Genomic DNA, 144,179 nt, shown 5'->3' on the forward strand with positions numbered 1-144,179 from the left:
CTTTCAGAAGCTTTTATATTTTTATCAGTTTATGCTTTATATATGATTACAACATTTGGGGTCTTTTCTCTTCTTCCCCAGTTCAACTTAGACTCCCTACAACATTAACCAAAAAAAAAACAAACAAAAAACCAGGGAGTTCCAAAAGCAGCATTAGTGACCCCACACTTCCTCTGGAGGCACCTATCTCCACTGAGAACAGGATGACTATGGTCTAACTTGGCTGTCTCCACTACATAAACGGAAATAATCTACCCAAAAAGACAGTCAATCTGAATCAAAGCTGAGAAGCTTGATCCTTCAAATATCATCTCTGTTCTCTTAAAAAACAGGCTGTTCTTTCTATCTTGCATCACTTCAGAGCTCTGGTCCTAACTTCCAAAACTCCTTGACCAAGTAGTCTTCTCTCTATAACCAGTAACAAAGCTTTCACAAAGAATTAAACAGTGCCGAACTGCCATTCCATCAGCTGACTGAAAGACTTACCCTGTTTTAAGAGTAATTATGGAAATGTTTTGGTAAAAACACTCATCGGTGATTTTTTAATGTTGTTTTTCCCAGTTACTGATCCCATTAATGATCCACTTCATCTGTTCTAATAGGTGTTTCCTATTAAAACATTTTCAGGAAAAAAAAAGTAAATGTAATTTATAATATTAAAATAACAGAATAATAAATATATAAATATAAATATAAAAATAAAATAATAAAAATAATTTGTGTCTCACCACCACAGGATTAAAAAGCTGGGATAATTTTTCAATTGTTAAGCAACAGGCTTAGGAAGCCAGTTGCTACAGAAAAGAAACACATACACTTCTTTGCATCATGGTATTTTTGGACGGAGCAGATAGATTATGGTCTTTAAATGGGAGCCCTGACAATCTTGTGTTATAGAGCACTGGTTTGGTGTTTTTTCTGGGGCTGTCTCTAGTAGAAACATGGCCTTCTGCTATATTCCTGTAAGAAATGAAAACAAGATTCCAGACTTTTGTTTGACGCTGGCTGCGGTGATTTGCTTTGGAGCTGTAGCACAATTTGGAGCCAGATCCCCCGATAGCTTCCTTTTCCTTTGTCACTAGTTCAGTTATCAGAGCAGTTCAGATCCCACTGATTTCAGTGGGACAGGGAAGGAGACAATGACCTCCTTGTTCAGGCAGTGGCAAGGACATTCAGGTTTCTCCAACAAGACATGCATTTACTGCGCGAACTTGGGTAGATCATGCAGCTTGCAATTCATCTGACTTAGCTTCAGTTCGTGATTATCTAGTCCAAGCCAGTCAGATGGGCTCCTTGTGCTCCTGTTGGACAGCTGGTTCAAGACCACGTATCTGTTCCTCCAGCAAATGACCAACTAGGACTAAATTCCTAGCTTTTGATGCTGTTAACATGCACCTCGGTTCCCCGCCCTGTTTTTCAGCGGGGAGTTACGCTACAGACTTGTTTCAGGACTGTGCCAGGGTTTTTGTTTCAGAGAGATCACAGCCCAACAAACATGCAGCAGAAAGAATCATTCCCAGACCAAGATGTGCATTGCAGGACACAACTGCTGCCACCGTGGTGCATCTCACAGGCTCTGTGCAAAGCTGTCGGAGAGATTCTCTGTCACCTCTACCAGGCCATAAGGCTTGAGGAGCAGGTCAAGCTTAGGTTAATAGCCATGGTTACAAGCAGCACTTCAGATGTCTACCATGGCTGTGAACAGATAACCAGAAATTCCTAAGCTCTACATGTTTTGAGCAGGTGCAGGGAGGGAGATAATAACTCATGAATGTCCTAAACAAACATCAAAACAGATTTGAATGCAAGAAGGTTTTGTACTATCATATTAAATAAAATCCATGATAGATCGCTAAGTCACAGGAGGCCAGTAGCAAGCCTTTGCTGCTGTCAAGTGATTAATTTCAGTAAGAACATCAAAGAGAGGAAACAAGGAAATGGATGAGACGTTTGCTGCTTTGGAAGAGACAGCGGTGAGGGTTTTTTGCCCACAGGAGAACCGCAGCCCTGTGCCCAGAGCTGCCATAACACATCGTAACTGCCATTGTGTTGGATTCACGTAATTGTGACAAGTAGTAAAACTCACTTTTCTCCAAAACAGCAGTAAATAGCAGGAGAGATAGGCATTTGAGAGAAGCAGGATAACTATACTGGTCTGCCATTCCCCACCCCAAAAGTTGTGAGATCAAGTGTAAGAATCACAATATTCAAAAAGAAAAGAAAATCCTTCGTTGCAGTGCGCAGCCTTCAGCTTCCTCTCGTGTGGAGATTGTGAACTTTTCTCTGCAACTGAAAGAGAGAGAGATTGTCATCTTTAAAAAATAAATCAAAGATTCTTACACAAATAAGCTGAATCCAGCTGTCAGGCCTTTATATACAAAGGGCATGGGAGCCCATAACACTTCTGCCACGTTTCGGTGGACAACACACTGTCTAGAAGGCTCTCCAATGTTACTAACACTCTCAGGAAGCTGACCAGTATGGTCTAGAGAGAGAGAAAGAGGAATGTGCTCACTGGGTTAGTATTTATTTCCATGGACCTGTGAAACCTGGGGACAATTGTAGCAGATCAACTTAGAATAATCTTTTAGTCCTGATCCTGTCTTCATATTGAACTTCTGGGGAGGCTTCAGGAACAGCCCAGACTTCAATGAAGACTGAAGACAGTGGAGAAGTTAATTTTATAATGGAAAAGAACATGGGTGGGTTGTTTGGTTGTTGTTGTTTTTTGTTGTTGTTTCAGGTTTTGTTTGTTTTTTTCCCTCTGGCTGAGAGTTGGACCTTCATCAGAAAGATTGGATGTTACCTGATGTTTATGGAGAGCCTGGTGCTTTGGATTAACTCCACCAACCCAGCCAAGTAGAGTTTGAACTCCCACTCCTAATTGAGTAATGGATGCAGAACATCAGCCAAAAGGGTGGAAACTGTCACTTTTTTTGGGGTTTTTTCCATTTGTTTGTTTGGGTGGGTGGGTGGTGGGATGGGGGGAAGTGCCTGCTCTCCAGAGAGGATTCCAGAGTTGGACTTTCCATGGACATACATGCCTATGGCTTTCAGACATATCTCACCTACTATGTGTTCTTAACTGCTCCACTTTGAGAAGTTGCACCCATCTCTTTCAGTCACTGGATTCTCCCAGATGGGAACCCAGGCTCCCTAATAATGATGCTGTAGAGCCCGTTTGGGGGATGGGGACAAACCCCTAAATTTAAAAGTCTGTGTCCAATTTCCACTTCCTTCTTAGAAACAGAATGTAACCCTTTGATACTATGCAAATTCTAGGGCTCTAGCAACATGAGAGTGCCTAGATGACATTGCAGTTTGTTACTGTTTGTGTTGAGGTGCATGTCTTCAAAGGCTAGAAATTTTTGAGATGGTAATACAACGGAAGCCAATTTCACATGTGGAGGTCTGGGATTTCCCTTCACATATTCCGTAAAACACAGAGCAAATGGCAACCTTAAAACACCTACCAGCAGAGATTCATAGATCTCAAAAGAGAATTGATCATAGCCCTCTGCAAACATGACCTTCTGTTTAACACAGGCCATAGGATTTCACCCACCGTGGCGGAGGGAATTATTCTTTCTTTCTTTCTAACTGAACACTATCAAGCCCAATAACTTGCTGATGGCTGAACCATAGCTTACTGTTAAGTAAGACATCCAGGCTTGGCGTAAATGCTCCACTGTGAATTTACCACCATCTTTGGTAAACTTACAAAGTACTTAAACACCTTGACAGAATTCATTCTTTTCCATTTGAATTTATTCGACCTAAGCTCCTTGCTATCCAATTGTATTACACTTTAGTGCACTGAATTGCATACCCCTTAATATAATTTCCTGGTTAAGACTGTTACACAAACCATCACGCACCAGGGGTCGAAACGGACACCAGTGCTAAGATCTTCTGTGTCGACAGTCTGAGATAGCTCAAAGGTGCTTCTCCATGGCAGGATAAGCTACACTGGGACTGCCACAGACACCCTGCCCCACTTGACCTACCCTCGTGTTCATGAACTCGTTGAGTAAACCAGTTCAGTGTGTTTAGCCGTAAGAAATCCAATACTATAAAAGTGATGGATCAGGTTTTTGTTGGCTTGGTCCTGAACTGGGTAGACATATGAATTACCCAGTGCTGGGACAGGGAAAGGCAGCTGTGACAGACCGAGTTAGGCTGCGGTGTATTCACACTTTGAGAGAACTGCAGCAGATTTGCACCATCTGTGGAACATGGCCACACAACACACAGTGATCGGTAGGTTAAAATGATCTCAAGATCCGAAGACGTAATCCTGAACCTAATGTAGGGCTTCAAAAAAACCAGTCCAATCCAATCCGATCCAAACCAATCAAACCAAACCAAACCTCGTTGATTCAAGTGGTGACTCCTAAATTAGGTTGAGGCATTCACCATCATATGCGGGACTTCTGATACCAAAAGAACATGGGAGGAGTGACGCTTTATAGATGAAGTTTGAAAACCAAGGTGGAAGTCCAGACCCAGAATCCGTCTCAAGAAAGTATAATCTGAACAACCACCAGAAAGAGCTACTGTGTCTGAACTGAACTAATGCAAGACAGATTAATGCACTGGCCTGAATAAAGGTGATCCATTTTTCATACTCTTTTAAAAATATTATCTTTCCCCCCTTCCTAAATAAAAGGCTAGAACATTAAATCAGCTAAGTGCATCACTGATAAAAACTATGCAAATTTTATATAAAAAGGCACCATCTATAACACTGACAATTCAGATAAAGGATTTAGTTTTAGTTTAAAATGTAAGTTCCCAGTATGGAATGTAAATGCAAGCATTTGTTTTATTTTATTTTTTTTAAGTACTTTGTGTTTTGTACTCTGACAGTTACAAATTGCATGGATAATTTACTGAACTTTTCCCTCCCCACAAACCCAGTCCCCCCTTCTTCAAAATTCTCAAAATTATAGGAGCCTGGCTAGAAATACATAACTTGAGGGACAGTGGGAAGGAAGATAAAAAAACCAGAAAAATGACACAGATTAAAGTAAAATAAATAGCAGGCAGCAGTTCAAATTACAAAGTGCTGGGGGTATTAAAAAAGAATTCATCATATGAGCCAGGAAAATGCATGCACTATACAGCATTCCTGCACTGGTCCTTCCCTTCTAACTTGAGGTCACAGTCCATCTTTTTTCCCTTTCAAAGGGAACTGGCTATTACTGATGTGCCCGGATCAAATCCTTGCCTATCAAGAAAGCAAAGAGCACGGAAAGCAAGGAGGAAACGTCACACGCTCCTTCAGTCTCCTTCTCTAAAGACTTTCCCATTGCCGATGCCCTGCCCTCCCCTCCCCTGCCCTCCCCTTCCCTGCCTTTCCCTTCCCTTCCCTTCCCTGCCCTTCCTCGCCCTGCCCTTCCATGCTGTTCCCTGCCATCCCTTGCCATTCAGTCCTGCCTGCCCCTCTCCCTGCCCCTCTGGTGTACCAGCACAAGAGTCTACTGTGATGCCAGGCAATGCAAAAATGTACAAAGAAGATAAAATAAATTGGAGTACAAGTTGTGCTGTTTTGTTTTATCCCAGATAATCTCAGAGACCTGGTTTAAACTGCAACCCCGCACAGCTGTATCAATGCAGCTGAAGGGACAGCAGGGAACTTTGCATGCTGCAGAAAAAATGTAGCACATAACTACTCCCATTGGAGCCATTCCGCCAAATGGTTTGCCATGCCCATCCTGCCTGGAGAGAGCAAACTTCAGGGCAGATTCAGTTCAATGCGATTGCACGGCAGTTGGTGCCTTGCTCAATGCCAAAGTGCTGTGCGGTGGGTTTTTCCCCCCCCGAGTTAATGTAGATAAAAGATCTTTTAAAACTAGAGTCTGTAATACAATTTTGACTTTACAGAACCTAAATGAGGGTAAGAGGAAATTATACAGGAAAATATGGAAGTCCAAGGAGTCACCTAAAGACCCAAGACACCATGTCATAAAATTACTATGAATTAGATAAATTCTCAATTTATTACACAATGGAAGCAACAGAAACAATACTGTGTCTCCCCAAACAACAAAGTAGAAGGTAAGTTAGAAATCTTACTGTCTGAAGACCACTCATGTATAAAACAACACAGAACTCACCTTTGTTAGCATCTTCTATAAATTAAAAATACAGAGCCCAGAGTATTTCCCAGGTATGCAATCATTGCAGCACCATCAGATGCCTACAACGAATGAGAGCTGGATGTATTTCTTGGTATGTAGGTGTCAGAAACCACTTAAAGGTCCAGTACAAAAAGAAAGTCCCATCATACCCTCTACAGAGCTTTTTTGTTTTTTAAAACGCACCATTGTTCAGAGAAATAAACCACTCCTCCCCCTGCCTTTTGGAATATTATTTTTTTTTAACCACCTTGTTTGAAGAAGATAGAGAGCCATACAAGAGCTGGCACATAGAGGTCTGAAACATGTCAGTAGCTTTTTCTAGGGCATTACAGAAGAGTTATTACTTGATTACTTTAGGGCTTACTCTCCACCTTTAAGACATGACTAGGATTCAACATGTGTTTTTATCAGTTTGCCTGAAAAAAGCTAAACACCGGAGAGGTGGCTTGACAAACTATCAGTCTTTATCTCAGAGCCTACAGTTTTGAAAGTCAGTAATACTGACAGATGGTGGCAAAACAAGCCAAATTCCATGGGAAACTCAGAACTGACACCATTTTCTCATCATTGTTACATCAGTAAGAAAAAGCAGTAAAATAGTTTAATATGCACAAAGTGAACATTCAGCCTGCAAACAGCTGAAAATGACAGTGGGTAACCCCGTGGACTGCAAACTAATTCTCCAGGCAGATGTTACAACATCCTACAGCACCGGTAGCCTGATGCAGAAAAACCTTCTGGTTGCCAAACTTACCTGATAAGAAATAGATATTGCCCCTCGGTCAGGATGTGTCTCACCTTAAGTTGGCAGGTCTAACGTTGAGACACCTTACTTACGCTAGGGGTTTTGGTTTCCCTTTGTAATCAAGGGGGAAAAGAGCCGCAGGCTGCCACTCCACATGCCCTCAGGTTGGAGGTGGGAAGAGCCCAGCCCTTGGTGTGCCCAGCTCTCCACATCCTTCATGGACAACAGGTCTGTACTCCAGCAGCACCTCAGAGCAGCCCTCAGACGGGCTGGTACATGGAGAAGAGTAACCTCCAAATGGGGCGTGAGGAATGCTTTAGAAACCTGCCTCCATCAGGAAGGCAGGACTGTTACTGCTGTCTTCTCAAGAATGATTTCAGCTGGGGGTGATGGGGACTGTAGAGCCTCCCCAGCCCTTCCCTCCCCTCCCAGACTGCGTGCCCAGGCTCTTCTGGAAGGAAGTCACTTGCAAACACGGCCACTGAGCACCTGCCAGAGCAGCACCAAAATCGGGAATCAAACCCCTTAACCCCACTGTAGCATTAAGAAGCAGGCACTGCTGTGTTGCAGCACTGGGTGCCCAGTGGCATTGCCACAAATCAAGCACACCTATGCATATTTCATCGTTACATTTATACACAAAAATTACAAGGTCGTACACTCACAGTTACAATGACTGGTAATTCATAATTTGTGTCTAATTATAATATCTGCTGTGTCATTCTCTTCTGTTACTACGCTTGCACAGGGGGAAAGGTCTTCACCTGGGCAAGGGTCTTCTTGACCTGTAGGTGTGTTTTTTAGTATTATAATGAAGGTAGTTCACTTTGGGACACCTTAAAAGTAAGTTTTGTTGATAAGTTGGGTGGCTGGATATTGGCCTTGCCTTGCCAAGTTGTCCAATAACCCATCCTATACACAGAACATAGGTGCTCTGGTTATGGTCTAGAGAGTAAGGACTAGGGTTATTATGGTCTATAGGATAGTGACTTCAAGTTACACAGTCTTGGATAACAAGCAGCACAGCAACCCATACATCATTGGTTAATAAGTGCTAACATAATGCTAACATGGAGGTTAACTCCTTAAAATCAAGGTGTTTCTATAGCTGTTTCACAAACACAAAATACAGAAAGATTCAGTAAAACTTTAAGACAATCTGCAACAAGAGCAGCACCAATGGCATCGGGGAGCCTCAGTGAATTACCGCCCATCCTGCATATACTGGTGGGATCTCCATCACCTCCTGCTGACGGCCCCGAAGCGCTGCACTGAGCCACGTGCTGTGCATTTTGTTCAGTGCTATCCCCTTCCATGCTGCACCAAACTCCTTAATTTAATTATCCCTTTCTTTCATTTTTCTTCCTCCCAGGCCTCCTGCCTCCCCTGTCAAAGCCTCATCTCGCCTTCACTCCCTGATCTAATTAGCTCCCACAGAACACCTGGGTTCTGTGTGCCGGACTGACAGCACCAATCTTTTGCTCGATTGCCTCAATTATTTTCCATTGTACACCTGGGTATGGCATTAATGTGACATCTGTACAGTTCGGGGAATGTCTGCTCCATTATGGAGCTTTTCCATCACTTCTCAGAGAGAAAGAGATTATTGTGCCCTTAACTCTATCTGCCTCAGCCGGAGGGATCATTCTCTGCCTCCTTGTCTTGCCTACAATGCCTCAACCTCTCTGCAGATGACAGAACCATAGAATCTTTTAGGTTAGAAAAGACTTTTAAGATCATCACGTCCAACTGTTAACCCAGCGCTGCCAAGCCCATCACTGAACCATGTCCCTAAGCACCACATCCACATGCCTTTTAAATCCCTTCAGAGATGGTGAAGCTTGGAAAAAATGGGTCCTCTGTGAGAGAAGTGAAATCACAAACCATCAAGGCTTTGTAAACAGTAATTTATCACAGAAGCAGGAAATCATTTCAGTTGGAAAAGATCTTTGAGATCATCAGATCCAATTGTTAACCCAGCACTGCCAAGCCCACCACTAAGCCGTGTCCCTAAGTCCAACATCTACATGTATTTTAAATACCTCCAGGGATGGTGACTCAACCACCTCTATGGGCAGCCTGTTCCAGTGCTTCACCACCCTTCTGTTGAAGAATTTTTTTCCTAATATCCAATCTACCTAATATCCAATCTAAATTACCTGTGGTGCAACTTGAGGCCATTTTGTCTTGTCCTGTCCCTTGTCGCTTGGGAGAAGAGACCGACCCCACCTGCCTACAAGCTCCTTTCAGGGAGCTGTAGAGAGCAATAAGGTTCCCTCTTGACCTTCTCCTCTCCAGACTAAACATCCCAGGTTCCCTCAGCTGCTCCTAATAAGACTTGTTCTCTAAACCCTTCACCGGCTTCAATGCCCTGTTTATTGGAACAATTGGAGCCAGAATTGCAAAGCTGGGTGGAGGCTTTCTAACTGTTGCACCTTGATTGAACTCTGTGTAAACCCAGCAATGTGTAGCTCTTTGTCCTGTTTGGGCTGGTTATACATTTGAGGGGCTCCTTCAAGCTGCATAGCAGGATTTTAAAATTAGGCTCGACTGCTCAAGTTGTTTGCAATAAATTGCAGATAAGGATGTTCAGGGGATAGGTCAAGACTTTATCACAGATATTTTAAATTTGCATCCATGGAACCACTGCACAAATTTGCCCCATGGTCTTCAAAAGGACAGTGGAAAGGGCATCCTCAGAAGATGAAACTGCAGAAATTGTTGAGTGTTTTAAATTTAACATTAGCCATAAGAAAAAGTGTAACAAAATAATTTGTTCAGTGCAGGTGAGGAGAAGTGAGGCTTAATGTTTCCTAGCAAAGACGAAGGCTGCCTCCCTGGATTCAAAATGATAAAATAGTATTTTTCAGCAACTCACCATGTAGGGTTCATAAATTCATTTTTTATAAAATCCAACCTCCTAATAATCCTTATTTTGGGGATTGGTAGGGAAAAAATTAGTTGCTGTAATTCTATTTGACAGACATGAAATCTAAGAACAACATTTTTAGTGATGTTATGGTGAAGCTGGAAAGTTTATGTTATCATTTTTCATCCATGTGTCCTTCCTTCGCAGTGTAACTGCTGAAGCTGTTCGCCAGTTTCAGCTAAATCTGGTAGATCAGGGAGGTCTTAAAGACCTATTTGGTGATTCTAAGTCTCTTCTTCCACAAAACAGAAACTGAGCTGTAGCGTGGCTGCCTACAAACAACAGGCCTCCTGAGGCCAGAAGTTAACCCAAGACCTCTTTGGGCTCTTTCGGTTGCTCTTTTCCTTTTGTCTCCTTTTGTAACTGATTCTGGTGTATTTTGCTTAGCTTTCTTCACATGTGCACGTCTCCTGGAAAACAGCCTTTGTTCACCCCATTGAAACTAGAGCAGTTTCCCATAATTTTGCTGGCATGCCTGAGGCAAATAAGGAAGCCTAATGGCTTCTAACAGCTGTTAAACCCCTTGTTTCCAAGAAGTTTAACCCATCTCATTAAAGGACTCTATGCCTTTAAGTCATCCCATTGGATTATTTGATTGTTAAAATTAAATGCATCAAGATGAATGGGCACAAATCTCTTAAACCATCATCAGTCCATGATGAAATTTTTGCAAAGTATTTCAGCCACTGCCAGAAAGCCCTTAGAAGGTGGCAGGATGATGGAGAAAGGACTGGACTTGTTTGGAAAGGGACATCTCTGGCACTTTTAGAGGAGGGAAGCACGACATTGTTGCATTCAGTTTCATTTGCCCTAGCAGGGAAAACTCTATTAGTGGTGTTCTTCGAGGACTGGGTGAGATGGACAGCAGATGCATGCAGGCTTCTGGATGGCAAGGTCAGGCATCCTTATTATCGCTAAGAAGCAATGTGTGATCAGGAACAGCTACACGCTTCCAAAGTGGAGAGACATTCTCCAAGGGCTGGGGAAGGAGAAGCTCTGGGGTCTTCCTGTCCTCCCATAGCACTGCTCAGTGGCTACTTGCATTCCTTGTCACACAGGGAGCCATCTCCACTTGTATCACAGCTTTTTTGGGGAGCCCTAAGCAGTGCACGGGAATTTGTTTATGTCCATTTAAGTGCTAACAATGCGTATCTTCCTTTTGACTACAGGCACTTTAACTCCATTCCTCACATCTCAGAGTTAAATTCTCTCATCCCATTTCATCATTCAGAAGACTCCTGGATTTTTTACTGCGTTTTGTGTTAATTCAGGTGATTTAATCACACACAAGCATACAATATCACACAGAGGCAAGCATGAGCCCTTGGGACAGTGGAAAGAAAAGGCGATCCTAAACTGCTTTGCTGCTAGAGAAAATTTCACATGGAAAGTCTTTCTGAGTAAGATCTGAAATAGTATTCTAAGCCACAGCACAGGTGTCCTCTTCTCATCCTTTAGGAAGAAACGGAATTAAATAAGTCCTTTTTCTTTGGCCCCTGTGCTGAACCAGTAAATCATTCCCCCTGGAAGCAGCGCATCATTTTTCAGGTCTCTCAGACCATGTGATCCGCAGACAGTAATTTCCTTGTGATAGGGGTCTCTTTTACATACTGAGAGACCACATCACATGGTTATACTGTGGAATCCTAGAATGAGCTCTACTGCCTTTGGGGGAAATCCATTCCTCCCATAGCAGCCTCTCATGTACCACTGTGTCACTCTGGATTTTTTTTCCTGTAGCAAATATTATTTCCATACACTACAGTTAAGCTGCTGAACAGAATGGCTCCATCAGTCAAAAACATTGCACCAAAACCAAACTTGAACTAAATATACATGAAACAAATATAGCTACAGCTTTGACTCCTTTCAGGAAAAGGAGAAAACCCCAACACCCTCCGTTCCATTTGTCAGCATGGCGAGGGTTTGCTTTCATAGCAAGTCCCTCCATGGAAGAATGATTAAAGAGAACAAAATCACTTTATGCTGAGTTTTAGAAAAGACTGTCCAAACTGTACGTGTGGCAATTGACTCACTGGAGTGTAGGCTTGACTTGACTGTTTGGGACTAAAAGTGTTTTTTCAAAGCTCTTTGTGTTCATAAATGCTATCTATAACATCTTTCATGGTGTCTTTTCTGCAACGTACGATAATGTGAGCTCACACACAGTGAATAATTAGCAGCCAATGGGCTAAGAATAATGGATATGGAAACAATTTCCAAGAGGGGATTTTTCCTCTTTTTCTTGCTTGACTTTTCAGGCGAGTATTTGAATAGTCAGAGACAGGAGAGATTATATCCTAAAGGTAATTAATATCAATCAGTCATCAAAACTCACTGCTTTTGTGAGTTCTAATTACCGAGGAGTCCAACAGCTTGGCAGATCGTACCACAGGGAGGGGTTCTGGCCATGTCCTTGCTGTAGCCCCTGGGCTAATGGTGGGTTTGCACTTAGTCATCCAGTAGAGGGGTGTCTGAAGGAAATCACAGGACAGCCTACAGAAACAAGCAGTGCTCACAAAAGGACATCAGCTCCTGGTGTGCAGCCTGGAGCCCAGAAAGGGAACACGTTTTGATCCTCCTTCTTCTGGAGAAGTTTTATCAGTAGCAGAGGACGGGTGTGATGGGGCTGGTGTGACTCTGTATGATGTCCAGTTTTCCTGAAGGGCATTTCTTTGTACTTCCTTGGAGCAAACCCATCTGATTAAGCCTGTCACAAACCGAGAGGGCCACCAGCTCTGAGAGTCCTGCTTTAAGTTTTGGTGTTGTTTAAACCTAGCAATACAGGTATAATATTGTGCTCATCCTGAGACACAAACTTCAAGGTCAAAGAGAGCAACTGAGAGATCTGTCAAAGTCCTGCCTGACTCAGTGGGTGGTGTCAGCACCACAGACACTCAAATTCTGCCTAAAAGCCATTTTAAGCACACATGTTCCTCCTCTTTCTTTCCCTAAGTTCTCAATATTTAAATAAAAACAAATTTTATCCTGCTTCTAGCACTGCTTCATGTTTCCTTTGTGTCTGATGCTTTAAATGTTCTTTAATTGTCATTACACATGATGGAAGAATATTATAAAAGCAATCAAACTACAGACAAAGGGATTTAGAACATTTACAGCTGCGTTCTGCTCTCCAGATGAAGCTCATGACAGCTTGAAGGCACAGTGTGTATCAGGCTCAGTTGCTGGCCACAGCAGATCAGTACCCACCCAGGGCAGGTGGGGGTGGGGGCGGGAAGCGGAAAAAAAAAGCACTGAACTATCCTAAATGAACTTGGAGAAAGAAATAGATGTGATATTCCATGGGGCTTTTCCTACTCAAACAAAACTAACAGCCTTTCCAGGTTAGTAACCTGGTGTTCCTCCCTTTTACCAGCTCATTCCAAGGACTGGCAATGCAGGCAACAGCAGGAAAAAAGCAATCCTAAACCAATACTAACATATAATTGATCTGGATTCCTAATCACTGCTCCACAGGGACCAGCAGCACTTTAAAAACAAGATGTATTTAATCACAGGGTCCCACTGACATCAGTTCAAAGGCAGCTTCAGCTGCTCTCATCTTCAAGAGAGAACTTTCTTGCCCAGACTTCAATTAATCCCCATGCTGCCTAATTTTTCAACATTTTCAACCTTGTACAGATTCTTTGCACAAAATCCTGTCACTTCCGCTTGTTCTCTCTTCTCAGTTTGCATATACAGGTCTTCAGCCAAAAAGAAAATTAAAAAAACCTCTCTTTTCCAGACTTTTCCTTCCCTGTGCTGTTAATGAAGACTGTAGCTGCTTTTTGATTTGCTTTATTTGTCATAATCAAAACAAAAAATAACCCCCATGGCTCAGTCTCCTCAATTTTAGCCCATTACAGAGACTGCCAGTTTTCTGGCTTGTGCAAATCAAGTTCTTCACTTTAATAAGAATTAATTATGATGAAACATTTCTTCAGCACATGCTCCAGATTTCCTGAAAACTGTAAGATTTGCCTTCTAAAACAGGAAACTCTTCAGTCTCCTAATGTACTCCTGTGTTTTGCAAAAGGAACAGATTTCCTAATTCCCATTTGATTCTAAGTCATTTAAGTAATTTTATTTATACTTATAATCTTCAGAATTACAGTGAGCTTCTGAAAAAGCATATTAAATTTTCACTTGTGCTTGAATAGTTTTCAATATGGAATTTCCTGTATTATATATTAAATCTTAATTTTTTAAAAAAGTCTTAAAATATAGCATTCATCAAGAGCAGGCATGAGAGTGGACCTTTCTTGCTCAACAAATCTGCCCTCTGCAAATAATTTCTATCAGTGTTAAAGGAATATTTTCTTCTTTTAAGATAAGACACCCATTTCTCTCTTATGCTTTTGTATGTGCAATAAAATGGATCACAAAGTACACATGCATTATACATCTAAACATACGACCAGCTATGCAAGGTCAGCTGTATCATGTCATATCTTCAACTGTGACCACTAACAAGAGTCAAAAGAAGAGTGACGAAAAGGGTAAGAATATATTAATATTTCTCTGTTTTAGTATCTCAGCTTTCAATGACTTGTAGGTTCAGGAAATTCAGGAACTGTGGGTAATTTCAAGTTTAACTAACCTTGATGAATGTTTCTTCCATGCATTTATCTAATTGCTATTTAGCATCCATAAAACAGGATGATAAGGAGCTTCATAGTTTAATTACATGCTGTGTAAAAAACACCTCCTTTTATTTGTCCAACCTTTCTCTTGCTAATTTTCTTTTGACATCATCTGTTCATTAAGAAAGAGAAAAAACAATCATTCTTGTTCACTTTTTCCCCATATTACTCAGGATTTTCACAGAATAGCTTAGGATAGAAGGAGGTTCTTGAGACCACCTAGCCCAACCATCCTGCTCAAGCATGGTCACCTGGAGCAGGTTGTTGTCCAGTTGGGTTTTGTGCATCTCCTCTAACAGAGACTTCAAAGCTTCTCTGGGCAACCAAACCCAAATTTAACTACCTTACAGTGAAAAAAACCCAACCCAACGACAAAACCAAAACCAAACAACCATGTTTTCTTTTGTTCACATTGATTTACCTTGTGGATAACTGGCTAGCTGAAAAAGTTTACATAAACATAGTCCGGCTGGCTGAACAAAAATTCACATCGCTCTCAGCTTATCTGAAGTAAAGCAAAAATACACTGTCTTTGGCTGTCCTTGTTACACAATATCAGGAAGATTGCGGTGGGAAAAGAATGTTGCAGGTGGGAACAGATAACTACAGAAGAGAAACTAGGGGCGGGCTTGGTATTTAGGCAACTAACCAATAATGAGCTTAACTTTTGTAATATGTATGAGCTAATTATAACAAGGCATAAAAGGTGACTGTAAGGCACAATAAACGAAGTCTGCTGATCACTCATATTGAGTGACTGTGTCTTCCCTCCGTCGCGACATTACCTGTTGTTTGAATTTGTAACCTTTGCCTCTCGTCCTGTTACCAGGTGCTACTGAGAAGACCCCGACACCCTCCTCTTCATTCCCTCCCACTAGGTATTTATACATGTTCATAAGATCCCCCAGAGCCTTCTCTTCTGCAGGCTGAACAGCCCCAGCTCTCTCAGCCTGTCCTTACCAGAAAGAGGGGACCACATCATTGTGGCCCTTTGGTGGACTTGCTTCAGTAAGTCTGTATCTTTCCTGGACCAGGGAGCCCAGAACTGGACACAGGAACACAGATTTCAAAGACCTCTGTCATATTGTTCCTCAGCCATCTCTTTTCCAGACTGAAGCTTCCTGGTCCACCTATTGCATCTGTGTTGGGAGTAATTTTCTTCCCTTGCTTAACCTTTTTACTCATTCTCATGTTGTCTAGATCCAATATACCCACTCTGGGATGGGACCGTAGCTTTGCCTGCATTGTGTGTGGATGCACATGCACACACACAATGGCATGAGGATGTTGTCTGTACCTTCTCAATTTCTTTTCTAACAAATCTAATGTTTGCTTTTCTTTGACTGCTACTGAGCAGAAAAAGATGTTTTCCTAAAACTGTGTCAGAACTCTGAGATCTCTTTCCTGAATAAGCCTTTTAACAGATGGGGTTGTATAATGCAAGTTTTTCCTTATGGTATTATTATTAGAATCACTTTCAAATGCCCCCTCCTACTCTTCCTTCAGGTTTTGCTTTGCTTTGCTTTCTTAAACAAAAACTGAAAAAGGAATTGATTTTGCATTAGCATTTTTGCCCCCTTTCGATTATTTTCCTATGGCAAAACAGAAAAGTGAATGTGGGGTGGAAAAGAAGGAAAAAAAATGGTAGAAACTATGGGTAAAAATGGAATATTGAAGTAAAGTATTGATCCTACAAATGATTTTCTTTTTGAGATAGTTACAGCATAGCTTATGGGAATGCTTGCTACACTCACATGCTGGTCTATGCAATGACAGAAGAATTCAGACACATTATCAACATTGTGGGCACAAATTTTAGATATAAATAAAGTAGTCCAAGGGCTGACGACTTTTGGCTTGTAAAACAGAGAAGGGAGCTGAACAGCCCTGTCTTCACTACCTGCTCTACCTACTTCTGCTATGTAACTTCCTTTTCAAAGCCAGGTTGGCTACTATGACCTATGAACAGATGCTTGGAGGGGTCTGAAGTATGTTGGATCTCCTAGTACAAGACAGACATGCATAGAGACTGCTTTATTGTAACTCTCCGCAGTTTTCTTTCTTTTCACATTTCTACACAAGCCTTGTTTAAATTCTGACATGAAGATCCACAGACACAAGACCCCTTGGGATTTGATCAGAAGTGGCTATTTGTTAAGAGGCAGAGGAGGTGTGTCACACTATGAATGAGGTAGGACTTGGAGTAGTTGAGGATTTCATTCCAAAAGGGCAAGAAGCACTCAAAATGCACTCAAGGCCAAGGGCACAACTGTTTTCTGATCAGAGGCTGGAGCACCTCACCTATGAAGACAGGCTGAGAGAGCTGGGGTGGTTGAGCCTGGAGAAGGCTCCAGGGAGACCTTATAGCAGCCTCCCAGTACCTAAAGGGGGCTTATAAGAAAGATGGGGACAAACTTTTTAATAAAGCCCATAGCGACAGGACAAGGGGTGATGGTTTTAAACTAAAAGAGCGTAGATTTAGACTAGATATAAGGAAGACATTTTTATGATGAGGGTGGTGGAACACTGGCAGAGGTTGCCCAGAAAGGTGGTCAATGCCCCATCCTGGTGACATTCAAGGTCAGGCTGGATGGGGCTCTGAGCAATCTGATCCAGTTGAAGATGTCCCTGCTCATGGCAGGGGGGGGTGGGCTAGGTGACTTCTGAAGGTCCCTTCCAACCCAAACCATTCTGTGACTCTATGATTTTGTTACCGACAAAACTTGGCTATCCGTGAGTCAGAAGCTGACAGGGATGCGTTACTGCCGCCTTAACGCTAACGTTTTTCTGACTGAAGTTTTAGACAGGACATTTCTGTCCAACTCTACCCTACACAATGATAATGAATACATTAACTGCTTTGCTCTCCACCAGAAGTTATCTGGCACAGCCTAGCAGGCTGACTTGAAGGATTTCACTGGGTGCTTATAGAGTTTGGTTTAACAACAGTAGTTGACAGTTGTTATCACTTGGATTTAGAAAACAAACCCCTCATTTCTTTTCTGATATTTTCAGATTGACCAAAGTGAAAATGTGTGAGTTGAATTATTTCTAGTAGAAGATATAAGTTTTCTTCAGAGGGCTTCTCCTGCCTTCTGTGCAGCTGTCCAGTGTCCCTTCTCATTTTACAGGTAATTTAACTATCAAGATCCAGCTGTGTTATTTACATGTGTCTTCTAATTTGGGCTTGGATTGCTAGTTTCTTCCAGAAGTATCTGCATTATAGGAATGCTCAGAGATTCTAGACATATGGTGAAAATTACAAATATAATGATATGATCCTTGCTCAGAAAAGCTTACAAACTTAAAAGGTCAAGAGAAGCAAACACAGATGGATGCAACAGATGAAATAAGAACCATGTGAATCTCCGATGCTAGATATACAGGATTTAAAGGAGACTGGATAAAATGTTCATGCACATGAAATGGCAAACAGCTGGCATGATATCTATATAGCACTGGGATCAAGTCTGTCCTTTATTGTGCCAGCAGAAATTCACTGTAATGGTTTCAAATTCAAGTAAAGCTCAATTCTTAAATTATTTAGATTGAAAATAATAAATAAATAAATGCATAAATAAATAAATGAAAGCCGCCTCCTCACCCTCAATCATGCTGGATTTTATGGAATTAAACAAAATAGAAGGGGAATAATAAAATCCTCAAGAGGCACTCAAAAACTGCAGTATCAGTACAAAATCCAGTTTAACTTCAGATAATTCATGCAAATCTATACAATCTATACCTAACAAAAGTTAATATATTTATGCCTCACCTGGCATCTTTCCACTACCAGGACCTGAATATGTTTGTTATTTTAAGCTTCTCAAACCACCTGAAAGCAGGTGAAGTAGAGACCAGAGCAAATACAACTGAAGCCTAGTTACCATGGCAACTGGATGCTGCACAAAGATTTAGAGCCCGGAGCCGGGCATAACAGAGCAGCTAGTTGATTTCCTAGGGCAATGTAATTATCTACTCTGTGATTTAAGCTTGGTTGATGTGCCTAGTTTTGTAAAATACATTTGACTCTTCTCCAGCTTCTGAGAAGATGGCATTTCTAAAAGGTGGTACCCCCTGCTGCAACATCATCCACTTGTAAATTTAGGTACAAACAGTCTGTCTTCTCGGGACAGTCCCGTCTCCTGCAGTGGTGGGGGGAGACCTCCCAGGCTAATTAAGTTCATAGGCATTTGAATGTGGGGAAAGGACCTCAGCATTCAGTGATGGAGCTGTGGTCCTGACACCTCCCTATACGTGAAGCTCTGAACTTCTGCAGAGGTTGGACTTAGGGAAACAATGATCTTTTCAAGGGAACCAGCTGGATGAAAACATGACAGGTTAACCTTTTCTCTGAACATTCCTGTACCTATATGACTCTTCTCAAAAAACAACTCTATGATCATGCAGTCAAATTAAAGCCTAAATGTGATTTGGAGGCACACATAACCCACATCTCACAGTGAATTCCACTGCTCAGGGAGTAACATAACATCTGCATGCCAATGACCGTGACCTCCTCTTAGAGAAGGAGGCAGCGTAGTACCTTGAACTTCTCCCCCGACGACTAGTAGGGCCTCAGACTCCCTTAAAATTATCCAAACTTCCCACAACTGGGAGATCCAGTCAGGGATGCCCTCTGTTTAGTCCTTGCAAAGAAACATGGCAGTGCTGGAAAACAGAACTGCCATGTGTATATTTCAGCTTTATATAAATACCTGCGTCTGCAAGGTCCATGGAAATCTTCTCAGTACAGTCAGCTCATCCTAAAACTCATAAACCTTGATTCAGTTCAGCTAAAACTGAGCTTACAGTGCCATTTGAAACAGCCTGGGGTAGCTAGGACCTCTGTGGCAGACTAGCACATACAACATGGAAAATATGGGAAAATACGCTCTTCTAGAGCAATAGCTAGAGTCCCGGAGGGATACTGGTTAGATCTGGGACCCACCTTAAATTTGCTTTAGAAATCCTAATTTGTGATTCAAATATCACACTATAAAGCTAAGGCTGATGATCCTTACCTGCTTGCTTGGCAAGACAAATGGGAAGGAATAGATTCATCAGTAGTCACCCAAAGGCATCAAAGAACTAAACAGGATCCTGCAGATACTGCAATCTACAGGATCAGAACCTGTGTATACCTGGCAGCTTTAATCTAGTAGGATTAATTGCCCCAAAGCATCTCACCTGTGCTTGCTTGCCTTTGCCCTAGTACCAACACCATAGCTGAAAAATGGCAAGCTACAATAGTAATGAACTAGAACTCGACATACAAAAAATTGAGTAACAAAAAGAACAATCTTTATGACTGAACAAAAGGCTCAACACTAAAATTGCTATTGAGAACCATTAGTAGGTACATGACCAGGAATATTAACATGGGCAACAAAATAATGAACTAGTGGAAAAACATATGCTAAGTAACCTTTTGTATACATACATAATGGAGATGTAAGACTGAACAGTGGGTGTCCCAGTTTATGCTGATTTACAAGGCTTAAATGAGTTGGTTTTCTTGCTTATTATACAGCTCAAACTGTAAATGAGAAAACAATCCTTGGGACTCATAATTCTCGGTTGTTCTTGTACACACCCATTTACAATCCCTATGTTGTTAAACTAGAAAAAAATGTACAGCTTTTAGCTATCCTCCTGGCTATCTCTCTTCATTGAATACAAGAATTTATGTGTTGCAGTGTGTTAAATCAGGATCAGGTACCCATTACGCTGGATGATGCAGATGCAGAAAACACGGACCCTGATAAAACGGGCCTGACAACGTGTTTTGTGGCTATTGCTTGCTTCAGTTGAAAAACTGATCATCTTATTTTACTGTACTTCAGTTAAGCTTTCTTTTTGCATGTACCAAACTTCAGGATTAGTTAATGAAAGCAAAGAAACATTTTCATTCTCCCTATTTTTACCCCAGCTTTCTAAGACAGAAGGATGGAAAGAACTGCCAGAACAGTGCTTGACAGGAACAGGAGTTCCAGCAAGTACATTTCTTCAGGCATCTTTCAGCTCTAAGGTATGGAACAAATACAAGGCAACAAACCAAGGCTGAATGCAAAATGCAATCAAAACACATTGTTCTTTGGCAGAATATAATGGCACTTTCCAGATCTATCTGAAATTAAAGCCCCAAGCTATGGTATTTCTTGTGTGAGACAAGTTACAAATGGGTCCTGCACCACTGAGTTTAGACAGGTGTGAGGGAAATAAAAGTTCAAAAAGTGAAATATTTTCAAGGCCAGTGGACAACAACAGCCCCAGCCAGGGCTGTAACACAGTCTCAGCTCTCGTTTCAACAGTAGCATCTGTCAAGTTAGCAGAATGGGAGCTAAGATTTGTCATCTCTTCATTTGCAGGGTAAGATGCCACTCAGCACCTTGTTACTGGCACGTTGTTTGCAACTGGGGAAAATAAATGCAATACGGCCCAATATCCTTGAAAAGATCCCACCTACAGGTTGTAATAAATGGTGGGGACTAACCACACAAAACACCTCTGAACTATATAACCAAATTTCTTCCCCCACGCAGGATTTCAACAAGTACAGTTCTTATGGCAGCCAGCTCTCTGCCATGTACTTCAATTTTAAGAAAAACTCATCATTATCTCAAGGTCTTTTGCTGTACTTTCCCTTGGAAAAGGAATTGAATTAGCTTCCAGTATAATGCTTCCTTGGCAGCATCTAGTCAGAGACCTCAGCTGAATCACTCCTTCAAAGCAAGAGCTTCCTGCCTGCATGCTGCTGTCCTCGCTCCTTGAAGCTGGTGAATGAATCAGGCAATCATTACAGCACCAGCCCCCTCCCCTTCACCTCTGCTGGGTCCCAGAACTTAGTATCCAAGTTAGTCACTGCATGATCAGACCTGAGCGTCAGAAGCCAGTTATCCACACAAGAATTGCTCCCAGCTGGGACGACCTAAGAGGAAAAAAATAATAATCCCAAGTTTAAGCTAAAAGGGAAGCTGCCTGCTTCAGGGAACAGACACTGCTACTAGACCAGTTGTGCTTTCGTCAGAAATTCTCCCTTGTATGCCAGTTGATGATGACCATAGAGTAGAATCACAGAATCCTTTAGGTTGGAAAGACTTTTAAGATCATCAAGTCCAACAATTAACTCGGGACTGACAGAGCATTAGAAAGGTGATGGATGGATGGATGGAGTGAATGAGTACAGTTGACATCACCAGATATGGGGAAAAAGAACAATTCAGTGTTTATTGGAAGAGAAAAAAAAGCTCTGTCCCTGTCCTGTTGCTACAGTGGCCCTGTCACAGGGTGCTGTACCACCAGCCAGGCAAGATGACTTGGCACCTCTCCATACCTCTCCCAAGCAGCCATGTAGCTTGTTATTGCACCTGAAGGTCAAAGGGACACAGTTTGTGAATGGTTTGTTAAAAGCAGAGATTTTCCCTCATTACATCCCATCTTCTCAGCTAGAAAACTGTTGATATACGACTCTGCCAGAAAAGAAAACTATTAACAACAACAAAAAGCTCTCTTTATTTTGCAATATGGGTTATCCAGCCTCTAATCAGTGAGAGATGTTGCATTAAAGAGACATGGGAGAGAAAAGCCTTTGGTTACAATTAACTTCACAATCTGATTCCCAGTGAAAAAAACCCACACTAAAAAAAGGACTGTGCAAAAAGTCTTCCTATTTTATAGATCAAGGACAGACGAACCAGTTTGTTTGATACTGTGGCATGTATATCTGTATGATTTACCCATTACATATTCCAATTAACGCCTGAGCACCTAGCAAGGTGAGGCAAGTGCCATTATTTGTCACTATGAGGACTACAGGCTGGAGCAAACCTAACAGCTCACCCATGGAAGAACCGATCCCAGAGCCCCCCAGCGTCCCCACATTGGCTCAGCCCTCCCTTCACATCACTTTGTGGTTGTAGTTGATGAATTGAACACCTTCCCTTGAGTGAGTCTATAAAACCACCTTCTGATCCCTCACCACTGATGAAGAGGGTGGGGAAAAAATATCAGGACAAACATGTTTCTGTTAAGGGAAGGAATTTTTCAGTCAAGGGAAGGAATTCAAAGCGGCTCTGTTAAATTTTGCATAGCTTCTAGTTGTGGAGAGGTTTTATTTGGAATTTAAGTACCTCCCTGTGGTACAGCTTAATCCACTTTGGAAAGGACTGTGCCACACACAGCTTAACTGATTAATGCCAGAGTGTAAATGAGCTACGAATTCTTCTCCAAGCAGTGCTCTTGCTGTCTCGGGTTTGAACCCATGCAGGCAACCCTTCACTGCTCAATACCCTATAAGCAACTGGGGTTACGTATTTTACCCTCCAGAGAGAATTTCCCCCCCCCCCCCCCCCCCCCCCCCCCCGGCAGAGTCTGATCTAAATCACAGATGCTTGGAGGGACAGGAGGACACCAGTATTGCACTTCAAGTAGCTTCAATATTACAAGGCACCATCACATCAGCTGAAGAGGTTACAAAAATGTATTTTAACACAACCCACCTGCAATCTGTTTTCAATGACTCCCTTAAGTCTCCTTAAATGTACGCCTTCAGATACTTCCTAACCACGGTATTTTACCATCCATTGATGATACTGGGTCTTGTGAGTAAAACCTCTGCTGACTACAAAAGGCAAGAGACCTCTCTGCTGCTACTACCCCCACTCTGTGAGAAGGTGTTAAGATTCCCATTCTTTGTTCCTCCTTCTCTTTTCCAAAGCCATTAATCCTCCAAAGCCTTGCAAAAGTGCTTTTTATTTTAGATTGCACACAAGAACAACAAAGCCAGGAAACTGTTTATCAGAACAGGGACATTTCTTCCTGAAAGAGTATATGACTTTTGCTTGAAAGCAAAGTGCTCATCCCCTCTCTTCCACCCCAAAATACTACTTTGGCAATTACTGCTTCTTCCCCCAAAAAATGAATAAAAAAGACAACTATGCCACTTTCTGCTCCTGATGCACTGGCAGTTGAAAACAAGTAGTGACAGTGTATAGACAGAGGAGGGGAAAACAAATAAACAAAAAAAAAGCCAATAAAAAAGGAACAACTTATTTTGCTTCCCTTACCCTCAGTCCCAACAGAAAGACCACCAGATTCCAGAATAAAATCAGGATGAAACCAAGATGGATGCTGAAAGGCAAATAAAGCACCCACAAGCTGGCATTACCTCTAAAAGCTTTTTATCTTTTAATTTTTATCTCTAGTTATAAAAAATACAACTGCTGGTTAAAACAAGCCTATGGCAAAATTATTTTTTGACTATTCCATTTCGTTTTCTCTGTAATGTTTCCTGGAGAGACTTAACAGGAGGAATTTTGACAAGTTATTCTGTGACACAACTGGTAAAGCCTGGTTTCCTACCAGCTACTGCATCATGCTCTGATGCACATGATGGAGCTCACAGCCTCAGACTCTACGTGGAATTTTGTTTGTGGGCACACCCCCTGCATATGCATATAAACAGATATATGTGCAGGGTGAAACTGTTGTCTGACATTGCCCTGGGGATCTGCATCTGACTGGAGTTCTACCTTCGTGAAACATAGAAGGATTTCACCTTTAAGACTTGTAGTCCTCAAGACAAAACTGGTACTAGTTATTCAAGTGATTCAGCAGTTATTAGACAGACACATAATACACTCACAGTACTAGATCACATAGAGGCATCAAGCCACGATAACCTATCACACATTCGTACTCCAGTAAGTCAAAGCTTTAGACTAACATACCAAAACCCCCTTCATTTAAAACAAAATAGCTTATTCTCCCAGTTTTGCTTTTTGCTGTTTTTTTCTTTGTTTTGTTCTATTTTAAATAGATGCTGTTGCATGAAGTGCTAAGAGCCATCAGATTTTACAAAATAAAGTCAGAACTTACTTTTTATATGAGGATTAAAAAAAATATCTATAGATGTGTTGCTTTCTAACAATTTTCAACAATATTTGGTATTTAGAAGCCTTAAAGTAATAAATTTACTTACATCTAGTATGTTGTAGCAGTCCCAGTTCTTCATGCTATGTAAGGGTTCATAAGAGCTGGGAACAGAATACACAGATCAGCCCCCAAAAAGTCACCAGGTGGTTCAGAGACATATCCAGTTTGGCAGTGCTCAGCTGGTATGTGTTCTACAACATTCTTTGGAAAACACGCTGAAAATATATGCTGGGTCACTCAACAAGCAGAAACAACAATGAACACAGTGGCTGCACTATGTTCCACTGACTCAGGCAAGCTTCTCCATTTTTGTGTCTGATGTTCTCCATTTATAAAGTCAGTGATTCACAGTGAAGTCAGGGTCTTCCTAAGCCTGACCTATCATACTGCGATTCCATTTGGATTCACATGCTAACATTTATAACTGACTTAGTGTAGAGTTTTAATAGGCTGTTGAATAGTCCAGCATATGAACAGGTTATTAATTTTAAATCACAAGACATGGTGAACAACCATGTATTAATTCATAGTGTGCTTACAAAACTTTTATTTAACACTTTACAAGCTCTCTGCAAGGTGGAATGTGCTGTAGGATCACGCTGATGACACCTTTTGGGTTTTAACTAGGAGTTATCCTTGGCCTGTCTGGTCAACTGCTACAGAGTGGCTCATGCCCATATCCTTCCTAGTTAAGTCTTGGGCAGGGGGAAGTTTTCTTCAAAATAAGTAAGAGGAAAAATCCTAGACTACATAGTAGAAATGACTGGGGATCAGGAGTCAAGAACTCCATCCAATAAAGGGGGGCTACACCGTACAAATCAAAGTTGTGTGAGCACATAGGATGCTCCTTCAAAACAAATTAGAAGAAGAAAAACAGACCATTTTTTTTTTTTGCAGAATTTTCTCTGAATGTCTGCAAAGTCCATGCTCTCAGAAATATCCTTGGAAGACATCACGCAGTACTGTATGTAGAATGAGTTCATGAGAAATGCAGGCAATAGAAATATATATTTCTGCCAGATAAAGCAAGGCCCAAAAAAACCCACAAGAAAATGATAATTGCCACTTCTCCAAAGAAGAGTCATCTAAACGTAAGAGGTACTACTGTGGCTCCTCGGTGGCATCACCTTTTGCCAGTTAAAACAAGCACTAAGTAACTGGGGTAATACAGTTCCTATAAGCCACGCATACAGGGGAAAAGAGGGGCTGAACCAGTCTTGTGCTTAACTGGCAAATCTGGGTAATATGCTGAAATAATGAAGGGCCCATCACAGCCCTACTGGATTTTCCTCCATCACAGCTCTTCCAGTGTTTGCTAGCAGAAGCAGCACAAAGCAAGGCCAACTCAAATATAAGGCAGATTCAGATTCAAACCAGTCCTTTTTATCTTTGTAATTGGGAAGGATTTCTTCCTGACTTAAATTGTTATTAAAAAAAACATACAGGAGTATAAGAGCACCCTTTGAAGAGATCCACACATTTATGACTAGCTAATTACATTGTTGATCATTCAAAACAGACTCATTATGAACTCAACATGTGGCACAAAAGTCATTTTATGAGTGGTCTTATTCCTCCAGCAAGCAAACAGAGAATTGAAAATCCTCGCAAAAAGCCAAGTTACGAACATAATCTTCTCATATGCCATGTCTCAGCAGGTAAGATTAAAAACACAAAACAGAACACCTCAAGACTGCAATAACAAACAGTTTATTAAAGCCAAGAATATATAATCACTGTACAGAAAACATTAAGAGTTAAAGTGTGAAATACTGAACCACTCACTTTGTATTCTGGTTGCTGAGCCTGTTAGTGATGATTTAATTGGCTGCCTACAGCTGGCTAACTTATCAGCACTTAAAAACATTTTTGTAAGCAGGGAAGAAATGATTGTCCTTTCTAACGAGAACATTGCCCAAGGTGGGAAATAAAGGATCATATGAATTACATTTAAAACTTACTCAAGGAACAAAGTTGATGGGAAGGGGAGATTGCCATAGTTTTGTGGGTGTTTTGCACCGAGGAACTGTAGCCTCACTGCTGCAATTTTGTATGTACTCATGCTCAGCACAGCAATGATTTCTATTTTTAAATAAGAAAATATATTAACAGGTCCAAGAAATTACCATCAAATCCAGCCTCTTCCAGTTATCTTTGGCTTGAGAAGAAGTTGCTTCAACTTTTGAGGCTCAAACATTTTCAGTGGAAAGATGCAATAGCATCTGAGTCCCAAGGATGATATAAACATCCATTTTCCTTTATAAAATGGTTGGTTTTAAACCTTCAGTGAACAGAGACTCAAAAAGCTTCACCACCTCCTGAGCTCTCAATTCTCCGTGCTACCCAACCTGCAGGTTTTGCCTTCCAAAACTGTTGAAGTCCACAAAGGCTTGAGAAATAGCCTCTTTCTGGAGCATTTGCTTGTTTCCACCACAGGTAGGCAAAAGGCTTATTTTCTCCAATACTAAAAAAAATAATAATAAAAAATATCACATAGCACAGCATTTATTCAACTTGGTTTACTCCTGAACAACAAAGTTATGCATAAATTGAACTGTGTGTTAGAAACATGGTGAAATGCCTGAAGGCAGGCAGTTTTCACAATCCTTCAGGAGAACAAACAGCATGGAAACCAACTCTATCTGCCCCTCAACAGTTTCATCCAAGCTACACAACCCTGCTGGTAGATATTCTGCGTTTTATTTTGGCATCCAGCAGAAGGAAAACAGAAGCCCTGTCATGAGGGAAAGGAACCACAGCTGCATTCTGGGATGCAGCAGCACTGGGAGCACAGCTTCAAGATATTCTAAAGCCATGTAACATTTACAGCATAGACTGAGTTTGCTCCTAAGCAGCCAGCAGCCAGGCATTAGCAGAACCCCAAATTATACAGCTACATTTTGGGTGGGACACCCCTCATTCCTCAAGCTTTCACTTTTTAAATCACTGCTTAACATGAGCCCTGAATGCAGCTGACTTGAGTTGTAAATTTATAAGGGAAATAAAATGTGAAATTAGACACTTCAATTGGAGATTGTTTCCTTCCTCTGCAGAAATAAATAATTCTGCTAAAATGAAAATGACTCTCCAGGGAGAAATGGCTATCCAGCCTTCATCAGTATCAACCAAAATTAGTATGCAATTTTTCTCCTCTTGAACACTATTGTACAACACCATTAACTTATTCTAAATGTTAAATTTATTTACTTTTGAGACAACATTTTTTTGATAACCATTATGGAGACAAGTATTACATAAAAAGGTCTGTAAAATATCTGATAAGGTAATAGATTAGAGATGCATTAGAAACTAAACCAAAAGCTTCATAACACAGCTTTGAACTGAACTCAATTTACAATACTGTTACAAAAGAACAATACACCAACCTGATGGCTAGATTGCTTTATCCAAGAGCTTTACTTACTAAAGACTGACATACAGAATACCGATAGACAATGGTTGCTATAATAACCAACCTTATTAAAAAGCTCTTAACTGCTGCAACAGACAGCCCAGATTCCTTGTAGGCCTATTTTGGAGGCAGTAAAGAGAATAAATATCTATTGATAAACAAAAAAGCACATTGAAGGGCATTTCAAATGAAAAATTGTGTGACATTGGGCCCAAATCTGCTGTTTAAGCATGTGTCATAATACCTGTGTAGTGGTGTGGGGGTTTTTAGACAACTTATATTATTATTAAGAGCAAAGCCACTGGCAATTGAATGCAGCATTATACATGAACAAATTGAAAGCTTCAATTGGTCATTGTGTAAGATGACCCCTTTACAGCAAATTCAATGATGCATTAATTGTTCATTTGTTCAACGATTCACAGACTCTGTGAAGGCTCCAGCAGCAAATTCTTAAAGACTGCCTCAGACAAAAAGGAAAGATAATGATTTTGACTAATGAATTACTACATATCACTAAAAAGTATCCTTGTAGTATAAAGAGAATAGACATTAATTACTTTTATTTTGATGGATTTTTTGTAAGTTTTGTTAAAAAATATATAGAGCGCATATTCTTCAGACTTGTCAACTGCTGATTAATTTGTAACTGTTCTTTTTGTATCCTCCTCACATTTCTAAGCATCCAGTATTCTTTCAGAGGGAAGCCTAGAAGTGTAACTGGTAGAACAGGAACGAAGGCAATAATGTGAATTCTACACTAGCAGAAGAATCCTACATCACATGGAGCAAAGAGGTGTCTTCAGCACTTACAAAGCAACACAGTATTGTTTCCGTTTTAGGCACCTGATCCCAAAAGTAGACAGGAAAGCTAAAAGCACATAGGTAGCAAACTCTGCAGCAGCACATGAGGAGAGTTCAGGGCCTCAGGAAAAACAGCCCCAAAGGCTCTATGCTGGAACTCAGCAGCAGCCAGCTGGAGAGGTAAAAACACAAAAATGAGACAAGGGGATCAGGCCTGCATTAGTGGCTGTCACATCTGCCTATGTGGTACCCAAAGTGCAAGACACACTGCAGGCTTGCTTTTTAACTCCCCAGAATAGGTATAGAAGGTACAGTCGGTGCCTGCTGCTGTAAGTATCAGCCTGTTGCTTAGAACAGCGTGCCTGGAAGCTAGAGGCCTGAGGTTCCAATTCCTGGGTACTTTAAAATACTCTGAACAAATCTGTCCCGTGATTTTAAATGCAGTTGTAAGTGCTGAAGAAAGGTCAAGCAAGAACAAGTCTGAACGGAAAAAAGAAAAGGTCACCTAAATCAAACCTGTAAACTCGGACTTACTAATACAGTTTCACAAATGCAGTAACAACTACCTGGGAGAGTCTGGCAGTCACCTAAAACCAGCGAAGTAAGACAACATGTCTTAAAAAAAGTGACTGTCAGCATGTGTTTAAAAGAAAGGTCTATACACATATTGGAGGCATTTAAAATTTTCATCTTGAATCTTTGTAATTGCTTTTTTTATTATTTTTTTTAACCCCAAAGTAGATGCTAGGCATTTTTCACTGCCTTATGAAATTACCATCCTGCAGCCTATGACCAAAGTAATCCATAATGAATGACAACAAATTTTGCAACGTTTTCATATAATTACACTCCTTTTTTTCATCACGTAAAAGATCATGTTTATTAAATATATATGCAGATGGAATGACATTTTTGCTTCTTACCCTGCATTACAGTACACTTCTTCAAAATAAAAATTAAGTTTGCAGGAAACAACAGATTAGTTGGAAGACCTTTAGCAAAGCAAATAGCCCTAAAAACAGTTCTCCTGAGTTTATATCAAAATTTGGTTAGTCTTCTGAAGAAAGAATCAATAAAAACCCTGGGATAATAACTGGCTTTTCAGATTGGTTTCATTTTACCTCTCAATTCATTTCATTGTTGTAAGTCTAATAATTAAGGTAAACGGTGCAATACCTTAAATCCCTGACAAACATAAACTAAATGTCAGATGGTTTTAGGGAAAAAAACATCATACATTCAAAGAAAAAATGCTTCTGTGAACATAGTTTTACTCAACATGAGAATTAAACATTTTACTGTTGTACTGTGGGTTGTGGTAAGACAGTACACCTACATGTGGTTAAACATTTCATTCTCCATTTTCCATGAATACTAAAAATAGTGGAGACAATTTATTGCCACTGCAGACCACTGCCAAGAATCAGGTAAGGCATGAGGGTGCATGGGACCTCTGGAGATCATTTAGTCCAAGCCTCCTGCTCAAGCAGAATGAAACACAACAGGTGGCTTGGGACATTGTGCTGTTGGATTTTAAGTATCTCCACAGATGGAGACTCTGCCACCTCTGAGAAACCTGTCCCAGTGTCTGATTACCCTCACGGTATATTTAGATGAATTTTCCTGTCTTTCAGTTTGCACCCACTGTCTCTTGTCCCATCACCAGGCACTACTGAAAAGAGTCCAACTTCATCTTTTTTTACTCCCTTCCACCAGGTATTTATACATATTAGTAAGATCCCCCTGAGTCTTCTCTTCTCCAGGCCAAATGATCCCAGCTCTCTCAGCTTCTCCTTGTATGACATACTCCGAGCGCTTGATCACTTCCATGGCCTTTTGCTGGACTTGCTCCAGCATGTTCACCTCTCTCCTGTACTGGGCAGCCCAAAAGAGGCATAGGACTCCAGATGCATCTCACATAGCACTGGATAGATGGGAAGGATCACCTCCCTCCACTGGCTAGAAACACTCCAGCCACTGTGGTCAAGGAAGCTGGTGGCCCTTCTTCGCCATGAGATCATATTGCTGCACAGAATCATAAAATAGTTGGGGTTGGAAGGGAGCTTTTTTAAAGGCCACCTAGTCCAACCCCCTGCCATGAGCAGGGCCATCTTCAACTAGATCAGGTTGCTCAGAGCCCCATCCAGCCTGACCTTGAATGGTTCCAGGGTTGGGGCACTGACCACCCCTCTAGGCAACCTGTGCCAGTGTTTCACACCCTCATCATAAAGAATGTCTTCCTTATATCTAGTCTAAATCTATGCTCTTTTAGTTTAAAACATTCCCCCTTGTCCTATTGCTACAGACCATACTAAGTGTGTCCTGAATGTTTGTTTTCTGGGGACAGCCAGGGTGGATTTACCAAAGGTAAGCTGTTGCTGAACAAGGTGATGAGATGGCTGGCTCTGTGGATGAGGACAGAACAGTGGATGGTGTTTACCTTGCCTTAAATAAGGCTTTTGGTATGATTTTTTCCTATAATATCCTTATGACCAAGCTAGTGAGATACAGACTGGGTAAGAAGGTGACAAAGTTGATGCTGAACTTACTGGACAGCCAGGCACCATGGTCTGAACAGCTATGCAGAGGTCCAGTGGCTCCTGCACGTCAGTGGTGGCCCTTGGATATTACTACTGAGGCTGATACTGAGCTGATCATCTTCACCAGAAAGAACATCAAGCACTGGGACAGGCTGCCCAGGGAAGTGGATGAGTCCTGAAGGTATTTAAAAGACATGTAGATGTGGGACTTAGGGACATGGTTTAATGGTGGACTTAGCAGCGCATGGACTTCATGGTCTTAAAGGCCTTTTCCAACCTAAATGATTCTATGATTCTTATAAGCCACCTTTTAGTACTTACAGGCTTCTATAAGGTCTCCCCAGAGCATTCTGTTATCCGAGCTGAATGACTCCACCTCTCTCAGCCTGTCTTTATAAGAGAGGTGTTCCATCCCACTGATCATTTTTGTGGCCCTCCTCTGGACCCGCTCCAACAGGTCCATGTCTTTCCTGAACTGAGGTCTCTAGAACCAGACACAGTACTGCAGCTAGGGTCTCACCAAAGCAGAGGGACAGAATCACCTCCCTCAACCTGCTGGACATGCTTTTTATGTGGCCCAGGATATGGCTGGCTTTCTGGGCTGTGAGCACACATTGCTGGCTCATGCCCAGCTCTTCACCCACCATTACTCCCAAGTCCTTCTCCGCAGGGCTGCTCTCAATCCCTTCATCCCCCAGCCTGTACTGATACCAGGGGTTGCCCTAACCCATGTGCAGGATCTTGCACTTGGCCTTGTTGACTCAGCTTGGTGATGTCTGCACATTTGCTAAGCATGCACTCAATCCCACTGTCTATGTCGCTGATGAAGATATTAAAAAGTACTGGTCCCAGTACAGACCACTGAGGGACACCACTTGTCACTGACCCCCTTCCAGATATTGAGCCGTTGATCACTGCTAGTGGTCACCATCATGTGCAACTTGTCCACCAGAACATTCAGGGCTTCCTCTGAAAAGCTGCTTCCCACGTCATCACCTGCCCCACCTTGCCCATGCTTCTGCATGGGCTTATTCCACAGCAGGTGCAGCACCTGGCACTTCCCTTTGGTGAACATAATAAGGTTCCTGTGTGGTCATTTCTCGAGCCTGTCAAGGCCCCTCTGAATGTCAGCAAAATTCTCTGGTGTACCAGCTACTATTCAGTTTTGCATTTTCTGCAAACTTGCTGAAGGTGCAGTTTGTCCCACTGCCCAGGTCATTAATGAAGACACTAAACAGTTTGACCTCAGTATGAAACCTTGGGAGTACACCCCTAGTGACTGGCCTTCAGATGGAGTTTGTGCCACTGATCACAACCTTCCAACCCCAGCACAACAGCCAGTTCCCAATCTACATCAGTATCCATTTCTCTAGTCCGTATCGCACTGGTCTGTTTATGAAGATATTATGGATGACAGCATCAGAAACTTGTGAAAGCCAAGACAGAGAATATCTACAGCTCTAAGCCAGTCCACTGAGCTAACCATTTTATCACAGAAGGCTGTCAGGTTGGTCAGCCATGATTTTCATTTTTTAAACCCATGCTGACTACTCCCAGCCACCTTGAACCTATTCAGCAGATCTGCAGGTAGAGCAGAAGCCATCCCTCCTAACACTAGAAGTCTCAAGGTTCCAGTTGTCACCATCCTGTGTGTCTTCATATCCTAACCTGATGAGCACAATGTATTCTTGCTCTTCCTTTAGTGCAGCTGAAGGTTCAAGCTCTTCTATCTCCAAGGTCTTGGAGAAGATCTGGTTAATCTCCTTCTTGTCAGCCCTGATATTGTGCCGTTTGCTGACCTCCTCCCACAGCAATTTTACTTTGGGATGTAGACATTCCACCACTGCACACCTCCTGCAAGCAAGGAGCCCAATGCTCACTGCTCCAGCAAGAGGTCTCAGCCATGCCTGCAGCCCCATATCTGAAAAACTGCATTATTCCTTACGATCTCCACCAGTGTTGAAGCCTCTGACATAGGGGATAGTTGTTCCCATAGCCGCTGGGGACCATGTTCTGGGGTACAGTGTCAACACTGCAGAAGATGTGGATGCTGTTATGAGCAGAGTTCCTGGCCCCTTCTGTGCAAGCTGCTATGTCTGTTAATGATCAAGATAACTAGCTGGAGTGCACAATTAAGGAAGTCTAGCAAAGGTACAAAAAGAAAGAGAGTTTATCTTCACTCGTTTACTTTGGGAATGAAAGCTAAGGAAGTTCTGGATCCTTCCCTCAGAACTCCAGCTCACTGATTCGCAGTTCTTACCTTCAGTAATACAACCAGTTACATCCCACTTAGCATGTTTGCTAAGGTGCTTTAAAAAAAAATCTTCTATCATTGCTAAGAGCTTGCTCTCCAGTCCTGGCAGCAAGGAGACTCTTTTAACTTGTTGAAAAATGAACTAAAACATCATAAACAATGAAGTCTTGAACTTACCACTCACAATCTCTCACTTTATTCAGCTTTCACAGAGACCACCAACTAAGAACGTATCTCACCTGTGCAAACTTGTGTATCTGCTCCACCACAGCTGCAAAGAGGGCATGGACACTTTCATCAATTAGACTCTGCATATAATGGACAGCTTCCTCATCAGACAGGTCCAAACGGAACTTGTCCTGCAACTGCAATGGGGGAAGAGATGACAAAAATCAATTCAACAGTTAAAACATACACAATTCTATCTGAAGTATATAGTAGCAGACATAATTACTTCAGTTATGAAAGTTTAGTAGAGAATGTCTCTTTTACTTCTAAATTACAGCAGATTATTTGAAATTTGCAATGTTACAGAAAACACCTATTTTCAAAAAAACGAGTATTTAAATAAGCTAGAAACAGCCCCCCTACACCTCATACCCCCAAGCCAGTAATTTCAAAGCTCGAGGCCAGAAATTCAAGAGAAGTATTTGGACACAAGAGTTTAAACAGAACTAAAATTCTATGAGAAAAAAATACTCAACATTCACTAAACAAGAATGAAATACCACTAGAGAAAAAACATACAACTTTGCATATTACATACAAAGTTGGAAGAGTCTGGATGATTCTAACCATTTTTGAAAGTTGAAATTGAAGTTGAGAATTTCATTAACTTTGATTATACCCACCATCCATAAACAGTTGGTTGGAGACACTACTACCCCTTACGTTGCTTTTTCTTTTGACAGCAACATATTTTTTAACTATTGTAACAATAATGTATTTTGCCTAGTATTTGCAAATTTATATAAATTAAAAAGCTGAATGCACTATAATCAAGAATACAGCAACATCTATGCTGTCCTATATCAGGGTGGCCAAACAACAGAAAATGCTTCTAAAGAGGTGGTCAATACCCCAAGCCTGTCAGTGCTTAAGAGACATCTGGACAATGCTCTTAACAACATACTTTAACTTGGTCATCCCTGAATTCATCAGGCAGTTGGACTAGATGATCACTGTAGGTCCCTTCCAACTGAAACAGTCTGCTCTGCTCTATTCTATTTTTTGGACAACAATGCTAACTTTAGGCGCTCAATTTGCAAAAACCATTTGTGCTGTTAAAGACCACCTAGTGAGTCCATAACTCTCAGAATTAAGCAGTCTAAGAGAGAATCATAGAATCATTTGGGTTGGAGAAGACCTTTAAGATAATAAAGTCCAACCGTAAACCTAACATTGGCAAGTCTGTCACTAAACCATGTCCCTGAGGGCCACATTTACACATATTTTAAACACCTCCAGGGATGGTGACTCAATCACCTCTCTGAGAAGACTGTTCCAATGCTTTGCCACCCTTTCAGTGAATAAATTTTCCTTAATATGCAATTAAAACCTCCAAAGTTGCTAAAAAAAGCAACTTGAGGCCATTCCCTCTTGTCCTATTGCTTGTACTTGGGAGAACAGACTGACCTCCACCTCGCTACAACATCTTTTTGGGTAGTTGTGGAGAGTGATCAGGTCTCCCCTCAGCCTCCTCCTCTCCAGACTAAACACCTCCAGTTCCCTCATCTGCTCCTCATAAGACACGTGCTCCAGACCCTGCACCAGCCTCATTGCCCGTCTCTGGACACGCTCCAGCACCTCAAGGTCTGTCTTGGAGTGAGGGACCCAAAACTGAACACAGTATTTGAGGTGCAGCCTCAACAGTATAGGGGAACAATCACTGCCCTAGTCCTGCTGGCCACACTGCTTTGGATACAAGCCAGGATGCTGGTGTCCTCCTTGGCCACCTGGGCACACGGGGGGCTCATGCCCAGCCAGCTGCCAACCAGCCCCCCCAGGCCCTTTCCCACCAGGCAGTTCCCAGCCCCCTGCCCCCAGCCTGTAGCGCTGTGGGGGGCTGGTGTGATCCACAGGCAGGACCCGGCACTAAGCCTGGTTGAACCTCATACAATTTGCCTCAGCCCATCAGTCCAGGCTGCCCAGATCCCTCTGCAGAGCCTCCTGCCCTCCAGCAGATCAACACTCTCCTCCAACTTAGTGTCATCTGCAGACTGACTGAGGGTGCACTCAATCCTCTCATCCAGATCATCGATAAAGACATTAAACAGGACTGGCCCCAGCACTGAGCCCTGGGGAACACCACTTGTGACCAGCCACCAGCTGGATGTAACTCCATTCCCCACCACTCTTTGGGCTCAGCCATCTAGCCAGGGCCTTTACCCAGCAAAGAATATGTCTGTCCAAGCCCCAAGAAGCCAGTTTCTCCAGGAGATGCTGTGGGAAACAGTGTCAAAGGCTTTACTAACGTCCCAGTAGATGATATCCACAGCCTCTCCCTCATCCACTAGGCAGGTGACCCTGTCACAGAAGGAGATCAGGTTCATCAAGCAGGACCAGCCTTTCATAAACCCATGCTGGCTGGGCCTGAGTCTTTGTGCGTGCTGTGTGAAGGCATGCATGGTGATCTGCTCCATCACCTTTCCTGGCACCAAGGTCAGGCTGACAGGCCTGTAGGTCCCTGGATCCTCCTTCCTGCCCTTCACGTAGATGTGCCTCACACTGGCAAACCTCCAGCCTGTTGGGACCTCCATGGTTAGCCAGGACTCCTGACAAATGATTGAAAGAGGCTCAGTGAGAACTTCTACCAGCTCCCTCAGTACCCTAGGGTGGATCTCATCCAGCCCCATAGACTTGTGTGTCTTTAAGTGGTGTAGCAGGGCACCGACCAGTTCCCCTTGGATTATGGGGGCTTCACTCTGCTCTCCATTTTGTATTCCAGTTCAGGGGGCTGGGTACCCCGAGAACAACCGGTCTTACTATTAAAGGCTGAGGCAAAGAAGGCATTGTCCTCAGCTTTCTCTTCATCCTTTGTCACTATGTTTCCTCCCACATCCAATAAAGGATGGAGATTCTCCTTAGCCTTCCTTTTGTTCCTAGTGTATTTGTTAGAAACTGTTTTTATTGTCTTTCACAGCAGTAGCCAGATTAACATCTGGTAGGGCTTTACCTCTTCTAATTTTCTCCCTGCGTAACCTCATGACATCCTTATAGTCCTGAGCTGCTGCCTCTTCTTCCAAAGGTCAAACACTCTCCTTCTTGCCCTGAGTTCCAGCCAAAGCTCTGTGCAGCCAGGCCAGTCTTCTCCCCTGCCTGCTTGTCTTAAATCACATGGGGAAGGTCTGCTCCTGCGCCTTTAAGATTTCCTTCCTGAAGACTGTCCAGCCTTCCTGGACCCCTCTGCCCTTCAGGACTGCCTCTCCAGGGACTCTGTCAACCAGGATCCTAAACAGGCCAAAGTCTGCCCTCAGGAAGTCCAAGGTAGCAGTTCTGCTGACCTCCCTCCTTACTTCTCCGAAAATTGACAACTCTATCAATCGCTGTGCCCAGGACAGCCTCCAACCACCACATCACCAACAAGTCCTTCTCTGTTCATGAAGAACAGGTCCAGCAGGTGCCTTCCCTGGCTGGCTCACTGACCAGCTGTGTCAGGAAGGTGTCTTACACACACTCCAGGAACCTCCTAGACTACTCCCTCTCTGCTATATTGTATTTCCAGGGGACATCTGGTGAGTTGAAGTCCCCCAGGAGAACAAGGGTTAGTGATGGTGAGACTTCTCCCAGCTGCTTACAGAATATTTTCCCTGCCTCTTCATTCTGGTTGGGTGGTCTGTAACAGACTCCCACCACCATATCTGCCTTGTTGACCTTCTCCCCGATTCTTACCCATAAACACTCAACCTTATAGTCACCTTCATTAAGTTTTAGACAATCAAAACACTCCATAACACACAGAGCTACCTCACCGCCCCTCCTTCCTTGCAGCACTCCAGTGCTGCGAATCATCTCACCATGTTTCCATGATGGCAACACAGTTTTCCTGCTGCACAATGGCTTCCAGCTCCTCCTGGGTAGATGCACTTCAGTTGGCCTATTGATCCCACCACTTTTTGGTGGGGAGAAGCCCTAATCCCCATGTGACCATTCTCAGACACTTCTGTGGTTACTAACACATCAATAACCCTTTACATCTTTGGTGCCGCATGGATCTCCATCCCCTGCCTCCACTGAGACGGCAGACTGAACAATGGACCTTGCTAACACACTGTCCCTGAAACACTGGTGTGCTGCCCCCAGGCTCATCTCTGCGAGCCTGGGTTTATCCCTTTCTTCTTCCTTTAAATCTAAAGCTCTTTCAATGAGCCTAGATCCTAGTGTTCTCTAATCAATCCTATCCCCAAAGTTTAAAACTGCTAGTCACCTTCCAAAGTAGTGCTGATCACAATATGAAAATTGCCCAGCAAATTCACATTACTTGCAGAAAATTAATTGCTGCCATTTTATCACACACTTTATTATCATAAAGATAAATTTCAAATTATGTGAGCTCTTGTGGAGCCCATCATATTAATCTACTTCAGTCTCCTGCATAATGAACTAGGTAAAATGGTATCCAACAATTTTTGCATCAAGTATGTAACTTGAGGTTTATCTGTGAGAATCTCTTTTACGGAGTCTTTACACCAAGACAGAGTGTTTCACATCCTAGGTAAATTGTTGCAATGATTAATTGTCCTATTTAACAATCATTACTTATTATCTGTCTGAATTTGTCCAATTTCCACCTCAAACAGTTGAACTCATGAAAACTTTTTATATTAAAAGAACTGTCCATCAGAAATCTCTCTCATGTAGGTAAATATGAAATGATTTAAGTTGCTTCTTAACTTCCTCCTGGATATGATTAAGCAGACTAACTGTTAAGACTGAATAAAGTCCTTCCTGAACGTTTTCCATGCATTCACTTTTTTTAAGCATTGAGAAAAACGTGAGCCAAAGTATTTCAACAATGTTGCTAATAAGGTCATTATTTGTGAGAAGATTCTACCTTCTCTTCACATTTTGTATTATTTCTATGCACCAAGGATACCACATATTCTTTCTGATAGCAAAATTTTCTGAGATTTCAGTTTAGTATTGCTCTGCATTCTTTTCAAAGGCAATGTATTCCAGAGTAGTGCCCTTCAGCACTGCAATAAAAAGCATAAGCTAGCTTGCCAAGTATGGGAAGATAACACTGTTTCACTCAAAACACTGTTGTAACACTGTTGCTGGAATGTTTGAAGTAAGCATAAATTGAGTATTTCCTCAACTTCCCTGCAAAAGGATGCTTGATCAATATGAAAGAATAGATTAAGCTGAAAAAGTTCAAACTCTCAAGGAAGCAAGTACCAAAGAGAGATTTAGAAGATATTTTAGGCTAATATTATAGAACTTTTATCTGCATAACACAAATGATGAGAAGGAAGTTTATTATCTCTCCACAGACATATTAGAAGTTTGACAGCCAATGAAGCACACAGTCGAATCCAACTGAATTTAATGGACTATTCACATGCTTACAATTATGCACAAGCTTAAATACCTCCCCAAATTAGAGCACAGACTTCTATCAGATCTACTTTCTTACTCGTAGAAAAGGTGACGTAATGAGAATTCAGGAAAACTGCTAACTGCAGGTTTTTGGGGGAGTGGGCGGAAAAGTGCTGTAACACTCATACAACTCTAGTAATCAAGCATTTCAGCTATCTTCTAATTTGTTTATAAAAGAACTTCTCAGAAAGTGTTGCAGTTAATGATGTTCAGATGCAGTTTCATTCTACTGAAATAAGGACTACTTAAACCCACTTCCCACCTTCCCCAGGAACAAACTCACAGGGAAAGAAATCTACCCACAGTTAGATCTTAAAATCAGTTTGCGATTAACAGGAAAATCAAATACTGCCGAGTACTAGATCTTTGCATGGAAGTTTTCCAGCAGTACAATTAAAACAGACTGCTGCAGCCTAGCTGAGAAGAAACACGTCGAGATGACAAATCACCTCTTGAGCTGCAACAGCAGCAACAAGATTAATATGCACTGACTTACAGTTCTTGTAACAAAACCAGTAGTAATTCTTAATTGAAATCTCTGAGTTTCAAAGTAAGCCATGTATTCTAAAAGCCAACAGTTTCTCACAGAGGAGGTGCAACTAGAAGATTTTTGCATGGTGTGAAAAAAACCCCAAAACATGAATCTGGGGAGTCAAATTCTGATGAGTTATAGGATTATCTCATTCCACACACTTAAAAAGAATGGCTACCCTGAAGGCATAAAAAATGTCCCGCTTGAATTATTTACTTAGCATGCTCACTTTGGCATTCAAATTAAGTGAATTGTTTTAGTTTAGCCATCAGTATTTGTCAAAGAGAAAAGAAACATACTTGATGAATCTGCTTAAACCGCTGTTTTGTTTCCAGAAAGGAAAGTTTTAAACAGCACAATGTATACATACATTGATTTTAAACATCAGGTCTCAACAGCAGAATTTGAATGTTTAAGGATGAAAAAGCTAGATAAAGATCTAGAGAGTCCATGAAGATATTGACATCAACTTTAAGCTTTCAAGTTGTCCACCTCCTATCCCCCTGTACAATGCAGTTTCATAATAAAGCGTAAGAGAACAGGATTGCACAGTTATATGAATCTGCATGATTGCATTTTTTTTTAATACTTCAGTCAAATCTGAAGCATCCTGTAAGAAAGCTACTGTCAATTATCATGACAGAGCTCTTTTTTTCAAAATACAAAGAAAATAAAAAAATAAAAAGGGAAGAGGCCACAAACCATGAGGGACAGCTCAGAAGAAAATACCGGGAGGTAAGGGGAGAAGCATTTAAGTATAAATTACTTGGAGCCAAACTGGTGATGAGGAAAGAAAGCAAAGTGATCATCACTTGCTGCAGAATCACAGAGAGAATAGGAACTTCGCAAAGTAACGAGTGAAAAAAGGAAAAAAAAAATGTTTTACAGTAAACTCACACGAAACACTACTTTGCATCATGACTATCCCACCTAAAATTACTGGTTTATCAACTAGAGTTGAAACAAGCTCAAAGCGAAAACGAACTACCAGAGAAGGAACTGGATACTAGGTAGCTCCCTCACCTTCCAGCACAGTGTACAAAACCAATACAATAACTGATATAGTGGGTTTTTGGTGGTGGGTTTTTTTGTTGGTTTGTTTGGGTTTTTTTCATTGTTGGTTCCCCCCCTCCCCCCCTAACTGATACATATCAAAGCTCTTCACGCATTCCACTACATACATTACTCCACACATTCCGTGCAATTAATTTCTCAGTGCCTGCAGAGACTGCAGATTAAAGCATTAACTAAAGAGTCTCCTTCTTTTAATGCAAAAATGAACTTATACAGTACTTATTTTTAATATGGTCTAAAGTTTCATTTACACTTCTTATTTATAATCAGATCACAGTTTACAGATACATTATTATGCTTTTCAGAACAGTTTAAACTAAGGATTAAGGTGCTAAGATACATGAGTGTGTGTGTTTGAAATAACAAAATAACAAAACCAGATAGTTTTGACTACACTTTTGCTGAAAAAAACCAAGCAAGCAAAACCCACCCAACCAACAACAACAACAAAACCCCAACCCAAAACACAAAAACCTGGGGTGAGATCCCAGCCAACATTAGAACTAACTTCCTCTCTACCTACCAAAATTAAACAAAACACCTCAACACAAAATTATTGGGCTACTTCATCTATTGTAAAAACCCCCAGGATCCTCTGATGACACAGCCTGCTCACAGCAAACACTAACCAGTACCCCACATCTTGAATTCTGGGGTAGGTAAAGGAAGTTCCAAACTACAAATACTGTTGTGGTGAAGTAGAACATTATGAGAGATAAGACTGCAGCAGTGTCACGGGGGAAGACGGGGGGGCGAGTGCGGAAATCCGCCCAACCCCAGGTGTTTGATCTGTCTATCAGCCCCCCAGGAAAGCTGAGACCCTAGTGCCCGACCAGTCTGGTAGCGCCCTGTTATGGGGACCCTTCACTGAACAGTCAAGCTGGATCAGAGGGTGATTCGACTGCCTTGTTCTCAGCAGGTCTGCCAATTTTACCTGAATGTGTTACCTGCTGCCGGCAACTGCTAGTGCCCACAAACGACTCGCACTAGCCATTTACAGAATAACACTCTTTATAATAAAACAGTAACAAGTTAAGATCCGTGATTGCCGATGATAGGGACTGTCTGCAAAAACAAACTTGAAATGATACACAACCAAATCCTTAATTACTAATAACAGCTAGTGTGAGTTAGTTATTTAGCACACATAAAATAAATTTCTTACCCAACAGATGCCTCTAGGGGGGAGAAGACAGGTTCAGCCCATCGACTCATCCCAGAAGTTATGATGGAGTCTTCCCTAACTCCTCCCCTGATTCATTCACTTTTTATACTTTTCTTTGCTCTCAGGTGGAGCCTGAGTGACTCCAGCCATACAATCTTTCATTATTGATTGGTGTAAACTTCTCTCGTTTTTATTTAAAGACATAGTGTTTCAAAGAACGTCTTCAGAATTTTTTAGTGATTAAGTATTCTTTATTGTCGGCGCCGGGTGTACGGGGGATCCTTCCACCAATCGTACCCACCCAGAGGGGCAGATTATCTTATATTTATATAATGAAACAATGAATATTCCATTAACGCCTATACATATTCATCACCTGAACCCGCCTACCCTCGCTTCGTATGTTAATTAGCTTATCAGTCCTTCACGCTTGCGCAGATTCTTCCAAAAATTGTGGGCCGGGGTCTTTAGAATGTGGGCAGTGGTCTATGGGAGGAAGGCCGTAGGTCTTCCTCACGGTGTATACTTTTCACCTTAGGTCTCAAAAGTGATGAGTTGGCAGACTTGTAGAAATCTTTCCCGGGGTTTTTACAATACTCCTTGTTAATTTGACTCAAGGCCATCCTGCTGTCCCGTTATCTCCTTGGTAGGGCAGCTTGCTTTGCAGATAGGGAGGACAGCTCCCCTTTCAGAGATTTGCAACTTTCTTGCCAGAACAGTCTATATGATCTTTCAGACATTTTAACCCCTTTGTTGCTATACAATTACAAGCTTATTTATGCATTAAAATGAATATTGATTTATGAGTACAAACTTGACCATATTATTTACAACTTATTCACATCATTCCCCCCTTTTTCTCGATACAAGCAAATTCTTTTGCATTATATATATTTTCTCATGTTTATGCACCAGAACATGCACCTAAACACTACGCATGCATATACACCAAACACTGTAAAAACTACTAACATAGTAAAAATCTGTTTTATCCATCGTAGGTCAGGCAGCCAGGAGGTTAACTTGTTCCATATTCCCTCAAAGCTCCAAGAGAGATCATCCTTTGTAATCTCATGTAATATTCTGGTTTGTTCCCAAATCTTTTCTAAATCCAAAGTTACTCTCTTGTCATTGTTTATGTATGTGCAACAACTTGTATTTATTAGTGTGCACACTCCTCCTTCTTTGCTAAGTAGCATATCAAGTGCCAGTCTATTTTGTAAGGTCATTCTTGAAATGCTTTTAATTTCCTCTTTTTGTGCCTGTATGGCATCAGTAGTAAAGTTCATGGCAATTTCCATAGTAGCAGAGAGGTTTACTAAAGCTTTTTCTAATTCACTTACTCCCAACCATGGAAAAAACTAACGAGCAAAACTATGAAAGGCAGTAGGTCTCTGTATAAGAGGATTTGTACTTTCTCGTCTAATCCTTTTAATATATGATCTAATTAGTCCTTGTGTCAGATTATGAACTATGAAGATGTGCGGAACAACAGGCCCTACAGCACATTCACCCTGCCAGCCCAAGGGTAAAACCTTTCGGGCTTTGTCTCCGCATATCCAGTACCATCCAGTCCCTGAGGGAGTGGGCCATCCCTTAGGAGTAGTATTGTTTTTCCTCCTGGTCTGGTTTTTATTCCAAAGATTTGCCCCTCCATATTTCCAATAGGATGTACAATTGGGGTACCTGCCTATGAAGACTGTTTTCCCGCATCTTTTATCGGTCGAATTCCCTCCTGTTTCAGGTTCGGTCTTATTCAAGGAGCACCTTTGGACACACGGGACACCTCTACTAGAGTTCAAAGGAGCATTGATATCCAGTGACCAAGACAATTCCTTAACTTCTAATTGGGTGTACTCTGAAATAGTCATTTTTGAAAAAGCCGCATGTATTTCGGAATCATTCGGAAATGCACTACCTATCAGGGGAAATCCCCGACCTGCATTTTCAGGCATTTGAGTACAAATCCAGCAAGAGGTTAGGTTGAAATTCTGAACAATATTCCTTAGTAATTGTAAATACATATTCTGGTCCCATGCATTGACATTCCCTATCCACAACCCGGATATCAAGGTAATTATTGTCCATCCTTTCGACACAACCGTAACTTTAGGGGTTCCATTTGCGTAGCTTCCCATCGTGAACCTGGAGCTTTTTTTACTCTCGAGTAGTGGATCCAAGCGACTTGTTCCTTAATCTTGATAGCAGTATGAGTTGTCAACAGTACTTGATGCGGTCCACTCCATTTTTCCTCCAAAGGTTGCCCTGAAAAAGTCTTTATATATACATAGTCACCTGGTTTGAAAGAATGAACTGGTTGATCTAATCCTCTGGCCCTGGTTCCTAGAACGTGCTTTTGTACCTTACTCAGTTGTTTCTGTAGTTCAGATACATAATTATATAAGTATTCTGATCCTAGCTGTGTTAAGTTTTCTCCACTAAACAAAAATTGATAAGGCCTTCCATACAAAATCTCAAAGGGGCTTAAATTTTCTCTCACTCTTGGTTTAACTCTGATTCTTAATAATGCTAACGGGAGAGATTGTGGCCATGTCAGATTAGCTTCTTGTCCTATTTTAGCTATTTGTTGTTTAATTAAATGATTCATTTTTTCTACCTGTCCACTTGCCTGTGGCCTATAAGGAGTATGTAATTGCCAGTCTATCCTGAGAATTCTGCTTATTTGCCGTACTATTTGTGCACAGAAATGAGAACCCCTGTCAGAAGACATTGCGGCTGGGATCCCAAAACGCGGGATTATCTTGTTTGTCAGAACCTTAACCACCTCTCTTGCTTTATTCGTTCGACAGGGAAAGGCCTCAGGCCATCCTGAGAAGGTATCAGTTAATACTAATAAATACCGATACCCCCCTTTTCTAGGAAGTTCTGAGAAATCAATTTGCCATTGTTCTCCGGGATAGTTTCCTTTACCAATTATCCCAAACCTCACTTTATTTTGAGTATTGGGGTTATTGTGTAGACAAACGCTGCATTGTTGAGTTACCTGTTTTACGGTAGTATACAAATTTCGCCCTACCATTATCCGACTCAAACTCTGATATAGAGTATCAGCACCCCAGTGCGTCCTATTGTGTTCTGTAAAAACTATAGACCAAATTAGGTTGGAGGGTATTATTACACGGTTGTCTTTCAGATATACCCATCCATTTACCCTTTTTACCTTTCAGATCCTCAATTAATTTTAAATCTTCCTTCGTATAACTCGGCTTTTGACTTACATCTATAGTTTGGATTTTACTGTCTGGTATTAAGGACAACGCTTTTGTGTCAGCTGAGTCAGCCACTCGTTTGGCCTCTTGGTCTGCTAATCGGTTTCCTATTTCAAATTCAGCATTCCCTCTCTGGTGTCCCCGACAATGCATAATAGCCACTTTTTCTGGTTGCTTTACAGCTTCTAATAATTGTAAAATTTCTTCTGCATGCTTTATCTGTCTTCCTTGAGCAGTTAACAGTCCTCGTTCCTTCCAGATTGCTCCATGAGCATGCACCACACCGAATGCATATTTGGAATCTGTCCAAATATTTATCTTCTTTCCCGCCGCTAGCTCTAATGCTCGTGTCAGAGCAATTATCTCTGCTTTCTGGGCAGACGTCCCAGGGGGCAATGGTTTAGACTCAATTACCTGTTTGGTGGTGGTAACGGCATACCCTGCTTTACGTTGTCCTTGCTTCACGAAGCTGCTTCCATCAGTGTACCAAGATTCGTCGGCATCCTCTAAAGGTTCTTCTTTAAGATCTGGTCGGCTCGAATACACAGTTTCCATTGTCTCTATACAGTCATGGACCACCGGTTCATCCAGAGTTCCGCTGAGAAAAGAAGCTGGATTCACAACATTAGTGACAACAATCTCCACGTCATCTTGTTCCACTAATATTGCCTGGTACTTTAAGAATCTCTGCGGTGAAAGCCAGTGGTTTCCTTTCTGTTCCAAAACTGCTGAGACTGTATGGGAGACTAGCACTGTCATCTTCTGTCCCATCGTAAACTTTCGGGCCTCCTGTATGTTAATAACTACTGCAGCAACAGCCCGTAGACATCCAGGCCATCCTTTGCTTACTTCATCTAATTGTTTGGAGAAGTAAGCTACTGCCCGCTTATAGGGACCCAATTTCTGTGCTAGTACTCCTAAGGCTATCCCTTGTCTTTCATAGGAAAACAGGAAAAAAGGTTTCGAAAGATCCGGTAACCCCAAGGCTGGAGCTTTCATTAATTCCTGCTTTAACTGCCTAAAAGCCTTCTGTGCTTCTCCAGTCCAAACCAATTTGGATTGATCCTTCTTAACCATCTCATACAGAGGCTTCACTATCAGTCCATAATTATAGATCCAAAGACGACACCAACCTGTCATTCCCAGAAAAGTCCGCAGTTCCTTTACCGTTCGCGGTTCCGGTGTCCGACAAATGGTTTCTTTACGTTCTGTTCCCAGCTCTCGTTGTCCTCCCGAGACCTCAAATCCCAGATAAATCACTTGTTGCTGGACCAGTTGGGCTTTCTGTTGAGAAACTCGATATCCATTTAGTCCCAGAAAATTAAGCAGGCTTATCGTCCATTGGACACAGCCCTCTCTTGTCTCAGTAGCTATTAAGAGATCGTCTACGTATTGTAATAAGGTTCCTTCAGAGTCTGGGGTCGACCAGGACTCAAGCTCCTTAGCTAATTGATTCCCAAAGATAGTCGGGCTATTTTTAAATCCCTGGGGTAAAACTGTCCAGGTAAGCTGCGTTTTTCTCCCCGAATCAGGGTTTTCCCATTCAAAGGCAAATAACTTCTGACTTTCCTTGGCTAGGGCCAGACAGAAAAAGGCGTCCTTCAAATCCAGTACAGTAAACCAAACTTGACTGCTTTTTAGTTTAGTCAATAGAGTGTATGGATTGGCCACTACTGGATGTATATCCTCAGTGATTTTATTTATGGCCCTTAAATCCTGAACTAGCCTATAACTCTTTCCATCTGCCTTTTTGATTGGTAATATGGGCGTGTTATATTCTGATTCACACTCAATTAGTAGCCCATATTGTAAAAATCTGTCAATTATTTCTTTAATTCCCCTCCTATCCTCTATCCTTAGAGGATATTGTTTAACCTTCACAGGCTCTTTCCCCAATTTCAACCTTACAGTTATTGGAGTCACATTCTTGGCTTTTCCAGGAATTTCGGTAGCCCAAACTCCTGGGTACACTTGATCTGCAATTTCCGGAGGCACTTCACTTCTAAGATTAGTTTGTATCAATGCTAAGCTTAGTACATTTATTAACTGTTCTTCCCTTATTCTTAGCCTCATTTTTCCTTTCTCAAAAACTATTTCTGCTTCTAATTGTTCTAATAAATCCCGACCCAATAGTGATTTTGGTGACCCCGGTAAGTACAAGAACTTATGTATTCCCACCTGTTTCCCTAATTTATACTTTAGCGGTTTTAGGAAAAAGGCTTTTTGTTGTTGGCCCGTAGCCCCCACTACAGTCACAAAGTCTTTATCTTCTGGCATTAGCTTTTGATTTAACACCGAATAGGAAGCACCTGTGTCTATTAAAAATTCCATTTCTTGTCCCGAGTTCCCTAGCTCTATTTTAACCAGAGGATCTGCTAGGGTAGATTCTCCTGGTCGACTTCATTGATCCGATGAAACATTTGCTATCATGTTTCGAGCTCCCCCTCGCTTTGGACACTCCCCTTTCCAATGGCCTACCTCTTTACAATAGGCACACTGATCTGATCTTAGAGGTGGTTGCTGGGTCCTTATTCGTTTCCCATCTCCCCTATTTTTAACTCGAAAAGTTGGTCCCTGATTATTTAATGCAGCTACTGTTGCTGCTGCAATAGTCTGTCCCAGTTTCTGTCTTTCCTCCCCTTCCCGGTTTCTAAACACTCTCCATGCTTCCTCTACCAGTTTTTCTAAGTCTCTCATGTCTGCCCCTTGTAATTTTTGGAGTTTTTTCCTTATGTCTTCTGTTGATTGTCCCAGAAACAATGAAATCAATTGTAATTTACCCCCTTCTGAGGACGGATCTAACGTTGTAAATTTTTGCATAGCTGTTCTTAAACGTTCCAAAAATTCTGTGGGGGTTTCAGACGGTCCTTGTTTTATAGTGTACAACCTGGACCAATTTACAGATTTGGGAATAGCATTTTCCAGGGCAATTCTTATCCATTCCTGATACCTTTTTAGTAATCTATAATCGTTACCATCATTATAGTCCCAATCGGGGTCTGCTCTCGGGACATGTACTTCCACAGTTCCGGGCAGAACCCCTGAAGCTATTTGCACTTGCACATGCGTCCGGGCTGTTTTTATTACCAATTGCTTCTCTGTTTCCGGCAGAGCTGCTAACATTATTTCTATGTCTTTCCAATCCGGATCTAAATTTTTCATAATTAATTCGAACCTGTTAGCCACCTCCTCTGGGTCATCCCTATAACCTTTTACAGCTTCCTTCCACGAATCTAATTCACTAGTGGTAAAAGGAATTTTAATTCTAACCGGTCCATTAGTCCCCACAGCTTGTCGCAGAGGGGCTTGCATCACCGGTCCCGACTGGTTACTTATTCCTGCCTTACTCCTTGTACGTGCAGTAATCGGGGTAAACCCTTTTGAATTCTTACAGTCCTCGCCCCCCTCATCCACAGACTTCTCCGTCCGGATACTTTCCATATTCGATAGGGGTGGAACATAAACCTCCATCCTACTTTCTCCCTCCTCTGGCTCCCCTAACTTTAGACATCTCTGACCGATACTACATGCAGAGCAACACCTCTTCAACTTTCCTTTCCCATCTTTTCTCATGTCCCTTTCCATTGCTAATATTAAGGGATCCTGTGGAGCTAGATTAATTCCACACCCTTTTTGCCACTCTGGATGATTTCTCAGGGTAAAAAACATATCTGCATACATTACTTCATCCCATTTTCCTTCTCTTCGCAAAAATAGCATTAACTGCAACAAGGTATTATAATTTATAGTTCCGTTAAGTGGCCATTTCTCACCATCTTCCAGCTTATACAACGGCCACCACTGATTGCAGTACTTTATCAATGTTTTCTTATTCACACTTCCACCAGCAGACCCTCCAATAACCCTCCAGTGACTCAGAACACATCCTAACGGGCTTTTCTTTAAAATCCCACCACTCTGCTTTCCTCCCATTTTTCCAGCTTACACTCACAGAACACACTTATCACTTACAGAATTACTACTTACAAAATGCAACACGCAGGTATCTTTCTACAGCAACACCAAGAGCTCACTATTATTATCAAAATATAGCCGAAATCACAGTAACAATTATCAAAGTCAAATTCCACATTCCATAAATCCGGTAACCAAAATAAGCAACACTGCAGCAAATAAGCTTTATAAGCAAACTTGCCAGATTCCAGATGGCAATTAAATGTTGCTAAAACCCAAACAAAACCAGAAGTATACTTAGGGTGCCAGCCACAGAAGTATACCTGAGTTTTCCAGACCAGATGTATACCCGAGAAACTAGTTCCCAAGCATACCCAGATGTATACCCGAGAAACTAGTTCCCAAGCATACCCAGATGTATACCCGAGAAACTAGTTCCCAAGCATACCCAGATGTATACCCGAGAAACTAGTTCCCAAGCATACCCAGATGTATACCTGAGAAACTAGTTCCCAAGCATACCCAGCAGTTACCCTGCGGAAATCAATTTTCTCGTCTTACGGGTAACCCCAGATTACCGGTAATACCAGAATACAGCAATAAAGAATATTATCACTTACAGAAGATGGGATTCTTGTCTGCCTCCGCAGTGATCCGATGAGTTGGGGAGTCCCTCCGGGAAAATCCCCGGGGGTACCCAAGGGAGTCCACTTCCCAGCGGGTCCTACGGTCAGGCAGAGAGCCGTCCCATCTGGGGTGCCAGATTGTTTCAAAGAACGTCTTCAGAATTTCTTAGTGATTAAGTATTCTTTATTGTCGGCGCCGGGTGTACGGGGGATCCTTCCACCAATCGTACCCACCCAGAGGGGCAGATTATCTTATATTTATATAATGAAACAATGAATATTCCATTAACGCCTATACATATTCATCACCTGAACCCGCCTACCCTCGCTTCGTATGTTAATTAGCTTATCAGTCCTTCACGCTTGCGCAGATTCTTCCAAAAATTGTGGGCCGGGGTCTTTAGAATGTGGGCAGTGGTCTATGGGAGGAAGGCCGTAGGTCTTCCTCACGGTGTACTTTTCACCTTAGGTCTCAAAAGTGATGAGTTGGCAGACTTGTAGAAATCTTTCCCGGGGTTTTTACAATACTCCTTGTTAATTTGACTCAAGGCCATCCTGCTGTCCCGTTATCTCCTTGGTAGGGCAGCTTGCTTTGCAGATAGGGAGGACAGCTCCCCTTTCAGAGATTTGCAACTTTCTTGCCAGAACAGTCTATATGATCTTTCAGACATTTTAACCCCTTTGTTGCTATACAATTACAAGCTTATTTATGCATTAAAATGAATATTGATTTATGAGTACAAACTTGACCATATTATTTACAACTTATTCACATCAATAGTTGATAAGAAATAGAAAGCGCATGCTCGGTGAGGGGTAGTCATGCATTGGAGATGGGTAACTTTGGGATGGAGGTGTGTGTTAGTATTATAATGAGCAAGGTTCATTCTAAGAAGAACAGTTTCACCACAGTTGTTGGCCCAGCAACGGACATCTCATATTTTCCATTTGACAGCCGCTATGCAGCTTATCGGCTGTACGGTACCATCAAGTTCCCAATCCTGCAGGGAGCAGAGCAGAGCCTGGCCATGGGGTCTCCACTCCGCTCCACCCTCCACTGCTCCTCTACGACAGCAGGTTGTATTGCCTCGGGAACTATGGTGGAGTAGATTCCATGCACACCAACCATCCTGAAAGTGGCAACTCTATTTTTCCCTAAAAAGAGTTGTTATAATACTGCAATTTCTATTAGGTCTATTATTTTTCTATAATTTCACCTCTCCAAGTGATTTTCCCACAAGCAGAAATTAAACTATTTCATGCAAAACACTGATATTTCCCACAAAAAAAAAACCCAAAACCAAAAAATCAAACAACAAAAACCACATCAAACAAAAAAAACCCCCACCAATGCACCAAAAAAATCTGTTTTAAAAATATGAAATTTCAAAACCTGTAAACTTTATGTGTATTTACAATTGGGATATTTCATTATAAAAATGGAAGTTGTGAAGTTAACTGAAAGGGAAAGAGCATAACATCTACCAGAATAACAGGCAGTGTTAACTGCTGGTAAACTTCCACCTTCTTTTTCCTTAAAGCATCTTCAAGGAGAACTAAAGACTACTGTTTTGAAAATTTTATCAAACATATTGTATGAGGATGACTTCACAGAAAACTCCCAGTCAGGTCCAAGAGCTGCGTACCATACAAAAATCAAGACGGCAATAAAGAGGAGGTGCAATACTCAAGAAAACCCTAATCATCATATCAAAAACTGCAGTTAAAGGTCTGAGACAATGGCAGGCTTGCATCTTCATCTGGTTGAATGAACCTCCAAGTTTACCCTTCTCTTTTTTGGTATTTTGTATTTTTGGAAGCGTGACAAGCTTAGAAGAGATCATATACAAACTCAGCTGGGACTAGTGCTAGCGCAGGTAAAGTGCACTTCATTCCGAAGCTCCAAGATTTTCACTTATGCTTTTTGCTCCTTAACCACAAGACTGCCCTTTTCCCTCTCACCAAAGAGCAGATTTACATGGATTTTTTATTTTGGGGGTTTTTTTGTCCTCAAGTTTGGCCTACTGAACAGTATAGGGCATAGTTATCCTTGTATGAAACTCAGGAATTTTTCTTTTTTACCAGCAAACATTTTCTCACTGCTAAAATATTAGCTAATATGGATTAGGTACTTCAGGCTCAAGGTTAAGACAAGCTTTTTAGAAAACCTTAGGAAGCTTTTATGAACTGCAGGGCAGTATTTAAATCCAAAATTCATGAATGTTTGTAGCTATGTTTTTTGCAATTACTGAAGAAATCAGTAATGAATTCTGAGGTAACATTTCACAGGTACATATGAGAAACATTTCTCAATCCTGTTTAGTTTTCAGGCAAATTGTAAGTCAGCCACTCTGAAGACTTGTGGCTGCTCTAGTATTTATTCTTGCAGCAACATTAAACAGCGCTGCTTGTGTTTTCTATGACTACTAGCTACATAATTTTATCACTCTAATATGGGATTGCTCATTGCAGTCAGCTGCTGGAATTTAAGAAAAACTTCAGTGTCCTTTTTCATTGGGTCATAATATGCATTGGATACAAGCACCCTGACAACTACTAAAATCTCAGGCAAAAATCAATTGATAGCCAAAAAAGAAAACAACAATATTTAGTGGGGTTTTCATGATTGTTTTCCCTGGTTTGTCTTATAACTTGCCAAGAGTCAGCATCCAAAATTCACGTAACAGAAATGGGCATTAAATGCTTGGCTTAACCCCTATCACATTTCAGCTTTTTCAGCAAAAGACTTTCTTGCTTTCCCTGCTGCTTGCAGTCCAAACAACTCACAGTACAAACTATTCAGATGCTCTATTTGCATGAATAATTTAATCTGAAAGACTGTTCCAAAAATAGCTTTTGTTTTCAAGGTTTTGATTTGAGTAAACTGCAGTTTCTAAATAAGGCTATATAGGCTTCTCTAATTCTGGGGTGTGGTTGTTGGTTTTTTTTTTAGTTAGTGAACATCTCTAAACTGAATTTCCATGAAAATCAGGGTTTCAGTTGCTGCAGTACGCAAAGACGATACTGTTCCAGCTCAGAATTTCATCATATTGGCCAAAACTTTATAATCAAATAGCATGATATAAAGCAACAGGAATACAGGAGTGTTCTCACACTCTATTCATGGTGTGATGTTTATTCCATCTTTTCTTATTATTTTATTTTCAAATGAATTAATTTAGTTGCAAGATCAACAGTCTAGAAACAGAAAAGCTGGGTGTGCAGCTGCAGCATCATTACCCAAATGGACAGAAACATGAAAGTCTGCATAGACAAAATAAGCTCCATATCAATGTGACAGTTTTTAAAAGAATAAACCTCCCCAGAGCAACAAGCAAATATAAATACTGAAACAAACACTCTAACCAGGCAAAACTGAGTTTCCTTCTCCTATAAAAGTAAACTTCATCTTAGCATTAATGTATCTCAGAAGTGTTTCCCATCTATGCCTTTTAACAAATACTTGTATTTTCAGGCAGGTGAAAAGGGACAGATACCACTGTCTAAAAAGGCACATGAAGCACCAAATTGAAGTCCTTCACATTTCACTAATTTACGAACTCAACTCTCAACTAGCCAATGACTAACTCCTGGGGAGGATAGAGAAGGGGGAAGGAGTGCAGGGCGTTTTACTACAACAGAGATGAAGAAACTGGCAAAATTAGCTTAGGCTTAGAAAAAATGTAGCTCAGAAACTCTTTCTGTACCTCCAGTTACATCACCACTGCTCTACCTTTTACACCTGTAGAACAAAAATAAATTTACTTCAATATGTTTAATGTAAAAGGAACAAAATATGTCTGCTCTCTCTTCTTCCTAGTTTCTAAACACTTATATTACCCATTTTCTTATTGAGGGGCATGAGATCTGGTCAATGTTTGCATAGACTTGGAAACACGGAGGGTGCTCTCAGTGTTAAACTCCATCGGAAGAAAATTCTCTACTCTTCTGAATGGTTTGTGTTAAATACCCAAAGGCGCTATCAAAACTGAATGGGGCTACTTTCATAAACAGCAGATACCTACTGCTTGCTGGAAGCCAGGTATTTGTGCCATCTACATTCATAATAACCTCCCTCCCCTGTAAATGAAACAGTTGCAGCATCTTTGCAGCACCTTCTTTAATCGATGAGCATCTGAAACACAGTTCAGTCGATTAGGACACTGTCCTTTAATGCTTGCCAAGTCCTTTGTGCGCCAATGAATCACTGGTCCCCGATGTTTTCTAATTTAAAGGTCAAATTTGCTATGAAGGACTGATAGAAACCATCTGGCTTTCCTGTAGAAAAATCAAAAGCTTTTTTTTGTTAGAAGGTGACAATGCTGAATACATTAGCTACATCTAAAGAGTGACGATCTACCTCTTCCTTACACAGAACTGGCTCTATAATTGACTCCAGATTTTAGTCATTGCTACTAAATTTTGTAGTACTGGCTAACTTAAAAAAGGCCAACAATTAGCAATTAGAGCTGCAGATGTACTAGAAATTAAAAAGCAAGTAGCACTAGTAGAAAAAAGGTGTGTGGGGGGAAATCTTCATTGTATTACCAGTTACATTGACAAGTCAACATAAAGAGGTTTCAGCCCAGCCTTTTTCCTGAAAACTGAGAAGTGGAAAAGCATAAGCAGAGTGGAAAATCTAAAGGCAATTACCTCAGAGGCCACAGAAAGGAAGAGGCAAACTGGGGAGAATCTTCCGCTACTTTTCAATTTAATTCCATTTTGTGACATTTTTGAACCAAAGCAAGTTTTCGAAAAGCCTAAATCAGAGAGTGCCAGTAGGAGATGGTACCATGAACCACGAGGTGAAGCACACTAAACTGACACTTTTCTTTATAAATAGTATGGAGAGGACAAAGAGATGAAAGGATCAAAAAGACAACTAATTTTAAGCTCTGCAGCTACCTTCTCTTGGTCAAAAATTGACAAATGCTTTACTATTAAACAAAACTACAAGAATTTGAAGAGTGTTCCCATGGTTTTGAGGATGGGGACAATTTTGTGCAGTTGGTAATCACTGTTTTCTGGGGGTTTCGGTGGGGAAGAGTAGTGATCAAAACTGCATTGAGGGAAGTGAGTCACTAAAGTGTTTTTTTTTTTACAATTGAAAGGTACTAGCCAATTTATGTAGTGGGTATACAAACTGAAAGTGGATAGCTGGCTGGAAAACATTTTTCCATACACGCTCAAAAAATAGTTGTGAAACTCCAAACAGAGCTTTTTAGTTTTTAGGCCAATGCTGACTAACTCATATTGAGTCCAATTTTAGATGTGAGAATACATCATTAAGGTCAGCACTCACTGATACAATTTCTGAAAACAAATGTAAGTAAAAATGTATTGTGAAATTTTGGTATGCTCTAAAGCCACATCTCCAGTTGAGGTCATTAGGAATTTCTGGCTGTTTTCACACTACCAGGAAGAAAGTATCCACATTGTCATCTTTCTCTGATAAGTAAAATCAGTTTGTGTAGAGCTTGCTCTCTTTTGAACAAGAAGAATGTGAAAGTACCTTCAGATGACAGGAACAGAGCACCCAGCTCTGCTTAACACCATCCTGTGCCATAAACCATGTCAAACAGGTATAATCTACACTTATTTCCCAGAAATCTGTACATGACACAAGCTGCTGTTCCAATTCTGCCTTCAAACATATTTGATACATATTTCTCCCAAGATATTTCACAATGACTGGACAGAAATAACAAGTGGACAATATGCTTCCAGTCAGATTTTCAACTTGATTATACAATTAGATTCTGCCAGTTAGCTCCTTGAGATGTAACATTGTTACTGGAAGGTAGATGACTGTTTTGGCAAAACCAGTCTCCAATTAAAAAGATCCTACCTGCCCTTTCGTTCCATAGGTTAGTAATAATACTCAAGAATGCTTTCAGCACTCAAATTTTTCTAGAAAAAGTCTCATTTAACACTGAAATTCTTAAAAAAAAATAATTAAAAATCACAATTCAAATCACCCAATGCCTCACTGAAGAGAACACGGTCCACATAATTTTCCTTCATGATCTTATTTTGTTTCCTTTTTCGCCTGAACATAAGAAAGCCCAAGGATTGCTGATTTTCAACATTCTTTTCTATTCTAAATAGCAAGCATCCTGTTATAATATATATGTGTCACAGGAAGCAACAATTCAGCACAAGAAATCAAGCCATACAAAGTGCCACTACTATTCATTATTAAAATTTGCATATACCACATGATAATGATGGCTAGAATAAAACAAATTTAATTTTTATTTATAATATGTATATGATTACAAAAATTAAACCCTTATTCTGGCTCTAAAACTCCAAAGATTATTTTCTGAGAGTTCACACACGGGGAACACCAAAAATATTCCCAAAGGCAGCTTTATGTGGTAGCAACTTTTCACATCTTGGTGTATTTTTCGCAGGCAGGTATTTCCTGCAACAAAGTATTGTCCTGCCTATCAGAAATGAAGATGACGTTATGACACCTTGTGAAGCCAAGGATTAGACTGGAACTTGAGCTACCATCTAACATTGCAATGCTTTCACTCAGAGGAACGAAAACTCTGACCACTGAAGAAATATATTTCCTTAGAAATAATCTTTAAAATAATTAATGCCCACTTAGTAACAGCAGTATAGCTGCACCTACTGAAAAAATCCAATATCAAAGTTCTCTATGACAAATTAATTGTTTGCCACAATAACTGAAGTATAATTAACTCCCTTCAGTAAGCACTCCTTTGTTTAAAAACAATATTTTTTCTACTATATAATTTTCCTTGTAGTTTAATCATACACTAGTATTCTGATTTATCACCAAATTTAGGTATAAAGGTAACCTATCTAGTTACCTCAGTGACTTGACTTTAGCTGCCTGTGAGACCAGAGTCTCACTGGCTCATCCGTCCACTAAACCAAAACTGAGGGTTTCACAAAACAAGTATTACTATGGCACCAATAAGGAAAAGCCTGCCTATGAACTTCCCTCTGTGTAATGAAGCAGGATACCTTCCTAGATACAGAAACATTTGTAAATCTCCATTTTCCATGAAAGCGTATCGTGGTTGAAATGGCTACTGACTCAACTCACACATCAAAGGTAATTTAATTTTGCAGATCCGTCCAAAATGGATCTTCAGCTAATTTGAGTCTGTTGAAATATGTATGGATTTTTTTGTTTAAAGCTTTAAGAAAGAAAAAAAAATAAAATCAATTGAGATGCTGAAAGCATTTATTTAATTTTCCTACAACAAGGTACAGTATTATCTTGTCAAATGACTGAAGAAACTTGCTGCTCAGCCCAAGAGATGCAAGGCACCTTGTTACTTTTTTTTATTAGTACTAACAAAGCTCATAACCGATTTGAGACAGGCAAATGAGTCTTTAATATCCAAAACAAGTTTTCTAACACATTATTAACAACAACGAAAGAATTACATACATCATTGTATACTGGATTAAGATGACACTGATCCTAGCCCATTTACAGGTGATTTGCCATCAGTTTTTTTTTAAAGCAAAAAAAAGTAAAACTAAAAATTGAGAACTAAAGAAAACAATTACTGTCCTAGAGGCTTTGCACATAGTTGTATGCATTCAGTAGATCACAATATCCAGAACTGCCTCATAAAGGGTCCTCTGTTCACCTACTCTTTAGGGATCCCATTATGATGCATTATTTTTGCACAATTTCTAGGAGTATATTCAAAGGATAATTTTGGAACCAAAAGGACCACTGTTAACAGGAGTTATAAACAGTTGAGCCGTCAGAAAAAAAAAGTTTATATAAAATAACAATATTTGGGGAGGGCTGAAAACTATGAATTACAAATAAAACATTTATGAACAATCTAAACAATTTGGTTATCTTTCTGGTAATATCTTACTGTGTGGGTTTGGTTTTGTTTTTTAAAGAAACAAGCAACTGTAAATGAACTTACAGAACTTGTAAAACCTTTTCCTCTCAATCCATTTGAAAATGTGAAAGTGATTTACATACCTTATCAGAAAAAACTTGCCTTACTGGTTCAGTTCTAGCTCTTTTCACATTTTAAAGCCTCTGTGAATAGACAGGCTTGAACCTACCATGAGGGTAAAAGTCACAGCTCACCAAACTGCAGCATTGTGGGAGCTCAGGATCCAAATAACTAACCACTGCATTAGATCTAATAGCGATTTCCCATGTAGCAACTAAGCTTGTTTTTTCATGCAAAGGTGGCACTATTATTTAGATTTTTTTAAGGGAATTTACAAGTAATCACATTGATTTAATTCATAGCTTCTAGAACTTCCTTTTAAATTTTGCCAACATCCATGATCTCCAGTGGGGTATAATACAAACATGCTTTACACAATCTTGATTTTTAACTACTGTACAGTGTACTGTAACATACCAGCTGTAGAAAAGACTTGGCTTTAAATTCTGTATCTTGATTTGTTATTTCAAGAAAATTATACGGGAAATTTATATAAAGAGTTCTAGAAGCATCTGAAATACTCAAATGTTGCTACACTGAAACAATCCTTTATAAATATTTTACAGAATCTGACATCCTATTATTAATTACAGAAAACAAAATACCCATGGACAGCACTTCTACAGAGTCTACCACTAAAATGCCAATATACTACTAAGAAACAAGGACATTGCATATTAATTGGGAGTGAACACTGGGAGACTCCAACTGATAAAAGAAAAATGTCAGCGCTCATGAAGACAGAGCATTCCAGGCAAGAATGAACACTATCACGTCAAGCAACAGTGAACTCTGGACAAAGATGAGTAAGGTTAAAATGTGTACCAAGACTCAAACTTATTGCTGCAAATATGAAAGAACCAGCACTCCTGGAATTCAATGAAACAGTCAGTTTGATCTCTTTATGACTACTTCAGTCAACAACAAACTTCCCAAAATTAGCCCCTGCCCTATGTATAGATACATACATCAATTTCTCCTAGGATTTATTGTGCACCTATTTGTAAACTTCACAACCTAAAAGGTTTTCCCCTCCTTACTGTACCATGGAAGTAAACCAAAAAAATCCCACGTACTTTCCATTTTTCCCATAGGTTGCTAGTACTACACATCTCTCCTTTATAAAAATTTATAGATGTGTTGCAAGCATACCGTTAGGAATGTCCCTTCAAAAACAGGTGTGTCTACAAAAATGTAGTTACCCCCAGAGCTTAGAAGGTATTGAAACATTTTGGTCTTCTACTGTAAGCCTTTATCTCCCGCGTTCTATTTGAGTAACCTACTCAACCTTTGCAGGCATTTAGGGACAAAGTTGTGGCTCAAATATTGATATGGAAAAAGAACTAGCTGTCAGTTTCTCAGGAAAATAACCAGGTTCAGGGAGGGCTGTCATCTTTACCACAAAATACTTCTGGCTAGCTCAGCCTTCCTGAAAACAGAATTGAATAGCTACGTGAACTCTCTGTATCAATTTGAAACCAAGAAACTCTGAAATCCTCAACTTCTTGCAGGCTAAAGGAAAAATAAGGTTGGAGTCATAGTTTAGTTTTCATTAAGGAAATCATATTGGAACATGAAATATTAAAGATTCTGAATATCTGTTTTCATAACTTATTGAAAACACGCAAGAAAAGCCTATTTTAGAGAAAACGCACTGCTTAAATAAAAATTACACTGAACTGATTTCCATTGGATATACAGGCTCCACAAAGTCTTTTGTAGAATTAAAACAGATAGCCCTTCACTGTAAATCAGGTTATAAAAAAAGCCAACATCTGCCTAAAATGTAAGTGTAATGAAATCTAGATGAACATTTATCCAGTATCTTTGATGTCAATTGTTGTTGAAACATCAAATGGAGGAAAATGATACAGGCTGGTGCAAAGGGACAAAGCAAGAATTATGGGACATGAGTTTGTTTTCACAATAAACAAAAATGTCTTTGTGATGAAAATATACAAGTCCACTGGCTTTAAATCTTCAGCAGACCAGTTTTATAGCTACGAGTAGACTAGTCTTACAAAACCATCCATGACTTACAGGATTCTAGACTAGATGGAACAATCTTTCATGATATAGTCCATGTTGATTGCTTCACTGATCAAAATACGGTGGAATCACTGTTCTTAGCAGAATGCTAAAATACCACTTGGAACAGAGTGCTACAGCAGACTCTTCACTACAGCACAGACGATAAAAAGCAATTCCATATTTATGGGCACATGTGCTAAATGATCTCAAAAGTATATTCTCCTACCTTTAACTTTAATGTTCTAGAAATTGCTGAGAATTTCTAAGACAGGAGCAAGTACTTTCAGGTCAGTTACAAGTAAGTTACCACAAGTAACTGAAAACTTCATGCCATGATGACTTTGGTTACTGAAAGACAAGGAAAGGTTTCCAGTTACCTTTTTTACAGTCTTGTCGGGTTCAAGAGCAATATCTGGAATGTTGGCATCCACCATGAGGGAAAATAAGTTCAAGATCAAGTTGGAATACCTAAGCATAAGAAGAGCAAATTAGGTACAACACTTTGTAACCTATACAAAAGACATTTTGTAAACAACTTCATTTAAGAAACCCATCATCATCTTAGTATGAATTGGTAATGCTTCAGGGGAGATGCATTAATAACACTTTAGTTCAATGTACTTATATTAAAAACATAGGATATCTGCTATTAGCAGTATAAGTTTAAACCTCAAACTGTCTCAAACTGCCAAAACTGACGACTGCTCTGGTTCTGTTACAATTTTCTAAAAATTGCCAGAACATTTATTCAGACACACATCGAATAAAAAAATGTGATTTTGTATATTGTAAGATTTAACACCATTTTCTACCTCTAGTAGTATAAACATATGCTAGAATATTGATGTAAAGGTTATTTTTTATATATTAAAAAAACCCCAAGATATCAGAGATACAGCAGTGTTATACAAATTAGCATTCAAAAAGTTGAAGTCTTCACAATTACAAGAAACAATTTTTCAAGTTGTTCCAAGGGCTTTTGCCATAACAAGCTGAATATAAGTGATTTAACCAGATCCAAATCTGTAGTTGCTCAGTTAAGCTGCAACAACAATGGCATGCTACACTTATGAAGTACAAATACACCATTTATAACCATTAAAAAAGACAAGACAGTGTACAGTTTAAAGTTTTAGTATGGTGTTGAAGTCCTCACGAATCTTTTAAAGAACACCATTTTGCCCTCACAGGAGATTAACTGTAGAGATGTTTTTTGAAAGGATAATTTTCAAGCTGTTCAACATACACTGAACTTCCTCTGTAAGGAGATCTAGTCCCCTTTCACAGACAAAGCATATAACTGACTTCAAAATCTGAAATACTGCTTTGCTAAGAGCACTAGAAGCTTCACAGATAATATAAAATGAATTCTTAGCAGCAAAACTTCTTTATTAGCAAGCTGCTGAATATATGTAACCTGACAATTTCAAGTAGCACGAAGTATTTTGACTACACAAAATGACTGCTTCATAGCCATATTTTACAAAGTAAATACTACTCCAAAAAAATTAAATGTCTCTCTAGAAAAGCATAATTCTATCAAAAATTCTTGACACTTCATTATTATCTGGAACTAGCATTACCTAACACACTCTAATAAAAGTTTTAACTCTTTGTAACACAAATATTTAACATAAACTGTTTGGGCAGAGATCTTCATTGTCTTAAGTTACTTCAGCTACTCTTCTTCACCTTCCCAGGGGCAAGGGGCTGGAATCAGGAAAATAACTTTTATGAAAGACAGACAGACAGAAAGAGAAAAGTTACACTACCATTTTTTTTCAGATCTGGCTAAGGAATCTGGCAGTTAAGTTGCTTTGGTGCCAGGAACAGACACCACAGGTTTTAAAGAATTTTTTTTTCTACTTGCCTGAAAAAAGTATATCTCACTTTAAACATGTTTAAATCTTACAGCTACATTTTCTCAAGTCTCTTCTTAGGTTGTTGGTAGCTTCCACTGGTAGTTCTCACTTTGAACTGAGCTAGGAGTCCAGAGTCTCAGAGTCTCTTTTGCTCTTGAACCACACAGAGGATAAAAGCTTATGAGCACTAGAGGTTACTGAGGTTATTTAAGTGATGGAGGTTTGTAACAGAGATTTCACAGGTCTAGGTAACATTGCTAGACACCAGTTAAGAGCTGGTTCTGTTTCACAGAATTAAGTCTTTTGGTTCTTGGTGCTTAAAAGTAAAAGCACTGGAAGCATAAGATCATCTGAAGACCCTAATTTAAAAAAAGAAAAAAAATCAAGGAAAGGTAATTTTGGGGGGGGAGGGAGTATGGAACGAGAAGATACAGAAATTAGGAAAGAGCTGCTCACTGTATCTGCAGGTCTCTCCTCTGCCCCTCACCCTGACATTTAACTCAGTTATCAACTAGATGGCAGTCCTAAGGATGAAAAAGAGCTTATTAAGTAAACTTGTTAGCTGCCTCTAGGATCCTTGTCACATACCACACATTTTTAGAAAGCATATTTAAAAACTGGAACTTGACAAGAGGTAAGAGATTCCTGCTTCAGACAGTTGGCTGTCATTCTTCCCATGGGCAATATCCTTGACAAATACACCAAGAGGTTCACAACTGGTCAACTGACAGCCAAAATTCATCCTAAGATTAGACATTTTGCTGAAACACCTGCATTAGGAATCTGACCTGTGAAAAACAAAATGCCTTCATCAGGCCAGTCATATCACTCCTCTGACATCTATGTTACAAAGACCTCTGGAACGGCTGACCCCCATCCACAGCCAGAAAGAACCAGAAGCTGTTTTTCTAGGTTTAAGGAGCTTCAATTAAGTACCTAAATCTGACTCTAAATCCTTTTCACGTAAATACATTCTTTGTTTTCCTCAAAGCTCAGTACAAATTAATTTGCAAACTAAATGAGAACTCAACTACACTGGAGGTTGATTAAACTTCTAGTTTCCACATGAAGTGCTAAAAACAACAAGGTTTTGTAAAAATTTAAGAAATCCAACAAAATAACTCCTACACAGAAGAGGCCTCATATATACCAAGAAAGAAATGCACATTAGACAGAAGTTCCAATTCTCACTGCAATCTTTTCTGAGAAAAGCAACTTTTTTCTTTTTAAGTGCTTAATATATCATCAAATATATATATGCTTGATCCTAAGCACTCCTTTATGTATTTTTTTTCAGCATTTACTGGCTTCTTTGCATACAGATGTCCTAAACCAACTGAGTATTTAGGCTGTTGACATTGCAATACTTCTATCAAATTCAAAGCCACAAACTTCCACTACAAAGACAGGACAGGACAGCACAGCATACGGTTTTCTGCAGTACCAAACTAAAGCCCTGTTTACCTCGTCTAACACAAAAATTCCTAAGTTTAAAATATCATAACCTTTTCTGCAGTATAACTTGGAAACCCCCAGGACCCATCTCTTGTCAAGACTACATATAGTCCCCCAATCAGTATCATGACCCAGTTAGCTACAATAAACCATGGCATTTATTCCTCCAATAGTATTTCCTTGCAGCCCAGACTTGAGCAAAACTGACCTGGATCCTTTCCAGTTTCACTTTTGGTTTTTCCTCTTCACAATGTAGCTCCAGCTTCTAGAAGACTATCCAGACCCTGCACTGCCTAGCTACAACCTTTTCAAAGAATCAGCACTTCCCAAGGGCCATCACAGCTTTCCACTTGTTGCCTACAGCGCTTTTCATTTAGATCTATATGGCCACCTCTGTCCATTATACCACTGAGAACAGATAGGGGAAAAGTCTGAGCCAGCAGGATATCCCCAACCATACAGAGCCAATCTCATCCCAAAGTACAGCTTCTCTCCCTAATTACTTCCTACTCCTTTGTCCTTATCTGTGCCCACTAACTCAAACTGAACATCAAAATTCCCACATGACTAACACAGGGGAACCCTTATTTGGGAAGGGACAGTACAGTCTCTAACCTCACTCTGGAAACAACTCTGAAGTGTGGCTGGATTCTTCTTGGCTGGATCCTGCTGAGAATGTGTAAACCGGGAATTCTCAAAGGATGGGAAGTGCTGACACATATCAGGACTTAATATTTTTAAATAGGCTCAACATGTATAACAAAGGTGTAAAAGGCTGCTACAGCCCAAGTGACAATGCAAGCTCTGTTGCCAGCCACAATTTGCTCTGTGACACATTGAAAAAGCAGAGGCTGTGCCTTTGATACAGCACTGCTGACAAACACACAGGACTGACATTCAAAAAAGTGGACAGCACCGCCCACACCCTCCAGAAAAAATACAAACAAACAAAACCAATAAAAACCTGCACATCAACGATCATATGCCAAACTACTTCAACCTAAACCAGTGAACTATTTTTCCACTTGCAAGTTTTAAAATGTTTTAATTGGTTTCACTATGCAACACCCATTCCACCAGGAATCCTGAAACACTTGAGAAACAGCACTTGGAAGACATACAGAACTGTCTGTACCCCAGGGAAATAAAGAAGAAAGAAGATGACAGAGATGTCAGAGTTTGCATTTTGTCTTAGCAATCAGAGGTTATGATTTCACACTACTTCACCAGAAGAATTATCTGTGAATGGGTTTGTGTCAACATGCAGACCTGTTAGAACTAAGCCATTCCACCTCCAATACTTTTTTCAACAAGTAATCTTAATAATTTTTAGTTCTAGTTGCTTAAAGTAATAGTTACAGTAATACTAACATTATCCTATGCTACCTTTGTTGAAAATCTTTTAAGACATTTATCCAGCACCATCTAAAAATACTTTCCTATTTAACTGAATAAATATTGGAGAAACTACAATTGCAACTACAGTTCCAGACATTAAAAATGAAACCACCTTAATCTACAGTTTAGTTTGATACCCAAACTACTGCTAGACTCCACAGTTAATTATGATCTTTGTAGCAAATCACTGCATAAATTCATGCAATGGATCATCTTTCACTGACACAACAGACCTTTCCATTGAAACATCTAAGTTTAAACAAAAACAATTCCAGTACTTCACAATAAAAAAAATACAGTATTACAAAAGTTTTGAGCAACATTTAGAACATGGACTATACGTAACCTTTCTGATTCTTCTCTGAAGTCATGAATGTTGTTTGCTAATAACATGCCATTGTTTTTTCATGCTGAACTGCTTTTAATCCATTAACAAAGTCAATTCATAAACCAACTCCTTACTCTCTTTTTAAGAAAACTACAGCAAGATTAACAAAACCACATTTTTATTTTGTATCCCTGACTGCCTACTTCTTATACTGTATGTACTTGTCACATAGGCTTTTCACATGACTAATTTTTTTCCACATATTTGGAGGTTTATGTTATGCAATCTTAGTAAGTGAAATTCTTTCATCTCCATTGAACACATACTAAATCAAATCACTGGACAAACCAAGACTGCTTACCTGTGTTCTGTTCAAACAGAACACAGCTGAGCTATCTGGCTCAGAAAGTTGATGGTAAGTAACATAGTCACTGCGAAAGAATGAAGCTGAATCCAAGTTAAAGTAAAGATCTGTTGGCCTGTAAGTAGATACAGTCTAAAGAGGTTTTTGCTGTCACGGTTTTTGGTATCTACAGAAACTGCTAACGTACTTGTCACTACAAGTAGCTAATCTTTGTCCTGCAGGCCCTGAACCCAGCTAAGCTTATGTATGTGTCATCTTCAAGCCAAAAAATTTGGTCATCACTGATCTAAACTGGAGAAAGTTAAAGCAGGAAATGAATAGTGACTTAAAAGGACAGTTCCTTGATTATCAATAATGAGATAAATAGTTGCTTAAGGGCAAAAACGTATCAAAAAAGATATAATTTACACCCTACAGGAGTTATTAAAATGTCCGCTACTGGGGGCCTTAACATGAAGGACATTTACACTCAAGCTCTGTGTTACATCAATGCCATCATGTTTTCATTCCATTGCTTCCTACAAATTCTTGTGTCTACATTCAGACTTCAAACAAGTTTTGAATTTTCAACAAAAGTATTTTCTCTGATACATTTACTCCTCTCCTGCATTAATGTGGCTCTAATAAATGTTAGTATAAACCTAGTATTGTTACCTGCGGAGATGGAGAAAGGCTGTGTAGCACTGCTTACGGAACTCCTGGTACTGTTCACTCTGCGTGCCTCCCATACCTTCCACCATCTCCTTATTGAGCTTCATTGGGGGAGGTAGCGGCTTAGGGTCCCGACCCAAAATATAACCAAAGTCAATGTGAAGTAGTTTACCTGTAGAAGGAAAGGCAAACACTTCACATTGTATCAAATCTTGGTGCAAACATTTATCACCTTTATATGCAATCTCCAGAAGATGCTAAGCAGCTCAAAAAAACCCCAAAAAATTACAGTTCACTGTTTTCTGTAAGGCTTATAAGTATGTATTTTATATCTTCAGCTGCCAGTTTGAAATTATGGGTTTAAAACAAGTAAAGCTGATTTGAAATTAATTAAAAGTACTAAAAATCTTTTTTTTTTTAATTTTAAAAAAACTAACAAGTTGAGGTTTTCTGCCTTTTTTTTTTATATGGATTACATGCACAAAGACTGAATATTGAAACTGGTCAGTAGATACTAAATGCACAGTTATATAATAGATACTACTAGTTCTTTGTGCCTTCTTTAGAATTTGTTGGCAAATTACAATATTAACACACAAACTGCATTAATTTTAGTATCCCATTTTTTCTGTGGCATGAAATATCTTATTTTAGTTGTTTTAAATTTACTAAAAGGAAAACAAGACTCATGATCCTATGAGTGACCTTTTGAAGCTGCTAAATAACAAAGAAGACTTCAAAGCCATTTCAAAATTCTTCCTAGTTATTTGAGTAAGATTAACATTTATCAACAGTTTTCATATATATTGAAGAAACATCACTATGATTCTAAATCTGAAATTTTATTTCCAATGTGCCAAAGTCTGTCTTTTGTTTTTTCAGTACTAAAATGCAAGAGTTCTATGAGTTGATCATTACCTTTCCCTTCTCAGATCAATGACTGCATATAAAATGTATCTGCAGCATTAACTTGACAAAAACTTATATATATATCTTGCTTCAAATGCACAAAGCACTTCCCTTCTTATGAAGAGCTTGTGTGCTGCCATGCTGTTTACAATATTGCTCAGATATTTGTTGGTGAGTATTCACTGCATTGTCTTTCAATAGTACTAAACCATGTGAGAAGCAATAGGTGGTAAAAAGAACAACTGAAACACTAGCAAGTTTCCAAAACCTTCCCGATAATCTGAAGATTAAATATTATATAAATACACAAACTAAAATGTTGTCAACAGAAAATAGAAAAATTCTGTTGTCAACAGAAAATGAAAATTCATAACTCTTAGGAAGCAGTTTCTAGGAACATTCTTGACTCAAGTGGAAAATACTGATCCCACAAAGCAAAAAGAAGTTTCTGAAAGTGTTCTGCAAAAAAATTTTCAGTTTGAAATGCATCATTTAAACAATGAATTGGGCCATACCAGAGCTGCATTACAAAAAGATGGTAAGAATGCAGATATGCAAGAAATGTTTATATTAAATACATTTTTTAGAATATGCATATAAATGAAATCTGTTAAGCGATTCCCTTAGGACAGAGAGAAACCATCTTCCTGAGCTTTGCAGTAATGAATAGTCAGGACATAAATTAAGAGGCACAAAAAGCTGATGTATATTTGAACCAATAGGTTTTGCATCCAAAGCAAAGCTACCCAATGACATTCATGAATTTAAATCTTATATGACTAATTTATAGAGGAGGATGAAATATAGATACAAGATGGAAGATCTTTTAAACAAGGAAGTAGAAAATTATTAGCATGATTGTTATCTGACAGTCACAGCACAGAACATACACAGTCTTGCTTCAGAATTACGGAACCGAACAGTATTATGGACAGAGCACTGTTTGCCAAGCGATATCTTAACCTGAAGCATCTATATTCACTTTAACCATAAGCTTAGGTATTCAGCACTCTTGGGGGGGGGAAGAACAGTCAGTATTTTTCAATTAGTCACCCCTCTTTGACCATTTCATTGAATAATAATGTTCTATCAGAGAAGGCTGCTTGAGATCTCTCATAAGCACTCTTCTTCAACCCAAGAAACAAATTCCATCACAGTCAATTTTCTAAGGGAGATCACAAGGATGTTTAATAAGCAGGCAAAGTATATGCTAGTTGATAAATGCCACAACCATTACATTTTGCATACCTAATTGTGCTACAAAAAAACCCCTCCGTTCCTTCAATAGTTTTTCAAGCTGTTACAGGAGTTACTTTTAGAGCACTAACTTCTTGAAGTAGGCACTCTGATATATACAACCCCTCTCACCCTTAAGTTACAAGAAATTTTTAATTAAAAAGTTTGGGGGGGTCTATTTTCTGTTCAATTATTCAAACCTGTCACCTTGAAGAGTCAAGAGACAACATTTTGAATAAAACAGAAACTCTTGTGGTAGTAATTAAATCCTTTTTTTAGTTTGCTCTAGAGATAGGCAATAAGAGGCAATGATTAATAATTTAAATTGGTAAAAAATGATGCATCTAAAACATTCAAAAGCGTTTTAATAGCTGACTGATATAGGTTCATATAAATTAGATATCAAATACTGTACTTACACATTTTTAGGAATCAAGTGTAAAAGAAAGTATAAGATGAGGCCATCCTGCATTAGCATTATAGCTTCCCTAGCTGTACTTCAAAATTTGGTAGACTTTTAGCTGACTCAAAATGTATGTCAAAAGCTTTCATTTAAATACATTAAATCATTTTTCAAAATTACGTATTAAATAGACAACTCATTTTCATTTGTGCAGCTTCTCCAGGTTCAATCAAACCAGTATACCGTATTACAGAAGGCTCCCCTAGGTGATGGCCTGAGGATGCTACACAGTACAGACTACCAGGCAACTTGAGGGAGTACTGCAGTTCTAGAGCTTTCTATGGAAAAGCCTGACTTACATTCTCCTCGAGGACCTTATTACAATGTGAACAATCGAACAGCAAGCCTGCTTTGGACAAATGAAATTGGTTGTATACGTAATACTGAAAATTCAGTGAAGTTTATATTATTATTATTTATAATATTATATATATAGGATGTATATATTCTTTATACATATTTTATAATATTTACATTGCTATTTATAAATAATCATCAATTTAATAAACTTGATTATTGGAAAATGTATAATCTAAGATAAAAAGTTGCAAGTAGCTCAAGTGACAATCCCAAGTAAAATTTGTATCAAGGCATAACATTGAGCATCCCACTTTCACGATATTAATGAATGCAATGATTAGACTACCACTCAGTATAAGCTCTATTATAAGAACAAGGCTGGAGAAAGTTTCTGGTACCTATTTGATAAGGTGTAGTGCCAGAAAATACTAGTAGTAGCAGAAAAACAGGACAAAAATAGGAATATCAACACTCAGACCACTGTTGCAAATTATATGAACATGAAACAAAACAAACAAAAAAAATCACCTTGATCTAGAAATTACTGAAGTTGTAATTTAAGAGGACAAAAATACATTTAATAAGAATTTTTAGTCTGTAAGAGTTGACTTTCATTGTGAATAGCATATTGTCTCTGATGTTAGCAATCACTCCTGATACACATCTGTACAGACAGAGGCAAAAACTGCCAGCAACAAATTTAAACATGTATTGAGGAACTGTGCTCTTGAAGAAAAAAACTGTACACATTTGAAATCTGTCAGCCTTGTCAGCCTTAAGTATATGACAATACTTAAAAAATGACCTTGTCTAGTAATCACAGCTGAGAAACAGTCTACAGGAGAATCAGCATCTCATTTGGGCAGGTATTGAGTGAGGTTTTTTAGTTCTGGAGTGTCACACGATTTGTGTGGTTTGTATTTGAAAATTCCTGAAAGTTACGTAATTTGGCTGAGAAGAAGCATACCTTCTCAACTGAATTTAGAAGACTACTCTTTAAACCTTTATAAACAATGGTTGAACTTGGAAGGGACCTCTGAAGGACATCTGGTCCAACCTCCTGGTCGAACAGGGCCTGCTGGGCTGCCTTGCCCAGGACTATGTCTGGATGGTTTCTGAATATCTCCGAGGATGGAGACTCTACAACCTCTTTGGGCAACCTGTTCCAGTGCCTCGTCACCTTCACCGTGAGTAAGAATTCATACTCAGCGTGGTATTTATATACACTTATCATCTATCCTCCTGGCAAATTAAGACTGCTTGTGAACTTTGTGTAACACTATTTTTCTAAAGGCTTTGAACTTCTATGTTTTATAAAACTATTACATTTCCTTCCTTCAGTATACACATAGTGCCAGTGCCATAACACATACAGTTCAGTCTCTCAGACCATCATGTTTTTACCTCGGCTTCTAATCCATTTTCTTCTGATCTATTACATCTTAATTTAAAGGGCTCCTAATCAGTCATGCTGAAAGGCAAAACTGGACTTCTAGTTTTGGTTTATTAGTGTTCCTGAATGACAGCTAAACCATATGGGTGATAGGGTTTTTTTGTTCAAGTCCTCTTTTAAACTAAAAGAGGAGTTACTTTAGACAACAGGTGAAACAGATTTCATCCTCTGAGATTCTTACATTCTTGCAGAGCTAGATACAAAGGCCTTGGGTTTCTAACATTTAGACACTGAAACCTTTAGGCACCTATTTAAAAATCTGCATTCCTTATAAAAATGGGGATTTTAGGCATCTGAGAAAACAAAACATAACAATTCAGGAAACACCTTGAGACCACAGACAAATATGCAAGAACTTCCTGCCCTGTCTCAAGGCTAGGAGCTGGACCTTCTATGTAGGCATCTACACATGTAGGAGACCAACTGGAAAAACAATCTAACACCTAGGAAAGCTGGTAAGAGTGCAGTCAGCAGGTGATGAAACTCGTTAAGGGAACAGGGGGTAGAGATCCACTGAGCCTGGCAAGGAAGGCCTCAGACACTGCAGGAATGTCTCAAACACTGGAAAGATCAACAAAAGGTTACTTTGTATGAACTAAGTCTGCTAAGAGGGAACAGCCTGCAAACCCTGAATAACGGCTCCAGAATCAGCGAAGTCAGCGGGTTTCTGCATTAACTGGGGGAAAGGTAAATGAGGCAGGGGGAGAACGTGAACACTGACTGAATTCAAGACCAAAAAGACTTGCCCCTCCCCCCTCCCATGCCTGTAAGGAGCATGTGTGCTAATTTACATGGCAAATGAGGCTGATTTTAGTAAGGGAGTCCACATTGAGCGATAGGAACAAAAGAGGAAGGCAAGTGATATTTTAGGAGGGGATAACGCATAAAGGGACTTCTGGATGAGCGCTCCTACAAAAAACACCCCTCAGACAGGCCTGGCACTGGATCCAGGCCTGGTGATCTCCCCCTCTCTTCCCCCCACACCCGCTCCTCTTTTTCTCCTTATCTTCTACCTTTTTCTAGTAACTCAAGGCATGAAACTTTATATGCATGGCAAGCGATAAGACTTTCTGCTACCCAATTATCTACCAATGAGCCTAACTATGGAATAACAGTCTTTGTTCACCTATGGACCTCTGGTATTGCGTATACCCTATTCCGACCAACAGAACCAGCAAATCTGAGTCACTCCTCCCTCCTTGGTGGGACAGCACAAGAACATATAGTTCAAGATACACAGCTTCGGACAAACATTTCTGATGCTGAAAGTGGCTCACTCCTCAAAGTCCGCAAGATTACACTGGCACACTTTCAGGAAGCAGGAACAAAATCTCTGCTGGAAAGACTTTTAATGGAGTGTCTTGTCTTCAAAAACAGTGCCCTAATAATCACTCTCCACTCCTCATTTAAGCTACTTTACTGTGGAAAAAGCAAGAATCGAGGCATTTACTGACTGGAAGAGGACAAGATGTTTCCAGGCACATGCAATAACACAGCATACACAAAGTAATTTGTTCAAAACCTAAAAGCTAATACTGTTTTATATGTTTAAGTGCCCCCCCCCCCCCCCAATGTTGACTACATTTTTCTACTGAACACCTGGTTTTCTAACATATGGAATATAGAGGACAGGCCCTTGGAGAGTTCGAGGAAATGGCATCAAACATGGATACTTTCCCTGAGTAGGAGTCAGGGCATGAGGGATTTGAAAGTCCATCTGAGTTCCTTTCAGCCTTAAGAGTGATCTTTGATTAAATGAAGCACAGACCTGAGGAGACTAAAAATTGGTATCTGGTGCTTGCAATAGCCAGTAACATCTAACTCCAGCCCGAGAGGCTGATTTGTCCATCACTTTTATTGCTAGTGCCTAGATTTTAATACAAGAGAACGTTCCCATATAGCAGCACAGAAGTTGTTTTATTTCACCAGAGAACTGTTAGGGAAAACTACTGAAAACCTGCACAGAACTCTGAAATCCTTAAACAAAATGCAGAAGATGAGGCAAATCAGATGCAAGTACTAAACCAATTTTAAGTCTGGTGGCAACCGTCTTTTAACAGGTAAGAAACTTTTACAAATTATTTCAAACCGACCTTTTCCCACTTTTGGGAAGAGGGGAAGAAAACCCCCAACCCAAACACAAAAACCTGCAGCTCTGAATTATAATGTACTTTCTGTAAACTACAACTGCCACTAATTTTAACCTGGCCTGTAGAGAAGTAGAATTCAGTGACCATTTTAACTGGATTCTTATTTTAAAATTGAAGCAATAGGATAAAAATTTCTCTGATGAAAATGAGTAGATGGATGGGGTGGTTTCCTAGCTTCACAACAAATTGTAATGTTACCAAAATTTCTCCTTTGCTAACAGAGCACTGCTATGTTGAAAAAATCAGAACGCCTAATTTATTGACACCATTTGTCATCAGCTACACATCGTAAATTTTCTAAGATTGCACAAAAATGGAAGAAAGTAGCATGAATCATTAGGGACTTATTCAAAATACAGGTTTTAAACTCAGTATGCAGCAAGAGCTGGAAGTAAAGTTTATCATCATCATCCATGTAACAGATAAGCACCCAGCTTGTACTAAGAACTGTAATTTTTTCCCCCTCATGCCTCAAGCTGTTCATTCTAAAAATACACTCCATGAAGGCATATAAGAAAAAAAAAGGTGATGTCAGATAAGTATTGTTAAATGAGAAATACTGTTCAAGATACCTATATGAGAAAATGTTTTAGCTGACCAACAGCTAGAAGTTTATATTATTTTTGGCAGGCATCACACAAATTAGAGTTGCAGAGAGAAATCTAAAGGGTAACAGTATGTGCTAGGGTTTATTTATTTATTTTTTTTAAAAAAAACACGTTCCTCTATCAAGACCAGTAACGTGTAAAAACATATGTAAAATGCAGTGGAATTTTTAAATACTAGTTAGCAACATTAATAAATAATATTTATAAATACACTCATTAAGCACTGATATAGCAGAAGGGTTTGTATCCTATACTTTTTCACTTTTGTCATCTTTCAACCTGCTTTGGGAGAGATGGTTTTAACTGCAAAGCACTGAAAGTACAAATACATGGTGTCATCTCACATATGGAACTATTCAGATCTTTGCTGTCTTACCTGGCAACCCTTTCTGAGACCGAAGAATAAATCGGATATCAATTGCTGCACTTCACACTGAAGATAGACCATAGCTCTACCTCTAAGCATTACATGAGAAGACAGCCCACTTATTTCACCTATCTACACATGATGCTAAAAGCAAATGTGGTTTTCAAGCCCTCAGTCTTTGACCTGCCCTCAGATATTAATAACCTAATTTTATCCAAGTAGCAATTTTCTCTACTGCTACAGCAGTTTCAGGTGTAGAGTTCAGATCAAAGTGCCTGTATTTAGGGAACCTATAATGAGGACTTCAATTTACATGTAGGTCCCTAAAGGTTACTGAAAGATTCATCTGGCCAGTCACTAAGGTGAGCATTAGCTGGTCAGACACACACATGCAGTGCTACTCAAGAATGCCTTTTCAACATCTAGGATATCCTAAAATATCTACACACAGCCTGCAAATATGACATGACCTTTATGAAACCTTTGTCTGCCTATAAAGCAAGTTATTAAGATATCTCAAAATGGGACAGGAGACTTCACTTGTCTATCATAACTCAAACACTACCTAAGCTTGACTGTACTGATTGTCCTAAGACTTTAAAAGGCTTAGCAATCATGAAGACATCCATGCCATGTGTAAGATAAGTAGCTAAATCACAACTCTACAGTCAAAACCAGTGGAACAAATGAGAGTATTTTCAAAGGAAGACATGACGTTACTAACATAACACATATTACACGAAAGTTAACTGGACATGTAAGTGGACATGCTGCAACTTGTGTATCACAATCCAGCTTCACAATGACCCAGCTCTTCCTTCCAAGGCAACAAAGGGCACATTAGCTGGTAAGTCAGATGCTGGCATTTATATACATATCGGTCTGTAATTCTACAACAAGGCACTGATGTTACTTAAAGCTGAGTATTCAGCTGCCAGTGTCTTGTTATTTACAAGTCACAGTAATACCTGCTCTTAATAATTTGGAAACTAGAAATTAAAACTTAGCAATTGATAACATTTTTCATCTCCAAGAGAAGTAGGAAGTTTAAAGTTCTCAGAGAAAATAAATATTCCCGTCATGCAACAGCAACTATATAATGTGACCTTCAGGGTACAAGCTAATGCACATTTGTGAAACAGATGCAAGCGTACTTGTAACTTTTAACAGCACTCACAGATTAGGATGTTTTGACAGAAGGTTCCCTATATTCCTTTCCAAGCAAACTTCTGCAGCTGTCCTTTAAGTATAATGGGACAGCATTTAAAAATCTGAAAGCCTAGGTATCTTGTTTAAGACGACTTAAAGGAAGTCACCCTACTTCCAGAACTATAGGCATAAAACAGTCACGAAAGACAACAGAAATTACTTGACCCAGATAAGACATGCTCATCCTATAGGGCAAAAAAATACATTTCTAACACTGAATGGGAAACAATTTGGTTTTAAGAACTTCGATATCTATTAATATTTAAATTATACCATATCTGTTATAAACATAGACATCTGTATATTAGAAGATAATGCAATAATTCTATTGGAAGAAGTCCAACATACATGTGGCTATATCCACCAATCTAAAAAGTAGAGCCAAAAAAGGTAACCATACGTTATTGCCATATACATCCAAGAAAAGTATGTGAATCCACTGCTGGTACTCAGCATTCTTTACCCTGTTGGAAAGCTTCAATTCATTAAATAATTATCATCAAGAAAGGATGCATACGTGGTCATACAATTTTGAAGAAAGGTACATATAGCTTCCATTCTTCAACAGAAGAATTAAGTTAGCTTTTTCCAACTTAAGTCTAAGGGATTCTTAGTAGCAAGAAACAAGCATTTTTAGTAAGCCTTTGTTGTACGTGGAACCTAAGAATTTCTCTTGGTAGCTCAAAAAAATCTCACTCTGTATGTGACAGAGCATAGGTAGCAGATGAAAACAGTTTCAGAAAGTACCGTAGATCTGCACTGCCCTCTGCTGTACTGCTTAAATTCTTCCACCAAGCCAAACCACCACTGTGCTGTTACTTTTTAACAGAAAGGTAAGATGTATTTTATCCCAAATCAAAACACTAAAATACTACTACTCTAATCATGCAAGCAGTGCCTGCTAGTGAAAAATTTATACCTCTCACCTTAGACAAGTGACAGACAAGGCAGATGAAAAATCAAGACAGATTTTTAAATGCCCATTTATACACTTCCAACCAGATAAGGAAAAATACGCTGGCTTTAGTTGCTCCCCCACGCACTTAGAGCAAGACCTTTTACTCTAACCAAGGCCCAATAGTTAAATTTTCTAGCCTTCCATACAGAGCATGCTGATTCAAACTTATAAATGCTTCAGCCTTACCTGTAAACTTCCACATGGAAGCCTTGCACATGGATATTAAAAATTACTTTGTTATTTACATGTTTCCATTTAATTTACATTTATTCTGTTTACATGTTTCTATTTAATAAACATTTCACTATTATAAACACTTAGCCACAACTCCTAACTCTTCATCATTATGTAATGAAGGTATTCAAGGAATCAAACTCCTGTGGGAAGCTGTAGCTCAAAAGCAACCAAGCAAATGAACCAAAACAACAAACAAAACCACCAAAAATTTTCTCCTCCACAAGGTATGTTTTTCTTTGTTAAAACTGTGAAGTTCATGCAGCTACACACAAATTAATTTTCAAGTAAAACACTTCAACTTCCCTCCACCCCAAGCCATTGATTTTAATAGTTGAAGTAGCTTAATTTTCAAATCCTTCACTTCCTCTGGTAGAGAAATCTTCTATTAATTTACCATTACTAGAGTTATTCACTCGGTCTGTTACTGAATCTGTAAAGAGGGCAACAAAAAAATATTTAAAAAGTTAGAACAAGTTAAGGAGCGTCAGAATGCATATTGCTATTTTGAACTTTCAAGATACATGGGTTCTGCTGCAAACTAAAGGATGTACTTGATTAAACAGTAACTTCTACTTTCTCTCCTGCAGCTCTGAATTTGTATTGAGCAGGACACTAAAGAGCCTATTTCCTTTTTTGTGTTTAAAAAGGCTTAAAAATATATATATATATATAAATAAAATCTCAATTGGAGCTAAACAGTCCAGCCAGCTCAGTTAGACTGATGAAGAAACACTTGGATTTTTGTGTAAAGTGGTTTGTTTTCATCAAGAACACAAGATTCTTAGGGAATAGAAAATGCTTAAGTAAATCCTACTGAACGGCCTCACTTGACATTCCCACTTCTGGGACATAACATGTAAATTTCTTAGAAAAACATACAGACCTGGACAACTCACAGACCGATTTTGATTAAAAGAAAGTCAAATTTCAGACAAGAATTCACATGGACAACTCAGTGAAGTCATCAAGATAATACCTAATTCCATACGACTACTGATAATACTTGTCTAAATACCTACTGTATTTGGAATAGCATACATTAAAAAAGCAGAATTATTTGGCAACTATTAAAATATAACTGGCATCTAATTATTAGACCTTGAATTTGCTTTCTGATAGCATGTTAAAAAAAGCTACTGAACAGGAATGTAACAATTTAATGAAAATTAAATGGTCTGGTAAGAACAATTAGGATACCTGGGGTTGGGGTTGTTACAGATTTGTTAATAAGTTAAGACTGATGACTTTATTTGATTTTATAAAATAATTTTTAATAGAAATATAGAGGGATAAGAAATATATTTTAATGAAACTTATAGTTGCACAGTAAAAGCTGTTATGAAATCCTTTGTACAGTCCCGTACCAAGGCCAGAAGAATGGGCTAGTATCAGTGTTTAAAACTTAGGTAATAAATTTAGGGTTTGAAAGGTTTTTTTGTAGTTAACTAGTCTTCCGTATGTAGAAAGTGTATTGAAATGTCAGAATATAGGATTAATGGGAACTGGGGAGAGTCGACTGGAACAGCTTGTAGTTACCTGCCAAGAAACCGTGAACTTTAGTAAAAGGTAATTCTGGCAGGGGGAGATCGCGACCACCGACTCATATACCACCTACCCAAATCGTACCCCAGACCCATTTCTGGACCTTTCTAACCTTTACTGCACAGAATCGGATATGGGAGGAGAGTATGTTAATGATTTTTGGGAAATATCATGGTTATGCATGAATACTTAATGAATATGCATGAATACGTTTTATATATGGTGTCTGATTTTGAAACTTGGTGTGCGTTGATCATGAGAAGACTCACTCACGCACCCGGCCGTTAATAAAGAAGTGTCTGCTTATCTACATCACATTGGTGTCGATAAGTTCTTCATTCTGAGATTTCGGTAACAGGGTCATTTTACAAATACTTCTTAATGCATCCTTTTTTTAAAGCTTTGGACCAAGATTTCTGAAAAAAATGTAACTATTATTTTATCCAAGTTTAAGATAACAATGAAACCTCTCTTGGTCTTAGGTAAAGGCAGTCAAATTCTACCATATACTGGGCCCATACTACTTTCAAAAGAGGTAGCATCACTCAAGAAAATTTTTGCGTTTAATAAAGAAAAAATTTACACATCCAGTTTTCAAATGGAAAAAAATGTGACAGTAGAACACAGGCTTTTCAAATAAGCCAGCTGAAAACTATACAAAACCCCCAGTATTTATAAACATGTCTGTGTTGAGGTTAAGTTAAATTTATGCTACCTACAGAAACATAAATGTCTCTTAAACTGACACCAAAACCACATCAGATACACATTATATCTTGTATACTAATGTGTTTAGAGAGCAATTAGTCTACTTGTTCTTATTCTTTGACTGCAACTTCACACTAATTTAAAATAGTTTAATAGCTTAAACCTAAACTTTGATTTACCACATCAAATATTAACTTAGATGAAACAATGTAACTTTACATTTAAAAATATATTCTAATCTATAATACTCAAGTGTGTTATAGTCAAAAGGAAATGGAGCAAAACAGTACCGACACATTAGAAATTAAACAACTGCTGTTATAAAATTACACTACTAAAAAGAATTACCTGTTTTTGTTAGCAAAAGATTATCCAGATGTCTATCTCCAACTCCAAGGATGTAAGTAATTACACAATAACCAGCTGTAACAAGTAAATTATAAACATGAATATAAGCACCCTTCCTGGAGAGCAACAAGTTCCCCACAATTAACAACAGCCTTATCTTAGTTCTTGTTCACTAGTAATAAATATACCATGCAAACTGGAAGCAGAGGTGGTACTGATGAAGAATAATCCACATTATCAGCACTATGAAGAACATTTGAACGAATTAAAACTCTGAAATTTATTCAGTACTACATAGATTTTAATTTCTTACCACACAATTACATGCCTAACACTAAAAGCCTAAATTCATTTAATATTAGGATTAAGATACTTCAAAGGAAGATGAAGTGTTCTGAGCAAAATAAGCATAACCATTTTGCACTGAAGTATTTTAGACACCTGTAAAACAAGCATTAGACATTGATACAAATCTGAATGCATATATCAGCAGTATTCACAAACTCAGCAGTAAGCCAGGTAGTGATCAATACTGAACTTTTTAAATTGTTACTTTCACCCTCTAACCAGATAACCAGAACAGTGTGAATCAGTTCTAAAGTATGTGGCATCAGAAAGAGAAGGGGAAAAGAAAAGATACTGTGAAGCAACAACTGAAAACCTTTTTTTTAATTATTATTATTATTATTTTTTAGAATGGAAAAGTGGTATTTCAATATTGCTGTCATTTTACTGAACAAGAACTACACTACCACTTTTTCTTGTCATCCAAATGGAACACGGGGCTGCATGTAGCCTCATCCCCAGAAAACCCAAAGTTTTAAAAAGAAATGGAAATTTTCTACCTTAAATACAGATGATTTATTATTATACAAATGCCTTACATCTCCCTGCATTATAAAGACCCTAACTCATGATGTGGAGGGGACAGAGGTAAGATTATTGCTAGAAAGCAAAAAGTATTTAACTTCCAGTCTCCTTTAAGGAGAACAAAAAGAGCACTGAGGAGATGAACCGTGTATGACATGCCAAGCTTAAAACTATTCACAGGGATTCTGACAGCAAGTACATGCATAGTGCCCTATCTGCAGTCATCTGGGCTGAAAATGTCTTAATACCTCATCAGCCATGTCCTATATACCTTCAGATAATAAGTTACCAGCTGTAAGCCTGTAACTTACCGCAGATGTGTCCATCATCTCTGCACTTATTCCATGAGGGCCAGTCTCACTAGGTGCATGTTTTCTGAAGAAGTTCTGCAGGGGAAGTCATTAACATAGTTATTCCACATGATCTGAAACAGGATCTTTAGAACTGGTAGAAAAGAAGATTTATGTCAAGACCACAAATGGCCATTATTACAATCTGTTAAACTAGCAACTACTCCCAAAAAAACCAGTAAAATATAATTTAATTTTATATTGCTTTTATCTATTTTACCTTAATCATCTCATTCTTATATGCAAAAGAAACAGATCTGAAGTTCAAACTGAAAAGCAGTTTATTAACAGTTTCAGAAAATTAATAATGCATTGAAAAGTTATTAATTAATGAGTACAAATACTTCCACAGGAAACTGTTCAGTCCAGATCATGAAAAACTAAAACAGGCCTAACAGTCTAGATTAGTAACTAAATCTGGGACATGCATTCTTGTAAGGTTTATCATTGTTACATGTCTCCCTATTCCACAATATAACCAAGTGCTACTGAGTTTAAAATGAAAATCTAAGTCATCAAATGGAACCTTCACATTTTCTATGTAATGTGGACAGGGCTAAAACAGTCCTTCCCACCACTCAGAAGGAAACTGTTTTTGTCTTGACTGAGACAAAAGATAGCTAAATTTAATCCAAGACAGCACAAGTTTCTTCCAGTAAGCAAACACAAATTTAAGCAAGCACTGTAAGAGGAGCTCTGTAGGCATCTGGATGACATATGACTAAAACCACGACAAAATGAAAGGAGTCTTAATAAAAGAGGAGTGGTACTGAAGGGAAGTATCTGCAGGCTGTTTAAGAAAGTTTTGCTAGAAAAGCAGTCCTGTTGTAATGTGTATCACAGTTTTAAGACCTAGAGGAAGCTTTAATTATCTCTGCTTACACAGAAACAAGCCCTTCTGAGATGTTAGAAAAAGCTGACAGAGTAGAAAGATTCTGTTAAATGAAATCCCTAAGCAAAACGTGGAAGGGAATTTTTAACTGGTTAACAGGATACTAGAGAGGTATACTTTCAGTGCTCCAAAATTTTACATGGTGTATGTAAAAACAAACAACAAAACTGCACTCAAAACCAAAACCAACAGAAAAACACAGACTTCAGACCATCCAAACGCTAAACTGCAGAGTGTGGAACAGAAACACCTCCAAAACATGAACTGTAATTTCGAGACTGTTGATAGCAGGTAACACCTTTTATTCCCTGCACATCTGTATTATCAGCCAGTACTAGATTATTTGCTTTAAATCTTTTCAGAAGTGAAACATTTTTTCATGTTTATATACAGTGTTCATCTTTATTACAACAGCTGCGACACCCAAGATGAACATTTACAAAAAGAATAAACCAAACTTTCACAACACCTAAAAACATTCATTCAGTTTTGTCCTTGCTTCAACTAGGATAGCTAATTTTCTTACCAGTAGCAGATACACTACTGTGGTTTTGAATTTAGGATGAGAATAATGTTCATAACACTGATGTTTTAGTATAAATACTATACAGCAACGACTAAGTCAAGGACTTTTCAGCTTCTCATGTCCTACCAAGAAAGTAGGCAGGGGGTGCACAAGAAGCTGGGAGGGGACACAGCTGGGACAGCTGACCCCAACTGACCACAGGGATATTCCGTACCATAAGATGTCACACTCAGCATATAAAGCTGGGGGAAGGAGGAGGAAGGGGATAACGGCAACGTTCAGAGTTAGGGAGTTTTGTCTTCCCAAGTAACCTACAATGCCTACCTATTTTATCATGCTTTGGTACAGGAAATCAGAGCTCTATAATGTATTTTGCCATTGATCTGTGAAGTAATGTCAGATCACATTCTTTGGCATCTTGTCTGTCTAGATTAGCAATTTTTCACAGGAAGAATTGTTCCTTATGTCTGCACAACGAGTAAAACAGCAGGCACCTATTTCAGGTCAGAACATGATGTTATAAATAACTGCAAAATGACAATTTCACAAGCAACACTACATATATTACTTTATAAAAACATGTAATGGACTAGAATATAAACAGTACATTTCCAAGTTTACAAAGGACTTCCAAGAAAACACTTTCTAAACTGTGTGTTTACTGAATGTGTACATGTACCTTATCACTCCCTTTATGGAATGGGAAGCTCAAAAAAATCTTATGCAGCTTGATGCTGGTCATTGTCTGATTAATGATAAGAAGATAAGCACTTGATATGCTTATTTGTTAAACAAATGATAATGTCAAATACTGAGTATTTTTTAATCTATGTATTTTTAATATATGTAGTTTATAGTAGCTGGGAGCTCTTTGCTTTGGCTCCCCGCTACTGAGCTATGAACAATGCAAGCGTCCAGTGTAAACTACAAAAAAGGGAAAAAAGTACTGTGACAAATTGAATCCAATATAAACATGCTGTGTTTTCACTTAAAAACTTATTAGTTATACATCTTGGAATGTTTTTATCTAACTACATATATCAACCAGCTGAGCTCTGCTACACAGCTTGTGTGTTGTGCTTGAAACTAGCATGAATTTTATGTGCCACTATTCAATTACATGTCCCTACTCGATTCCATGACAGTTAGAGAAAATTTGCTAAAATAAAAAAAAACAAACAACAGAACCCTACACAGTATCTATACATCCACCATGGCAGGGAAACAGACTTCAGAAAGTATATGAACAAACTATTAAGCTGTTCCATCAAAAAAATATCAGTAAGACATACTTGGACAAGGTATCTAGGCAAAACTACTGAATGAATGACAGAAACACTTTAAAACAAAACCCTACAGAAAAGTGTCATGCACCCTCCATTCATCATTACAGCAAAGCCAGACCTTCAATATCACAACTAAAATTACACTTGAATTATTTAAACAGTATTGCTTTTAGGACATGAAATACTTGTGGTGATTTAAGTATATTTTTTTAAAGCAAAAAATCTGCTGTGAATGTTTCAAGACACAATTTGTCTTCTAACAGATACAAAATTCAGCTGAGAGACTAAAGACACTTGTAGGAGATCTAAGCCTGCAATTTATACTGTTTTTTTATACTGATCACTAGAAGACTTAAAAATCCCCCATCACATACCTGTATACTTTCTTCTGTAGCAAGAACTTCTGCAACTGGTACTGACCAAATAAACTGCATGAAGCCTGTCACAGAAAACAACCAAAAATAAAGTCTCCAATGCATACAGCTTTCAAGGCACTCTGTAACACATGTTTATTAAAGGACAATGCTAATACACACTTTCAATCAATTGCTTCTCAGCAAAGAAACACCAAACATGTTTTGCCCCAATTTTCTGCCTTCAGTAGTTTTAAACCAACTTGTCATTAACACCAAACTAGCTTGCAAAAGGTCTGTTGTTCCAAGTCTTCATGAGAAGAGAAAGAAAATCAGTGGCTTTCTAAATAGTTGTCCAGAATGTACCTAAAAGCAGAGACAAGTCTGATTTTGTTTTGTCTTGTTCTTTTCCCCCCACTTCATACAAAAGATCTATAAATAGGAGTGTTGTAAGCTATTTGTCCAAGATTACACCACAAGCTAGCAGCAAAGATAAGACTACTGATTTTCACATAGTCCAAAATGCAGACCAGGATTCTTTTAATTAAGATAGTTGAGTCACCTGTGGAATACTGTAGTAACTCAGGTCACTCCGTGACTTGTATTACAACATTTACTTACACATTTGAGCTCCTTTTTAGAATGCTATATGTAAGCAAAAAACCTCTGATGAAAACAGTCTGTGTCACAACACAGTCTATGAAGAGAGGGGGAAGATTCCTCCCATTGCTGTAGTTTTAGGAAACAGAAGTATTCATACCATGTTTTGTACTAGTTGCCAGCACTTTATAGGGCGTCAGCTTCAAATCCAGATTCTCTTTTCTTAACAGCTGGGGGGAAAACAACAACACAAAAAGTAAAAATGAATGCAACAGAAAGGCAGCTTCTATTCCAAAAAGCAATTTGTGTTGGATGTTGATCTCCACTGTTCTTCATTGAAATTAGTAATGAGTGAAAGCCTGTTTATCAATTTATTTATTTACATCTATGCAGGATCATTGCATGTCTATAAAGAAAAGAAAAAAGCCAACTAAGATCTGAGAATTCTTAAATGTATTAGAAACATAGGATGCAGTAACAGTTTTTAACAGTCTTGCTCTAGACAAGGAAAAAAAAATAAAAATCAAGAACACAGAGGGACAAGGATGTGAATTAACAATTCTCCCCTTATCCATGAGTGAAATAATCTGAAGAATAAGTTGATCTTGACGTAAATCATCACCATGCTTAAAAATTACAGGATATTTGCCTCCATCTTCTGTCTTGAAGAATAACTGAGCGGGCATTAAGGCACTCTGGAAAAGGAAACTTACTCTACTAAACTGGTTCACAGTAACATTCGTGTTAAAATGTTTCTACAGCGGAGTTCTAAAATACAAATCTTTGTTTACTGCACTGTAGATCAGAAGTGAGTTAAGCAAGTATCAGGTCACAGGATACTTGTATCAAATCCAGTTACAAAAAGATTTAGAATAGTCCCATCTGAGTACCACCAGTGTCAGTGATCACCAGAACTCTTTCCATGTTCTTCAAGTTTGGTACCAAAGAAGCAATTCTGAAGCTTATAAAAGAAGCTACTCAGTGTCTAGGACTCAACAGTTAGAACATACCACTTCCAGCTACCTAAAGTGTGATGTAGGCATACTTTTTAAAAAAATACCTTAGTGTCTTCCCTCTTTTTTTTTTTTTTTTTAGCAAGGAATGTGAAGGATACTTCCCCCACTCCCCATGCTCCCCCCCCCCCCATCCTCAGCAGCAGAAGAGGAAAGGATAGAAATATTCAAGTTTTGTGTGTATGCATGTAATTCCAATCAACATAGAAGCACTATGCAAAAGGTCACAACAAAACAAATTTAAACTGACCAGATCAAAAAGAGACACAATTATAGAATAAACATCAAAGAAATGCTAGGGGCAAGACATCTTAAACAACTAATTGCTTCCTTAATCTATTTAGTAAAAGCAAAAATGCCTTTTTACATTGTTTTTTAAGAAAGCCAATTTAATTGCCTGCAATTTCTCTGCATAAAATGGGTTGAAGGAAATCAATTACCTGAATGAATGATTTCATCTACTGCAACTGACCAAGTCACTTCCCTCAAAACCAAATCAACAACAAAAAAAAAAAAAAGCAATGATACAGAGTTTTGGTATTTGAGCAGTTACATTAGATTTTCACATGCAGTGAATGTTTCAAGTTAAGGTATTATTCTTGGTAGGAAATATTTAGGTTTTGTTCCAGCAGTCTTTTTGTCAACATTCTTCCCCCAACCCTTAAATTACATTCCTGCTAAAAGCTGACTGACATTTGCAAAACCTTGTTTTCATGACAAGATCTTTCCAACGTTGCCTCCAACCTGAGGTGCAAGACCATGCAACTGAAAAAGTGTACTCTTCAAAGAGACTAACTGGTATATAAAGAAGCAAGCCAAAGCTGAAAAACCAAGAGATGTTATGATAGAAGACTATGCAAAAAAAGTTCATCTCTGATTTTAAGTAAATACAAATTATATCACAGTCAACAAGTAGCCTGTCACAGTTTGACCATACTGGGCATAATAAATTTATGACCTAGTAGAGGTGACGGATTAACACTGGTCATCACAGCAGCTTGCACATTTTTTAACTGGCAGAGGATGCCTACTAGATACAGGCCTGACTTGTAAAGCACATTTTGGCCATCTTAAAATTACATCACAGTCACCTATGAGTTGAAAGTAAATTTATAAAAGAGGTCCTACATCACTAGATACTGGTAATAACTTACATTCCAGGCAATAACTTACATTCCAAGTAGAAAAGGAAGCAAAATAACCCCAGCCTTTTCAACAGTATGTTGACTGTTTATTAGCCTCAACTATGTCAGCCCCTTTAAATCTTTCAGTTGATATTTTTAAGCTTAGCACTCATAAAATGTATATTTCAGCTGTTCAGAAGACGTCATTTACCTTGAAGAGTGTGGCTTTTTCAGGGATTATCCCTTTAATTTTCACCTGTGGTTCCAGAGGAAGTGGAATAAGTTCCATATCTGCTAAATTCATCTTTTCATTATCTGCTAACAATGCCTGAAGCCTCTCATTCTGAAAGAATAAAAACTTATTTAAAACACCAAACAAACCACCTACTAGGCATATAGCAACAGTTGAAAAGTCTCTTAACAAAGGGCGTATTAATAATAAGTATCCAATTTATTCAATTCTTTACTCTTCCAAAGAATCAAGGTTTTGCTCTTAGAATCCAGTGAAATCAAAATTTCTCTTTATGCAGTAACCTGAATAAGGAAGCACATATTCCACCTAGTATGAGTATATTCAAGCAATTTTATAAGTGCCAGGTATAAGTCTTACAAAAATTTACTTCTAAATTGCCTGCACAAGTAGCAGAATTATGTTTTCCATACTAGTATCAAATGTTAGCTCTGTTTCAGAAACTTGATTCAAGTCTTTATCTCTGATCCTTTATAATCCCTGAACTGAAGGAAATCCCCTACCACCAATGAACCAAATTGCCAACAGCTTGCACAGGTCTGATTTCAGGGCTTCCTCTACATTCCTACATCTGTAGTTACCAGAAACACAATACCAGTAAATTTTCTAGTACTTTACACTTGGTGTCCTACATAATAAATGTTGAACACATAAAAGTCTCTAGTCTTTTCTCCTACTGAATGTAAGAGGCATAAACTCACAGCAAGGTAGCCCACTACTGCTAGTAATAGTTCTAGCAGTCAATTGCTGCTAGCTAGATTTTAATCCCAAAATGAAAGCCATGCATTCCTTAGTTTTACAGAAATATCATGGCAGATATAAAAATACGTATGACACAACGCTAACAATGTGTTGTGCAAGCAGGAAATATACTCTTCTGAATTGAAAAAAAAACTCCTCCTCTTTTAGTGATTGTACCTTTTTACTGATATATAGAACATTCACAAAATTTCATAAAAATTATGCAACACTGAAGCTTCATTTTCCTGCACAAATATACCCACCCCCCACCCCCCCCCCCCCGATTTAAAGAAAGAAGGTGACAAAAGTCATTACATTGAAAAATCCATGTTTGAAAATACTGATCTGTGTCAGAGGAAAATACATGAACAGAAATCCCCTTTGGCATTCTTGCTTTCTCTGCATACCCATCTGTCAAGTTCACCTAAAATATCTTAAGGACAAAGCTTTTTAAAATGCACCCATGATGGAAATAATTTTCCTGAACATGCAACAGAAGGCAAAGTTCTGCTAAACACATACCTTATAAAAGAACAGTTTTGTTGTGCTTGCAAAAAATGAGATGTTGCTGCTAGTCAAACTTCATTATCTACCCTGGCTTAATTCTCACACCATAATGACCTCTGCTACCTTCCTATGTCGCCCACAACTTAGTCACTGTTACATCATCAACTATTCTCATATCTTCTTTTTGTCAAAATATTGCAAGATTTTTCTCAAGGGTCTCTTCTGTTTATAATTTACAACTTTTCAGAACACCTTGGAACTTTGACCCATCTAAACTTTTCCGAAGTTTGTTTAGACTTGGCTAAAATTATTACAGAACAGATAGACATCTGTTATAAGTCTCAGTGCTAAGAACTTTTAGTGAAAAACTAACATTCCTATTGTCAAATTCTAGCCAGAGATAAGTTTCCCAATCCTTTAGTTACCTTTTTCTTACAGTTCCCACTTTCACGCTGCACTGCTTTCATTATGTGAACCAGCCGATCTACAAATGTCTGCTGGGCTGCCAACAATGAACGCATAACTCTGACAGACTTATCACCCTAAATGAATTAAAAGAAACAGAATTAGTTCTTTGTTCTGTAATTATTTTACCTAGAAATTATTCCTTTATGCTTAGACCTTTGGGCTTCTAAGAGGTAAGTGAATAATGATCAATTTCCTGTCAATTTGAAAGGTATTTTCTGTAAAATGCTATCAGAATCACTGTAGCTGGCAATCAATTATCTGACCTACCAGTACACTTCAATTTGCATCAAAAATTTCAGTGAGGAACAGTCACGCATGACAAACCTATTCACACAGACAAAATAAGTTAGTAAGGATAAGCACAAGAAATATTCTTATTAAGCATAAGAGTCATATTTGACTAACATACCTAAAATCAGAATTAATACAGTGTGAGATACACAAAAATCAGGAAAGACTGTACATCTGCTATAAGTTAGAGCTTGCAATACACGTTTTCTGGTTTTTTTTCCTGCTGCTCTAGCACCCTCTGCTGCCGATAAACAGAACCGCACTTTTTGTGAATCCAGAAGATAGGTCTCGTCTCAATTTTTACTGTAAGGACAAGTACTTCCAATAAAGAAATAGTAAATAAAAAAAACTCCGTACACAAGGCAGATAATTTTAGGTCCAGCATGTTACAAACAGGAACAAGCAATAAAACAAGAGAAAAGTTCTCAATACTTGTTCTCTTTTTCAGTAATTTCTCTGGTTTACTACAAACTCAAATTCAAGCAGTAGAAGCTTTCAAATTTCAATACATAGGACAGAAAAAGCTGTCATCCTCCTAAACACCTGTGCCTTTTTAAAGAATTACTATCCCAAACCACTATGTATTTCCTTGCATACAGGCATTACCTTCAGCAAAGCCTGACTAAATCTTCTCATCACATTTAAGTACATTTCGTGAGTCTTTGGGTCCCTCTGCTGAGTGTCTTGGTCTTCACACTCCACTATTAAATACCTGCAGAATAAAAACAACCCAAGTTATGCTGTATCCCGGTGCTACACAGTTTGAGTGAGATATATTAGCCCTGTATTAAAGGCCTGGAACTAAAAGTCCCTCTTTGAATAGATCTCTATCTCAACCAACAGGTGAACTCTCAAAAATTGCAGTCACCAATTCCCACCTGGATCAGGAGAGCCTATCAAAGTTTCTGAGGTCTTTCACTTACAGTGAAGTGGCATCCCTCAAACAGGACAAGTCAGAAGTCCAAATCACAAGAACAAACTCCAACCCAGCAGTACACGTGGGAGGAGCAGACATTCCACTGTGCTACTACCTTCTACATAATGCAGTGGCTGCGAACTTGCTATTCAAGAATAGCTGTAAAAACAAGAAGAATCTCTTCCCACCTGCTCCCTGTTTTACCATTAGCAATGGTGGAAGAGACAATATTGGTCCTGAAGTAGCTCTGCAAAGTCTACATCCCAAAATAATTTTTCATTTCTAAAATTATGATTTGGGCATGACATTTAAACAGTACAATTCAGGACAGTTATACTGAAAATTTATTTTTATATGATAAGCAGTTGTTTGGAATGCTTTTGTGCTTATTTCTACTCTCAGTCAAATAAAAAGCAGCTATCCACAGAGGGCTGTCTTTCTGTTGATCAATATATCTCCTATTACTACCCAGAAAAAAACAAATAACCCCACTATATAAAAAAAAAAAGTAAGAAATTAGCAAGTCAGTTGATTCTCAAACACTGTATTTAGATTCAAAAGTGACTACATATTCAAACACACAGACTTGGACTTTATGCTGACAGCTACAATTACCCCTCCTCTTCTGTAGAATCTCTTCACAACTAAATGATTATGGGACAAGACTAGAGGTCTATCATTTGCAGCTGATCAAATTTGACTAGTCTTATTTATATAAATAGTCTTATTTATTTATATATTTATAACTTAAAGTTATAAGTAACATACTATAAATTAAAATAAGGCACATGTAACATGCCATGACACTTATATCAATGATTCTATAACTAAAGATTACTTCTAGGACTTTGTTAATATATTGTTCTACACTGTTCCCTCACTAAAATGACAAAATTAGATTGCAGTAATGTGTGTATAAAAATAAGTCCATATTTACAAAATTTGTGCACCAAAACTTCAAGGAAAACAGGAAGTAATGAATGGAAACATGCCATTTTCATCTTCATTTGTTAAAAAGCCCTAGACAAGTTTCTCCGAGCTATCTTGCAACAAAGGAGTAAGAGTAATGCCTCATACTTGGGATACGTGTCTCATACATCCAAAGAGACAGAAAAAGCAGCAGCACTGACTTCTGTAGCTGCTGTTACAGTATAAGGATAGGATAGCTTTACAGTGACATGGGAATGAGCAGAAGGTTAGATTTTCAAGGGTTATTGGACTTTTTCCATTGATTATTTTAGGTGCATGCTGTGTCCAGATAGTTGAAACAAGCAATCGATCAGCAGTCAAGAGGATTTATGGGTACGTCAGCTCAAACAGTGGCTGCAACATTTGTATTTTGTCACTGAGAAATTGAGATGTCTGTAAAGAAAAAGAATAAATTGACTGGAGGTTTTGGTTTGGTGGGGTTTTTGTTATTTTTGGTTGCTTTGTCTGTGATGTTTTTTAAGTCATAAGACAAAAACTTCTGGATGTTTGAACTTTCTATAGACTGAATGCCTGAGATGTTGCCGAAATAGAAGTGCACAGTTTCTATCACATTGATAGAAATAAGCTAACCTACTAACACTTGTCTTAATAGAGAATATTTGATTAGGTCAAGCATTTGGCTTCTACCCATATCGAATCAGCCTACAATGACTTTATTAATTTAAATTTAATAGTACTTTTTCCTGAAGCCAAACATTATCTTTGACTACTGTGACGGAAGTATGTACACTCATGAGCTGTAGTTCTCATGCACTTTAAACATCTTAAATTCAAGCTACTGAAAAAGCAATGAAATAAACTTTGAGACATTTACAAATAGAATCATTCTCAGGATAAGTTTAAGATTCTTTTAAGAATTTTATAGGAACAGTTTGGCAGATTTACATCACATAGAACACTCCATTCCAAATTCGTGACTTATCAGTGGTTAATATTCATAGCATATTAACATAGGATCACGTTTACTAGTTATTTTAAATGAGATGCATCTACAAAGGATGCAAATAAGAACTGACTTAAGTTTAGCCATGTAAAAGGCACCTAATCTCTCCATTTTAGAATATGTGTATATATAAATAAACAGCTCTGTGTTGTGTATATGCATATATATGTACATTAATATATACACATAAACACACACTTTCACAAAGTACAGCTCTACTCATCTCAGCTTTCTTCAAATGAAATAATTCCTATATGCAACTGCTTACTCAGAAGGCATGCAGATGACTAATTTAGACATCTAATTTTTAAACCACTTAATTAAGTAATCTTACCTCTCCACTATCTAGATAAATTAAGAGTTCACACACAACTAAAGTTCCCTCTAATAAAGCACACATCTGCAATGATGTTGTGTTTGTGATCATAAGAACCAGAAATGGAATCAGGAAAAATAATTAGGTTAGCACAAAAAAATTAGTGCTTTATGAACTTTCATAAAGTACACTATTGATTAATAAAGTGCGTAACTTAAATATTCTAGCCAACACTGTCAAAAATTATAAACACAAACCAAACAGAAAAGCAGAGCAGAAGATGAACTTTATCTCCTCCCCACCACCATAAACAATTTGAATGGCAACCTATAAACTATAATTGGGCTTTTTTTTTTTTTTTGTAACACTGTACTGAATGCCCTACTTCCTTTCTCTAATGGTAAAACACTAAAAACCAGCACCCTCCTTTTACTAATTATACTGTTCAAGCACATACTGTTTTAAATCTACTACTCCATCCTGTAAGAAAACTAAATTCTGAAGTTCTAAAGACAGGTCATCTTTTGCTGTGCATCCTTCTGGGCATTATAGCTTTGATTTCAATTACACATTGATACAGTATGAATAAACAGTTTATAACATACCAATACAAGTAGTTTGCCAACATGGAGTTTTTGCATGCTCGTGATATCAAGAAAGCGCAAAGATCTTGCTGGAAGGGATTTAAGAACAAAAAAATTAAATTATAAAGGAGTCTAAACAGTTGAGAGGCACACAAATTTAAAGGAAACAGCCCAAATAAATGCAAGAAATTTTGAGAGATATATTCTCCTCTAAAATGTGACTCAAATCCAACCTAATATTTAATCATAATAGTTTTCATATTTCTCCAAATCCAGCAAAAACACTACATATAAAAAAAGGCATGCTATTACAGTAATACATTTACCAACATGTCAAAAGTACATGATGTTTTCCAACAACAGACCTTTAATATAGTTTATATTTACAGTATCTTACACTCTGCTCCTATGCAATTTTCTCCTGCTGCGAGTCAACCCTGAAAGGGATTTGCTACCCTGTTTTGCATCCAGAAGATCTGAACCTCTTTAAATTCTACATTAAAAAAAAAAATAAATCTGTAGAAGATACACACCATGTAGCTGCTTTTTCAAGGTTTAATATTTTCCCTAACAAGAAATCTGTGTACCTTCACTGACATGCTCAATTTGAGGCTTATTTTCTATGCAGTACTGAGACTCAAAAGGGAAGATTAATAACAGGGAATTGATCTTCAGTACAAAGAACAATTAACTGCACATCAGATTAAAATCCGATTCCCTCAAACGGTCTACCTTCTATCTTTCCTTGCCTCCAGTCCCATTCTTATTACTACTCTTCTACTTGTGGTATAAATTGAACATAATCCTTGGCAGATGCAAACCAACATAGCATTTCACTTAGGTTCAAAGAAGATGACACCAACACCAAAGAATGGCTACAGGAAGAACAGTCTGCAGAGACTAAAACATTTGGGTAACTGTTTTCCATCAAAAAACCTGCTTTAAAATACCTCAAACACATGCAACTCTCAATATCTAATGACTATGTGGATAGCCTTTGCAGTAGTTTTCTCCTTTAAAGGAGAGTACTGTAATTTTATGAACAATTCAATGCCCAGTCACCCAGTTTTGGAGAGTCTGACCGTCTACATAAATTATATGTAAAAATCTGAAAACAAATCTGAAAACAAATCTGAAAACAAATCTGAAAACAAATCTGAAAACAAATCTGAAAACAAATCTGAAAACAAATCTGAAAACAAATCTGAAAACAAATCTGAAAACAAATCTGAAAACAAATCTGAAAACAAATCTGAAAACAAATCTGAAAACAAATCTGAAAACAAATCTGAAAACAAATCTGAAAACAAATCTGAAAACAAATCTGAAAACAAATCTGAAAACAAATCTGAAAACAAATCTGAAAACAAATCTGAAAACAAATCTGAAAACAAATCTGAAAACAAATCTGAAAACAAATCTGAAAACAAATCTGAAAACAAATCTGAAAACAAATCTGAAAACAAATCTGAAAACAAATCTGAAAACAAATCTGAAAACAAATCTGAAAACAAATCTGAAAACAAATCTGAAAACAAATCTGAAAACAAATCTGAAAACAAATCTGAAAACAAATCTGAAAACAAATCTGAAAACAAATCTGAAAACAAATCTGAAAACAAATCTGAAAACAAATCTGAAAACAAATCTGAAAACAAATCTGAAAACAAATCTGAAAACAAATCTGAAAACAAATCTGAAAACAAATCTGAAAACAAATCTGAAAACAAATCTGAAAACAAATCTGAAAACAAATCTGAAAACAAATCTGAAAACAAATCTGAAAACAAATCTGAAAACAAATCTGAAAACAAATCTGAAAACAAATCTGAAAACAAATCTGAAAACAAATCTGAAAACAAATCTGAAAACAAATCTGAAAACAAATCTGAAAACAAATCTGAAAACAAATCTGAAAACAAATCTGAAAACAAATCTGAAAACAAATCTGAAAACAAATCTGAAAACAAATCTGAAAACAAATCTGAAAACAAATCTGAAAACAAATCTGAAAACAAATCTGAAAACAAATCTGAAAACAAATCTGAAAACAAATCTGAAAACAAATCTGAAAACAAATCTGAAAACAAATCTGAAAACAAATCTGAAAACAAATCTGAAAACAAATCTGAAAACAAATCTGAAAACAAATCTGAAAACAAATCTGAAAACAAATCTGAAAACAAATCTGAAAACAAATCTGAAAACAAATCTGAAAACAAATCTGAAAACAAATCTGAAAACAAATCTGAAAACAAATCTGAAAACAAATCTGAAAACAAATCTGAAAACAAATCTGAAAACAAATCTGAAAACAAATCTGAAAACAAATCTGAAAACAAAAATGCAGATAAGCTATTATTTTCTTAATGTTTAGTTTACATTTATATTCTTCATTCAGCAAGATACAGTACAAAGATTTAAAATAGTCACAAACAAAACCTAAAACCAGTACCAGGTCACTAAAAAAAAAAAATGTATGAAAAACAGAAGGTAAAGCATTTGACTTACATCAAGGTTTTCATTGTCTGCAAGCTCCTTTGTCTTAGAAGTAAGAGGCAGTGAGGAAACAGGTGGAATAGGACTCATGATCTGGGAACTACATAAAGGAAAACATGTAACTGGCATGATTCAAAGTTCTTGCTTGAGGGGAAGGGGGCATGCATGAAAATAGCAATGCGTTTCATTTCTACAACATAATAAATTCAGAAAACTAGAAGTATCTTTGAAGATAGTATCTCAATTCTGTTTCAGAACAAACTGCATGAACAGCAATTTTGACAGCTGTAGTTCCTAAAAACGGCAAAAATCTGTGCCTTGATTGCCACATAGTTTATGGCTGTGAAGGACATTCACTTACACCAAACTCAGCATTTTGTTTCATCTTCCACAAAAAAAAAGCAGACATAGATGGGAACTTAGCAAATCTGCATTTTCAGGATAAGCTTTTTTAAATGTTATTAAGATGAATTTGCTACTACACAACACCTGCAAGCACTCATCTCTGTAACGCAATTACACATAACAGTAGACAAACCCAATGCTTGCAAGAAGAAATTATCAGACAGTAAATTTACCTGAAAGGAAGTAATCAGACAGCTCTACTAATGTCTAAGTGTTGCTGCAGCCTCAAATACACCATACATGCCAGGACACCCACTCTACAGCTTAGTAGCAAGATCAATAGAAGCAGTACACTTGTAATACTAAAATAAACCCTAACGATACAAGTGATTAAACACTGAAGCTTAAAACTAAAAATCCTGGAAATTTGTATTAAATATTCACAGGAGAATTCAGTTAACCAGGTTTGTTTACACTTTGCTCAATACTGTATTAATTAGATATTTCAGTCTTTCTTTTGGATTCCTGCAAGAATAAAAATTGTGCTCCGTCAGCTCTTTTACATGCACAGAACTCTCTCTACACCTTCTTTTACAGGAGCAGGAAGAAATCTATTTCCATTTCAGACAGATTGGACTTTTAGATCCATATTTGTCGCGACGGAGGGAAGACACAGTCACTCAATATGAGTGATCAGCAGACTTCGTTTATCGTCCCTTACAGTCACCTTTTATGCCTTGTTATAATTAGCTCATACATATTACAGAAGTTAAGCTCATTATTGGTTAGTTGCCTAAATACCAAGCCCGCCCCTAGTTTCTCTTCTGTAGTTATCTGTTCCCACCTGCGACATTCTTTTCCCACCGCGATCTTCCTGTTATTGTGTAACAAGGACAGCCAAAGACAGTGTATTTTTGCTTTACTTCAGATAAGCTGAGAGCGATGTGCATTTTCGTCCAGCCAGCTGGACTATGTCTATGTGACCTTTTTCAGCTAGCCAGTTATCCACAATTCCCCTGTTTTTATTTTGGGCGACATAGGCTTGGTTGACCATTTTCAATAACAGCGTTTTAACACAGGAAAATACACAGCTAAGCACTACTAAAACTATTACAATAATGATCAAAAATAATAATCCCGTTTGCTATGAGATTGTATCTTTGCTGTCAAAAGTTCGAGTTTTTCACGCGTGGTCCCCTGTATGTGGGATCGGAACAGATGTCGAATAGGTTCCAGAACAGGGCCTATCGCAAGGTGCAGGCGAAGCAGCGTTCTCGCGTCGAGCTCCTCCAGCATGCTCTACAGCAGGTTTTACCCAACGGCTGGGAACCCAAATAGTGCCTGAATCGGTAGAAATACAGACATAACCACGCCCCACATAAATCACCTCCCCAGGACCTACCCATTGTCCTGGTTTTGCATCCTTATACAGTACTTTCATGTGTGGTGGCCTGGGGGGTTCTGAGCCAGCGTGGTGCCTTGTTATAGGCGGCTCATTACTGTCCCCAAATACACGCAAAAGATTAAGCACAAAAAGAGCCTTCTCTACCCTTTCTCTTACATCCTGAATCTCTTTGAACTTTTCTATATAACGTTTTAGCGTCCCGTTAGCCCGCTCTACGATTGCTTGTCCAGTTGGAGAATGAGGGATTGCAGTAACATGTTTAATATTCCACATTTGCATAAAGTGTTTAAGTAATCCGCTACCATATGCAGGACCGTTATCAGTTTGAATAGTAATAGGCACCCCTAAAACAGCAAAGCAACTAGTTAAATTGCCAGCGCACGTCCCGGACCTTTTCCCCGGGCTGTGGTGTGGCCCATAACATATGGCTATAGGTGTCTATAGTAACATGCACATATTTCAATCGACCGAATGCAGGAACATGAGTAACATCCATCTGCCAAACATCATTAGACTTTAGTCGTCGCGGGTTGACCCCGCAACCGAGCCCTAAGCCTGAGTTATGGTGACTACATATAGGGCAAGCCTTCACAATGGCCCGAGCCTCCTCCATAGAGAGTTTGTAGGCTCGTGCCAGCCCCTTCGCGTTTTGATGGAAGATCAAATGGGCTTCTCGGGCTCGACAATGTGGTGCTAATGGGGGTTCAGTAGCAATTGCGACGAGACGATCAGCTCGAGCATTGCCCTCTCCGAGGCCTTCTTCCCACTGGTGGCTTCAGATATGGATCACCGCATACGATTCCGATCTCTGTGTGATTGCAAGCTGCAAGCTCACAAGCAGTTCTGTCAAGCGCTGTTTCTTTAAATCACACACGCTTGCATCTTCAATCCAGCTGACTATGCCGGCAACATAGAGAGAATCTGTGACTACCTTCAGTGGGACATCTCTCCATCTAATAAATGTCCAGACCACTGCAAAGAGTTCTAGCGTCTGTAGGGAATCCTTTGGCTGCGCTTGTAGAATTTGGTGTTGCCACCCTTGCTCGTCTTTCCACGTTATGGCAGCGGTCCTAGAGCGTCAACCCGCATCAGTAAAGGCCGTGAGAGCGTGCGGGATAGGCTGGCTGGATGGCTTCGGCTTAACAATCCAGCCCATGTTCTCCATCCACGACAGGATGGGCGATGGGAGTGGTTTCACTATTATCGCTGCTCCATCGTGGAGTAATGCAGCCTGCAGTTCCTCGGAGTTCTGCAAGTACCACTCCAAGTCGATCTGTCTCATCGGCACCCATATCGTGCCAGGAGGAGTGCCATCCACCTGTAAGATACGACAGCAACCTTTCTTGATCAGCGCCGACAGCGTAGAAATTTTGTCTTGTATTGTGCGTCGTGGTTGCAGCGGGGGAGCTATCCATTCCAATACGATGGTGGTGTACTCCCCTTTCTCCCCTGCTTTTATTTATTGCTGTGTTAGAGCACCCATGAGGTACTGAGTGCCACATAAGATAGTCAAATCGATGGGTAACCCTACAACACGCCGATGCGTGGAGCGCGTAGTCACCATTGAAGCTATTTGTTGTAACGTTTGTTCTTGCTGTTCAGTAAGCTGTACTGGGGTTGAGGGATCTGTCCCTCTCAACAGGGGGCGTAGTTGATTTAATAGTTCATTGGGGATGCCCACTACAGGTCGGAGCCATTGCAGATCACCGAGCAGTCGTTGGGCGTCGTGAAGGGTTTGGATATCCAGGTGGAGTGACAACTTTTGAGGCTGAATTGTTGTATCAGTAATGCGCCACCCCAGATACTTCCAGGGGCTTGATTCTTGCACCTTTTCGGGTGCTACTACCAAGCCTCTATGCTTGAGTTGTTCTGTTAAAACCTGTTTTTGTGGGCAAGCAGCCGATTTCTGTGTCGGCGCGGGGCGGCTCTTCCCGCTGGGTCGCCCGTTTCCCGATCGACGACAAGCAGCTTCGTTGTGAGTGTCTGAGCGGCAGTTTCGACACCATACAGAGTTGACATTGCAGTCCCATCTCACGTGTCCGGTGACACCGCAATGGAAGCACCGTAGACGAGATGGGCCGCGGGCATTTGATCGCCCAGCAAAGGCTTGCAAAGGAGCAAGGGCTGCCAAGACCTGACTTTGGGTAGCCTGCGCCTGCTCTTTTAAAGCACTCACTAGTTCTTTTATTGCCTCGACCAACATAGCCTGGGGCCCGACCGGCACTTGTGCCATTCTTTCCAAAGCTTCTTCTATGGTCCATGTCCCTGGTAGCATAGCTAGGATGTTACGTGTGGCTGGGTTACAATTCTGTATGGCACACTGCTTTAAAATGGAGCCTTTGAGATAGTCTTGCACCCCAGCCGCCTGTATGGTGTTTGCTACCCGATCGATAAATAACCCAAATGGCTTCTCTCTTCCCTGCTTGATTCCCATATATGAAGGGATTCCCCCAGGTTCCTTTATACGGTCAAGCGCTAGTCTAGCTAGCCTCATCGCTTCCTTTGCCTTATCCGGTCCCATCAGTGCCTGAGCTTCAGTTCAAAAATAGGGTCCTAAACCCATCAGCTCCTGTAGAGTAACCCCATGCAGCAGGTCCCCTGGCTGTCTAACCACTGCTATCGATTCCTGACAAGCAGCCTGCCAATGAGCGTTAAACAGAAGCTGCTGATGTTGGCTCAAGATTAACTTCATTATACTGCGGATGTCACTCGGGAGTAAGATATTAGTTCCCCAAATATAATCTAACATTTGCCTGGTGGGTTCCCCTTTCAAACCTGACTCACTCACCGTAGCCCGTAGCTGAGTTAATAACTTCCAATCTAAGTTAGTGATAGAAACCGTGATATTCCCCTGCGCATCTGGCTGTGAATACGTGACCGGGAAAGCCTCATGCACGATTCCCGCGGCAAAATCGCGTTCACCCTCAAGCATAGCGCTTTCTGCCATCTGCTTCCAGACCTTTTGCCTATTTTGGGCAACCTGAAGACATTCTGCAAAAGGATTCGTACATTCCCTACTCTCTACGGGGGTTTTACGCTCTATCTCCTCGCTTACGTCATCATTCCCCGACGGAGGGGCTGAGGGATTCGAAGAGGGCGGCGACGGGAAGGGCATCTGTTCCCACCTCCCCGCAGCCCCCTGCTGAACCGTCAGCATACGCACCGAGGGAGGCAACGGGCAATCGGGGGGGGGGGAAGCCAATTCCCCCTGCCGTGCGGCTACTGCAGTCCCGCTTGCAACTCCCAGTCGCTCAGAGGCAGCAGCAGCCGCTCTCTGTTCGGCTCGATGTTGCAAAAGGGCATTAGTGACAGCTTGCCATGGTTTCATCTGTTTTTTGGCTGTTTTATTGTCGGCTATTACTTCGGCAAACACTGTGTCCCCATAATTACGCCACTCTGCATGCTCGAAAAACGTATCCGGATTCCCAAAATGACCCCTCGCTACCCCATACGCTAATAACCTGGGTAATTCCTTTTTACAATCTATGTCCTGAACGCTCCGCTTTTCTAAAAAGCATTTGAGCAAATCATACGTCGCTTGTCCCTCCATACCGTCGTCAGCGCTGTTGCAGCCTTTGCGAGACTTCGGCGACGCGTGGCCGGCGGGACCCTCTGTAGGTGCTCCCGGGCATGGGGACTGTGCCCTTCCGCCTCCTGCGCTGCTTTCAGCACCGGTACCCGAATCTCCGTCGAACCGTGGCTCGCAGGTTCAGCCCTCTCTAGGGTCCCTGTTCGGGCGCCATTTGTTGTGACGGAGGGAAGACACAGTCACTCAATATGAGTGATCAGCAGACTTCGTTTATCGTCCCTTACAGTCACCTTTTATGCCTTCTTATAATTAGCTCATACACATTACAAAAGTTAAGCTCATTATTGGTTAGTTGCCTAAATATCAAGCCCGCCCCTAGTTTCTCTTCTGTAGTTATCGGTTCCCACCTGCAACATTCTTTTCCCACCAAAATCTTCCTGTTATTGTGTAACAAGGACAGCCAAAGACAGTGTATTTTTGCTTTACTTCAGATAAGCTGAGTGCGATGTGCATTTTCGTCCAGCCAGCTGGACTATGTCTATGTGACCTTTTTCAGCTAGCCAGTTATCCATACATATTATTTGATGAATTTGGAAGTGGAGCCTCATACAATTTCAGTGAAGACATCCTAACTTTTGCAAGGACAGAAAGAAGCAATGCCAGTGTTTTTCCTGTGCTCTCCAGAAGTTGTCTGCCTTTCATGCAGTAAGGTCAAGGCCACAACTTCAAGATTAAGAATGTTTGCTCTAAACTATCTGTAGTCAGGAAATACATTCCATGAAACCTCAGGGGTTAATTTTTTAATTTTATGTCACCACTTGGGATTATAAAATAGGATGCTGCATATGCAATGGTTACTAAAAAGGAGAAAGAATTTGAGGGCTTAAAATGTTACATGTTTCTGCTTTTCTACTGGAAATCTAAGCTTCTTACCTGTCTATTTCAGCACCATTAGTTCCAGATGTTGTCATGCTTTCTGACATCGAACCTTGACAGTCCCTCTTGCTAGGTTCCAGTCCATTCTTTATGTCATCAAAGTTTTCATATTTCAGTGCCTGGACTAACTGTAGCAGATACATCAGCAAATCCTCATGAAGGAAAGAAAAAAGCAAACAAAATAAACAAAGCAAAAACCAACACAAAATTAGTTGAGGGGGTCAGTTAAAGCTGGCTAGGACCATATGAAAACCATGTTTTGAAAATTCTAATTGATAGAAAAACTTAGGGTTTAGTGACCTACAATACAGTGACCTAGAGATCAGGAATTGGGGTCTCTCTAGCAAGCAATATACAGTAGAAAAATTCATGTAGGATGGATTTTGACTCGCAAAAAATACTGAGTTACTACACTACTACTTTTTTGTTACTCAAAGGTAGTAAGTGCTAATTAAGTACAAATTCAAATGCGATTATGAAAGTTCTCTTTAGTTAAGCTGCCCTACTTGCTTCCAGTGTCCACAACATAAACCTTTAAGTTTGTCGCTCCAAAAAGAAAATTCAAGCATAAAATCTAGACCATGGTACCAGTAATTCAGATTCTCATCTCTCTTATGAAGTTTTGGGGTTTTTTTAATACCTTGTGTAGCTGGGGATCCTTGAAACCCACATCTGATCTATTTTAGATTGAAGAATAGAATTTTATTCACTTGCTGTTTATAATGAAGTTGTTCCCTCGACTATTCATTTTGTTCTGTTTAGTTCCCTTCAAATGTTTTATAAAAAGTACATTTTTAAAGTCAAAGTAGTATGACCTTGTCTATTGAGGTAGGCTTGCAAAAATTTGATATATTTATGCTCCCTATTTTAAACTCTATTGATTGCCAAGGATTCAAGAGTTACGGAAATGCATTCAAAGTTGGGGTTTTTTTTTATTGTCAAAAGAAAATAAATTATTAAAATTTAACAGATTAGCATCTAATAAGTGGATTCCACTCATAAATCACAGCTCATCATATTCTAATCAGTATACAATTAGAAACACCTTATTTCCACAGATGCTTTTCTACTCGCTTTCTTTAGCAAAAGAGTATGATGATATACTGCTTCAATTTACCAGGCGGATTTGTTAGAAATCTTTTAGAAGACTATTTAAGTTCAGAGCACTTTTATGGAGGTTACCATTCCAAATTTATCACTGGTTTCTGGGGAGAATATATGGTTGGTTTACTTTGTTTGTCAAAATCAGCTATCACTGGCTGGTCACACTAAAGCAATTATCAATGAGGGCCAGTTAATAACATGAAGACTTTGCTCCATAAAGAACTTCTAGTACATAGCATCATAGTGATAATTTTTTATTCCATCAATGTTATTCACTTAAATGTCTTAAAAAATAGCAAACATTTCAAAAGTACTCAATGAGACTAAAAATTGTGACATCAGCTAACTTCACATGTACCCACAGACCAATGAATACTTCATCATCAGCCTGTTGAAGCCTGGCAACGGCATAGCACCGAACTGTTGGGTTGGTGAAGTGAGACGACAGAAGTTCTAGAGAGTCTTCCACTTGCCCAATAGCTCCAGTGCTTGCTTTGCCTCTTGTGGTAGGTCCCAGTTGACACATTTTAAGAATTTTGTCAAGGCCTAAATAGAAAGAGATTGGACAATTCATCAGTGAAAATCCAAGCTGAACAAATGATTTCAGAAATTAAGTGTTTCACTTTACTTAGAACTAGATTCAGACTATACATACATAAACACAGACCTGGGAGGCCTTATTGATTTAAGTGGCAATACAATACTGGATTGTTTTAACATGTCCCAGAAAACCTGCAGCGAAGTTGGCTTCTAAGTAAAATGTAAAGTCAGCGGTTACTGCTCTACCACAATTACCACTACATAAAAAATGCCTGTTGCTGGGGAATTATTTATTCAATTTACTTGGACTTTTGGTGTGGTGCTACTTATCCTGGTAATGCTATCCCTTGTCTAAAACGGGTGAAGAAGCTTCTCTCATATTTTTTCTTTGCTGAAGACAACATTGGCAATACTGGTATTTTAAGCGGACAGCCAGTATTTGTAGAAAGACTGCTGTAGTAACAGCCAGTTCACACGATTTAAGAGGAAAAAACAGTCACTAATTTTTAGAACAGTAACATAAGTTTAAAATAATCTTGAGTAGCTTCTAAGACACTGAAGCTCTGTATCTCTGCAAGGACAGGATGTTGTAGAACAAGTGCCTGATGAAGCACCTCTTGCAAAAATAAGTCCACTCAAATCATTCAACTTACCTTCTCCTGATTAGTAAGGTAGTATCTGAATTTCCAGACTAGATCTTGTTCCTCGTATGTTAGCTGCTTTGTTGGTGGGTAACTCACTATGATCTATTAGATACATAGTCAGAAAGTGAGCTGAAAAGCATGAACAGGCATAATCAACAAGTTAACAGACTACACTGTGACAAAGCACAACACTGACAACACACAAAAATAGCTAGGGGAAAAAAAAAAAAATATCTTTCCAACTGTGCAAAGTTCTCATGCTATCATGGAGATGCATAACCATGGTTATGTGGTTGATTACAACATTTCTTCATTAATAACTTTCTATAAACTGAAATGAACTGTGTTTTCCTTAAATTTTCACCATATATTAAGACCAACCTACCTAATAAAATTTAATTTAGCCTTCATATGACTGACTTACATTAAGCTGATCTCGCGTAGCTGCATTAGGCTTCAGATCATGATCAGAAGGTCCACTCCTTAAACTTCGAGCAAGCTTGTGATGTTTGCTTTCTACTAAGTTCTTCTAAATTCAGAGGGCAAGTTAGCACTTATAAATACTCAAACTCCAAAGAAAATTACTACTGAAATGAAACCATCTAGCAAAGACTTATCAGTATCTTGAAAAATGCATGGCAATTAAAATCACATCTAAAACTACGGTGTCTTCTGGATTGGTTTTTTTGTGGTTATTTTAGAAAAATCTTCAATAATATGAGGAGGGTTGTTTGGAATTTTGAGGTTTTGGTTTGGTTTTTTACTTCACAAAATTTAAAAACCCTGCTTTGCCTTTTGGTGAATTGCTGCAAAATGTAAGCGTTTCAGTCAACACATCCATGATTTCTCAGTACTTACGTGCTAGCCACTTTATAAACATTACTTAAGATGATGTTTGCAGTATAAAGCTTTGTATGCAAGAAAAACATCTCAAAAAGTTTTCCCACTGTTAATATCATGTTAGCAACAGTAGGAGCCACAGTGTCAACAAGATTTCAGCAGCCAAGGCAGTTTTCAGCAGTCAGACTTGCTCTTGCAGTGTTAGATTACACAGTGCTCAAACAGTGTCACCAGTAGAAGCCCACTTACATTAAGGTTCCCAAAGCTGCCAATACCAGTCCCACTGAATTGGCATCCATAATAATGGAAATCTTTTCTAGAACTGTACTTAGGCACTGTCTACATGGAAAAACAACATACAAGAGAGTGTAGGGAGAAAATATTTTAACAAAGTGACCAAGAGTTACTGCACCATCCTCTAAATCTCTCTTTTTCAACTCCCTCTTACCTTTATTGCCACCCTCTGACCTCTTTTGCCAACAGTTCCCCCTCCTGGCTTCCCTACATCTCAGAAGCAAGCACATTAGATATGGAAAGGAAGAGATGAATGTAAACATGAAATCAATTCTTATATTTTAATCTAGCAACTTCAGAAAAACAACTTTAAAATTCAAACCCACTGACATTTCTCAAGTGGTCAAATACATCTTTCCACTGGAATTTTAAAATACTGAAGACAGCAATATAGGCAAGCTTTCATCTGCATTTAGGGAAACTTCAACAAAAAAAAAACAAACCACTATAATACAAATTGCATTACATGGAGCATGCTTACCATAGACATCTGGGGATCTGGAATCTTAACAATTTCAGAACTTGTTAAAATTGGAGATGACTCATCACCATCCTGAATGACAAAAAGTTAAAAGTCTATTAAACATCTAAAGTTTTAGGAAAAAAAATAACATTTCATATTAATGCATTGTGAATTATGCTACATTAAAAGAATGATGCAACTACACCTTGCTCACTTTTTAAGTTATAAAGGGGAAAACAGAAAATAAGAAATGGATTCTTTGTCTTGTTAGTTTTGCCAGATGACAAAAATTTGGGAAGACAAATGAAAGTTCATCTGAGGAGATGCAGCTTGGCAACTCACTACCATGCTGGCACACAGGTGTGTGGAGAAATTTGCCTTAATTATTACATGCATCCTCTGGCAGCACAAAGAGAAACCAAATCAGCGCCCATATTTCCACTGGAAATAAACCACTTCCTAGAAATAACAACCATGATGCAGAAAATATCTCCTAATAGTTTAAGAGAGATTAATTTATGAAGATATACGTGTGTCTGTATACAGGTTCCACATGGAATGTGACAGTCTCTTCTAAAAGTTTGTGCTGTCATGCTCCGGAGCAGTATGACAGGAGCCTGCTAATTTTCCTTAGGGGAGTCTAACCTGCTGCTGCATACATAAGGGAAAGGAGAAGCTAAAAGCCTGTTTGAACCAGGCACAAAGAAAAAAATACAAAGCCTGTCACAACAGGCCAAGAACAGCAACACTGTTTCCATCTTCCAGTCATACCCAGCAGTTCAGGTCTTGTCTGGTTGGGATTTTTTACCTTAGAAGTGTAATTAAACATTAATTGACATTATATACAGAAGAACATTTCATTTAAAAGACAGTATAAAACAGTAAAACAGAAAAACCACGACAACAGCAGCATATGTGCTATGGCATATTTATACTTGGTTTGTTCTCATTTATTCTGGAGTAAATTACAGCTCAGAAAAAAAGCCTTTTTGACGTATCAACATCTTCCTCAACAACATAAGTTTTGAAATAACTTGAGGTTTTGCTTCTGCCCTCGCCCTCTTTTTTTTTTTCCCCTCCTACTTTTCCAACCAAATATGCCTATTGGGATGGTTTTGCTTTGAAAGTTATCTCCGAAAATTATAAAAGACTGAGGGGCTTGTATCAAAAGGAGTAACAAAATTATTCATCACCAACAAGACACAGGAGTGAACATTGCCATTAACCTTTCAGAAGAAACCTTTTTTTTTTTTTTTTTTCCTAGCTACATAAATTTAGTGTTGCTGACTACAGTAAAAGGTTTCTTCTTATTAAAATCCACATTCAGGAAGACACTTCTACTGCATTTCTTAGTGTCCCTATGCCTTTCTGAAGTAACAATTTTACAGTCAAAATAATGACAATAACTACACACACATCGCTCCAAGTTAAAGGAAATCTACCTACAATCTGGCTGTGGCTGATGATCTCAGAACGTGAGGAGGATTGCTTTTTCCATTAGTCTTTAAATAAAGTATGCATGCAAACACTGATAAGGAGAAAGAGGACGTTTGCTTACAGTTTCCCTGTTTTAAAAGCATACTGCCTCAATACTAAGCTTAGCTTTAATCTAACAGTACTCCCAAAGTATTTCAATTATAACAAAATACTAATGTATCACTGTAAAAGTAGCCTGAACTTAGTTGAAGCCACAGTGACAGATCAGCATTCATTGTACTAAAACCTTTGCCACCTCAGACAGAACCTTCAGATCACATTATACTAGTTTTACAAAGTCAAACTGCATTAAAAAAAATAAATCTGTGTGTGTAATCCTTCTGAAATTAAAACACATCTGATGACAAGAGATGACAGACCAATTTCTATCTACTAATTGGTTATCGTCCTAATGAAAAACATAATAAGGCTGCAATTTGATTTAACCTCTATAAAACAACAAATTACCAATACCCCAGTGACAAACAAGTTTCCACTGTTTAGACCCTTCGCATAACAACACTGTAGGAAAAAACTTGACACAGGAGTAGATTCTTTAGCAACCAATAAATGTTCTAATGTCTACCAAACTGTTTCTAACATCTATATCCCTATATACACTTTCTCACAGTGAAAAGATTCAGATAAAATAGCTGTAAAAGAGGAGTCTGATAAATCTTTTAGGCTGCTAAACATGGGACACCTACCCCACAATCAAAAGCCTATGACACCTATTACCAACTCAGAACTTACAAGGATCAGAATGACAAAAGTACAGTTGCCAAAAATTTGCTTACTTACAAAACTAAAAAAATGCAGTCTTCCAGTGCCTCATGTCAAAATGTTTATAATACCCTCTAAACCAAAGACTAGGGAATTTTTACAAAACTAGTGACAGAAGAATGATTTCTGAACTCATCACTGCCATCTTCTTTTTAACCTTTCAAAAGAAATATTATAATGACTGTTCTTTAAACTCGTCAAACATAGATTATGCTGACAAACCAAGCTCAAAAGCTCTAGTTACTCAGCTTAAGAACTAGGAAAACTTTCCTCCATTTTATTACATTCTAGAACAAAGCTGCAAGCTCGAAGCAAAACTTGCTATGAAACCAAATTTTGCCAAGCATTGGTGGGACAAGTTACAGTATCAAGGATTAACAACATTTTCAGAACAGTTTAACGAAATCCTCAAGAAAGGACAATGCCATTAGTTTACCTGTGAAAGATGTCAATTGTTTAACTTGCCCTCAGATTAGATTAACACGCAGCTCTAATTCTCCTCATACCTGGAAAGCATCACATGGATCACTGTGACCCTGGCCACACAAACTTACTACACCACAACTGAAGGTCAATACTAAATTAGCATTAGAATCTGGTCAGGTGGGTGCTTTTGAAGTGTCTCTCCTGATCATCTTCATCCAGTGAGCTTTAGTTCACATCTGGGAACTTTTAGCAATACCTAGTAACTTCCCACTGTCAACAGTCATTCAAGCTCATGGGACTTGATTAAATCTAGTCCCAAGCATAAAATACAGTGCAGACGCTGGGCCTTCAGCAACCCCTTCACTCTGTAAATCTGCTCCTCTTGGCTGCACTACTTGCTAGCAGAGCCAGAACCTGAGATGACCAGCTATTTTGCCACTGGGAAACAAAAGCAGCATGAATACTACAAAGTATTAACTTGCTTAATACTACTACCTTACAGAGCTTTAGAGGTATTTCACTACGTTAAGGTTAGTATGTATGTAGAGCCCGTTTTAAAAAGTCTATAAAATTTGAAGACTATTCTGAATCAGCAAGGTTGTTCTGACTCTCCTGAAAATCCGTTTCACAACATCAATAAAGAAGGAGGTTCTATGTATCTTATTCTTTAGTCAAAACATCATTTCAAGTAATGCCAATGGGATCTAACTTCTCCCACACAAAAAAACCCCACCAAAACCAGACCTCCAATGCTATAGACACTATTTTTTCTTTCTTTTAAGCCATGAAAAAGGCTTTGATAGTCAGACTTTCTTATTTTAAAAAAAAAATAAATAAACTAGATGCAGCAGTGCAATCAGTTTATTCATTCGAACAACGGTTCCACTTGAAATCTGCACAAAAAAACACTAATGATAAATGCTGGTGTTATTTTCACTTGGAAAATCACACTGAATTTTTGCCTAAACATAGAACCAGAAGCGATGCTCTCGTTAATAGCAGACCGCTATCCTTCACATCTTGAATGCTGTATTAAAATTAAGTTCACAGAGAACACGGAAAAAGCCACTGCCACTTCATTGTAATTGAACGCTGAGTGAAAGAATCTCAAATTCTATCCGCCACTGTTTAACAGGCTAGTTCTTCGTAAACACTTGAAAACAAGTTTATCAAGAAAACTGTGACAAGTAATCTCCACTTCGAATATCGGTCACAGGCAGTTGACAACAGAACCCGCTTTCATTAGACTCAATGTACTGGACTGATGATGCCAGATATGTATAATGTATGCTGTAATTGGAAGCATGACAAAACTGAGAAGATGGGCATTAATTTAAGTAGTTTCCTACTGCTGCCAGACAAGGGTCAAGAACTTGTTGAAAAGCTACTTTGTAACAACAAATCCCTCAAACCTCAGTTAGGTATAGCTTTAATATGTACTATTACACATTCAATTACTTCATTTCCACAAGAGCAACCAATTCATAGTTATTTTGTTCCATGCACTTTTAACATGCTTCAGAAACATCTGTTAAAAGAGAGATGCATGCTTGAAGTCTGGACCTTCTTTCCCACACCTTGCCCATCTGAAAAAACATAACGATGACAAAAAAGTATTATGTGTAAATCAGGAATAATTCATCTATAATGGGAGGTTTCTGGAGGTAAGCTAAGGGAAAGAAATAATTTTTAGGAATGTCACATTTAGCTATAAAAATTAAAACAATCAACAGGACACAAAGCCACACAGTAGTCATGTTCATCAGTTTGAACCTGTGAAAAGTACACTAATGTAAAAATGGTTAGTAAAATGTTTCAGTATTTTGATCATATTCCATTATGCTCCCCAGAAAAATATTTCCTTGATTCCCACTAAAGTAAGTTACTTTGTTTCACGGAGGAATCTGACACATTGTAGGTTTCATTCTGTTTTGTAACACAAGGGAGTTTTGTAATCGGAAGGTCCTCTGCAATAGCTGGTTCTAGAATAAGTGTATACAAGTGCTATGAAACTAGCCCTTCTAAAGGCAAAAAGACTTGGAAGGGTGGGGAGAGTCCCATTGTCAACTACAGTCAGCTAAAAGAAATACTAAAAAGCTAACCTACACATCTGCCTAAGGCACAGTTTCATCAAAATTACCAAAATCCACCACAAAACTAAAAAAATAGGAAAAAAAACCCCACAAAAACCAAACCACCAACCTCCCCCACAACACCCTCACCCTCAAAAAAAGAAAAAGCAAACAAAAACCACAAAAACAAATAAGAAAGTAAAAAAAAATCCACAACAAAACTTCATCCCCCTAAACACACCCCACATTTGCCTCAGACTGTGGGAGGAGACACTAGAGTCCCAAGTAGATCTGCTACTTCCTCCAGAAGCATTACAAAGGCAGCTACCACTACATGAGATACCTGGACAGCGCATGGACATCCCCATGTACTATTTATATACCTTGTCTGCAAGACACAGCTCTTACAAGGGCTTAAAAAAATTCTCAAACAGCCACTCATTTTTGTTATGACCACAGCAATTTGAAAAACAACCGTAACTTCTCATGCAGTGGCATCTCTGTTAAATTCTAAGACTACTGTTTGTAGTAGTTCCAGATACTCAGTAACACCTTAATTCAAAAGGGCTAGAATAATAGCATTTAAGCAGTTTTTCTAAAGATTCACAAGCTTTAACTTGCAATAGATCATACAGTTGAGGTAGATTCTGATCTGTGTCTCCTCAGAGTACTTTTGGTGGAATCCTGCTTTTTGCAATTTATTACTGTATTTTTCACTACCTTCTTCAAGAATCTTAGATTAGATCCCAGTTCTTCTGTCCAGATCAACTGGTAATGTTGTCACATACACAGAAATGTTTGTAATCCATTTTATTAAAAATCTGCATTCGGAATCACAGATTTTTTTAATTCTCAGAATAGATGCTGCTTACAGTTAGTGCCTCTGATCTCAACAGGTCTCCTGTCTCTTTCTCTACCTTCTTTCTCTTTCCCATAAAGCTGCATTATTCAGTAACTTTCTGACTTCCTATGAATCTAAACAGGTTGAAAATTTTAAAAGGCAATTAAGTAACAATGCTTTTTTTTTAAAAAAAAAAAAACAGATTATACATATACTGCTTTCTCTATTTTAATGGGTCTTTCCACACTACACACTTTCTATATTATCTTATTATCTAAGTACTGATAATGCCTGGCAATGCCACACTGATGTCTCAAGCTCACTATTAATCCTTCGTTTCATTAAATTTGAACTCATAAAAAAACACTGAAGGCACTGGTTTGGAGACCCGTTTTGTAAACGGGAAGAAAAAATGCAAGACATTCCAATCCAGAAGTCTTAATTGACTTCCAAAGCATTTGCAGCATGAAAAACTGAACTTTTGTATTTGTTCATTTTAGAGAAAATGTTTACCAGCAGAGCTCCTGGGCAAAGTTTTAATAACTTACCTTTTCTAAAGTTACCAATAAATAATGGTACATTTCTTCCTGATACAAGACATAATTTTACATACAGCTACTCTGAAAGTACTGCTGGATGACTGAAGAAACCATAAATCAAAAAGTTTTTAATCACTCACACTTACTAAATTCTGTAATCTTGAACTGTATTACATGAATGATTGACTTCTGCAATCCTGTTGCATCTACAGTATTTGATTTTTATGTACATAAACAGTTGCCACTGACAGCTGTCTGCCGCTATCCTGCAGCAGAATATTTCACCTCAGCAGAAAAACCCATCCATTTTAGGTGCATAAGCTGATTTTTAAAGAAGACCATAAAGCCTGCTAGGCACATACCTTTTCATAGTAAACTATTCCATATTCTTTATCATCACACTTGACGCAACGGAATTCAATCATCAGGTACATAAAATTAGAACTTCGTTTTTCCCTCTGAGGAGAGATCCACCACAGATGTGTATCATATATTAAAGTGCATCAATTTTCAGCATTCTCAATACAACAATTACCCTACTTCCTTTATGCTGTAACTAATTAGATTATCAGTTGTTGTATCAATTATTCAGTTAATCATTTCATAGTACTACTCGAGAACATATAACCTTCTTCCTGACATTCTTACTTCCTCACATTCCCACTGAATGATAAACATCCACATGTAACAGATAAAATTATTTTTATCAATGACTTGTGATGGTGGGCTAAAGGTCTGAATAAAGGCAATGAAGAATAACCAGATGACAGCTGGGATTTTTGTTTTTAATCATTACACACAATTATGCATGTCACTGAAAAAACAGAAGACAAAAAAAAGAACAACTTTTTTTGATAAAACCATGAAAGAGACAAATTACACTTGGACTAAACGATTAAATTTGCAGCTCATTCACTTTCAGATGAAGATTAGCTTATGTATGCGTTTTTTAAATGCTTTACCTTGAAAAAAGTGCTTAGAATTTTAAAGTCTAGGTGGGAAATAAGAAGTTATATATAACCACCACTAGGAACACACATTTAATAAAAAAAATAAGCATCCCCATTAATAATGAGCAACTCAAGTTTGTTTCATGTGTTAATAATGGATTGACTTCCCAGCACAGGCAGAGCTGCTCTGCATTTAAGGCACAGCTCTGGCAATCAGTAATTTTTAGATTTGCACATTTTTACAGAAATGTAAGAGGAGGAGACAAAAAAACCCAGATAGGCTGAACTCTAAAAAAAATACTCATAATTCATTTAAGTTCAAAAATAATCAGATTCCCAGAGGTGTAGTTATAAGTAAGACAACAATATTCTCAGCACACAAAGCAGAAAACAACATAAGAGCTGTAGTGCAAGATACAGTAAGTTAACAGTTGGGGGTGATTTTTCTCAATGAGGGTTAACATCTCATTCAGGTATTTAACTACTGGATTTTATTTTTTTTAACTATTCATTCAAATCTTATAAGCGTTTCTCCTCAGCACCCAAAAATCAAAACCAATAAAGCTGAACAGGTCTAAAACCAAGGAACAGACTATATGTCCAAAAAGCTTCACATCAGAATCTAAATCCTAGAGTTAAGCTCATCATACCTAACAGCACTTGTTCCAAGCTATTCCAAGTTGTTAAATTCTGTTTTCTGTGATCAAGTTCACTTGAAGTTGAAAACATATAAGATAGCTGTCTATTCTAGTGGATAAACCACTGGACATGAGCATGCAATGTGTGCTCGAAGCCCAGAAAGCCAACCATATCCTGGGATGCATCAAAAGAAGCGTGACCAGCAGGGTGAGGGAGGGGATTCTCCTCCTCTGCTCTCGTGAGACCCCACCTGCAGTACTGCATTCAGCTCTGAGGCCCCCAACATAAGAAGGACGTGGATCTGTTGAAGCAAGTTCAGAGGAGGCCAGGAAAATGATCAGAGGCTGGAGCACCTCTCCTACGAAGTCAGGCTGAGAGAGCTGGGGTTGTTGAGCCTGGAGAAGAGAAGGCTCCAGAGAGACCATGTAGCACCTTCCAGTGCCTAAAGGGGGCTTATCGTAAAGACGGGAACAGACTTCTTAGTAGGGCCTGTAGCGATAGGGGAATGGTTTTAAACTGAAAGATGGTAGATTTAGACTAGATATAAGAGTTGTACTCATTTACTCTCATTGAGTGCTGAAAATCTGAAACGGGTTGCCCAGAGAGGTGGTAGAAGACGCACCTTTGGAAATATTCAAGGTCAGGCTGGATGGGGCTCCGAGCAACCCGATCTAGTTGAAGATGGCCCTGCTCACTGCAGGGGGATTGGACTAAGTGAGCTTTAAAGATCCCTTCTAACCCAAACCATTCTACAATTCTCATTATTGCCAAAGTAAATTCAACTCTGGAAGCTTAAAGAATTATTTTTCCTTTTATCATATACACTGGTGGTACAAGAAAAATTGGAGAAATACTTAAGAGTTAGTCTCCTAAGCAAGCAAAGGTTCCATATTAGCATAATTCAGGAGAGAAAAAAAAAAAAAAGGAAAAAAAAAAAAAGAATTAAAAGTCTGATGTATGATGACTTACCTCATTGATCATTTCTATTTCTCTAAAGGTCAGTCTGTCCAGCCAGTCCACTTTCACCATGTGACCTTGTCGATGAGACTTTGTGAGCTGCATGAAAAAATATGACAACATTTACATTGCTCAGAACAAGAAAAAGATTATAAAAATTTAACAGAGACACTAACATGAAAGGGGGGGGGGGGTGGGGCGGAGAATAAAAGAACTGGAAAAAATACTTGTACAGTACACGCACAGTAGATCCTTGTAAACAGATAAGCCATGCCATAAAAATATAATCCTACTACTTAATATACCAGTAACAGCAAAGACCAAAACCACATCCAAAGCACATCACCTTTGCCTTTTCAAGACATTAAAAACAGGAACCTATTTTTTTTCAGCAAAGTCACATAGTGAAGATATTTCCTTTTTTGTGTTACTAAGTTTCATAAAAATTTACCAAGTCAAACAAAAAGATATTTCAAAAACTATCCAAATTGAGTAATTCTGCCCTTGTTCGCCTTACCTAAACAAGTTTTCAGACTGGACTTAAACATTGCAAAATGTCAACTGAAGACTTACAGCAAGTCACAGAGAGCTTGTTCTCCCTCTCCTCTTAGTCATCTGAAAAGTAGATCAAGTTTTACTCCTACGTCTACATATTGGTCTAGTAATATCAAGGAAAGAGTTGTTTAAAGGACTGCCTATCAGTAGAAGAGAGGAAAAGAAGATACGAGCTATACTACTTGTAGTTTCAGATGCACTGACACAGAACAGTTTATGAAAAATTCAGCAGAAGACCACACAAATAGGAGTTGGAATAATCTTTTCAGCTCCTAAGAAATCACAAGTGCTCCACACAAAAAAATATCAGTAAGTCCTGCAATACACAAGAGATGCAAAGGGACTAGAAAACATTCTTTCATATTTCAAAGAAATCAGTTACCTGTCTAGAAAATAGCTAGTGAAGACATCCTCAAAATTATTCCTATTAAGAAAAGGGTTACAACTAATACTTCATCAGCTTTGTTCTGTGGGCAATCTGCCCACCCATGAGCATTTAAATCTGAACATGCCATACAGTCACAACAACTGTCATTTCTTGCCCAGTTGACAGCTAGAGGACAGGCAATATACAAAGAGACCTAGGAGAGCATATGAATGGAAGGTATTGTATGCAGGAGAACACAACAGCCTACTCCTCCCATATAGAACTGGAAAAGAGGTTTATACAAAAAAAAAAAAAAAAAAAAAAAAAAAAAAAAGACACAGAAGACTTAAGGGAGTTGTCTAGGTAGCACAGTTTGTCAGATCACTGTGACGCAAAAAAGGTCAAGAGTTCGCACCTTCACCAGTAGTACTGTTTCATTATCCTCAGTCAAATTCCTAGTAAATGGATGTCTTAGCAGTACAAGGCTAAATACAAACCCCATCACGATGTACTCTGAGAAAAGCATCAACTTCGTGTCCAGGTACAGATCCTGACTCATATGGAGAACACACACATGACAAACTCACACGAAGTTGAGCTTTGTTGCGACGGAGGGAAGACACAGTCACTCAATATGAGTGATCAGCAGACTTCGTTTATTGTCCCTTACAGTCACCTTTTATGCCTTGTTATAATTAGCTCATACATATTACAAAAGTTAAGCTCATTATTGGTTAGTTGCCTAAATACCAAGTCCGCCCCTAGTTTCTCTTCTGTAGTTATCTGTTCCCTCCTGCAACATTCTTTTCCCACCAAAATCTTCCTGTTATTGTGTAACAAGGACAGCCAAAGACAGTGTATTTTGCTTTACTTCAGATAAGCTGAGAGCGATGTGCATTTTTGTCCAGCCAGCTGGACTATGTCTATGTGACCCTTTTCAGCTAGCCAGTTATCCACAGAGCTTCAGAAATTATGCAGAATCAAATAGCTTTTACATCTTAGAAGCAATACTGACACAACAAGCAAATAATTGTCTAGTCTCCAAAAGACTGTAAACAGCCATTAAAATCATTAGTGAAATGAAATTTCAGTGTTCTGCAGTCTCCCTGTATCAGTGTACTTGTATCAGTGGAACTGATCTATCAAAGATCAGCTGGTAAGTGTTTATCCTTGTCTTTTAAAACTCTGATCAACTGCCCCTTCATATACAACAACAGATCATCTTGCTTGCTCACTTTCCACAAAAGTTGCTGTTTAAGACAAGTTCATTGCTCTGTGGTTTGGGTGGGTGTTTTTTTCCTCCTTATTCACCTCCCTAGAGGTTAGTTTGGTGTTATGGTCTAACAAGACTTTGGATACTGGTTCTTGCCTCTAAGTAGGAAAAAGAAAATAATTCCTATTTAGTTTTCTTGGAAACAGTTTATGTTAGAAAGAGCTAGAATACACTACAGCCCACACCATGGCCTCTGCGCCCTTCTCAAAACCTGAATTAAAATTTAAGGCAAATTACTTACGAAAGCAAGCATGACATTTAGCTCTGAATGCCAATACTTGCTCACTTCACAAATACATTCTCTAATTCAGCTTTTCTGATTGTTGTGATATGGAGAAATAGTGTGAAATGGGGACAATAGACATCAATTGTGATTGTATATGGCTGCTCAAGGAATGTGGGTATGGTGACTGGTCATGGGTGCGGTGTCTGGTCACATAGGCACACAGCTTTGAGGAGACACCTACCCTTCTTCCTCTAACAAAGGGGCTATTTATAAAAAGGATGAGAAAAGGATGAAAGACATTCCAGTGTTATCTAGAGGGAGTGCTAAGTCTCCTTGCTGAGGAAGATCAGATGGTCACAAGGACATGAATCACCTACAAACCTGCAAGACCACCACATTCCAGGCAAAGGACTGATAAGCTAATTAACATACGAAGCCAGAGTAAGGGGGTTTAGGTAGCGAATATGTATAGGCGTTAATTGAATATTCATTTGTTTTATTGTATAAATGTGAGATGGTTCGTCACTTTGGGCATGCACGCTTGTGGAGGAGCGATCCCCCGTGCATCTGCGCGCAATAAACATACCTACTTTATGACTTTCGAGTTATAGAGTCTAATTCTGTACGTCAATACCAGTGAAAAAGCTCTCTCAGAAATTACTATCTCCCAACACAGCTTTCAGAAGAGAAGAACGGGGGCAGTTATGTTATCAGCTTTTTATCAGCTATTAACTATAACGCTTAATCAAGATGTGAAAGGAGAATTCCCGTCCCTTCCTCAGAGGCTTTGAGCCCTCATCTCCCATATACCAAAAGAACAGGCTAGAACAGACCCAGGTACTTTAAGACAGAAATAAATTACATTATTTGTATTTCTTGAGCTACGGAGCAAAAAGAAGGGAAGGGAAGAGTAAAAGACACTATGGTATGGTCATGTTTGCATATCAGAACTAACACGAGAAGGCCTACACTTCAAAACCCTTTCTCAGAGACACACTGTGTACCTCATGCAATCATTCAACGAACTATAAACAAGCCTTGATATTTAGTGTCTGTCTACAGAGCTTCCTTAGGCTAGAGAGGATTTATTCTACCATCATCAAGAAATGGGGCACCACCACTGGCAGAAAGCTTTAATGACTTTTCCATTATAAATTCAAGGTGAACTACACTAATAAAAGAGAGACCCTAAATGAAAGTTGGTTTACTGCTGTGATAAATCTCTAGATGAGGAAATGAACATATTTATGGCACTGGACTTATCTTCCACTAGGAGTTGCACAAAGTTGAGGATGAAAACTAGGAGACCAAGATTAAGAAGAAAGGACGCTCAGTGGGTTGAGCAATTTGGCAAGCTTGGGGTAAGCTTACCTGAAGAATGAGAGATCAGCTAATAAAGCTGATCAAAAAAATCAAATAAAAAAGTAATCAAGAACTAACACTACTGTTACATTCCAGAAGTAGCTTTGATAGCAAAAATACGCTCTGCCATCATGCTGGGAGAATAAAATACTAATACACACATGTATTCATGAGCTTTAATGATTGAAACTTTGGTTAATTTTTGCAGTTCTATTCAAATTCTTTCTTATGTAGAGGTATTGTCATACACATCTGAACACTACACCAGACAGCCTTAAACCTGAAGGATGGCTACTGAAAAAAGCAGTCTGTCCTCATAAATTAGTTAGAAGCTGCTCTTACTGAACCTGATGGAATTTTGGCTTCAAGTATCAAGGCATGTTGACATTTTCATTCTTTACAAAGAATTAGGATGTTAAGTTGTTACAAGAGAATGCTATGTGTATTAAAAGGTATTTATATGTCCCCTTTTAAAAAAATACTTCAGAAGCAAATGAGTATGACCTAGTTTACTCATTTGTATAAATGCTGTCAAATAGCTAAACAATCAAAAGAAGATAGCCTTCACATGAGAAAACAAGATGACAAGCCTGTCTTCACTCCAGTGAAAGTGCAAGCTTTTCACATACATCTTAAAAGGTTACTTGCTATTCCATTACCTTTGCCAAGCGGCTCATTTGATCTTCAGAGACTGTGCTGCTGCTGGTTCTCCCAGGAGTTTTGGTGGGCTCCGAGCCATCAGCTTCTACGTTGGGCCAGACTTTCAAATCATGCATTCCTTGACAAAACATACTGCAGGGAAAAATGCAGAATTGCTTCAGTAAATTCAAAATAATATAGCTGTCATGAATCGAAGTACAGCAGCAGCAAGAAAATGAAGTAGTTTCCTTTGCCAAATCTACAAACATGCACTGCCATGCATAATTTAACTGAACTGCAAAAGCGCCTCACACCTTATGCCCTCTGCAGCCTTCATTTTTATTGGCCCAGGATGTTCAAAAGAAAATTAGCAAGTCTGAGATAACTTATTTGGCAAGTGGAAGAAAAATGGGTAATTCCCAAAGTCAGTGGGGTCGTACAAAATACAAACTAAGGACAGAGCCTGATCTTCATAGTTTTATTATTTGTAATGAAGCAGAAAGTATTCCTCTTGACTTGCAAATTATAATACTGACTTTAGGTCTGCTAGTCTGAAAAAAATTCAAGTAAAAAACTACCTAAGTTTCATTTGAAGGTCAACTGATACAAAGCAGCCTTCCAAGCTGCCAAAAAAAAAAAAAATCCCACAACCCTCAACACACCATTTTCTCCATCTATGCTTGAAATTGAATTGGTAATTGAAACTGTGCAGTGAACAGAACTTTGCAGGGTAACTGACCACATCTTTCCTCTGTGAAACTGTGCTTCCCTTGCATATTTGTGCTGATCCACCTATAAAAGTTGCTCCAAGAAATCAAGTGCATTGCTTTTGCCAGTAAGAACTGATCACTTCAACAACTTCAGGTAAATACAACTGGAAGGAATACTAAGGAGTCAACCATTAAAAATGAGAAATGCCAACTAGAAGGACCACTTGACATTGAATTTATGTATCACTTTGTGGAACAGTACTACAAGGGTTTCCATTTACAAGCAAATACAAAATTCCAAAGTTATTTGTTGTTTTCTCCCCATTTACTTCCCCCAGGCCCCACATGCTGGAAATAAAAAGTAAATTTCATTTATAAACCCTATCTTTTTCCAGGAACTATGCTCCAATGCTTTAAAAACTACCAGCAGTTCTTGGAGCACAGTCTAATTGATCCAGTTCAATTTTCTGCCCTAAGACAACATCAATCTTTTTGTCTTCAACAAGAGAGATGCAACCTCTCTCTACCGTTGTTTTCTGCATTCAGGCATCATTAGAACAGCTTTCCTAATGCTAACCTAAACTCTTCCTGTACTTCAGTTTAGCTTATTACTTCTTACCATCTGACAAGATAAAAAAGGCTACTTACACCCATTTTCCAACATAATCTACACACTATAAAAGTGTTCCTAGAGTCTTTTCAGCCTCACTACACTTTACTCCTCCTCCACCACACCTATTTGCTAGATGTTCAATGTAACCGATTCCCTTAGACTCCCAGAAGTCAGCAACTTGCTTAAAGTCAATTATATAGAACTGAATGTATCCCAGCCAAGTGGATGAGTATGGAGAAGGATACAACATTGTCCCTGACGTGCATACTTGTAACCTGTTCATATATCCAATACTGTTTGCACATTTCACAAGAGCATCGCAATGCTGGATCATGCAAAACTTAAGATTTGCTCTAAAGCACAAATCTTTTCCTCCGTTTTCCTGGGCAGCTGCTCCCCATTCTGTATTTGACTACAATCAACTGCAAAAAGTACCAGTGTCTCATGCTTTTTTTTAAAGCGCATCCTTTTTTTTTTTCAGTTCCCTTAGTCAAGATCCTTTTGATGCATCGTTCATCTTCCAGCCCACTTGTAATCCTTCCCATATCAGCATTATCATCTACAAATCTACTAAATCCACCCTCTAGTGGATCACAGATTATTAATTTTGAAAATTCCTTATTTACTGAGTTACATTTTATTCCTTATAAATAAGACTGCATTAACAGCTCAATTGCAAGCCAATTAAATCAATTATGTTAAGTAATCAGTACTGGCACCCATGCATTACCGAAGTATAAATACAAAGCGGTTTCAGGATTTTCTATTTTAAAATCCAAGCCTACAGATCTTAAAAACCAAAAAGACTAAATTTTGGTGTTATACAAGAGAAGACTTTTTTTAGAACACTGCAGCATGTATGAAGCTGCACTCTGGAAGAAACAGAATAAATCATCTATGCATCTGATTTTTCAGACATAGAACTGTTAAACTCGTTTACAAAAATACAAACAAAATACACCTCTCATAAGTACTGCTAGCTTCAAATCTGTACCACAGAAGAAAAAGCAGTATACCCATATTTCCCAAAGAGTGAGACTGTTGTTCCTCCCACAGGAACTGCTTTACCAGGTCCATACACATCCCAGATGGTCAGAGCCACTTGTGCATTGTGAGGCAAGTCTGGATACTTCACAGGCAGTTTCAGCCACTCATTCCAGCTGCAGAGAAACACTTCTTATTAGTCATAAAGCCTTAAAATTCACGTTACTTTATACAACTCAGATTCTCCTTAGAATATAAATTTCTAAGGGCAGTTGGACTACTTTCCTGTAGGCTTTAAACACGCAAATACTCATCTTGAGCATGATTAAAAGACCTGAGACCTAAGGAAAAACACTCTGGTTTGATAACTAAGTATCAAAGATTAGTCTGTCCAGTAAACAGTATGAAAATGTGCTAGTCCAGGCCCCAGAAATTAAGTAGTAAGCCATGCCAAACACACAAGTAACAATTTTATCACTTTCCCCATTACACAAAAACATTGATTTTGTGATGTCAGGGTAATACTTAATAACCACACAGAGACTTCAAGAAACATAAGTTATTTGTTTCTTGAAATCAAATCTTTCCAACAAATAAAACCCATGCGTATTTATTTATATAACTTGATGCCCCAGTAACTAAGAGCAATATGAAATAAAAGGCAGTCACTTACTTCTATCTAGTGCTAAAAGCCTTGTAGGAAGTTCTAACTGGAAGAGCAAGAGGCTTCCCTTCTGCAAACACCTGACAAGTTACATACAAGTCAGAGCAAGTTTCTTGATACAGTCCTGAGAACTTCAGCATTGGAACTTCTAAGAGAGCTTTGTAACTCTTCTGTTCTCTTTTGCCTTCCAGACTTCCTCTGCGGGGAGATAAATAACCCAAAATTTATTTTATCCACAGTAAAAAATCCTATTAGATTTCTATAGCTTATATTTTGATTGCCCAATACTGAGGCTATCCTCACTCTGCATTACTAGCTGGTAGTGAAATCCAAACATCAGAGAGAAATTCAGGACATGTAATGATGAACAAATACAGAATTTATTTCTCTATTGACTTGTGGGAAGGGGCATGTGAGTGCGGGGAAAGAGCAGGGGAGGAAAGAACTACTACTTCTCATACAACCTGTATATTCTCAAACAGCATCAAATGAGATACAATAAGCAGGGCAACAATGAAACTACATACAGTGCTATTACTAAAAAACCAAACATCAGATTACATGTGCTCCAAATACTGTTTGGAAAAAAAAAAACCAAACCAAAACCACATTATAAAAGAAGCCTTATTTTTAAGCCAAATGAAATGTGAAACATAAGACTGGCTTTAGATAACAGTCATCTCTCAAATCAACAACAAACCAAAGTTCAACTAAGAAGACTATTCAAATCGAACTTGAATAAAGCCTTGCAACAATTTGCAGAATGCTAAAGTAAAATGATGACATTTCTCAGGCCTCAGCTATACCACAATGAAAACAATCATGCAGTTTAAATATCTGTCTCTGAATGCACATATGAAAACAAAAAAGGAATTATGGTGGTGATGGGAAAACATGCAAGGTCAGTCTTCCAGCAAAATCAGTAGCACAAAACCACTTCAGAGTTGATGAACAAGTTTCCTGCCAGACACTAGCACAGCACATTCCAGGAGATCATATACTCCAATGCACACACACACACAAACAAAACAAACAAACAAAAAAACCCACCAAACAAAACAAAAAATGGTTATATTTTTGGGTTTTGTTTGGCAGAATAAATTAGCAAAAATGACACATCCATCTGACTTCAGATATCATCTTCCATCCAGAAGTTAAAGAACCCCAAATAAGCTCACCTAGTTAGTTTTCCAAAAAAAGTGCAATATACCTTAATGCACCAACATTAGATATACTACGTTTTAGAGCCAGCCATGTCACTCCTACACAAGTGTAAACATCTCACTGCCGTGAGGCAGAAAAATTCCAAACTTAAAAATTAAAACATGAACCAGAAAATGTGATAATGCCAGCTCCAACAGGAGTGCTTGCCATATACCCAGTTAGGCACGTACATACGCTGCAACACCTCGATTTGCCTACAACAAAGAACCCGATTAAAAGTAACTAGCTTTCAAAGGAGCATGTAAACAAGTAGGAAAAAGATTATGTCCGTCCCCTAACACTGAGGGGTGAGCTGTGACAGCAGCAGGGGAAAGTTTACCAGAGACAGAAGCGCTGAACTGACAAATCAATTTTTGCCGTAACGCACCGCCCTGCACGCCAGGAGCCAAGGCCGTGCACGTTTACAACTCGCTCTGAGCAGAGCTTACACCCCCGGCCCTCCCGCCGCCATCCCTACCCGGCCCACGGGCCGCTCGGCCAAGGGGGACGCTGACAGGGACGTGGCAGCACTACCTCCGCCCGGCAGCCCTGAGGAAACAGGCGGCAGCCAGGAGCTCCCGGTGCTGCTGAGGGAAGGCAGAGCCAGCTCCGTAACCGCACTGCTGTGGGAAAGCCAGGCTCCGGGACCTTGCGCTGGCCCGGCGAACAGGCGGGTGGCCCAGCCCCCCCCCCAAGCCGGCAGCGACCGGGCCGCTTCCCACACAGCCCTGGCCGCCCGTTGCGGAGCAGGGGGACGCTGCAAGCCTCGGTCCCCCTCACTTACATCTTCAGCTGCACATTAATGTCCAGGTCGCAGCTATAAACATAATAAAGCTTCTCGGTCTCGCCCACGGCTGCTGTCGCCAGTCCCCGACCGCCCCCTCAGCGGCGCTGAGGCCTCCACAACCGCCCGCGGGCATAAGCGCGCCCGCGGGCATGAGCGCCACCTCGCTCTGAGCATGCGCCGCCGCCATCTTGCTTCAAGGAAGCAAGGCCACCGCCTCACGCTGTAATGGACCTGTATCAAGATGGCCGCCATCTACGTCTACCGAGTGGGCGGCAACAAGATGGCTGCGCCCACATCTCTCTCACTGCCATGGCTGCCGCCGGCTGTACGGCACGCAAGATGGCCGCCGCCCTGAGACGCATGGCAAGATGGCCGCTACCTCAGCTATGTGCGAGATGGAGGCTTGTCCCACCTGAGGGCAGAGAGGGGTGGGCTGCGCGGGAGCAGCCTCCATCGTGATGTGTCTTGTGAGAAATTATGGACTAGGGTATTGTTTATTAAGATTTATGTTAAGCCCAATGTAAAGGTCAGACAGTGTGAGAAACTATGGACTAGGGTATTGTTTATAAAGATTTATGTTAGGCCCAATGTAAAGGTCAGACAGCAAAAGATATAAACAGCCACAAGATACCGCTTGTGCAAGATAAGATAACCACCAGATGTCCAGGAACCGACAGAAACAGGACAAACTACCCCATATAAGGACATATGAGTGAGGGGTCAACTATGGGACAAAGGAGGAAGACTTCTTACTTCGGCCTCAACGACCACCAGAAGGCAGAAAACGACCCCCTAACAACAACTGAAGCATGCGCAGAGTACCTCCACTACCTCATGAACACAGGAGTAAAAGATGTATAAAAAGGGACTGTTTGAACTGCTCAGGACGGCAGTTGGTGGAGCGCAGACTCCCCTGTTGTCCAGCGCTGTTTTTGCTCATATTCTACTTGCTATAATTAATAAAATTTTAATTGGATTATGATCCGTTGTGGTCTCAATTTATAACAATTTCTGGTGCCGTGACTCGGATAAGGAACGGTGGGCTTTGGTCCTCCGGGGAGGCGCCCCGCGACATTTCGCGGCCCCGCGACCAACAGCTTACTCCAACCTTACCGACGAACCTAAATTCTAGAATAATGAGCAAAGGAGAAACCGGTAAAATCCCATAAAAATTCTGTGCACGGGAGTCCGGACGAAGACGCAGGACGCGTAAGTATATTGCGAATTTGTTCGCGGGTTTGCCGTTCGGGCGGGATTGGGTTTCCTGGAATATAACGAGTGAGAGGTTCGATATACTGAACCAAGCGAGTGTGGACTCTTAAGTACTGCGTTTCCCATCTCCCGCGAGGGACTGGGCCAGGAACAAGGGGAGCGAGTGAGTGTATGTTTGTGGATATTCCAGAAGATGGGGGCGAAGGGCAGCAAGCCTTCGACTCCCATGGGAAGGGTACCCACTGTACCTAAGAATACCCCTCTGGCATATATCTTAGACAATTGGAGATATTTCCCTGGAACCCTAGGGAAAGATAAGCAGAAGATGATAGAATATTGTACTAAGATATGGGGAGGGAAGAAGATTTCTAAAAATGTCTTTTGGCCAGTCTATGGGTCAGAAGAAGATTGGGTAAGACAGCAATTAAACCTCTGGGTTAATAATAAAAAACCCCTTAACCCGGAGGAGAGTCGATATGGGGAAGTGTGGCTAGAAAGACCGGGAGCTAGACTTTACCCACTGAATGAAATGAAAACTAAACAAAAGAAAAAGCAGGAAGAGTTGGACGAAACCCTTCTAACCCCCCCTCCTTACATTCCTCCTCCTGCTCCCGCAGAGGTCCCCAGAGCGCCCACTCCCCCACCAGAGTCGGAACAAGGGTCTCCCCTTCTTCCTAGACGCATAACTAGAAGTCAGAAAGGGGCAGCTCAAATGTACCCCCTAAGGGAAATACCCATGGGGGGACCTCAACCTGTGATCGGATATATTTCCGTACCCCTAAACTCGGCTGACCTACGAGATTTTAAAAGAACCGAGATGGGAAACTTAATTGAAGACCCACTCGGAGTGGCAGAAAGATTAAATCAATTTTTGGGACCAAATCTTTATACTTGGGATGAAATGCAATCTATCCTTGGTCAATTATTTACTACCGAGGAAAGAGATATGATTAGACGAGCAGGAATGAGACTGTGGGATGCTCAGCATGCCCAGGGACCCCAAGCAGATATTAAATGGCCACTCCAAAGACCTAATTGGGATAATCAGGATCCAGTGCATAGAACTCATATGCAGGACCTGAGAACTATAGTAATCCAGGGGATTAGGGAAGCAGTACCCCGTGGCCAGAATATCAATAAAGCATTTAATGAAATGCAAAAGAAAGATGAAAGCCCTACTGAGTGGCTGGAACGACTGAGGAAAGCCCTTCAGCTGTACTCTGGGGTAAATCCAGACGACCCTTTAGGGCAAGCGCTCCTCAAAACTCAGTTTGTGGCAAAATCATGGGAAGATATCAGAAAGAAGATTGAAAAGTTAGAAGACTGGCAGAATAGAGGGTTGGATGAATTATTGAGGGAAGCTCAGAAAGTCTACGTAAGGCGGAAAGAAGAGAGCAGCAAGCGACAAGTAAAAATGATGGTAGCAGCAGTCAGAGAGGATCGCAAAGGGCAAACTGGTGAACACAGATCTGCTGGAATGAAACAAGGGAACGTAGTAGTAAAGAAGGAACAGAGATGTTTTTACTGTGGAAAAAGGGGACATATAAAACAGAATTGCAAAGAAAGGATCAGGGATGAGGAAATATTGAAAACGGAATAGGAGAGTCAGGGGCTCTATATCTTAGGGGACCGGAGTCATCATGAGCCCTTGATAAAATTAAAAATAGGTCCCCATAAACAAGAGTTCACCTTTTTAGTAGACACTGGGGCTGAGAAATCAACTATTAAGCAAATACCTGAGGGATGTAAAGTTTCCCCTGAAAAAGTACAAGTAATTGGGGCAAAAGGAGAACCCTTTAAAGTAAGCAAAATCAAAAATGTGGTATTCGAAACTGAAAATAAATTTGGAATGGGTGAACTCTTGCTCATCCCTGAAGCAGAATTTAATCTGTTAGGACGAGATTTAATTGTTGAATTGCGATTAGAAATTAAAGTAAAAAATCAAGAGCTAACAGTGTCTGCTTATCCTTTGACCGTGGATGATCAAAAACAAATTAACCCCGATGTCTGGTACTCTCCGGACACAATTAGTAGACTGGAAATCCCACCGATTAAAATCCAAATTTCCGAACCCCACATACCTGTGAGGGTAAGGCAATATCCCATATCCCTAGAAGGACGGAGGGGATTAAAACCAGAAATCGATCGATTGTTAGCACAAGGAATCTTAGAGCCTTGTATGTCACCCTTTAACACCCCCATTCTGCCTGTAAAGAAACCAAATGGGAAATATCGGCTCGTACATAATTTAAGGGAAATAAACAAAAGAACTATCACCCGGTTCCCTGTAGTAGCAAATCCATACACACTGCTAAGCAAGCTAGGACCCCATAACTCCTGGTATAGTGTGGCTGATTTAAAGGATGCCTTTTGGGCCTGTCCACTGGCAGAAGAATGCCGTGATTATTTTGCCTTTGAATGGGAAGACATAGAGACAGGCCGTAAACAGCAATTGAGATGGACCGTGCTTCCTCAAGGGTTCACAGAGTCCCCTAATCTGTTTGGACAGGCCCTGGAAGAGCTCTTAAAAGAATACCAAGTACAAACAGGAAACGTGCTGTTACAGTATGTAGATGATCTGCTCATAGCAGGAAATAATAAGGAGGATGTAAGAAAAGAAAGCATTTGACTCCTAAACTTTCTTGCACAAAAGGGACTACGGGTATCACAAGAAAAGTTACAATTTGTGGAGGAAAAAGTGAAATATTTGGGGCATTATTTGTTTAACGGCAAGAAGATATTGGATCCAGAGCGCATTAAAGGAATTCTGGAATTACCTATGCCTGTCACTAAGAGGCAAATTCGGCAGGCATTAGGGCTATTTGGGTATTGTAGGCAATGGATAGAGAACTACAGCTTTAAAGTTAAATTCTTATATGAACAACTGTCTAAAGACAAAATGCCCAAGTGGACCCCTCAGGATCAAGAGCAGTTTGCCAGTCTCAAAAGGGAGCTAAGCCAAGCACCGGTTTTAAGCCTACCAGATTTAAAGCGGCCATTCCATTTATTTGTTAACATACATGAAGGAACGGCATTCGGAGTATTAACTCAGGAATGGGCCGGACAAAAGAAACCGGTGGCATACCTATCAAAGCTGTTGGACCCTGTGAGCAGGGGTTGGCCGAGTTGTTTACAAATCATTGTTGCTGCTGCCTTATTACTTGAGAAAACGAATCGCATTACCTTTAATGGAGAAGTTGTCTTATATGCGCCTCATAATATCAGGGGAGTGTTACAACAAAAAGCAGAAAAATGGCTTACAGATAGCCGATTATTAAAGTATGAGGGAATACTTATAGAATCCCCTAAACTATCTTTGAAAACTATTGGAGCAGTTAACCCCGCTGAATTTTTGTACCCAGGAGAAGGTAATGAACTATTGCACAATTGTTTTCAAACAATTGAACAGCAGGCACGCATTAGGCCAGACTTAGAAGAAGAAGAACTACAATGTGGAGAAGTATTATTTATAGATGGGTCATCACGAATAGTGGAAGGTAAACGATTGTCCGGATATGCCATCGTTAAGTTGGAAAAAAGAGAATTTAAGACAATAGAATCAGCCCCCCTGAGTGCCAGCTGGTCGGCTCAAGCCTGTGAGCTGTATGCATTGTGGAAAGCATTAGTGTCACTGAAGGGAAAGGATGGAACTATATATACAGACTCACGCTATGCGTTCGGAGTAGTGCACACTTTTGGGAAAATATGGGAAGAAAGAGGATTCGTTAACTCACAGGGAAAAGAACTGATACACCCGGAATTAATTCGGCGAGTTCTGGAGGCATTAAAAATGCCGAATAAAATAGCAGTTGTACATATAAAGGGACACCAGCGAGGTACAAGTTACCAAGTTAGGGGAAATAATGCAGCTGATACAGAAGCAAAACGAGTGGCAGGCAATTATAGTACGATTTTAACTATACAACAAATACCTGTTAGTAAAAATTTGAGTTTTGAGTCTGCAGAAAAGGAAAAACTAGAACAAATGGGAGCTAAGGAACAGGATGGTAAGTACATATTGCCAGATGGGAGAGAAGTTTTGCCGAAGGGCATAGCACTTGAAATATTTTCAAAAATACATAGTAAAACACACTGGGGAACCCAGGCATTAGTTGATCATTTCAATCAACAGTTTGCCTGTATAGGCGTATATAACATAGCAAAGACAGTCACGGCAGCCTGCGAGACCTGTAAAAAGGTTAATCGAAACAACATGAGACAAAAGCCTCTTGGAGGACGTTCCCCAGCATACAGACCTTTCTCACACATACAAGTGGATTTTACTGAACTACCCAGGGTAGGGCGTTACAAATATTTATTAGTAATGGTGGATCATTTAACACATTATGTTGAGGCTTTTCCTACCTCCAAGGCAACTGCTAACCAAGTTACTAAAGTGTTACTTGAACACATTATACCTCGATATGGAGTACCTGAAGTAATCGACTCGGACAGAGGAACACACTTTGTGTCAAAAATTGTTAGAGATCTAACAGAAAGCTTGGGTATTAAGTGGGAATACCATACGCCATGGCATCCACAAAGTTCGGGAAAAGTTGAAAGGATGAATGGAGAAATCAAAACTATTTTGACTAAATTAATGATAGAAACCAAATTATCATGGATTAAGTGCCTACCCATGGCGCTATTAATTCTCAGAACCAGACCCCGAGCAGATGTAGGAATATCAGCGTTTGAAATGGTGTATGGAATGTCCTATAGAATTGAAAGTCCACAAACAAATGTTTTAATTCGAGACCGTGTGATTAATGAATATGTTTCACAATTAGCAGAACATCGTAACAAGCTTTGGGAACATGGACTGATTGTACAACGACCACCGATGGACTTAAAAATTCATAATCTTAAACCTGGGGACTGGGTATTGGTTAAAACGTGGAAAGAAGAAACCCTAAAACCCAATTGGGAGGGACCTTATGTTGTTCTGCTTACAACAGAAATGGCTGTCCGGACTGCTGAGCGTGGATGGACTCATGCTAGTCGCATTAAAGGCCCAGTGACGAGACCCCACTGGAAAGTAATCAGTACTCCAGGTGACACCAAGATAACCCTGAAAAGATAACGTAATGATAGAGACTTTATTTGATTATTTTGCCGCATTACCTTTTGGTATAAAGTGTGTATTGTTGTTTATATTTGCTATAATTATTTCTTTTTTTATCTATTATATATGGAAGCGTACAAAGTGTGTTGAAGGAAATTGCTAAACTTATGCAACCACACAATATCAAGTATAAGAAGATATGCTGATGCAAATAATATATGCACTCTAGATATATGAATTAGATGTAATAATTTGAACTGCAATTGTTATCCATTTGCTTGTTTCAGGTGTAAGGTATGCCAGAATAAATGGTGGACACACTGTGAATATGGATACCCTCCAATAGGAGTTTGCACACAGTGTTGGAAAATCCAAAGAACTCTTACGGAGTGGAAATTAAAACAATTAGAGTCTAAACAAGAAATTATTCGAGAATCCCATGAGTGGTGGGAAATTTTTGCCAAAGGAATAAACCCTCAATATTATTGTTACCACTCCACCGAACCAGTCCCCTTTGTAGCTGAAATCTTGGCTATAAAGTGCAGGAGGGAAGTACTAACCGTGTCTTGCTTTGCCCCATTAGTTAAAGCTGCAAAGTGGGAAGCCTATGTAAACAGGCAAAAAGCCCGAAACAGCTATTCTCCTGAAGAATTCCCTTGCTGCCGAGAAGATGGTACACCCCGTGGCTCGAAGCAACCGAGTCGACGGGCGAGGCAGAGGAGAAACAAACCGTGGAGAAAAGAGCCAGAAAAATGGGATGCAAAAGCAGCCATGGCCGAACTTCCCCAGGACTGGTAAGAATATACTTAAATTAGCAAAATTAACAAACACCCTTTTTCCTGGTATACCATTAATTGTGCTATTGATAATAACCCAAGCAAAAGGGGGAAACCCACATGAACCATTTAAGTGGGAACTAATATCTTGGGAAGGAACGAAAACAATAGCCACTTTTAGCAACCCAGGGCCACCTGAATTTGTAGTGAAACTTTGTAATTTAGTACCAATACCTTGTGAAAAAGGACCTCCATTTTATTTATGCCCGGCCTCTGGACAGCCTTACTGTAATTATCCTGGACACTATTATTGTGGTTATTGGGGATGTGAGACAATAGCCTCGGGCTGGACAGTAAAGGCTCCTGATAAATATATAAAAGCAACCTGGACTCCTAACGGATGTGTACCTGAACAAACGGGTGTAGATCTTACAGGTCTGCGCGACGTGGATTATGTAGCTCCACGTAACAAAAAAGTCTGTACCCACATCAAATTTCAAGTATTGCATCCCCTAGAAGACGAGTGGTTAGTAGGACGAACATGGGGAATACGTGTCTATGCAGGAATTCCTAAAGATTGGGGAGGGCACTTTCTCATAAGAAAAATTAAAATACCATATGATTCACTCCCTGTTGGGCCGAATAAAGTATTGAATTCACCCACTTTCCCTAAGAAAAAGATTGTCCCCACAAGTGTTACAACCACTCGTCCAAACTCCCTATCAGTAACAGATAGAACAAGTAATGACACGGTGACTGAGTCCTCTTTAGTTAGGGATTCAGGAGTGTCAGAGTCTAAAGACCCCTTATGGGATTTAATGCAAGCCTCTTATCATACCCTTAATGAAAGCAAACCAAATTTAACTAAGGAATGCTGGTTATGTTACAATGTTAGACCACCATATTTTGAGGCAATCGGAATACCAGATAGGATTCAATGGTCTAGTGGTTCAAACCCACAAGAATGCCCATGGGATGACCAGAGGAACCATACGCAAGGAATTACTATTCAATTGGTAACAGGTCAAGGAAAATGTATAGGTACAGTGCCCGAACAATATCAGCCCTTGTGTAATCAAACAATCACTAAAGCTAACATAAAGAAACATAAGAATCAAGCTGACAAATGGGCTATCCCGACACCAGGAGCTAAATGGGTTTGTTCAGACTTCGGAGTAACGCCTTGCCTATCCCTAAACGTGTTTAATCAAGCTCAGTTTTGTGTACAGGTGATTATTGTTCCTCGTCTGATCTATCACACCTCTGAGGAGGTGTTACGCCACTTTGAAGGAGACCTAAATAGGCAAAAACGAGAGCCAATTACAGTGGTAACCCTAGCTACACTGCTGATAGCGGGCGGAGTTGGAGCAGGTACAGGCATAGCCTCCCTAGTAAAAGGTCAGGAATTAGAAAGTTTGCAGATGGCTGTAAATGAGGATTTAACAAGAATAGAACAATCTATTAAAAATTTAGCCACTTCAGTAAAGTCTTTATCAGAAGTAGTGCTGCAAAATAGAAGAGGATTAGATCTATTGTTCTTAAAAGAAGGAGGGTTATGTGTAGCTCTCAAAGAGGAATGTTGCTCTTTTGCTGATCATACGGGAGTAGTCCTGGATGCCATGTCTGAACTCCGGAAAAGGTTGGAACAACGTAAAAAGAATCTTGAGGCGGGCAGGTCATGGTATGAAAACTGGTTTAATATTTCACCTTGGCTAACCACTTTGTTGTCTGCTTTAGCAGGACCACTTATTATGTTGATTCTAGGACTGATATTTGGGCCTTGTATATTACGCTATATTTTACACTTTATTAAAGAACGGTTTGACATAGCTAAATTGCTTATTTTAACTACGAGGTCTGGGGCAAAGTATAAGAGTGTATCGATTAATGAGGATGAAGATTGTTGCGAATGCGTTATGCCACGTGAGAACTATGCCTATTGTAATTGTGAGGTATTACCTTGTGAGTGTTATGATAAATGTTGGGATTGTGGAAAAAGGTTTGTTCGCAGTGCCAAGAATGAAAGTAGCGTCTAATAAACAATAATAGGATAAAAAGAAAAAGGGGGGATTGTGAGAAACTATGGACTAGGGTATTGTTTATTAAGATTTATGTTAAGCCCAATGTAAAGGTCAGACAGTGTGAGAAACTATGGACTAGGGTATTGTTTATAAAGATTTATGTTAGGCCCAATGTAAAGGTCAGACAGCAAAAGATATAAACAGCCACAAGATACCGCTTGTGCAAGATAAGATAACCACCAGATGTCCAGGAACCGACAGAAACAGGACAAACTACCCCATATAAGGACATATGAGTGAGGGGTCAACTATGGGACAAAGGAGGAAGACTTCTTACTTCGGCCTCAACGACCACCAGAAGGCAGAAAATGACCCCCTAACAACAACTGAAGCATGCGCAGAGTACCTCCACTACCTCATGAACACGGGAGTAAAGATGTATAAAAAGGGACTGTTTGAACTGCTCAGGACGGCAGTTGGTGGAGCGCAGACTCCCCTGTCGTCCAGCGCTGTTTTTGCTCATATTCTACTTGCTATAATTAATAAAATTTTAATTGGATTATGATCCGTTGTGGTCTCAATTTATAACATGTCTGAAGGTGTCAGGGCTGTGACCCCTGCTCAGTGCCCCAACACTTCACCTACATTTCACACAATCTCCTCAGACTGCGATTCTCCACACCGCAGACAAATCCCCCGTGTCCAAAACCCTTCTGTGCCTCAGAAGGCAGGTGCTATTTCTGTGAGGCTAAGGGGCTGTATAACTTATGTTTTTTTCCAGGGCAATTCAGACCCAGGGTAATTTTAGAGTGAACGATTCTTCCTTTACGTTACTAACACTCCTGGAGGAGGCTGAGGAGAAATGGCAATTGCCCCTGACACTGTGCAGATGTGCTGCGCAGGATGCGGACAGTACAGGTTGATCGCTGAATTCATCGTGGTGATTTTATCATAAGTCTTGCCACGCTTACGTTGGGAGTATTTTTTGCTCATTTGTTTCATTTTTCCTGAAACCTTAGCTGTCCGCAGCAGTAGGTGATCAGTGTTTATCACCTTGCAGGAAAAAAATAATTGTAAAATATAAATTCAGAGTGGCTCTGCATCTGACACAGGCAACTGAAAATCACCCACAACTTACATATTGTAAATAATTATATTATGTTAAACAAACCTTAGTGGTTCGAGGGTTAATAAGGATTGCAGGCACTTTAAGTGACAAAACCTGTACAGGCTGTTACTATCCTATGCTTATTCTATGTAGGCAAAGCAGCCAGGGCTCACGAAAGGTAAGGTTTGTGTTTTATGATTCACCACAACTGCTGAACTTCTCAGCGCTGCTGAAAAAAAGTATAAAAAGTGCTGTTTTGGTGTAACTCGGTATACATAGAGCAGCGCTAGTCCTGAGGTAGCACCAAGACAGAGGTGCTCTCTCCCAGCATATACAGCTCATATTAAAAAAATAATAATAATTGTTTGGAACCAGCACATTTTCCTCCCTTTTCACAGTAAAAACCATTAACAGGTGGATCTGGAAAGATATGTCATCACTAATACTCTTCTCTTGCAAGTCAGCAGCAATGCGGGAAGAGGCCGAAGCAAAGGAGGAACACTTCTTTAAGGAAAAAAGTACAGTTTTGCCTCAGCACTAATTTTTTTTTCCCCTCAGGTGCTGTGACCAGGAATTCTTTTCTTTTTTTTCCCTTTTCTACAAAACAACTAGGAAATTAGAGGAGGCTGTGACCCACAGCTATATATACTAACATGAAGCCTTTGCTTTCCAGCAGTGCCAAGCTGGCATGTGTCATCAGTGCAAAAAATGAACATAATTAAATTACCAAATTCCTTGGCACAGATGATGTTAAAATAACTTTTTTAAAAATTTTAAAATATGGTCTTTTATCCAGCTTTTTGTATCTTGTTTTGTTACTTCTTGATCACATTTACAGTTTCTATAAATCTGGCATCTGCCATTCATTTATTGCCTGTGTTGTAATTTTTGATGGCTTCTGTTTGTTAGTTTGGTTCCAGCCCAGTTTTTTACATAAAATCTCTGCTTTCCATAACAAAGATAAACACGTATTGCTCTTCTTGGCTGTGAAGAAGAAATAAAACATAAAACTGTAAAAATTTAAAAGACAAATACATCTCACATTTTTAAAGCTAAGCAATGTATATCACAAACAGTGAACATATTCATATGTGTGTACCTGTTTCAGTATATAGCTCAAGAAAAAGTTGGATCATTTTTCAATTAATGGAATTACCAGTATCAGTTAAATAATCTCATCATCAGTTTCACCATTACAGAGACATTTTTAGGTCATCATTCAAGGTGTGTTTGTTTCTCAAGAAAATAACTGAGAGAAAAAATTACAGAGAACCTTTGAAGTTAGCATTAAAAAATTTTTTTAAAGTGGTATATTTCCCAACTTTCTCAGATTCCAGTGTGTCCAGCTAAATAAGTAAATTAGCTCTGTGGGAGGCAAAAGAGAAGAAAAGATGTTTAGGAAAGACATTTTTGACAATAAAATTGTAGAAATATGCAATTTCAATCTAAAATGTCACTTCATACTACTTTCTCATATTAATCACCTTACATTTGTAAGTTCTCAAACACTGCCATAGAGGCAGACAGGAAGAGTATTTTTCACCTTGAAGGATCCTAAAATGCAGTGATGAACATACCATCCGTATCTGGGAATCATTGCCTACACTGCTGACACGTATCTTTCCAGAGGTGACAGATGTCTAAGCGGGTGCAGTGTCTGCAGGACATGCCACACAGCTACAACTGAGGTAGTACACTAAAGCTGAACAGGGACATTTGGTATGGAGCAGATGCAGAGCTAGATAAGGGTATTATCCCATTTACTCTCTGCTGCCACTTCTGTGGATCCTTCAGGGCACTCTGCATTCATGGCAACATCTATACTGTTGAAAAGAACCACCGTAGACGGTTACCCCTGAAGCAAGCAGTACGTGTGATTCATATCTACCCTGTCTTGATTTGGCCCCTGCAGACTGGTCCATCTGTAGCCCAGCTGCAATAATATTTGATCCGTCTCTTCTCTAAGCTTCAGCGACCACTCTTGTGGCCAAAAGACACAATTATTTCTGTGCGCCTTTTCCAGCTCAAAGTGCCTGATGTAATGCAAGGGTTGTTTTGCAGCCTGCAGGAAGGTTTTTGTAGTGTGTCATCTAGGGCATGGCATGAAGGCACATTGTGGTTATTGAGTGTTTCTGGTCTAGTGAAATAGGGCAGGATTATTCCAAGTCCTGGGTGTCAAACAAGGCACATCTGTTCTCCTATTATTGATCTGCAGCACATCCATAAGCAAACTCTCCTGACAACTCTAACTGGGTTTCTCCTTTAAGGAGACTTATAAGTATATACCAGAAGGCAGTCCAGGAGTGAATTAGCACATGCACTGCACAGGCAACTGCACATACATGATAGCAGAAACAAGTTCTGGAAGAGAACCAGAGTGTCAAGATTGCTGATGCTCCAAGTATGTTGTAAAGCAAACTCAGACCTTCATCGTGCCAACAGAAAAAGAGGATCTGTCCCTTCCAGACAGTGTGAAACTGAGAGGGACCTGCAGGACTAATAGGCCTTAATGGTCACCAATCTCCCCTGCTCATGGCCCAGGACCCCATTTCAGATTGTTCCATGTCCCAGCTACATCATAGATACCGATGTCATGCTCCACCACAGCCCTGCCTGGCCCAGCCATGGGCTCCACTGAGCCAACTCCTGCTTTTGGGTTAATGTCCCATCCCCACGCAGGTGCCTGATGTCCAGGGCTGGAGCTGCTGTGGCTACCACCCAGTCTGCCCTGCTGTCTGGCTGGGGCAGCGGGACAGGTCCTGGCTTTCTGCCACAGCATAGCCCAACCACATGTTCCTATGCCCTAACATTTACCTGAGTGTTTGATCTTGAAACACCAATTTAACTCAAGATATGTGAGTGTTTATGAAGTTTTTGAAGAAATATACACGAAAAGAAATCTTTTTTTTTTTTCTCATGAAGGTATAAGTAACTGGCTAGCTACACCTAGATTTAGTTACTTACTGATATTATGCCATTCTTGTCGTTGGAAAACCTCTAGCAAACATGAGATTGACACTCTTCATTGCTTTGCTTATGCATTAAAATCTCCCCCATTTCTTTTCTTTTTTCAGTCTGATAGTTTGTCAGGTCCTAGAAGCCTGATGAGGTGCAGCATCAAGAAAACAGTGGGAGCAATAGAGAGCTCTGCTGCTGACACGATTCTCTTTGGAGGGAATGGAGCTATTTTTCTTGTTTTGAAGTGAAAGTATCACTCACAGTTCATGTTCAATTGATAACCACAGAGAAATATGTAACTTCACAATCCTAGTAAGAAATATATAACATCTTCCAGAGGACGGCATTGCCTCCTCTTATACTATCTATTTTCTGCTAGTGAGACTACCACGATAAGCAAGAGTGTCGCGACGGAGGGAAGACACAGTCACTCAATATGAGTGATCAGCAGACTTCGTTTATTGTACCTTACAGTCACCTTTTATGCCTTCTTATAATTAGCTCATACATATTACAAAAGTTAAGCTCATTATTGGTTAGTTGCCTAAATATCAAGCCCGCCCCTAGTTTCTCTTCTGTAGTTATCTGTTCCCACCTGCAACATTCTTTTCCCACCACAATCTTCCTGTTATATTTTTGCTTTACTTCAGATAAGCTGAGAGCGATGTGCATTTTTGTCCAGCCAGCTGGACTATGTCTATGTGACCCTTTTCAGCTAGCCAGTTATCCACAGTTCCCCCGTTTTTATTTTGGGCGACATAGGCTTGGTTGACCATTTTCAATAACAGCGTTTTAACACAGGAAAATACACAGCCAACTTATAAAATCTCAGTTCAGAAGTATAATTCCTGAAATACCTGAAAAATAAAGTTAGCTTGAAGCTTTAATTTAGATGCTCTTTCTGTTCCAGTGATATAAAAAGTTTAAAAAATTCAAAGGTAATTTTAAAGTTCTGAACATGGACTAATGCAAGCTCAAAACCCAAAAAGAAACCAAAATGATGTTTGACTAGGACTATTTGCAAATATTTTAGTGGAAAATCCCTGACCATTAACAATTTTCTGTCCAAATAACCACTGCCCTTATGCAACCAACCAGTCCATACAATTTCTGAAGAATACCTCATTGATATCAAAGAATTAACAAAGGGAAAAAATTAGTTCTAAGCTATATACATTCATAAGTGGATTTTTCAATAGTTACATACAGATTTACACACTAAGCCATAATGGCTTGTAGGTGATACACACAAGAAGAGTACGTTGCTTATCTGTCTGAATGTCTATGCTAAATTTGACAACTATGCCACAAGCCAAGCCTACATGGGTGCTGTATGTTATGCACGTTCCTTAACAAACAGAAGTATAATAGGTAAATTCCCAAGATCTAGTCCCCAACCTAATTATATTATTTTGTAGCCAATTAAGGAAAATAACACAAATGTGCATATCTACATGTGCACACACCTTTTAGTTCAGAACCAATCTGTGATAAAAGGCCTTAGCCTTATGGCATCATCGAATCTTAACGAGTACAGTGATTAAAAATGCAGTCTTACTGTAAGTGCGATTTATGCTGACATTCCCTCAAATGCTACACGTGAGTATTTCTCGCTCAACTGCCTCAAGGTAAAATAGTAGTATTTGTTAATATGTATTAAAAAATCATTAATTCTCTACAATAGCAGTTGACTTTCATAACACTATGTAAGCAAAAGAGGCTTAAGATGGGTTTTCTGAATACTAACAATTTTTTTAGACTGTCTAAACTCAGGTCTTGAAAGATTTCACTCTGCCAGACATAGAAACACTGTTGCACTCCAGTTGTGATATCCCTTTTCCCAAGTTGTCACATGCACATCTCGCTCAAGCAACATTATTGTTAAAGTTTCTCTCTGCTACATAAAAGCATATTGCACTTGTAGATATAAAAGACAGCACCCTTACTTAGATTATTACCTTATTACCTCATAACTCTTAGTATACCTTGTATCTCTGATTTCATCACTTCAAAAATTCACCAGAAGCAGATAAAACCACAGCATCAGAGTAAACTACACCTTAACTGCTGATTCAAATAAAGGCATTGTCTTCAGATATGCCTAATGCTTACAAATAATTTTGGCTGGTTTTGATCAAAAAACTATTATTACAATAATGATCAAAAACAATAATCCCGTTTGCAAAATTCCTTTAAGCCAGCCTCCTAGTCCCAACCAATTTCCACATTCAGAATACAGCATAAATACAGAATACAGAATAAATTATCTCCATCAAGGCAAAAAGGCTTCTCTTTAAGCACAGAGATGTTTGCTAGTTCAAGGCAGAAACCCATTTCTTGTAGGGGACATCTGAAGCACTTTTTTTGGTGGGTTTGTAATCAGTTCCGTATTTTCCCTTGAGAAGCTAAAGCTGTTCCTCTTGTTTCAGGAGTGTTTCCAACTCTGATTTGTCGAATAGGTCCGTATTTCCCAAACATATCATACATTTCCTCCGCTGTGATTTTATACGGCAGGTTCCGAATATAAAGGATCCGATTGACCTCTGGGGGCAGCCAGATGTCAGCTCGCTTGGCCGCTTGCATCGCCATGGCGCCGATCGGAGCGGGGGTGTGTGGGGGGGTGCCGCCTCGGAGAGAAACCGCGGCCGGGAAGGGGCCTGCCGGGCTGCGCGCCGCCGCTCGCCGCTGCCGCGGGGGTCCCGGATGCTATCCCATACGCTCATAACGCGAGTAATTGCTTTTTACAATCTATGTCCTGAACGCTCCGCTTTTCTAAAAAGCATATGAGCGAATCGTACGTCGCTTGTCTCTCCATACCGTCGTCAGCGCTGTTGCAGCCTTTGCGAGACTTCGGCGACGCGTGGCCGGCGGGACCCTCTGTAGGTGCTCCCGGGCGCGGGGACTGTGCCCTTCCGCCTCCTGCGCTGCTTTCAGCACCGGTACCCGAATCTCCGTCGAACCGTGGCTCGCAGGTTCAGCCCTCTCTAGGGTCCCTGTTCGGGCGCCATTTGTCGCGATGGAGGGAAGACACAGTCACTCAATATGAGTGATCAGCAGACTTCGTTTATTGTACCTTACAGTCACCTTTTATGCCTTGTTATAATTAGCTCATACATATTACAAAAGTTAAGCTCATTATTGGTTAGTTGCCTAAATATCAAGCCTGCCCCTAGTTTCTCTTCTGTAGTTATCTGTTCCCACCTGCAACATTCTTTTCCCACCACAATCTTCCTGTTATATTTTTGCTTTACTTCAGATAAGCTGAGAGCGATGTGCATTTTTGTCCAGCCAGCTGGACTATGTCTATGTGACCCTTTTCAGCTAGCCAGTTATCCACACAAGAGGACTGATCAGTTCAGATGTTCAGCTAGGTCCTATGTTCTTGGTAAAGACCTTCAGCAAAGTTGCTGAAAGTAGCTGCATTGTCAGACTTGCTTTGTTTCATATTTACTGGATGTGGTCATCTGTTCACTAGAAACCGGACTGAGACAACTAAGAACTATACATAACCTTAGTACATCTGTTGGATGGTAGTGACTTTCGGACATTAATGAACTGGAACAAAACCAAGTTGGAAACTGCCTTTTTCCCCTCTAGTATTGTCCCGAGAAAGACTTTACATACTGGATGTACAGCAGAGAGAGTTTCTGCTGTTCAGATACCAGAATAACAGGTGTGTTTTCAGGACCATGATGGAGAGGCGGTTAACGTTATCATATTTCCTTTAAAAATGGATAAGAATGGGGTGTAAGAAGAGAACACACCTTTTCTTTCCTCAAATGTATGTTTTACATTTATTTATAGGTACATTAAAAGGTCATTGATTCATGTACTGTAGATACTGAATTATTTTAAGTACCCATGCAGAACAACAGTTAGCTGTTAAAAAAAAAGAAAACCAACATTACATTAATTTGGAGTTAAGTTCAGATTTAGTAATATCATTTGGGTCCATAAGCTGATCCTTCTCACAATTCTAGCCTTGGAATAAAGCTGCCCCTGTAACGTGCTCAGAAAACATTCAGATCTAGACCATCTGAGGCAGGGAGCAAATGTCCAAAGTCAAACAGAGTGTTTGGACAGCAGCATATACCCCTGCAGAGAGCTGAGGCTCTCACAAGGGTGGCCCTGTGGATTCTCATCTACATAAAATGAAGCCATGCATAAAGCTCTATTCGAAAACTCGGAGTACCAATAACTGAGGTTTCTGGAATGATGTTTTCACCTAACGAGGTTCACTTTCCAGCTGATTTTAGATTTTTCCATGACTAACAAATGTTACATTTAGATTAGAGTTCTTGGAGGAAGAAGTCATCTACCCTCCTGCATTTCTACTGTGCTTTGATATTGCAGGACTTAGCTCCTAAATACTACAGCAAGAAGTACAGTATTTTCAGTCTTGTGTGTGCCAGGCCTTTTCTCGTTAAGTGATACTACCGCTGAATAAACTTCCCAGGTTCTTGTTTCACCAGACTTCTGTCTAAGAACAACAGAAAGAAACCCAGGACTTGCAGGCATCTCTCCACACATTCAGTCTTGTCTTTTATGATTACCAGCACTAACTGTCTCAGTAAGTTCCACTTACAAGTAAAAAGGATTTCAGCTACATGAAAACCATAAGAAGCTTGTCCTAAACCACACTTGGTTAGGAACAACATTCTTTTTTCTGTCTCATCCATAAAAGTCCATTTATTCTGAGTCTGATCCAGATTGGTGCTGCATTTCTGCTATTTTAGTGAGCCAGATCCTCACAGTCTCACTTTGCTCTTGGGGCAGATGTCATACCAGTTGATAAGCCCTTCCCTCAGTTGCCATTGCTAGAGATAGCGTGGAGAAGATGTCCATTTGGGTTGGCCATACAACTCAGAGTGTCCCAGGGAACAGGTGGACATGGACAGGAGCATTATTAAATGCACTCATGATAATATTAAAGGATTTGTTCTAATCCACTAAAACAAGGGACGATTTTACCTTTTGTGCTCAGTATCCTCAGGTTTCATCACATCAGCTGAAGACAAAAGCACTGGGCTTCTTGCAACATTTAATTTCCATTGAAATAACAACAAAGCTGTGGACTTCACTTTTATTATAGAATCAGCCTTTGCAATAACCCTCTTTGGAGAAGTCCCTGAACTCATTCATCACTATATAACTTGAACTCAATAAAGTTACACTAGGGAAGAGTTTGGCCCATTAACTTTAGTTTTCTAATGCTGTTTAGTCAATAAGGCATATAATTCCCAAACAAAGAAAGGGAAGGAATAGTAATAATAATAGGAAACATGAAATGTCAACAGCCTGTTCAGAAGCGGGGGGGGTGCAAGGAAGCTAAAGAAAAACAAAAATACTGAGTCAGGTCATCAGCTAGAGAAAAACAGTGTAAGTCCAGTGAAATTAATTAAACGGTAATGGATTACATGAGATGAAGATCTGGTATGTAATTTTCAGGTTTTTCCAATTCTTCCTCCCCCTCTCCCATAATAAAATTTATTTTAAAAAAACCCAGTCTGCCAGATTTTGCAAATTCAGTAGTCTGTTAAGTGGGTAAGTAAAGATATAATGAAAGCAGTAAGTGCTGAAACATCACACATGCAGTACATATCTCCAGCCAGTCCAATTTTATGCCTAAGGAGACTGGCAGAGTTCCTGCTGCAATTCAAATCTTATGTCAAATTTATAAACTTGTTTTCTCCATTCTCCTCTCCTATATCCATGCCCCATCAATCAGAGCTTATACCTGCACAAAAGGCTGATCTGTCATTAAGGAGGCAGGTTGCAGCCAAATATAAATTTGCACTTTAAAAAAAAAAAAAGGAATAATACTTATGCTGCAGGGCAGGGTCACCCTCTGACCCTAGGCAATCTGCCTCTCAATCTGCAGAACACAGGCTAAAATAATATGTCCGCCGAACAAGCAGTAAACTTTTCTGTTTCTGCCTTTTTGAAGATTCTTGGAGTTGCTGTGTTTGCCGGCTGACACTCTGTCTTTTAAAATATGAAAATCTCCTCCATATGCATTGAGCTCAGTTTTCTACTTAGCATTTCAAGAGCCCTAAGGACCTTCAGGGGAAAAAAAACCCACAAACATATTCTGAATTTTCAATTTTGATGACAATTTACTTTCCCTACAGGATGTGCAGAAACACCTTGAAAAACTTGTCAGCTGCACTAAAGGTAATGTTCCTTGCCATGGGAATGAGGGCACATCACTTTCAACTAACTTAGGGGAAACAAGTTTGACTCTTTTATAAGAGTGGGTCATATTTTCACCTGCACCCCGTGCTTCCCCAAAGTAGCTGAACATCTCTTTTAAGTTGTTCCAAATAAGAAGCAACAACAATAGCAACTTTCTATTTTTTTAAAAAAAGTAACCAACACAAACAAGTTTTGACCATGCATGTAAAGACAAAATTAGAGTCAAGGGAAGAGGACAGTAACATTTACGAGCAATATAATCACACCTTCAATTGTGTGAGGGTGGCATGTGCCACTGTTCGCAATCTTGTTTGTCTGAAAAAATTGTGAAGGGAACCTAGATGACCTACTTGTATAAAACACTGCTTTTATAAGCTAATATTAAATGACCTGAATCTCTCACCCTTAAGCTGAGGTTTATGTATTTTCTCTGTAACTATCACATCACTAAAGAGCACACTGCAAGTGTTGGTTCTCTAAGCACCAGGCACCTCCCAGTTGTTCAGGGTGCACTGGATTTTGTTGCTTCCATGTCGCAGATGGGAGGTGCTGAGATACAGGGAATATAAAGTTTGATGCTTTCTTCTGCAGCTGAAGCTGATGACAAAACCATAATTGACCCTAAAGGGCTCAGGAACAAGTTGTACGGGCAGACTGCTCAGAAACCCCAAAGTCACAGAATTCTGGATGAAATCACTGGATTTCAGTATTCTGGATACTCAGTATTCAGCCTTCATTAGCTCCTGACAGATGAACCACGAGCTGAGTTAGGAACAGGGGAGATAAGCCTTGATTTCTGGGCTTGTTTTCCAGCCATTAGACAGCACTTATCTTTAATGTGAAACTCCTGGGTTTAGAGATTGGACTGATGACAACTGTTTGTTTTGGTTTGGGTTTTTCTGATGTTACCAGTATCTCTGTGTTCTACATGGGCTAGACAGGACTGCATGAATTCTAACATCATTTAGTGTTTCTGCTGCTAATCCTGGTTTAGCCTTGACACAGACAAATCTGGTATTAAGCAAAGGAAGATGTTGCATAAACACGGTAAATACTGCCTCTCTTCCTTTCAGTGGAATCAGAAATTCACACCAGAGCAGTCAGTTAGAATATGCAATTTATACTACAGACTATTTAAATGTTTTAAAATGGAAGTGTTCATTACAAATGCCTTCACTAACCTTTTATCCAGGGTGAGATGCAAATACAGCAGTGACTGATAAAGACAGACATGTAAATGAATATGGATGTTTGCATAAACTGTATTTCTTTGCTGTTGTGGAACAAATTCTGCTCCTAGCTCCATTTAAGCATCTGCTATTGATTTCAGTGTGGTTATGAGTATGCAGCTGAGAACAGGATAAATCCATCCATCCACCTATTGACTGATCAAACCACATTTTTTATTATGGATCACATTTCCATATAGAAGCGAAGCAGGGCTTGATCTCAAGGGCAGGCTGTGCGGCATCTTCGCTGCAGCCCCATGGCACAGTATGGGTATATGCCTCAACCCAGTGGGTGCTCATGTTGGGTACAAGGGGACCAAATTCCCCCATGCCTCTCAGAAAATACTGAGGGCCAGATAGACACCAGTAATTAGAAGTTTGTTATTTTCTTTAAAAAGTTATTTCATAAATAGTCTAAGTTCAAAAAGCAAGTTGAAAACTCATAATCAATTTTTTCATTCTTGCTTTTCTTTCTTACTTGTAGGAAAAAAATTACTCACTCTTCTCCCACCCTCTGATAAGACTAGGCTTTTGCACTCTATTAACCCCAGGGGCTAAAAGATAGACTGTTTTCTAACAGGTGGGTTAGTGCTAGATAGCATTACCACAAATGCCAAGTCATTAAACATATAATTGGATTTTTATATTTTTCCCTATCTTAACTTTTCTACATTATAAAGGATCTTTACAAATTAATGACAGAATATGAAGGTGCCCTGAGAGCTATTTGCCCATAAAAAATAGGCATGAAAAACTCCCATCCCCATCACATGAAGAACTATCTCACCAATTTCTAATTACTTCTGCCACTGACAGTTCACTGGACTGTTAAGTTGTATTCTGCACCATGCTGCTTAATGTGGTTAAGTCAGTCAGGTATTTGCTACCCTTCTTTTTTTCTTTCTTCTTATTTCTGATTTTTTTTCCCCTGATTGTGAAGCAATTAAGCTATGTCACTAATGAAAAAGCAGAATTTTAGTACTATAAAGGCACAGCTAATTTAAAGATGAATCCCTAGCAATAACACAATAAATCCTTATAGCACCCTGGTCCAGAAATGTTTCTGGAAGTTTATTCAGGACCTCCAGTAAAAGTCTTTCCTATGGCACTCACAGATATTCTGAGACAAGAAGTCTTAGTAAAAATGCTAAAGATCTTACACTTGTGTTGGGTAATGACAATGATAATATTAGTGATAATAGTAGTAAGAAGGAAAAGAATTCACTGTGGAATTTTGTTTCTTCCATTGGATGAAAACCTTCAATTGAAAATGCAAGAAAAGATTGACAAATATGATCACTTTTGTCAAGAACCGAGAACAAAAAAGATCTAAAACTTTAGAAGAATAAGCAAAATACCACTGATTTAGAGTGCTTTGAAGCTTGGTGAGGGAAAATCTAAGTGACAGTGTGTACTAGCTTCATTATTAGGTGATGGTGCCTTTAAACAGAGATGTTAATGATATCACTGGGAATTGAATAAGGCAATGAAGCATCCTAAGTTCATGGATGCCTCTGAGTTAGAGCTACTGGGGCAGTTGTGTTGTGTATGTCTTGTGTGGTTTTACTTCTCACATACAACCTTCTTGAGGTGCTGGTGACATATCTAATAAAGAATCTGCTCTCTGTAGATTGGTGATTAAGTAACACAATTCAGCGATTGCTATATTCAACCTCTGTGATTTAAGTGGGAATATTTATTAAATAAAAAGTAATCCATCTCAGTATGGACAAAGGTAAGATAACCAAAACATAAATGAAATTGATTAAAACATTGTGTTAGATGCAGATCTTTCCTTCAGGTTGCTGATAGGATCCTTTTGACCAGTTCTGTGATA

At 39.3% G+C, this 144,179-nt stretch overlaps 1 protein-coding gene across 1 annotated transcript; it reads right to left on the bottom strand.

Annotated features, from left to right (window-relative positions):
- Nucleotides 1-26,090: 26,090 nt before the first annotated feature.
- PIK3C3 (phosphatidylinositol 3-kinase catalytic subunit type 3) lies at nucleotides 26,091-119,986 on the bottom strand. Its single transcript, XM_056323533.1, is given in 26 exon segments — nucleotides 26,091-26,860; nucleotides 33,646-33,771; nucleotides 59,925-60,015; nucleotides 65,609-65,777; nucleotides 78,094-78,168; nucleotides 78,240-78,245; nucleotides 79,271-79,349; nucleotides 82,392-82,456; nucleotides 83,131-83,200; nucleotides 83,537-83,665; nucleotides 85,319-85,450; nucleotides 87,031-87,147; nucleotides 87,971-88,076; nucleotides 91,135-91,202; nucleotides 93,625-93,712; nucleotides 99,825-99,979; nucleotides 101,308-101,396; nucleotides 101,399-101,477; nucleotides 102,125-102,217; nucleotides 102,540-102,644; nucleotides 103,731-103,802; nucleotides 110,212-110,307; nucleotides 112,408-112,494; nucleotides 116,838-116,970; nucleotides 119,157-119,300; nucleotides 119,798-119,986. Coding segments are annotated over 26 exon segments (2,520 nt in total). The 5' UTR covers nucleotides 119,929-119,986; the 3' UTR covers nucleotides 26,091-26,845.
- Between the last annotated feature and the right edge of the window lie 24,193 nt (nucleotides 119,987-144,179).

This window comes from Falco biarmicus, chromosome W, assembly GCF_023638135.1.
Source record: "Falco biarmicus isolate bFalBia1 chromosome W, bFalBia1.pri, whole genome shotgun sequence".
NCBI classification, from domain to species: domain Eukaryota; kingdom Metazoa; phylum Chordata; class Aves; order Falconiformes; family Falconidae; genus Falco; species Falco biarmicus.